A 114,745-nucleotide genomic window follows, 5' to 3' on the forward strand; every position below is an offset into this window, starting at 1 on the left:
CGCAGTGATTGTATTACACATTATACCAAAAAGTGTCTTGTTGAACTATTTTTACTGAAGGAGCGAAGATTTGAACATAACATCTAACCCACCCATATTTAAATGTACCAACCTACCAAAATCGCTCGCATTATACACTTCACACATTCACAAATATACAATATGGAATCACAATAATGTTACTAAATTTATACCCATTATTGTGAGTATATTTAAACCTGTTATCTTCAATCTACAGCTGACTACAGCATTGGCGCATTGCTATCGTTTAATGTGCTATAGCGTCGCGAAGTTTTTTGATTGGAAATAACAAAAATGAATAGTAGGTATAAAATATTTTAATGCTTATTGCTCGTTTAGATTTAAAACATGCAAACATACAGGATACATCAGTGCAAAACAAATGTACATACAATCCTTTTCGATCACCGAATTTATGCGATTTGATCGACTTTTATGCAAGGAATATAGATATTCAATCATCATGATCAGGTATGTTTCTAGATTGAAACTATGTAATATGTAGGTAAATGCTTAATATAATATGACTATAATATGTATATTGTATACAATCCTTACATATTTATACACATGGTTTACTCACTATATTGTACGTAATATATATATATATATACATACTGCCAAAGTGCCAAATTATTTTATTGTAATTGTAATTTATTTCCACGAATAAACATTATCATATATATTATGTAGAAATAGTCATTTTTTTTAATTTAAGTACACTTACGCCCTCTCGAATGACGCAAAGGCAATGCCCTTTATTAGAAAAATAAATAATTGTTTAGTCGCGTATAACGTGTGAAAGACGGAATGTACTTAAGAATACAGAACTATACGTGACTACGCGTAAGTGATAGTAATGAAATGAGAGGATGTGTAATATTACATACTACGATGTTCATTACAAAAACAAACAAAATGTTTACAAATAATATACATACATATATAGTTATATAGATAGCACTTAAATTATCTAGCCTTATACTGAAATGGAATATTAGGTGGGTACATGCCGATATAATTTGTATAATTGGACAGAGGACAGCTATATGTATATGTTAAGCATAAGTTATAGGCGTATATAGCTTATATAAACGGTATATAAAGGAATTAAAAACGTTTTTTAATGATGAAAAAAGTCAAAGAATGACATAGAAGTGTAAACCTAATTTAATTGTAGTTTAAATATAAATGTTAAACATAAATAAACAACTCATCCATTAAAAAACCAATCTACTCAATGACAGTACAAGTAGTCGACATCTTCTTAATTTACTTAATCATCTCTATCATAGATGAGCAGTTTACGGAACTTTGTTACTGTACCGGACACCCATTTTAGAAATGTTTTTCTTTTAGCTTATGTATTTCAGTATACTGGTGTGCTGAAAACGATGAAGTCAGAATTTATCAGGCTGAAAAATAATACGCCATCTGACACATAGACCATAGGCGGCAAGTGCCCGGAGGGGGGTAAGCTGGGGCATTTAAATTGAATGTTTTAAGATAAATTACATCTACTATATTTTAACAAATTGAAAGTGGTTATATGAATAAAAGGCAGGTAACCATTATAAAAACATTAGATTAGATTATTTGCATTCGATTGATAGTTGTTGTTTTAAAATACCTAGTAAAATTATAATATTTCTCTTCAGATCCTAACATTGCCCTCCCCCTCTTAGAAAAATGTCTACAGGCGCATATGCGTACCGTTATTCATTAAAAAATTGGCCATAACTTCGGAACTAAGTCTAATCAACAAATTATGACTCCACTGTCGTTTAAAGTTTATGTACCTAATAACCTAACTACCTATATAACATTAAAAAAATTGTAAATTAAAGGGTTGAAGTCAAGAAATAACTGTGATTCAAGTATACAATTAATATTTTACTCGGTGTTACGAATTCAATATTTATATGTATAGGTATTATATTGAATTGACATTTGATACAGATGGAGAACACTATTAATTAGTTATAACTATTATGTATTGTGTATATTTGTGTTCCAGTGATGAATTCGTATACTCAAGAACGCAATTTCAATAAAAAAGCTGGAGGCGCTGAAGTCCTATTTTTTTTCATGTCATCTTATGGTTATGGATACCTATTTCTACTAAAATCTTAATTAATATGAAACAATTTGGGGATGCTTTAATAATATTTTTATAAGCCTATTTTAGATTCTGAACGAAGTGATGAATGTATTGATTTTACAATGTATGTTATTTTTTTATTTTTGTGTCTGTCATCAAGTTTTGAAGTAGTAATAATACTTTGATTTTTGACTTCAATCACCGTCCGTCTGGGACTCAAAACCCCAAGTCAAGATTTTTGTAAGTATTTTAATTACTCATACGTAAAACGAACAGTCTTTTCATCCACGTATCACTTACGTAACAATACCCAATTAAAAATGAATAAATAAATAGGTTTAAAAATCATGGTTTTCCCCATTGACTATATTTTTGTTTCCGCAATTCAACATTTTAGCTTTCTACTTAATTTAACTTAATTTATTTCGTTTCATATGATATATTGACATACTAATACTCACCTAGAAGTCAGGTACCTATTGTTAATTAGTCAATATTCTTTACTCTATAATATAATATAAATATTTTATATATTTCAAAATAAGATTTTAATAGGTACATATTTTTTAATTGAAAACAACAAATATATTGTGGTAATTAGTTCTTTATTGATGTTGAAAGGTTGAAACATGGTATGTCTACTGCATCATCTTCTTCATTTTCATTAGTGAAACATTCCTCTTCCTCTACGCATGGAATATCCAGGAAATTTTCTTTTATTGCCTTTTTACCTCTAGAAACGTTTAAAATAGTGATTGAGTCTTGTAGGGCGCAATTAGCATTTGTAGAAACTGACAATTCAGTATGAACCAGTAATATTTTGTAAGTGGCTTCAAATTGTGATGCTGTTGCCCTGTAGGGTTATTATTAAAACCTTCTCTTGATCTAATTGCAGAAAACAGCATTTCTAGATGGTCCTGTGATATTTTGTATGAAAGGATAAAACTTATTTGTCCAGTTTTAATTACGCTATCAAATAATTTACTCATACTTTGACACACAATGAGTCTATTAAAACTTGTTATACGTGGAGATGTGAGTATATTTAATTGATCTTTGCTTTGTAATGATTTTAAATAACTGATTGATGAATTAATAAAATCATTCATATCAACCTCGTGCTCAATGAATAATGGTTTCTTGTATTTAAGTTTGCTTAAAAAATTAATTTATAGGTCTATGATTCTATACACGAAATATCTCTTCGTGTTGATCCATTTTGTGTGCATATTTTTGTTACTTGGCCGGGGGCCAGGACCCCTAGGGCCTAGTCGCCTAGTTCGCACAGGCAGAATTTCGGTATCGGTACTGGCTGTAGCACTAGTTAATAAGTACGACTGTGCAAGACGTCGAGTCATGAACGCGTGTCATTGCGATTTGCAATTTTAAGTTTTTTTATTTAATCTCTTATCACTTTGGGATAACTGAGATCTGATATATTGGTATCACTCATATACCTGACACTAAGTATAAGGTCTATGGTATCATTGAATAATTCAGAGCCCATATCACCGGAATTATCACATTATCACACCAGCTATGGAACAACACATGATACACAATCACAAACACGAGTAGCCCGTTTGCAGTCAATTGTACTCAGTAGGTGTAAGTTGTAAATTATCCAACGAAACACGAGTATTGGTTATATCAAGTTACAAAATACAAACAAATTTATTACTCAATCACTACCTAAATTGTATAACTATTCAAAAATCTGCTTGAAATGGCTTCAGCATCAGTGTCTAAAGGAACATTTCAACCGGTAAGTTTTTCAACTTTTATTGCTATTTTAAAAGTTATTGATAGAAACTGTTTTACATACCTATTTTTATTTTATATAGTTTAATAGTTGAGTTTTTATAAAAAAAAAATAAACAATAATAAATTATATTTGATTTATAAACATAATATATAAATTATGATATTTTTTGTTAACACACAAGATATCAATATTTTCATTCTAATTTTTAAATTACAGAACTTATGAACAATATTATTTTTGTAGATGATAAATAGATTACACTACTTGATTCAATTAAATTAAAATATTTGCCTATTATAAATTAATAATATTCAGCATACATTTTTAAATTCTTAATGATAGTATTATAGTTACATTATGATTTATTTTTACTTTATATATTGATTAATAGGATTCTGATGTCCATATTACATTCGAAGATCAACAAAAAATCAACAAGTTCGCAAGACTTAATGCACGTGTTGATGAATACAGAGATGAATTAAAATCAAAACAAGTAAGTTAATTAGTTTCTTATTATGCAAAGTTTATCTTAATTAATCAAAATTATAAAATTTTAGTTGCTTGTAAATTAAGTATGTTAAGACACTAATGGACTGTTCGATTTTGTATCCGATTATTTTATTTTGTAAATTGTAGTCCCAGTAAAAATACTAAAAAATTCAAATTAATATTTGATCTAATTTGATTTATAATAAATAAAAATACTTACATGTAAGATTTGTAAGATTAAGACTAATTCATCTTCAATTGAATTGTGTAGACAACATTAAAGAACCTAGAAGATGCTTCTGAAGAGTTAATGTTATTAGACGAGGATGATTGTCCTAATCTTCCATACCTTTCTGGAGAAACTTTTGTATATTATAATCTAGAAACTGCTCAGGTATGAAAGATATAATTTCTATTATTATTGTGAACAATAATTTTTACTATTATTTGATGTGATATTTATATAGAACAATTTGGAAGAATTGAAAAAATCTGTTGGGAAAGAGATGAAGGATATTGAGACAAAAATCAAAGATATTTCATCTACAATGAGCGATTTAAAAACACATTTATATGGAAAATTTGGTAACAATATAAACTTAGAAGCTGAAGATTAAAAAAAATATGTTTATTTCTCTATTATAATGTAATAAAATTTCTTATCAAACTAAAAATATAATCACATAAGTATATTTATATATAAAAAACTTATAACCCAGCTTTCAATTAATAAAAAATATATATAAACTTACTTTAGATTAAACTTATATTATAATCTCATTTATACATTTTATACCTATTAAAAAAATAAAAATAAAAAAAATAGTATTAACACAATAACAATAATAAACAATTTAAAAACAATTATAAAGTGTGTATTTGTATTTATTGATTATGGTAATTGAAAAAAAAAATCTGAGTTTATTAGTTTAAAATGCTTTGGTCGTTGATTTTTAAAATAATATTACTTGAACCCAGATATTTGGAAATTCAAGTTCTATAATGTGTTAGATATGTTAAACGATTGATAAGTAAAAATAACTACAATATTTTACTGAAAATCTTAATAGATAACAAAAAAATAATATCCTTTTTCTGTATTGACCTTATGATGTTATTAGTTTTTATATTTCCTGAGATACAAAATTAAGATTTAGAAACATTGTAGCTTTTTGAAAATAACTTGCATTTAAACTTGGTTATTTATGAACTGTTGTTAAAATATTATTATCATGCAATAATTAAGAAACAGTTATAAAAATGTATTTGGTCTTAGTAGTTAGTGGCCATGATGGACCGATAACATTAACGGTGTCACAGTACCACATACTAAGCACAACAATTGTAATGGGTTAAAAGTATCACAGCCACCTCTAGAAGCTTTGACCATCAACTCTGGAAGTACATGAACAGTGGCAACGTACAAAAATGTTCCTGCACTGAACAACATGGCAGCTCCGGTGGCATTCATGGACGACAATGTTTCTTTACTTTCCTGAAATTTATTATCACAATAATTTAATAACTGTAAATAAAAAGAATAATTTGTAAAACAAATGTCAAGTACCTGTCCTATACAAAAGAAAGTGAGTAGTGCACCTAGGGGTGCAGCCATAGAAAATACTATCAGGTGTCTACGTATTCTTTTTTTGTCAAGTCCATGGTGTAATAGAATGGTGACTAAACCAAAGGCAGCTGGTGCTTTATGTAACATTATTGCAACAAAAACTATCATTTCCACTTCTGTTTGAGTTGAGGCAGCTGCAGCTCCCAAAGCGATACCATCAGCAGCAGCATGCACTACAAGACCTAGAGTAGCTGTCATACTACCAGAGTTACGGCTGGCAAATCCAGCTTCTACATCTTTAAAAATAAAGAATATTAGTCCTCAAAAAGAAATCACTACAAACTCATAAATTTAATATATATTGCCATATTGGTTATTGAAACATTTTTTGATACTTGCCTTTTGTATATTTTGATGACAGTTGATCTACTAGCAACATTAGTGTAAATCCTAATACTAATGTAACTCCAATAACTGAATGAAAGTTAACTTCACTGAAATCTACTGCGACTGTTATATTATCAGTAGCTGTAAAATCAATTTAAATACAAAATCAGAAGAATCATTTTTACATGAATGATATAGATTTAATAAATAATTGTAAGTTTTTAAAATATTAACATAAACTCATTTGCATCATAGTTAATGTTTTAATTATACTATTGTTAAAAAAAAAGTAGTAACTTAGAAAATACATAAATATAAAAAGTGATATGTATAAGGTTAGTGGAAATACGAGAATACATATGTAATTGGTATACTATACCAAATATTACAATTATTTATAATCAGACCATACACATTTAATGATTGATATTTTAAAAAAGAAGAAAGAGGAAAATTTAATAGATTAAAAAATAATAATTACAATACAATACAAATAGGCATTTGGTTAACTGGGTATATCTGAAAATAAAGGGTATTATTGTGTCAGACATCTAAATGATTAGAGAAACCTTATCTAACCAATTACATATAAGCATTACAAGCATACAAGACTTAGAATCAAATTGGAGACCCACCACTGGTTCAACCATCAGTTATAATTAGGTATATTATACATAAAAGTAATATTAATTAGCGTACTAAATGTTTTATAATTTTATTCATAAGGTATCAGTACTTTTTAAATCTGTTTAAAGCGCTCTTCTTTTGAACAGGAAAATTATGGTTATAATAATGAATGGATAATTAAGATTCTGGTATGAAAAAGTTAATTAGCACAATTTTATTTATAAGAAATGTGTCAAGTTCATCGAAATGGGATAAAGAAAAAACCTTAAAGAATTACTAAAATTATCAAAATATCATTAATAAGTAATTGTTATTTATTTGTTATAAACTAATTACCATAATTATTCGATTGATAATATATTCATACCTATTACATAAAATAAAATTACAAGCTTAGTGAAAAGATTTTGTGTCATGTGAAGGTAAAAAAAATAACAAACCAGCATCAGAGAATCACATAAATTATAAACCGTAATTAACTATTTAGTTATTTTGGTTGAGATAATTACATTTCCATATGTTAATAGAATGAATCTCAGGACTTTCTAATTTTTTATTATGGTGTTGTACACTTTTCAGATGTTAATCAATATAATTTGACTGTGCACAACAATTTTTGGTATTTCTTTTTAATGTTGATAAGTATCTTAACTCCATAGTACACCTACATATTAATCAATGAACAAACTTTTGTGTGGTGCCACAGTCGAGTAGAGGGAATGGATTCCTTCAGGTATTATCACAGCTAACGCAGTCCCGACAAGGAGGCCAGCTCCAAATAAGGATACGAGTTCCAATTTGGCCTAAAAAATACAATATAGGTATGTGATATTACAATAGTTTAGCACGGGCATGGATCGTACTCACTTCGGACATGGGCATCACTAGTGGAACACTGCCAGATAAATAACTGGCGACCAACATTAGGACAGACAGCAGCATCAGGAACGTTGATTCGTCCATGGCGGCGAGTCTCAAATAAAAACAATCACGGATTTAAAATGGAAATGCAGAAGTGTATTCGGTCGTGGTGACTTCAAACCGACAACAGTGGTGAGCAGCACCAAACGCGGGATTTTGTTTTCTCTTTAGGAGCTCAAAAAACATGTTTACACATTCGGTTGTTTTGTTTAACTAACGGGGAAGTTCAATCACGACTAATTATTGTTGTTCATGAAAAGTAAACAACAGACGACAGAAGAGAATTTTTTTTTTAAATTGTGCTACGCCGCCACATTGTGGCATGATAGAGCACTAGAGCAGTTACTGTACACTGGTAGGTCATACCATTACCTATTTAAAAATATATTACCAATATTCATACGAAGAGAAATAATTTTAACAATGTTTAATAAATGTACTGATAACTGATATCCAACCATGGTTGTAGTCACGATTTAAGACATCATTTTAATCATGTACAACCTGTTTAAAATATTATTATTATCATAAATCATTTTTTAAAATAATATTTTGTCGTGGTTACGACGTTATTTATAATTTCTTATATGATTTTCAGCGATTATCTGTTTAAATAAGTACCGCAAAATAGATTTTAAAGTAATGCTAGTATGTTCTGTTATATTATTTAAAATTATTATATAGCATTTCTTTCTATAGATTCAATTCGATGTGTAAGTACAATTAAAAATGGATTTTATGTCAACGGATTTTGATCTGGCAGAAAACGTATTTTATTTTCACAACGCTGAACTACAAAGTTTGGCGTTTGTGCTCGACTGGGATACAAGAGAAAAATTTTATTTGAACCTATTAAGTGTAAGTATCTTTATGTTAGACATATCTTATATCTATATTATAATACAGAATGATACACTAAGAATGTACTTATGAGAAAGTAGTTTATGAGTTATAAGTATTTAAAGTTTAGATGTGTGGAATGGAGTGGTATGGAGTTACCCGCAAAATGTTTGTCCACTACTCTGCTTGTGTAAACTTTAAAAACATATAACTCATAAACTACTCGCCCTAAATTTGATTTTTATGTATCAAAATATTAAGAAAAATATTCTGCTTTGGAATATGAAATTAAAACTATGTTGTTATTCAAAAAATTAAAAAACTTAAAAATATATAAGGATAAAAAATATTTAAAAATATAATATTTTAATAAAAACATTGTTTTTTAACAACTTAAAACTATGTAAAAATCAGAATTTGAATATATACATAATTTAAGCATAAAAATGGGGTAAGCATGTTTAAAAAATCACCTTGTATATCTACTGTGAAATCTTTTATGCAATGTGTATAATGCGAATAGAGGGTAATATACATTTTTGACTTGTTTCTTTCTAAATTAAAACTGTTGATTATTGGCTATTGCCTAAATGAACTGGACAGATTATACAATTGTTTAATTCTTATCTTTTGTATATTTTATTTATTTACAGAAGTCCTTTGCAGATGTATTGGATAAACCAAATAATCATTCAATGGTGCTTGCAAAACCAGGAAAAACCAATTATTTTCATAAAAAGATCCCAGCATTTGATATTAAATACATTGAAGATTGCTTTAAAATCAAAAATTATCCTGATCCAACCAAATATTTGTGAGTATCGTCAACATTGATTTTTGTTTATTAATTATAATTTCTTGTATAAGAGCCATTGGGAGAGATTGAAGAATGTAACATACAACCCAATTTTTCTAATAACTATATAGTAATAAAAATAATATGCTCAAGCATGTTTAAACTTCTAAGCGGATTCAATTGTATGCCAATCTATTATAAAAATTATAATAAAATTGTTATTTATTTTATATATAAATATATTTTGGTAAAATATTTATATTTCTAGTATATCTATAATCAGTAGTTGCATAACTTTAACATGTGAATATATGATGCTCTGATTTTAGTAGATAACTGTGGTACCTAATGAAACCATAAAGATCATAGCATTTATTCTTAATGAGTATATTTAACATATTGTTGAATAACAACCGGTTGATTTAATATTAATTGTTTTCTTTGAAAACATATTTTCATTAATTTAAACAATTTTCAATGTACCCCATTTTTTAATTTTTGTTTTTTTTCACTATGGCTTTTTAGCGTACATAATTTTTCCATGTAATTATTACAATCTACTACTATGATTCATCCAAATGTTTTTTGAATATTTTATATTTATCATTTCTACAGCCGAACAATACATAAAAATCTAAATACTAAGTACTCACAGTGTGATTAAAAAGACAATTGACCATTATTGACATCAGACTTATAGCTGGCTGTCATATAGTATGAGGTCTACTGAAAAACGCGTTCTACTTGGCGCTGTAGGATGCAATCTACTTGCAACTGGTTGGTTTTTACACAGTTTTAAGTTTATTTTTAATAGATAATCTTTTTTTTCGGTGAACACTTTATCTTTAGAACCTTACTTTATGACTTTAGACAACAATACTTCAACATGTTGTAAGCTTAAACACTCAGTACGTTACTTATTGCACGACACTACAATATACACTCAGTACGTTTATAAAAGATTTTTATTTAATTATAAGTAATGATGAATCAACCACAAATTTTTTAATTAGAAATTATGTTTTGGCAAATAATGAAAATACCGAATGTCTTAATCGTGAAAGTGGTATGATTTTTTACTTACGTATAGGTTAGGTTATTTGAATTGTTTCTAGACTGAGTGAACATAAAACAACATAAAATTCATTATTCTTATTAATAAGAATAATGATATTATGATATTATAATATTATATTATTATTATTATATTATTTTTCTTTTTAATTTTTTAAATTACCTATTTTAAATAATGATATACTTTATGATATAATTTTTAATACATTTATTTTCAGTAGACTGCATACTATTATACTCATAAATTCACTGTTAGACATGTTATATAACAGTCTACGTAGCTAATATAATGAAAAGTACTACTCTGTATCTTAGGTTAGATTGCAAATAATTACATTGATTAAGTATATTAAAATTGTGATAATCATTAATTATTGATGTTTATTTTTATTTTATAGAATTAAAAATACAAGTCTTGCAAATTATACAAAAGATGATATATTTGATTGTTGGCTCTATCAAAATAAATCATGGTTTGATTTAGTCTCAATTCCAGAAAACAAAAATAATAACTGTACAATTATATCATCATCTACTAATCCCATTTCTAAAGTCAATAGGTATGTATTGTTTTTGTATTGAAACACATTAGACGTCATTTTTATCCTAAAAGAAATACACACAGAGTAGACTCGAGTATTTCAACCATGTAATCCGGTATGTCTAGTAATCTAGCAGTATTTTATTTTATTTTTTTTTTGTTTTAATCATAAAAACAAACTATTTTTGTAATTATTAAAACGATTAAATTTTTTTACAAATTGATTAAATCTTAATAAATTTATTAGGTTATTGGTTAGATATATTCAGTTAACATTAACATGTGAAGTGTTTAATAATTAGTTATTGTATTGTATTTTATTTTTATTTTACATGCATTATGTGCTGCTGCCTAAGTTACAGTTTTTAAATGAGACATTATTTACTTTTTAGTACATTTAATATTACTTATATATAAAAGGTATTAAAGATTAGAGAGGGTTCTCATTTGCTGGTCACATCATTCAGTGGATAGGGTAGGTTCGACTATAATTTGTGTTATGTCATTGAACATAGTCAAGAACAGATAGCCTGAAGAATCTACTAGGAATTCTAAAACTAACATTGTAGCCACGTATAAAATGGTTTTATCCATATCATGTTTCCACCATCCAATATTACATCATTTTCACAGCCCATAGATCAAAATGTTATCCAGGCAATTAAAATAATGTAATATACAGGGTGGGGCAGTGAAACAAGCTATTTTAAAAAAACTAATTAAAATTGTTTTAATAAAATGTATTCATACCATCTTAGTATAAGTATAATAAAAGTATAAAAAAGGCATTTAAAAAGTTCTAATTTTGTATTTAATTTTTATAAATGATGTTTGCAAGATGGTGTCTATTTCAGAGTAAGCATTCATCAAGTTGTTTTTATAAAACTGGACATGGCCTATCCAGATACATCAATAACCAAAACTTGAGATATTGGACTATTAGGGTGATATAAACCATCGTGAACTTCATCAAAGACGACCTCTACATTCCTCCAAAATAACGGTTTGGTATACTTTATCTTATTTAGGGATCATAGGCCCATATTTTTTAAGAAAGAATGTGAAATGGCAGTGACTGTTTTAAGAAATGCCTTGACAAATGCTTGCTCTGAAATGGATGCCATCATAGGGACATCGTTTATAAAAATTAAATGCAAAATAAGCACTTTTTAAATTCTTTTTTATATACTGGATGGGTATGAATACATTTATTAATGTAAATTATTTGCTTCACTGCCCCACCTTTTATAAAGCCCCTGTTATACAAAGTTTTTAGAAAAAATGACTAAGTGATTGAATCTTGAAAAAAATGTATCTAAAAGTTGGAGTTTTTCCATGTGTTATGTATTATTAAATATTATTTCAACAAAGTATTAATTTTAATTTAGATAGCGCACTTTGTATGTATTTTAAACTTTTTATGTCCAATAATTTGTATGTACTCTGTTTTATCTGATTGTCAAGATGTAGTTATAATAAAATTGTTATAATTTTAAAGAATTAAAAAAATTTTACTCAAAGTAATCTTTTTTTATATTTATTGTAAGTTATTAACTTTAAAATAAATTCCTACATTTTTTATTTATTTCCTAGTTAAATATATGAATTTTATTTAAATACAACTAAATCTCACTACATACATTGATGCAAATAAAAGATTTTTTTAATTCAATTAATGCTACAAATTTTGCTTACATATTATTGACTGAAAAATATTTTAATTTAAGATCTAACGCTGATTCAGATGATTTTGTGTTGTCACATACTTTACAGAAGACTAATCCATCTAAAAAGTAAATATACATTAATTTACCAATTTATTATTATTTAGGTAATATTAATTACCTAATTTATATTTTATTTAATTCATTTTTATGAAGCACAAGAATGCCTTATTCGCATAAAGAAGAAATGAGTATTGTTAATTTCATAATCAAAAACAATTATGCTTTCAATGTCACTGGGGTATCAATGTGGCAACATATGGAACGTGCAAATGTAAGCTAATGAAATTTATTTGAAGTTATTTGAAGCTTTTTTTTTAAAAAAATATTTACTCAATTCTTTGAATGCTTTATTTTGAATACAATTTTAATCTAAACTCACTTTTCTGTTAAATATTTAAATATGTAATTATACAATATCAAATATGAATAATTTGTAATACTTATCATATTTTTTTTGTAACAAGTAAAAAAATTGTATTTACATTTTATTATATAGGTTTGTAGACTCCGTACATGGCAATCTATGAAACAAAGATATTTAAAACACATTAAATTTGATTTAAATTCGGGAAGTCATAGATTTCCATTTCTTTCACCACAGGATTTGAAACTATTGCGACAAGGGTTTGTATCTGCTTTTATTTTATTTTTTCATATTTATATTTATAATAATATAATAAAAATAATTTTTATTAATTTTTATTTTAGTTTAAATATTGAAAAAATAAATAAGAACGATAAAGAAGCAATAAAATCCCAATTAAATGAAGAACGAATAAGTCATTGGGAATCAGACAGTTCCTAATAAATTTCATTAGCAATAAAATGTACACATAACATAAGGTATAATAATGTAGTTTCTTTTTTATTATGCGCCTGTCTTTTTTAAATAAAGTGGTTTAAACTTAAAATTATATCAAAATATTTTTATTGAAATTGATTTTGATTGAAAGCTAAAGCTTTAGCTTTAGAGCTAAGTCTATTAATATATTTATATTAACTTGTATTATATTATTTATTATAGAATAAAAATATTAAGAACAACTTTATTAAATTGTTATTATTATTATTATTTTTTTTTTTTGGCATATTACAATTTTTTTCCTTGATATTAAGGACCAACTTATGATAAAAACTGAATGATATCGCAATTTGATTTGTTTCTTAGGTACTTATTGTATGTATTTATAGTGAATTCCATACGTTATTTGTCTTTCGCGTTCAATATTTTCCGATCATTATATAAGATAATTAATCTGACTTAAGTGACAATAATACGATTTATACGTATGAATGGGTATCGAACAGGTACTGATGAGTCCAGATAAAACATGTATGTAATATACTGTAAAGCCTGTAGACTATTCAAATAAGCTAGTATTTAGGGTAAAACTAAAATAATGTTATAATATGACTTGTATGTAGTATTAATATCAACCACTTATTTTATATGTTTAAAATTATTTTTATTTAACAATTGATAACGTCGCAAATTAGTTATGTGTGGAATTGTGTTAATGAAAAGGTATATGCAGAATCGTAAATCGCTGGGTAAAAGAGCAATTTGTCAGATAGCGTTTAATTTTAGTTTTTTTTTTTTTTACAAAAGACCACTGTGCCAGACCCGATTAAAGGCTTGGGACTTTAGGAGATATCTAGGAATACTGCTGACCTGCTGTACAGGCCTGTTTTTTTTTCCAAAGAACTGAATATTATATCGAGTATCGACTGTCCTATGTAGTTGATGTATGGTCAAGTGTTTTGGTCTGAATCTAAATTGGATGTGTGGCATTATGTTGTTTGAGGAGGCGAGAGAAAAGAGCCTTTTTAAAAGTATTTTGAAAAGGTTGGGAGAGAAGACTTGTGTAGTAGGATCTTGTGGTGGTTTGTTGGATTTGAGGATTAAAATAACGATCGTTTCCAATTTTCCAAATACATGGAAAGTATGATAGCCTGAATGTAGAGTATATTACCATTCTGTACATAAAAACCCATGAATGAATTGGTGCATCCGAATTGCATGCCGAAATAATAAACATAAATTGGAATCTCCGAATTGCATTCCAACTCTTAGTGGGGTTTTCCGAATTGTATGCCGTGTATACCTACCACCACCAATAAGTTTATCTTTATTTATCATACACAACGGGCACAACTTAAACTTGATTTTTGATTTTTCTATTAAAAAAAAAATACTCATGAATAGAAACTGATTAGTTTCTAGATTGAAATATTTTTATATTCGAGTTAACATTTTACCAAATTGGAGAAGATTTCACTGTGAGTCTATAAATATTAAAACGATTGTAGTTTAAGGTAAACAACTGAATGTATTTTACATGATAAAATACAATATAGTACAAGTATATATAGAATAATAAAATAAGTCAATACGGAAAATATATAATAATAATAGTAATATAATTTTGTAAAACTAAGTTTAAAATTATTTAAGGGCCTAAATTACACTGAAAAATTACAAATAATAATAATAATAAATCAAAAGAACAATAATAATAAAATACAAAAAATACGTATAATATAATATTGTCTAAAATTTGGAAAAGTACTTATCTATTATTTTATTTATTTTATTTACTATCGGTAACGCCGCATGTATGCCAACTTTTCTATACATATTGTATTCTATTTATTTCATTATTTTGAAATTCTGTCATTACCATGGTCTTATAAATGTTTCTTTTTCTAATATTTCCCGACGTTTATTGTTTAAATTCGAACTGTGCATTTTTATATATAATTATATCACATTGTATTTGTTTTAACACATCAATTAATTGGAAAATATTAGGCTTTGGATAGTAGAACATACTATTTAGTTTAGAATTAAATCATTCACAAACATTGGTTGTACGCATTATTGAATTTTAAAATTCATCCCAGATAGATGGTGGAAATAAACAGTTATCCATCACAAAAGTTTCTAAGAAGTAGCCACAAAACTCATGTATACGATTATCGTTAGGCTGAATTGCCATGGTTTCGTTTGTAAAACAGCCGTCTACATCATTTGGATTATTGAATTCAGTCTAAAAAAAAATTTTAAAAATATTCCAATTTCTGTTTTTCTTTCAAAATTTGCATTTAAACCTACTGATCCATATGCTCTGCCCTAAGTGAAAATGACATCTTTTTTTTATCGCATCATTTGGAAAAACAACTAAAAGTACGGAATGATTAGCTAGTTCAAAGGTAGGTAGTATTTTTTGTTTTAAGTATACATTAATATTATATATTAACAGTTTTATTATTCATTATTTTATTAATTAGGTTACATAATTTATGTCTTATATCCTTAACAATATTAAAAAGAAGAAACTATACTTTTTTGTTAAAGCAGAAAAATGTATTAACATTTTTAACAAATAAAAATAAAGACGTGGCTTACTGACTCACGCAGAAAAATACATTTTAAAATTTTAAAATGATTAAATTAATGAAAAAAATCAGGTGGCTCAACACAAAATTTAGCATAAAAAAAAAAACAAAATGTGTTGAGAAAAAATTTACGAGTGACTAAGAAAAAAAATCCCTAATAAAAGACAATAAATAATGTTGTAGGCCTAAATAAAATGTATTGAAAAAAAAATTGCCTAAGTGGCTTTTTTTAGAATTCGTTCGTGCCGATAAAATTTTTAGAAAATGGATATAAGGCACAATTTGGTGAAAACAATTAATTTGTTTTGGTTTAAAAAATTTGTGCACTGCAAAAAAAAATTAAGATCTTTAAAAAAATGTACGTGTACAAATTGTAACACCGAAAGGGTCACAAGAACTTTATAAAAGTGGTAAAAATATATAAAACTAAAAAATTAGTACTTCCGGAAGCAACTATGGAAACATAGATGAAAATGAAATTGTCGTTCAAAGAAACGTGCAAGCATGACATACCAGAAAATAAAGGAGATGAATTGCAAAATATAGAAAAAGAACAAAATTTGTTAATTCTGACGAACCGAGTACAAAACACCAGCTATGTTGTTAACATATTTGGCAGTCAATATTTTTTATTCTTATATCAAAGTTTAAAGATGTACAAATTATTTATTTTGTAATAATAATACATAAAACATAAGAGAACTTAGTAGTATACTTAGTAGTGAAATGGTTATTAGTGTAACACATTTATAATTTTTAAACAGATGTACTAGTTTATATGCAATGTTATCGTCCTGTATATTTAATATGATTTATTTTTTTTTTTTAGCAGGCTGAAGAAATTCGCAAACCAGAGCCCAAATCATGTAATGCCGTTTCATTGACCAGTAGTGAAATTACTGTACTTTCTATAAAAGAATGTTTTATAATATAATATATAATGATAATAATTTTTTTGACTTTTTGATTCTATTTGTTCTGTTGTATCAGTCTTCATGTGGAGTAATTAAATAAAGTACCAGAATCATATTTGAAGTATCGCATTTCTAGTAGATATACCTACAATATCTGAAAATAATTCAATCATAGTATTGCTTAAGAGTTAGGATGAGGACGTCGCACCCGTATGTGTTATCTCCGTCTTACACACGTACGATTGATAGACAAAATTCGTTTACGCAGTCTGAGTAAGACTCGCTCAATTTTGGTTGTAGAGTAAATATACCTATTATAAATTTATAAAGTTAAAAGATGACAATATAAAGTCAGTGTTGGTTGTGGGCTCACACTTGAAAATTGGTTTAATTTAAAAATTCCTACTTACCTTGTATTTCTCGTAAAATATTAATTACACTATATTAAGTTCTACTTTTGCAGCAATACATAATCTCATATCATATAGATATATTACGGAATAAATTTGGTTTACATTTAACTTCTCTTTGTCATTCAAACTCGGTGTAAAATCAGTTGGCTATTATAATACCTATAATAATATATAATCATTACCTATCATTTAATACTCGAATGTTAAATAAAATATTGTATTTCTGCGGTCGGTATAATATTATAAGGTTGATGCATTCTGTTGAAAATTATAAATTAATTATTTATATTGAATATGTTTATTTATTTGTCAACCGTTAAACCAAAATTTGTTTGTCGATAAAAAAAAAATATATAACCTAAATTATATTATTATTGCTCAATTCTATTGTATAATTAATCTAAATTATTAATGTATTCGATAAATTATTGAACAATTACATTGTATAACCGATGCACTAATTCCATTATATGTATTATTACATTAATATTAAACTATTACTTCATCTCATGTATATTTTGTGCTTAATTTTCATCTTATCCATACCGACGTACGACAGTTGTATTCGAATTTTGAATGTTGTAAAGCTGTTTTGTGTCATATTATTGTAATTAGATATTAAAATAAACTACATTCTTATAAAATGTACACTGTATATATTATTATACAGGGTAATTCAGTAAGCACACATGCTCCTTTATTCATCACAGTTTTATCAAATGTTTGAATTATTTTAATTTGTCTTGTAGAGATACAAACTTTTGGGTTTTCAAAAGAGAATCCTTCTATTTCACTGTTTATATTAGCTAGTGGATGATATTTTGTCAGAAAATATTGAAATCAAAATTCAGTAGTTGGTTTGGAAGATTGGCTATGGTGATGATTTAAAAATTTAAGAAATTAATATTTATCTATCAACATTTGTAGTTTCTAAAAAATAGTTTAAATACTAAATATTAAATACAAGTTACTGGTCTTGTCACCAACGCTACAGATGTTGTTGCTTAGTGAGAGTAAATCAGGTGTGTTTTAGAAAGATCAGGTGACCTGCGCTGCTATGAGTTGCTTTAACGTTCTTGTGTTTAAGTAAAGACAGTAAAGTATTAATTATTTGAAAAGTTAATGAAGCTGTTATTTTCTAATAAAGGAGTTAGTTTTTATTTGTTAAAAATCTGCCGATTGTTTACACAAGTGTATCAGTATAATACTATAATATATTGTTATACGCCAAACGGTTGTAATTCTCTCACGTAAGAAAATATTTTTTGTTCTCTAGTTTTAAAATCCCAAAACTAAATTTGTTTGTTTAATTATTGCATTTTGAAAATCATACATTCGATATTATTTCCATAAACTTGAACTGAAGTTTTTTCTTTAACAACATCATAATACTATCTAGTTTATACTATATTTTCTTTTTTCCTATATTCTTTTGTTCAATTTGTTTAAATTTACAGAAATATGTAACTATAACCTGATCTGAAAATATGTGATAAATTGTATTAAATATAAATTTTTTATAATTTTTGTAGTATAAGTGTGTAATTATCAATTTAACACACGAAAATAATAGGAATCTGAAAACAAATTTAAATAGTGGTAATATTGATCAAGGGACACGGTATTTGCTTTATTTTACTTTTTAAAATAATTTATAAAAAAATTAATGTAGAACATACTTTATTTGTCTCTCTGTACATATAATTATGATAAGTATTCTTTTTTCCACAACTTCTGAATTTATTACAATAGTTATATTATAAAGCCAATTTTTGTTGGTGATTTACACTAATTTTGGCCAGATGTCGAGTTTACATCATGTCGAAAGACTATCTTTTAATATTATTTAAGCCATCTCCATGAAATAAAATTTTGATTTTTTCTCTTTAAATCATTGAAATTAAATCTAAAATACTTATAATACTGTACTACTTGACACTCAATGTACAGCAAAAAAAAAAAAAAAACAAACCAAAATCGATGTTCTTGAAAATCGGTTTAATTTAAAAATTCCTACTTACCTCCATGGCCGGATAGGCCATTTTTAGCCTACCACGAAATTTTAAAAAAGGGGCTCCACATGAAAAAAAAAGTCACTCACAAGTAAATTATTAGATAAATTATATTAGGTACCATATAAAAAAGAACAATGTTCAACAAAACAGATTTTTAAAATCATTTATTTATTTTTTAATTTTAAAATTATTACATTCTACCTAATACTGGGCTCCTATCTCCTAATTTATTATTTTATTAATGATGTCTAAGATGTCTTCAGAAGTTCAGAATAAATTCTGTTGAGAATATCTTTATCAACATATTCTATAATATATTCTGACATATAGCGTAGTTCTTTCCTTAGTTTGATTTTATATAAACTAAATTTAATTCTAAATCTGTATCGGCGATCAAATCAAATAATTTTGCAATGGAAGTCGCATCATTTTATCCAGTTTCATTGTTCTATTTTGAAGTAAACCAAAATGTTCAAAATAATAAAATACTGGCAATACTGCCGTTAACCATGTTTCAAGTTTCTACAACTTATACTTTTTGAATAATAAGAAATATTTTAAATCGTTAATTTGACATATTTCGTAAACATTTGAATTTTATAAATGCTTATAAACCAAAATTGTGACTAACGATTTTTTATTTTTTTACAACTTACAATAAACTTTCTATTAAATTTTAAAGGTTTTCGGAATGCCAAATTTTTTTATCAAAAATTTAAATTGTCTATAAATAGCTTAAAAAAATCAAAATATTTTTAAAATTTTATTGTAAACAGATAACGCTAATATATACATTTTGTGAAAATGTCAAGTATTTAAATAAAAAAATCAATTTTTTCGAAAACTGGTTATGCGTAAAAATACTTGTTTTTCCGTAACTTTTTTGGGGGGTTTTCCTGATGCTTTTGAAAACTACTGGTAATTTTTTACTTTTGACCCCTTAAAGTACCAACTCGATTATTTTTATTTTTCAAAGAAGTGCCGAAGGCAAAAATCATATCACTATTACTTCTCTAAAACGCAATAACAGACACAAAAAAAAAAAACACACACACACACACACATTGTTATATTAATACATTTATCATTCCATTCAGAATCCAAAACTCAAATATATGTAAAAAAAAATTACAAAAATGAATAAAATGCGCCAAAAAGACTAAAAAAGACCGTAAATTTTGCTAGTCATGTATGCAATATTTCTTGAGCTTTTCGTTGTGAGTTATTGATATTAGTTTCTATTTGTTAAGATTTTTATTATTGTTTTTTTTATGGTTATGTATTATACTTTTATAAACAATTGTTTTTAAATTATTTATTTTCAAATAATACCTATTGTTCTTTGAACACATGTCCAAAGTGCTAACTTTTTTTAAATCCAAATTTATAATCTTATAGGTATATTCGATAAATTTTTTATTTTTGTTCACTGTGTATAAATTCTATATTTGAGATGTTTAATAATGTAGTATACATTTTAAAAATGTATTGTTTTCCTTTACATGTTCGACCTTCAAACAGAGAAAATAGGTTTGCGAAGAAGCAATACTTTTCTTTCCTAATAAAGCTAATATCTATTAATTTCTAATACCAGCAGGGTGATATAGAAATTATCACAATCCAGGAAAACATAATGGACTTAAAGAAAAATGTAATCAAGCCCCGAACGCGACTTACAGTGTGAACAGTATTGGATTAGTTTGTCCAAGTGAATTTTACGTTAAAAATAATAATGACCATAAATATTATAGTGTAAAAGCAGGTATTTCAAAAATGTATTTATTTTATGAAAAATAATTTCAGACCTCGATAAACAGATGGTCGTCTTGATGATTTAATGATAATCAGTTGCAATAACTTAATCCTAAGTATAATATAAGAAATTCATCAATTCTAAAACATGTAATTTTAATTTATCTAACCTATACATGTTATCGGCATATTGATATTTATTTATATTTTACTTATATGGGCTTCGAGATTAGCGTATATACTATTTATCTTGGATGAGTATGCGTCGTCTCAAAAAAAAAAATAATTTTAATGATGGGTAGGTATGTGCAACCGAAACTTATTGATTTACAATTTTTTTCGAAATCGTAGGTCAACGCTATAAAAATAAAATGTTTAGTGAATTAGATATTATGATTTATGATAATGTAAAATTATTAAAAGTATTATTAAATTTAGCGAAAAAACCATATGCAAATTAAGCACCCTAATTCGTTAAAATATTTAAATAAACCTATGTTAACATTTTAATTTGACAGTAAGTTTAAACAAAAATTAAATTATTTCATAATTATAGGTGAACTAGGCATCTTTACAATCATCATAGCATAAAATAGTAAATACAAATCATGAATCATTTGTTACAGTTTAAATTTAAAATTAAAATTAAAAATTATGAATACACCTGAAAAGTTAATAAAATAATAATTATGATGATTAACAATATTTGGGAAAAATGGATAGGGTAGTATGCATTTTAAATACATTTTTACAGTTGGAATTTCATATTCCGAGTTTATTTTAAAATTCCATTTTATATTTTGTACTTAAACTAATACTACATATTTACTATTTGTCAATAGGTGTAAATACTTAATTATTTTTTTAACAAAATGTAATAAATACATTAATTAGGTAGTTGAAATAGTTGAATTATATTTTAATTTATACTAATAGGGAGTGGGTTTTATTTCACCAAACAAACATTATATCAAAAACTATTAACAATAGGAAGGTAATTATTATAATAAAATTATTATTATAAAACTATAATAAATGGGTAAATCAATAAATACAAAATTCAAACCAATACAATAAATAAACATTGTCGAGGAGAAGATAATAATACTTTAAAATAATATAGTAGGTGGGTACTGTAAATAAAATTTAGTAAAACATGCAAATTTATTTTTACGATGAGAAGAAACTATTTTAAATAATTTGGTGCTGTGCAACCTCATACCATAAATAAAAAAAAAAAATAAATAAATCGCTATGAATATCAATTAATTTTTATAATGTATAGATGATTGTTATTATTAAACTGTATTATACATATTGGTAGACACTAATTTAACAATACAAATACCGGCATGCAGCATCAAAAACATCCGTGAATTGAATTAAATAATAATTAATTTATTCATATTATTCATGTATCACTAACCGACTGGTAGATGAGGAGGAGGCATGTCAAAGGGGAAAGGTTCCAAATTTTTCTTGGTTCTGATTTTCAATATTGATCAATATGTGTTACGTAGGTAGGTATTAAACTAGTTTAATTCCGATAATGAGCTTTCAGGTTTTTTGTAACGCCTTGGTCTATTGAATAAAAATACGAGTTTAATGAATACCTATTCTAGACAGTTGTAAGTAGAATATTTTCTGAACAAACTTATTGATAAAATAATAATATACATACATTATTTTGAACTTTTAACATTGTTAATTTGCAGTAAATATTATTTTAATAAGGCATTTAAAAATTTAAAGTATTGAATATACTAACGTAACAATTTACATTTTTAATGTTATTAAGAAATTAAAATTATCATCTATTAAAATATGTATTTTTTTATACAGTTCTGCAATTATAATTTATAGAAGGTAGGTACCTATAAACAAATATACATACCATATCATACATTTATAATTATTATATTATTATATTGAATATGTTTTTAATTATTATTAATTTGTCGAGTAATTTTTCTTTTGTGTATTATATTTCCACGTGTATTTTGTCTAATTATTTTTTCTTTGGATATTTTTCCTAGATTCACAATCGACGTCACAAGAACAGTTACTTAAGCCTCTAAGAGCGGGCATTTAAACATTTTTTGATATTAATAAGTTTTAATTCAAAGTATATCTTTCGTGAATTTCTTGGTTTTTTTTTTTTTTTTTGTAAGTCTATGAGATAGTAGTAAACTGATATGTAAAAAGTATCTATACTTAAAGAGTTTTTAATCATATTTATTAGGTGAAAAATAATCATTTAGTAGATAGATATTCTATAAAAATATTTTTAAATGTTTATTCGGAACCTATAAGGTGTTTCTAATTTTTTTTTCTTTGATTACTACTCATTTGTAGGTATAACCTATAACTGATTATATACTCGTGTGAGCATTGAACAATAATTTGTGGAAATAATTTTCTACTGTTGCTTTAGAGCTTTGCGTTTTATTTTTTTATTGGCTATATAAGTCTACAATGCAATATTTAATTAATATTGTCGTTGCCAATTGCCATAATATAAAATAATTACTCAACATTTGTTCAACAATTTACATTTTATTAAAATTGACTGATAATTTTTTCTCCAGTATTACATGGGAATTCGAAATTGCAGATCTAAACGTCCTGCTTTTGTAAATCAAATTAAAAGGGTTTTGTTTTGACCGGAGCCCGGAGGCTCTCTAATCCCTCTAATCCCAGGCTTTATACGTTCTCGGTAAATCGTCATTTCTCACAGGTGTTTAAATATAGACATTTGTTCTTAACTTGGAAAATATTTAGCGTACCGCGTAATAAAAAAACAATCAAAATTGTATTTTGAAACAAATACACAAGGCAATAAATATAGTAAAAACAATATGGTCAATACTCAATGAACATTATTTTAAACAAATTACAAAAAAAAATACTGTAAGTATTAGTTAATAGCATTAATAGATTTTGGAACAATTGGTCGTTGGAATAAATAAGCGTCGAGCCGTCGAACCACGATATATTATTAATGGGTTATCTGTACAAAAATATGGCGCACATTTTCGATGTTCGTACAAAGTGACTTTGAAACAAAAAGTAGTTACGCCGTTATTGATATCAATGTACAAAACCCGTAGATAAGTAAGTACTTTCTTACTACAATAATATTGCTGCCCGCTACAACTGTCTCCATAACATTGAATTTAAATTTGTATTTTACGTTGATTCATTATATTGTTCAAGCCTCAAAAGTTTGCCATTTTGAAATATCAGTTTGTAAGTCTGTCGTGCTGTCGTGATATTCGATAAGGTCTATGGTTTACATGAATATTAAATACGCGATGTCGATGTGCCATTTAGTCAAGGGTTTCCCTTCTCATTTAACTTAAAGTGATGATATAATATTTGACATGATTTCACATAAAATGTAAGAATGTAACGTTTTAGCTATCAATGCATTATACATGTTTAATTATCTTAATTACCGATTTTCCATATTATCGACTATAACGTATTAACTTTAAACGATCTGTTTCGACTGAGTGATTGCTGGTAGATTTTTGTTTTGGCGTTACTGTCAGTTTCTGAGTAAACGTCTTTTAAAGACAGACTGATGCTTTTCGAGATGGCACTGACGACGATTGATCAGCAAAACATGACGTTCAATCCGGCCAAATTGCATTCTTCAATTAAGATACCGTTCCCGAAATCGTCATCGATCGAAAGCGAATATTTTGTATATCATCAGGCCGATCTGTTCTCTCAGAGTTTTTCGGCCATTGAGGGCATACGTCGTATGGGAAAACTATGCGATGTCACGTTGAAAGTAATTACATTTATAGTAAATTGCTAAATTGTTCATTATCTGTAAGGTATGGAACTATTTTTTTTTTTTATTTAGGTAGAAAATATGTCGTTTAGTGCCCATCGTGTAGTGTTAGCCGCCACAGTACCGTATTTTAATGCTATGTTTACACACAACATGATTGAAAGTACCCAAAAAGATATTGTGATGCATGGAATTGATCCTGAGTAAGATTTGTTTAACAATTATTAAAAAAAAGCTACCTATAAATGATATTTAATTTTTTTTTTAACTAAAGAGCATTAGAAGCCTTGATTAATTTTGCATACAGTGGTCGAATATCAATAAATGTTAATAATGTTCAGTCTCTATTAATTGGAGCCTCATTTTTGCAATTGAAATGGGTGCGAAATGCATGTGCGACATTCATTAAAGAAAGGTAATTAAAATTTAATTATTTGTGGTTACATTTTACTCAACAGCTATTTGTAATTAAATGGTTTTCGGGAGATGCATTTTTAAATATTGTAAAGTATTTCACATAATAAGAGATAATACTACTAGTTGGTACAATAAAAATAATAATTTGTAACTATAAAAATGTATATTAAGATTTTCAAGAAAAAAAATTAAGTATTTGTTAAGCGTATCAATTAATTTTTGATTATTCAAGGAATTATATGTGTAGTATACTAATAAAACGTACCTACCTGTATCTGTCACTGACTTATATAAGTCTATACATATTACATTTTTCTTGAAAATCTATTATATTTTTTATAGTACTAAAAATTAATAAAATTATTTTTGTAATTTGTGGTTAAATGATTACATTCACAATACATTATTTCAATCATGAGATTATTTATGTTATTGAGGTAAAGAAGGTAACTTAAAAGTAAATAACATTATTTAATTTAAGCCAATAAAGTTCTAGTATTAAAGTTTTTGTGCAATCTGTAAGATCAAGTTAACTACAGAATTTTATACTATAAAAAACATAATAATAAAAAAATAAATATATCCTACACAATTATTTAAAGAATTTAATGTTTTCTCAGTACAAAAATTATTCCAAAGAAATTCCCTTTATTTTGTATATAAAATGAATCTAATTAATTTAAAACCAACTTACTACAATAGAAGGCAATAAACAAATATATAGATCCCTATTACCCGCACGATTAAAGCAAGTCTATGTTTTTCCCATGTAGATTTTAACATACTGAATAAAGCACCATTGCATATCATAAATTGTAAATCCTATAATCAATACAAAAATCATGTTAAAATTTGGCTTATAAATTCATAACCAATTATATGAAATATAATGTGTATGATGTAAATCTAATTACCTTTTATTAAATTATAATAACAATCTATTGATTTTTTGATTTTTTACTTATATATATATATTTATTTTTTGTCTTTTAATGTTTCCATTATTATTCTTAATTTTTTAATGTTTATACTATTTTAATTACTTGGAATATTAGTACTCCAATTTCACAAACAAAAGATTTCCTCATTGAGCCATTATACTCGACAATTTTGTTTAAACTACTGTTATGTAACTACATATGGCTAATAAATTATTATTACTATGTTATTTTAATATTTGCACAGGTACTTATTATATAGTTTTATATTAAAATAATAAAATTAATATTAATATTATTGTAACAATTATTGAATTTTTAAAAATTAAAAAATATAATAATTAATTACAATAATATAATTATAATCATATTTAAAAACTTTAATATAAATGTGAAATAAATTTTTAACAATTAAATTATCATATTATATTTAAAAAATATGTATCAATATACATAAACCTAAAGTTAAAAATTCAAATAAATTCTGAATATGTATTTTAGACTTATGGTTTATTTACTTAATATTATGTACAATAATGTTTTAAATTTTAGGTTTCATCAAAATAATGTTTTAAAAGTACGTACATTAGCTGATTCATTAGGGTGTTATGGCTTAATGACTGATGCTAATAGATATATAGCTCAGTATTTTCCTGATATATCATTGTCTGAGGATTTCTTAAATCTCAATATTTCTGAAATAATAGATATAGTCAATAAAGATGAATTACAAGCATCTGAAGAACAGGTAATTTGATTTTATAATAATTAAGTAAAATCTCAATAGAATAAATACCTATTCAAATTTTTTTTAGGTATTCGAAGCAACTATTCGCTGGGTGAAACAAGAAGAATCGAGACAAGATTGTTTTCCTCAATTGCTTGCTGCTGTAAGATTGCCATTACTTTCACCTCATTACTTGGCTGATCGAGTTGCTACCGAAGAATTAATTAGATCATCTCATGAATGCAGGTTATAAATTGTTGCAGTACCTATATAAGTGTTCCTGGATCTATAAATATCAATTATTTTATTTTATTGGTAATGCATAATGATACTTAGAATTTTCATTATATTGCATTCATATTAACTTAGCTATGCACTTAATATGATTTAAAGTATTATATTATAAAATATATCTAATGTCTAAAAATCAATTACTGCAAGTGTGGGTGTTACAATACATTAAAAAAATATCATCATTTTATTTCTTCTCTTATTTTTTCAATTGATTAAAGAAACAGTATACAATTGTATAAAAATCAGTTCATATAAGAATATTTTAATAAAATATTTTTAATTAATAGATATTATCAATTAATTTATGAGTACATTTAAATAAGACAGTTACTATTAAAATTATATACTTATTTATACATGCTTTATACTTCCTACCAAATTTTGATCTACAACAATTATTACCTAGAATTTTGTTATATTGTAACAAGGTTGAATATATCACATTTATTTATTTATTGTTTAGAGATCTATTAGATGAAGCTAAAGACTACCATTTAATGCCCGAAAGACGACTTTTGTTACAAAGCTTTCGCACTAGACCTCGCTGTGTCAGTTATATTTGTGGACACATATATGCAGTTGGTGGACTTACAAAATCAGGTATTTGTGTGTTTAAATAATTTTGATAAAATATCTTACCTTTATAATAAAATATGAAACATTTTCGATTTTAGGTGATTCATTAAGTACTGTAGAAGTTTATAATCCCTTGACTGAACGGTGGGAGCTTGCAGAAGCCATGAGCATATTACGTAGTAGAGTTGGAGTAGCGGTACTAAGTAACAAATTGTATGCGTTTGGAGGCTATAATGGAATTGAAAGATTATCTTCAGTAGAAGTATTTGATCCTACAACAAAATCTTGGAATATAGTTTCACCAATGCATCGTAAGCGCAGGTTAGCTATTCTGATTTAATTTATTGAAACAAGAATTTGATTCTCTAAAATATATTTATGGATATAATTGTTCAGTTATCACATATAAAAATATTAATCTAATTAAAATTGTATTATATTTTAGTGCCCTTGGAGCAGCTGCTTTAAATGATCGATTATATGTGTGTGGAGGATTTGATGGAGTTAGTTCATTAAATATTGTTGAATGTTATCAGCCCGATTTAGATCGCTGGACAATCATTACACCAATGCAAAAACATCGAAGTGCTGGTGGCGTTGTCGCATTTGATGGTTATATTTATATTCTTGGAGGTCATGATGGTCTAAGTATTTTTGACTCAGTATGTTGATACAGTAAAAGTAAATTATTCATACTATATGTTATGCACTAAAAATTTTTAAAATCTGCATAATATCGAATATGCCATATAAATGTAAAAAAAAATGTATAATAAATAAAATAATAATCTACAAAATTTAAATAGAGTAATTAAATAACTAAAATCTTATATCAACAATTTTTATTTTTAGATATGATTTATAAATTAAGTCATCTTTCTTTTTCTATTGCAAACTTAATTATGTATATTTAAAGGTTAAAGTATATATAATTAAACAGACATAAATATACCTAAAATATGCATTAAAAAAAAATTCATAAAATATACAAAATATATGTAACGAAACTGCAAAAATTCTTTAAAATTCATTATACAATTTTGAGTGAAATTTAATTTTTATGCAATTCTACAAAACTAATACTAACTACATGATTCCATAAACGTTATCCCTTTAAAAATTATAAGAATTATTACAATTATTTTTGCATTAATGATAAATATTATATTTTTACTTATAGGTTGAACGGTATGATACATATACAGGTCAATGGCTATCTGTAACACCTATGTTAATGAAACGTTGTCGCTTAGGAGTGGCCACATTGAATGGTAAACTTTATGCATGTGGTGGATATGATGGATCAACGTTTTTACAAACTGTTGAAGAATATGATCCTCAGACTGACAAGTAGTGACTTATAAAACAAAGTTTAATCATAGTATACTTTAATTGACTATTATGGTTCTGTAGGTGGAGATTTGTGGCTTCGATGAATGTAACAAGGAGTCGTGTGGCATTGGTAGCCAATGCCGGAAAATTGTGGGCCATTGGTGGATATGATGGATTTTTGAATCTGCCCACTGTTGAAGTGTATGACCCAAAAGCTGATTGTTGGACGTTTGCCGCTTCCATGTGTGCCCATGAAGGAGGAGTTGGAGTTGGTGTCATACCCATTCAAGAACCCGAAGTTCCATGAATATTCCATGTACTGTGATTAATATAATAATAACATTATTACTATCTATAATATCCCAATGTAAGCGGTAGGATAGGTAGCATAATATTATGTTATTTGTAAAAATGAAAACAATCTTGTACATCATATTATATATTATGTTGACCAATCATTCTTGTGACATTTTGGAAGACAATATCACTGTGTTAACTATTTAATTGTTAATTAAACACTCATTCCAAATAGGGTACCAGGTGATATCATGAAAATATTTGTATTCAGTCCTTTAACATACACGTTAAAAAAAAAAATTGTTCTGCTCAGCTCCGTGTATTGTATGACCTTTGAAATATTTAAAATTTTACCATTGTTTGCCAGCAATTCAATATTGCTTTTTATTTGTTTTATTCGATGAAACCTTGTATAGAATATAGGTTTTTATCCTGTGATATATTTCTGTTTTATTTAGCTCCTATAGGTATTATTGTGTTGCCCACTTTTTGATATAAAATTGCTAAAATGAAAAAAGCATATGTGGCGTATTGTTGTAACCAGAGATTATTTTACAATATCAAATCAAACACTATATTTATGTATACTGTATAAAAGTACTTAATATTGTTGTTGAATTTATATAAATAATTTTAAGTTAAATCAAAACAAATTTTTCTAACATAATACCATAAAACTTGTTACTCTATAACTGTTGTTTTGTTTAAAAATGTATTACACAATGACTATTATTATAGATATACCTAATACATGTTTTAAACTCGTGCCACAATGTCGGTTTGTTTTTATTATTAGTTATATATATATGCACTTCATATTCTGTATATGTTAAGTTATGTGATAAAAAATGTTTTATTTTATATCAGATCCAATTAAAATATGTAATAAAAATTATTAACATACTTGTACTTTATGATATTAATTACATGACTAAAAAAATAAAATGAGACTTCTATCACATATTTACACTGTGTATTATTAATTGTCACAATAAATTCCTACTTGAAAAGTTAAAAACATATTAGTGTACCAGTATTTGAATAGGTACAATTTACTTTATTCTTTTTATAATTTATAGTAGTTCGATATTGTATTACAGTAAACCATGCCTCATTCGCGTAATGTTGTTGGGTGCATAACAGGAATACAGGATATAAATCTAATCAGTCTAATATGTTCTTAAGTTATATTATATAAACTTTTTTTTTTTTTAATATATTACCTCTGAATTATTACTAAACAATTATATTGTTTTAATGAATTCTTTTCATTTAATTGCAGATTCGCGACTAGAATCGAATAGCAACAGATACAACAAATATTGAGTTCCTATAGTGTTACTCCCCCTTAATAATACGGACATACTGTACAAAACACTACAAACCAAACTATTTTAATATTTGAAAAAAAAAGGAAATGATTTTAGTCCAAAAAAATGTTTGGAAGATAATGGAATGAAACGTTAACTTTTTTATGGAGGAAAATCAACAAAAATTAACCGTGAAGAAATACAATGTATCTAATTTTTTAAGGTAACTTAGGTCAAGTTGTGGCGCGCAGTTAATGGTTACTTCCAATATAGTTATATAAATCTTCATCACTGATAAAAAGGACGATTAGCATTGTAGAGTCAAATAAAAACTGACACATATTTGTGACAATAAAATGCAGTACATATGACTTTCTTACATGCCTCTAGAGATAGGGAATGGCCGAATAAAGGTATCTGCCGCCAAGGAGAATGCTAGTTTTTAGAAACGCAGAAACCTATGCTAAAGCCACCAACCACCCGGGTCAGTACGACCGTGTCATCTTTTTTACCAGTGCACCAGTCACATCAGCAACACCTAACACTGGATTCTGCGAGCGACAACTGGACCTCATTTTTTAACGAGCTAAATCAGTGTTGTATTCATTTGGATTCATATTGTGTTCAGAAAGTTCTTTGTTTCAGCCACTTTATTATATTACAGCACAATATATATATTATATACTAGCTGTTCCGTCACGGCGTTGCCCGTGTATTAGATGCATTAATAACGTGGAAAGCTCACGTCTATCAAACGGTTTTCAAAGTGTATTCGAATAAATACGTGTTTAATAGTCGCAAGATGCATTGGAAGTGAAATACGTTATTAGTTACAATAAACTATTATATATTTATTTATTAATTAAATAAAAAATTCCAGTTGACCCTATACAATAGTTGTATGTATTTTTATGATTCCATAAAGGAAAACCTATTCTCATTTCTCAGTATAATTTTATACTGAGAAAAAAATACTAAATTTTATATTTTTTATTTAGTAATTCACTCATCAACGCCTCGACCGAACTGCTGGGCTAGATACTTGAAATTTTGTACAAGGTTCCTTAAGCAATGTAAGGGCGCACCGAGAAAGGATTTTTCAAAATTCGACCTCTAAGGGGGTAAAAGGATTTTTTTTATATAGCTAAAGATATATGTATTTTTAATTGTTTAATAATTGTTTGTTATTTCTTCTAAGTGGTTGCTAGGATACTAAAAATATGTCTAATTACTTTAAATGTTTTATTTTTATTTTTTTACTGTGCGGCTACGGTGTTATAATATATACCATATTACCATCCCCTACTTCAACCCCTTACAGCCCTTTTTTAGTATTAAAATGTCCTTTCTCAGTGTCTAAAATATTTATGTACCAAATTTCATTTAAATTGGTTCAGTAATTCCTGAAATTAGCGCGTTCAAACAAACAAACTCTTCAGCTTTATAATATTATGTAGTATAGATATACCATATACATATACAGCAGCTGCGAGCCAGGTAAGGTACATGATTATATATTATACTTAATATTAATATTTTATTTTATGTACAAAAAATTTTATTATACGGTGTATTTCATCAGATTTTAGAATACATTACCTTGAGAACCCTCCAAAAAGTATGAGGGAGGCGATAGCGTGACTTTAACATTTTTATCTAGTAGGTGATATAACGTTTTCTGGCACTTAAGAGTAGGGAAGAATCCTCCAGATCATTTTCAGCCACCGTACGTGGCGGTGTCGGTATAGCAGCCGACTGCAGTTGGCAAAAAATTATAAACAATTACGAATTTTGTGGAAGTGCGTATAATTTCATCTCTGATAATGATGCGCGACGCAGTCCGTTCGTATTTGAAAAATAGTATAATTTTTATTTAATTTCTGGAAATTAAAAATAAATAACTCCTTATAAAGGTATTGCTTAGATCAATGGTCTTCAACCTTTTTGGACTCATGACCCAATTTTTTAAGCCTACATTTTTCGTGATCCACGTAAGCTTTGTAAAAAAGCTAAAATTGCTTAATGTATATTAATAATATATAATGTATATGTACTATTAAAACTGAATAAATAAAAATTACATTTTAGTAGGTATTTTCGTTTATTAATTTTCTAAGTTTAATAATTAAACAATTATTTTTTTACCTTATGTAATTTTATAAATTTAATTTTTATTTAAAAAAAAAAGACTTATGCGACCCAATTTTTAAGTTTACGCGACCCATCGGTTGAAGAACACTGTTCTAGTCAATAATCAAGAACTTTGGATCTGGACACGCCTAAACATTTGCGCTCTACAAATGTCAAATCACAATAATAAATAAACTGATCCTCGCCACCGAAAATCACTATCGATCCCGGTGAAATCCGCCACAACTAACTTTCTATGTTGTGCATCCTGGTGGTATCCGCCAATAATCGCGACACCGAAAAACCTGTCAGTGAGCAATTTATAGTATTTATAATCAATGGTAGTAACTATTTAAGACTAATAATGCCTGTGTTTAAAGCTAAAATGATCAAATAATATAAATACAATAATAATATACATTATGTGTCCGGCTTGTCCGGCGCACTTCACAGACAATTTCACTACATTTATGCGTAGAGCAACACATTAATGACAATAATAAATTACTATTATTTATTATTATGTCTAATCGAAGTGTTTTTTAACATAATACCATCGGCACCTGATTTAACTTGACGCTCGGTGTAGTATACCGTTAGTCGAGAATATAATAATACATAGCTGAATGGATGTTTTTAGTTAAAAGTATTTTGAAAAAGAATGTTAGGTCTTATAGGTACTCATATAATGTTCTTTTTTGTTAGAAAATTATAATCGTTTAGAAGTTTTATAAATGTTGAAAAAATAAATGATAATATATACATAACTAAAAATTAGTTGGTATTGTTCGAGTGACGAGTTTATTGGTACACTTAAAATAATATTTCGTTTTGGTGCGTTAAATGTACGTATAGCCGCCCGACAATTATTCACCATTCGTCTTTTGGTATGTAATTTGCACTGCCATCATAAAATATACACCGTTCGTCCGTGCGTCGACCTCGTGTATTATCATTTATCGTCGAACACGACGACTGCGACGCACGGAGAAAATGCTGCAATAAGTAAACTGCTTATGTCGGTATAAGTCAACTATATACGCGCGTTATTCGGCCACTCTGGCGGCATGGTGGTTAGCTGTAAAAGCGCGGTTAACGACGCCGCCCGACTACAGTACCAAATATTACGGTGACAGTGGCACATTACGACGGTGGCGGACTAAATGTATGCTTATGACACTCACAAAGAATGTGGCTTTCTATTGGTAAAATAATAATATAATATAATGTATATTATTTATTTAATAGTATAGATTAAAAATACATATATCTATAGCTATATAAAAAAACCTTTTACCCCCTTAGAGGTCGAATTTTGAAAAATCCTTTCTTAGTGCGCCTCTACATTGCTTTAAGGACCTTCTGTACAAGACTCTAGACCCAGCGGTTCGGTCTGGACGTTGATGAGTGAACAAAGAAAGTAAATAGATTACTTTAGAGTCCAGGGGTGGCCAAACTTTTTGATAAAGTTATACTGAGAAGTGAGATTATGTTTTTCCTCTGTGAAGTCATAAAAATACACGCAACTATTGTATAGGGTCGACTAGAATTTTTTATTAAATTAATAAATATATAATAGTACATTCTAAATAGTAACGCCGCTGCCGTCTAATGTATTTCGCTTCCATTGCATTTGCGACTGTTAAACCCGTTTATTTATTCGAATACACTTTGAAAACCGTTTGATCGACGTGAGCTTCACACATTATTAACGCATCTAATGCACGGGCAACGTCGTGACGGAACAGCTAGTAATAAATAAATATAATACATCGCCACCACAGCCACAGTCAGGATATATATGTACATAATATATATGGATTTCGTTCAGTATCGTCGTGCCACCGCAACTAGACTTCGTCGCCACCCAATGACATTCTGACCATTATTTGTGCGAGTTTCCGTAATCCCGCACGGGTGCACATGGTTCGCGCACATTTACTAAAATTACAACTCATTTTAACACGTTTTTACAACTCGTTTGCGCACAGATTATTTCTAGTGCAGTCACCCGTTTGCGCACACGTTTTCCTTCCCACTTATACAGGCTTAAGACTGTCAGTAAATATTTTAACTTCACTAGTGTAGTTAAAAACGTTAAAAACTACTGATCGCTTGTGTATATTTGTCAATTGAGCAACTACTGTTGCTTACTGTTGTTAGCCAAACAATTTACTAAAAAAAAAAAGAACCATATAGAAATAAGTAAATAATAATAATGACTTAGTTTTCATTCTTTTATAATTATCATCTTGAGTTGGTAATTTTTTTTAGATTGTTCGGTCGACTATGTAGATTTGTTATTTGAGTACTTGACTGGCTCAGTGTCAAAAGTTAAACAATTTACTAATAATAATACATGCAAAAACCTATAAAATATGTAAAAACCCCCAAAATATGCAAAAACCCTCAAAATATGCAAAAATTTGCAAAAGAAAATTTCATACTTGAATTCTCCATACTATAAAACGTATCTGTACATCACTCTGCTATGTCTTACATCACCTATGATGGATAATTTAATATACTAATACTTACAAAATGTTTTTTGGTAGACTCCTAATAATATAATTACGAATTTAAATAGTATACAGTGTAATAATAATAATAATTTAAAAATTATAAATTTATAATATTTTATTATATTCATTTTATTCATAATAATATAATATGTACGTACTACGTACATTTTGTAGATACACGTACGTTATATTAAGGTTACATTGCCAATCTCCAGTCACGGAGCATTGGGAATTAAGCCAGTGAATTGAACACAAGATAAATATTATTCAGATATTTGGAACATTTAATTTTTCGTATCACACTAGTACACTACTATACGTTTATACAATATTATTTTATAATATATATGTAAATAAAATATAGATAATAATAGTGTACAATTATTAATACTCGGTATTGGTTACATCACTATACTAAAATCTCGTATTTTTTTCTAAAATTTTTTGCTGGACAATAATAATTGTGTCTGAATATTATTTAAACTGTACACAATTAAGATATTAAACGTATGTAATATATAGAGCATAATGTCATATTATGCTCTATCACGTTAATAAAATGAAAAAGCTGTTATTTTATGTACTTCTGGTCATAATGAATTGTTGGAACTATAATTGTGTAAAATTGATATGTTCAAATGTAACTTAAATTTAAAATTTTCAGAACTTTCATACACTTTATAGTTTGTATAAATAGTTTAATATGTCATATTCGCACGTGTTGTCTCTGTCATACTAATGCATCTCATTGAAATTTTAACATTTAGCATTTGAAAATGCTTACAAGGTGTTTCAAAACTAAAGTACAAAAAACTGTGGTCGGTGATAATATTCGGATGGACGAAACTCGCAACAACGGACGATACACAATTATAATAACTATACAACTGATTTAATTTGAGTTTATAAAAGAGTAAGGCATAATGTATTATTATAATTTGTGTTATTATAATATTACACATAATATTTTTTATATTTTTATAATTTTTAATTATATCCACACGTATGAATGCATGGTATTTGTATTATCTATACTGCTGTTATTTGTTAATTTCTATACAATAAAATAAGTATAACAAATAAAACGAATTCATTGTGAAACTGTTGTCGGTTTAATGTACAATAATTATTCAACTGAATAATTGATATATTAATTCTAACAAAGTTTCATAATAAAAACGAAAGTTCATCGCAACCAATTTGTACGTTACATTGTTACCATTAGACTACCTGTCGAACCAACTTAGCAATTGACGAGAACCAACCCATAAGCGTCCGTTCTCTGAGTTAATATAAATATATATAACAATCGACGAGAATTCGTATACGAAACGAACATGCGCGTCATGTGGGTAGGTATTAGATATATTATTACGGGTTTACGCGCCTTATTGTCAATCTCCTCGAATCAAACTCGCTGGTCGATCGTAGGAGTTACTTTGGGAATAAAGGTGTTAGATAGGTATACCCGAATGTGTTGTGATCAAGTAAAACCACAAAGTTGACTCTGTACCTTTTATCCTTAATTAATTTTGAAGTTCTTCAAAGACGTTCTAGATCCCTGCGTTTCTACCTTTCTTTTTTTACTCCTATTAATTTACACGGCTAGTTATTTATCAAATGAACCGACGAAACGTCTTGCAGATGTTTTTAATGATTATTCACACACTTATAATCACAAAATACCCGGCAAACACGCTCATACACATACGTCTTTTATCTGTGGTACCTATAATGGTTGAATAACTACGAAATTATAATAATACACGTATAATTATTAATAGGTAATAATAATAAAACAAAAAATTATAAAAAAAAATAAGCGTATAATACATACCTATTTTCGTTTGGATGGATTTTTTTTTTTTTTTTGGAACATAATTTACTGTGTGTCGATGTGTGACTAAAAATTGTCATTAATTAATTTAATTAAATCACGACGCTTGTTCGATAAATATAATATATGATATTATATCTGTTGAACATTGACCTTTATTAATATTAATGTATAGATGTTATTTTAAATGCTTTTAACATTTCTGTATCAATGAAATATGTTTTAGAAGAAAGTATTTTAAAATACTCACGGAGGATATATATTATTATATTTATACACATACCTACATGTGTTATATTCATTTTAGAAATGTACAACATGAAAGCTGGGTTTACTGGAGTATTAATATTATATTTCAAGTTGAACCATTTCTTAAAGCTTTGAAAATTGTCATTTTATTTAAGCTTCCAGTTTCTAGAAAAATAATTACTAAAATATTGTAATACCATTAATATCATTTCAGGAAAATTAAATGTATTAAATTTACTGTGATTCGAGACCGAATTAAAACGATGTTTTTGTTGGAAAAATATCGTTAGTATTCCTATAAATGTATGAGTCGTTCAAGTGCATTTACGAAATAAATGTTAAACATAACATTAGTTTATACATTACGATATACAAGGTGGATTTGTTCGACAGTGTAACCTTGTGATTATATCGAGCGCCATCTTCGTCGTTATTTACTTTCGCGGGAGTAGGTACTATCGAACGTCTAAAAAACAAACTATTTCCGTTTAAAATTTGCTAGTGTAGCTAGGCAAAAATTGCGGTTTCTTTTAAGTCTTACATCGACCGAAAAAAAAAAATTTAAAACGTAACTGTTTTCAAAATAAAATGTATGGAAGAATATGAACGCCGTAAGTGACACCACGTGCATTATTGAATATTGACATATTTTTGTTGAAATCGATGTAGTTGACTGTTGTGTCATCGTGTTGGCAATGTCAAATCCATTTAAAGATACCTACCAACCCGTATTGCGCGTCACGGAATAGCGCGATAACACGGAAATTTTGTATTTTTTTGATGATAGATGCGACCGCACAAAATTATTTTAATCGAATAAAAATTATAAAATCAATCAAAACAATACATATAATATCATTACCATTTTACCAACACACCGTTTACATTTATCTCGATGAATTACGACGTTTGATATTATACCTGCAGGTATATTAATAACGTATTAACTTTTATAAATACACGCCCAGCCGGTGACAAAACCGTATATCGGATTCGGCTGCGACATTATAACATAATAAATGACGTTTCGAGAATTAATTCATTACCGAAGTCATTTAATATTTAAACTCGTCGTTCAAAAACAAATCCATTTGATATTATACGAAATTTATACATATAATATGGCCGTGCTGCCCAAAAACGATTCGTCAACGCAGCGCGGAAAAGCGAAACGGATAAAGGATAATTATATTATATTTCAGGGCGATTTTCAATTAGTTTTACAACATTTTGACGTTTTCGATATTTTGGCTATATCTGTATCGAGTCCCAGCGGATCGTATCGTATTATTATGAATATTATATGATGTAGGTACATACTCAGTTATGATTTAGGGCCGTGCAAACATGTACAAACATATCGATGCTATTGTAGAGGCTCTCGCACCGCAGACGTAAGCGCGAATAGGACGAACAAATCGATTGTCGTTTATAAAGCAGCGGATAAAGTAAGTGCCTTTACGTATGAATATATCGATTAATGTACCTTTCAAGTAAGTAGGTGTTTACATTGGAAAAAGAACAACCACGGTCATAAGAAAAAACGAAGTAAATACATGCTCTATTATTACTTGTTAGGTACTCAGAATAAACTTCGGATAGTGATTTTTGAAATACACTGAAATTTTTCGCAATAATTATGTTAAAATAAAAAATAAATAAACAAACAAACAAAAGAGTGATGTGTATTATAAAATCTAAGACCCACCGTCGGGCAACTATACGACGGTTGCGGCGTTATGATATTAAAGTCTTAATTAAATTAAGTTTATACCGATTCAATAAATAAAATTGAAATTTTAAACACCATGAAATATATTTGGTGGGCCCCAGCAAAAAGTTCCGAGGGTCGCGGGTTGCCGGTCCCTGGTCTAAGGTAAACGCGATAAGTTGCAATTTGTGCACTGTATAATGTTTTTGAGACAAGTGCAAACAGTAGTGCCTATTGCATATTAATGTTATCATCACACGTCGCGGTGGTATTAAAATAATTGTTACGGGCTCGCGGATTTCTAGATAAGCGGTACTATCACTATTAGAATAACACACTGTACCGGTCCGGTTATCGCTAAAACCACACGATAATCGAAATCGCGATTAATCATAAATCATGAATCAAAACATAGGATTTTATTAAATGCTGTTTATCAAAATAGAAATATTAATTGGGTTCGCGGGCCCGACTAGACCTTTCCAAAATATTATAATATCAACCACTGTTTAAAGTGTCTCTCATATTGCGCATGCTGATCTGCCACCACATTTACAGCAAGAACAACATTTACCTACGAAAACAACAACAAGAGTGAGGGTTGGCCGTATACACATTGTATGACGTCCGTTTATATCGTCTATACAAGGTGTAACAGATAGAACTGACTTTCGGAATAACTTTTGTTCCAATTAAAATATTTTCAATTTTTTTTTTAAATCATTAAGAGACCGCTACATGTATAATTTTATTTTATTATGTTTATTTTTTAGTACTGAAAACGAAAAAATGTAAATTTTATTGAATACATTTTTAATAGCCAACTTGTAAATCTGATTATAAGAAAAATTTTGATGGTAAAAAATGTATCCAAGTCAAGTAGTTTATTTTTAAGAGTTTTTTTTAAATTATCAATATTTTTTGATTAAATCAATTTGGAACGTAATAAGTTAAGATGACACCATACCCGCACGTGTCGTCTCTGTCTTACTAACGTTCATCATAACAAATTTCCGTCCAGCTGAATACATATTGTGACGTTAGCTTTAATATTAGAGTAAATTTACCTATTATCAAATTTAAAGGAAATAATATTATCTAGACAATGACGTATGATTTTATTGATATTATCGTTTTAAAGTGAGTTACAGCTGTGTAAAATATTACAACTTTAACATGTTCATATAATAATAATTTTTTTTTTTTTTTTTGGTCAAGTCTATCTGCTACACTCAGTATATTATTACAAGCTTCACATAATACAATTTGTTGAAATGTCATCCTGATCAGGGTGTATTAAATACAATGGATTCCGCTTAATGTGGACACGCCGGGCCCGCATTCAGCGGTTGCCCATAAAAACCGAAATCAGTTGTATTAATTATTTGGTATTGAGAGAGCAAACCATTTTGCCCATTTTGCCCATTTTGCCCGTATTATAAGCGGATGCCCATTTATCAACCGGTGCCCATATCAGGCGGAATCCACTGTATTATTAATAGCCGTGTACCGTGTACGCCTTTTGAAGTTATTATATGATGTAAAGGCTTAGTGAAAGACTAGGCCTGCACGCGGTCGTGATTCGACAGAGTTTCCGCGATGTATTGAAATTTTGCGTCTACGTTCATACGCACATACATAGATTTTATATGGGTAGGAACTTTGGTGCAACGAACTTACCGGAATACGCGATTATACGTACACGAGCAAACCGTATCGTAAAATAAAAGAAATTAGAAATATTTTCGACCACACACACACACACACGGCCATACAAATATTATACAGCAGATTGGCGTGCACAACACAATGAAACCAATGCAATTCTATTTTCCCGTCGAATGTAAATAAATCATTCACCTTTGTGATTATTGACTTTATGGCGTATTATAATTTATAACTACGCAATACGTAAGTATAATATAATATTATTCGGTTTTATGTTCAATTCAAATATTTAGGTACCCGACGCGATCGCTGTCGGAACACACAGATAAAAATAACGAAATCAATATTTCAAACACGTTTTCTATCGCGAAAGAGGTTATTTTTATGTCTCTGATCGACCTCCGTCGACGGAAAGTACCTACTTAAATTACGGTGATTGATGATGAGTGTACAACGTATAAGGGCGAAAGAGAGGGGAAAGAAAACTACTCGTGACCAGAAAATGTTTTATTATATTTTATTTTATTTTTTTAATATTTCATCGCAGCGCTTATATTTTTCTTGAAAATCGTGTACTCTAGACGTTAAATCGTTGGTTAAGCGTCGATATTCAAAAACTCAACGAAACAATAGTGTGCCAAAACCTCTTGACCAGGACTGCTAATTTTTTATTATTAGTGTGTAGCGCTTTCTATTAACAATCTATTAAAACTATTTTTACAATAAGTGTAAGAGTGTTGTAGGTCTTTAGTGTCTTTATAGTGTACATTCAAATGAAAGAAACCTTCTGACGAAGGCACTTCAGTGTGGGCGTGTTGGTTTTCACTTTTCGGTTAGTTAATAGGTCCCGACACCACTTGTACGGTATAGACGCCTCTCAGGGTCACCAAGGATAACGAGGGTAGCTAGTTCCTTTACAAGCGGATTGCGATGGCTATATAGAATCGAGCATTGAATCTTTTATAAAGTGTTGGTGACTTTAGAGATGCAAAAGGAACAGAGAAGGATGAAGTGTGTGTTTGGGGACATAGTATAGAGCCTTAGTGATTTGGCGAAGGCACTTCCACTAGAAAGTTTGAATACGATTATGATAGAGGGTTTGGATGAGGTTATTATTATTTAGACGTTTTCGTATCGTTTGGCCTTTTCGTAATTATTGTCGATTTTCGAACTATCGCATCGTCATTATGCTTTACGCCAAATGTTTGCATGATGAAAGCACGACCACAGACGCCACCCAGTTGAACCGCCTAGAATTGTAGTAAATAAACATTTGCGTTTTAAATAATCAAATCTTCAATGAAAAATATTTAGATACAGTACAATGTCAAATATCAAAAAAGCTCTAAAGTAGAATTTATATTTTATGGTAAACAATTTAACGAAAAGGAAATTTATGAGAAACAATAATACCTGTAGAGATCGGTAATATTTCTTGGCATTTAAGTACCTAATAATAATTAATAAATGCTCGATATTATAAATAATTTAATAATAAAATCTGAATTTAATTTTGTACACGAGTAAAAAATTTCTCGATAGTCATTGCCAAATTAGGGGGTAGGGTAGTGTGTTATTTAGGTCATAATATTTACTGGAGATTAAAATTAATAAGCGATAATGTAGCAGAAACTGACTGAATTCACGAAAATATAATTCTGAAGTTATTTTCTGATAAATAAACTATAGCGGGAAAATAAAATTATTCAACTACCTAAGTAAATATACATGTAATAAAATTATACAGAGGTGCAGTAGACCGAATGCGCTTAGATAGGTATTTGATATAATATAAGGAGAAAATACTTGTTGCACGTTTACACATAGTATACGTGATTTAGATCAGTGGTTTTCAACATTTTTGCACTCGCGACCCACTTTTTTAGGCCTACGTTTTTCGCAATCCACGTCAGCTATGTAGAAAAACAAAACAAAAAAAAAAAAAAAGAAGCTAAAATTGATTAATGCTTTGCACTAGTACTAACTTATTTTGTGATTTGATATATTTATATAATTATAATCAGGGCTCGGGGCTTTTATGTGCTTAAAATCTTAAAATTATGCGCATACATATGCACCAAAAAATATCAAAATATGCGCTTTAATATGCGTTTATTTTTAATTAAAAAACACATACTTATTCAAATTTAATTTAAAAAAAAACAAATCTTGTACATATTAGGTACTAAAAATTTATATTTTATTCATACTATATTATTGAAAAAAAAAAATGTCAAACTGTTGAATGGTAGATCTTTGGATTTTTCAACACTAAGCATCTTCTATATCTAGCAATTACAATTTTTATGTATTAAAAAATAATCATTTTATAATTCTAATTATGTACTTGCGTTAGGTAAGTAAAAATAATATTGTCTTCAGAGCTAAAAATAAAACGGGTTCCCCGTAACGTTATTGATTATCGCTTTATCGGTATTATTGCCGAAAAAAACATGTAAATAAAATTGATTAATTTACTAAAAATATGATTTAAGAGTAAATAATCAAAAATTATTTTAAAATATGCAATAAAAATCAGTAAATCTTAAAAATATGCATTTGTAGAAAAAAATTCCAAGATATGCAAACATATGCACAATAAACTTTTAACCTTTAACTCTAAACACCACAACACAAATTTGTATTGGATCAGATTTATTCTATCTACTTACGAACAAATATGCAAATGCATAAAGTCCCGAGCTCTGATTATAATATTATATTATAGATTATAAATTATATAACTGTATTTTCATTTATTTGACATTTATTTCATCTATTAAGTTTAATTTTTATTTTAAAAATAAGACTTATCGTAACCCAATTTTAAAGCTTATGCGACCCAAAAATGGGTCACGGCTCACTGGTTGAAGACCTTTGATTTAGACGACTTGTCTTCAACGTGCATAGGTGGATAACTTTTCATTGCGCTTAGCTGTTAATGGCTTACCTATTGAATACGATTATTATGATATTTTTCACAAATGTTGTTAAATATAAATAAAAGCTGTGATTCAAATAAATTACACCTCTATAATAATAATATGTAAAATGGATTCAGACCCAAATTGAACAAATTTTATTTGTTCATCTTTATTTTCATTTTTGCGTATAATATACAGATTGAACAAATCCGAATTTGTAACAGTTTCTGATGTTTAAAAAAAATCTACCGATTATTATGCACGTTATCGTAATAAATGTGTGTTCTGATTAAATGACGATGAATATTATCAAATGGTATAAATATCTTGCCGGAAGAATTTATTGACATAAGAAGCATTGTACTTCAGTAAAATATTTAATTATAACCATAACAATACTATTATTTGTATTTTATTGTTTTGAAATTTGTATGCATAATTTACTATTCAAATTAACTCTTATTCGATTATTCATATTGAAAACTTTTTTTTTTTTTTACCCAAACAAAGGCGATACATACGATGTTTAGCTTTAACTCACCTCCTTTGCCTCAAAGATTATGATTGAAATATTAGCTTTATCACGGGGCTTAGTTCGTAGTATTTATCCATACGTTTTTTTTTCTAATCTGCCGGTTAAGAAGTATCAAAATTGCCTATACAAGCCGCCGTCATACACACATGCATCTATATAATATCATAATAACAATATATATTATATAGTGTAACTTTTTATAACGAAAAGTTTAAAGGACCTATACATTTCTTTCGTTTGGTAAAGAGTTTTATAAAAAAAGAACAATATTTTTAATAATTTATTTTTTAATGTTTCAACACAAATTCATAGTTATACATTAAAACTTTAAGCAAAGGCGTGCTTCTCTTATATTACATACGAATAAACTATTTAAAATATGACGAACAAAATGCATAATAAAATTTAAGTTATGATACGAGGTTCAAACACGTGTTGTATCACAAACATCTGACAATTTAATATCGAAACCACAGCATTATATATTATTAAAGTATCTCATCTCATAGTCATTCGTCGATCTGTATAATATAATATAATATAATATAATATAAATAACGTTCCTTATTATAAATTGTTTTATTATTGTTTATATTTTTCTCTACAAAAATATATAGCTATACCGTATGTCATGTTTCGTCAGCACTACGGAGATCCGACACCGTTGAACTCATTTACAGTCCGTATGATATGATGTTATAATGTACTCCTACTCACGTCAAAGTGAGACTATTGGACACGTTCTTGTCGATTTGCTACGCACATAATTTGCTGTGCCAGTGCCGTTGTTATTAGTTTTTCCGCACACTATAAATAGTACACCTACGTGTAATATTGAGCAAGAGGTTTCACAATAACATTGTTGTTTAAGATCTTGTTATCTAAGTAAATACGTAAGATTGTTTGGATTTAGATTTGAAATAAAATATGTTAAAAATATATTAATATTTTCGTGTATTTTTTATAGTTTTTAAAATGTCTTTTATCAACGCTAATGAAATGTTTACTTACTATGTATATTATAATATTATATGTTTTTATAGTTTTTAACCAAAAATATTATTAACACATTGTATATCATATCATCAATAGTGGCACCAAACTCTCTTTACTTGAATGGAGAATATTTTTTTCAATAAATTGTCATTGGAAAGAGAGGAGACTACCATTATATTGTATAATATTATCATTATCTCTCCACTTAATTTTGATAAACGTTTTTTTTATACAATAAAACATAAAAAGATAAATTTAGTAAATTAATAACAAATAATTTCGTATACTTACCTTCTTAACACCTTTATTACTCGTATATATAGATACCACAAATCAAGATAGTAAATAAAACTGTGTTAAGTCTAGCTTGTTATGGACAAATATGAAAATGAAAATTTTATATATATTTTAATTTAATTCCAATTGTCAATGTACAGGTGGTGTATATGTGGAGAAGAACAAATTATAGGAGGAGGACATATTTTTTCCCCTTGGGCTTTAGGCGCTTGACCTCAGTATAGAATCACTGTGTATCATATTATATTATACGATGTCAAAACTGAACTAGTACTAACCGTCCCATATCCAGGGGCGTTATTGAGGGGATGGAAGTGTGTAGGCATTCTTATTAAAAACTTAAGTGTCGTCACTGTTTTATAAAAAAAACTAAATCATTTTATCGCACTTTATTATGTTTTATGTATACTAGGTAGAACAGCCAACAAGTCTGACACATTTTTTTTTTTTGATTCAAAGAGTTATTTTTGATTATTATCAACTTAACTTATCTGTATATACTCACCTGTTTTTATTTAAAATATACAAGCAAATAATAAACTAGGAAAACATAATATGCGAAATTGAAAATAAATTATATCAAAGTTCAGTGTAATATTTTGTGTTCTAGTATCGTCGTATCGAAATCGAAATTATATATTTTATCGCACACATTGCAATAGTCTTATTCAAATAAAAAATGGATTAAAATGTTTTTATTTTTGAATAATTATAATGCAGGTTTAATCATATTTATTTTCTGATATGAAATTGTGTTTGCGTTAGGTATAACTTGGTTTTAGTTGTTTGTGTTAACCAAGGGATTAAAAATCATTATTTGTTTCGTTTTAATCGTGTAAATAAACATTCCAGCGAGGAAACGGCCGGTAGAGCTATAGGCATTGTTTAATTGAATATCTGTTTGGTCAAAACGTTTATAAAAAAAAATCTGAATCTGATTTAAACTTACAGCCAATTTTTGTGTATCTGTTGTAAATTTAAAAATGTATAATATATGATACACCATTGTAATAAAGAAAACGGGAGTGTATAGCACAGACTAAAATGTTTGAGTTGTATATTAAATATACAAATATGAATTAACACAGGTATAATTTGATTTAACGAAAATCAATAAATTATTCATATCGACTCATCCAATTTTTTTTACATAAACATGTATAAATAATCACGTAGATATGTATAATAATACTGTATTAGATTTGCATAATATATATCATGGGCACCACTACCTACCGTTATAGTACCCAATCGTTGACCATTATTTTCAGGCAAAATTTGTTCTCATCAATATTTTCACCGACTTCAATCGTTAGTTATGGTGGTGACTAATGGTCATATTGTTATTTGAATATATATGTGAATAAAACGCCGAGAAAAAATAATGTTAAGAAAGATTAATGATTTGCCGAAAGCGAGTGTAACCAACACCAATGAATTTATTTTCCGCACAACAATTCAAAATATTTGTGTTTTATTTTTCTTTTAGACGAAGAATTAAATGGACAAAAAAAAAAAACACGCAGAATTAATAGTTGTAAACAATATAATATAATATAATATAATATAATTATCTAATATAATAATATAATGTAGACAAACAAATTAGTTATTATGTAGTTCCTTTATACAATTAATAGAATGTTTTTAGAGATATTAACTACTAAATTAGTCATCTTAAACAAATTTAAATATCAATAAAACTCATATTTTATAGTAGATATTAATTTCGTGCTACGGTATTATTATTATTATCAAAAACAAAAATAAAATCGAATTCAACGCATTTCTCTTTCTTCGTCGAATTTAGCTGCCACCAAATTTCGCTCTGAAACAAAACGCAACACGATCGTCAATATTATATTTTTTCAATATTATTTTCCGTTGGTAGGCACGTCGAGAAAACCGATCGATCACCAATCAGATTTTTATAAGGTAATGTGAGCACGAACGAATTTTAATTGTATACATTCGAGTAACTAAGAGACAACCGAATATCATTCCGGAACATTCGTGTGTTCAAGCGCTTGCAAAAAATAGTACTGTAAACGTGTCATAAGTGCGTTTCGTTACGTAAATGTTATATATTATAATATACGTATGGTCGAGCGAAAAATTACGATAGTCGCGAGTTCGAAGATTTATTATTATAGAGATTACGCGTGTACCACATTATCATGGTTCAAGATTTGATAATCCTCAATTAATAGACGTGTGACAATCCTTTGCCGGACCATCGGTTTTGTTCGACTAGCTATAACCTCTGCGATCTATGCTTAGTAGTGACCCGTTCGACGTTCTATAAACACGTATGTACACGAGGCTTCTATCGTGATATCAATACCGTAGTAATATCGTACATCGGTTGAGCACCAGTAAGACGAAAACAACGAATTAATGTCGTGTATTTATTGAGGTTACGACGGGTATCTTAATCGAATATCAAATATGATAAATTGTACAGTAAATGTTTCCGGTCGAGAAACGTAATAGGCGCGTTTACTATAAACGGCAGGGATGGTCAACTGAAAGTTATTAGAGTGCCGATTTTTAGAAAATTAAAAATCTGCGGGCCAGAGTATAGATAGCAAAAAAAAAGTCATCCAAAGTAAGCATTTTAATTTGGCATGGACGTAGAACAGAGTATAGACGATTGTATTTGAAATTGTATGATGTAATTTGAAAATGTAGCGCGGGCCGCCAGTTGCCCGCCCCTGATATACGGTATCACTCAGCCGCGTACAGAAAATACAATTTCGGTGGGAGGGAGGGGGGTTTACAAAATATAGCAATACAAATCGTGCCGCGACATAATAAAACAATTTTTTCCTCGTTTCTCGAAATTATTTCGGAAGGGTGGTGGGGGTTGAATCCAGGATAGTTTAAAAACAAAAACAAAACGCTCACCCCGGTCCGAGAGTTCCGACTTCAGTTCGTCGATGATCCTGTACAGGATGTACATCGGGGACAGTTGGCCGTCCTCGTCGACGGCGTCCTCGTGGTCCAGCCACTTCTTGCCGCGGACGCCGTAGAACGCGTCCGCGGACGGAACCTTCTTGCCGCGCATACCGAAGAACCCGGCCGCGGAACCCTTGTTGTTGCTGTAGTAGTCCTTCTTGCCGCGCATGCCCATGAACCCCATGCTGGCCCGCTTGAAGCCCTCCGCCGGACCGGCGCCGTACACCGCGGCCCCGCTGCCGCCGTCGAACATCGGGCGCCGGAACACCATGGCCCGCTTGTCCAGGTCGACCGCGGCGGAAGTCTCGTCGGCCCTGCCGCCGCCGCCGCCTCCGCCGCCGCCCTGGTCCCGGTCTTTTTTGCCCCGCATGCCCATGAACCCCATGCTGGCGCGCCGATCGACCGTCGGGTCGGCCAGCACGGCCGCCGCCAGAGCGGCCAGCGCCACGAGGCCCACGTTGATTTTGTGTGGCATTTATCGGGCTCTGCTGTACGCAAATAATGTAACAAAATCGGTAAATAAATAATATGATAATATATTATCATCACTATAATACCTTTGGCGACGATCGGAATAACTTACGAAATACCCCCAAACACCTAATATCGTGCTAGATGTGCACACCTGACAGGGACATAACCTTATTGACCCGTTGCCCCCCCTCCATGGGGCTACGCTACTGTTGATATGATATTATTGTGAGATCGGTCGAGAGAACGGCTCTTATTTGGATATCATAGTCAAAGAATTTTGTTTAGAGTCGTTGGCTTTTAGACGGTTGTTCGACCATATAGCATTTTTAAATGTGTTTACACGAGTCGCATCATTAATTATATTAATGATGAATTATCATGTCTAGAGTTTCCAAAGTGAATAAACTTTAAGATTCCAGATTTTCACGCAAGAAATTATCTTTCTTTATTAGTGCTAGCCACAATGTTTGTTCACAAATATAATTAAATTTAGCTCAGAATACTCCACTTATCAAATTACAAAATTTAAATTTAATTAAAATGTTAAATTTAAAAATACAAATGGTAATAGCAATCAAGTAAATCACTTTAATAAATGTTATTGAATTCGAATCCAATGACATCCCATTGTATACGACGAGAAACTATTCTGAGCGAAGACTGTCTACATTTTGGTTAACAAAACAATTGTTTTAATAATAATATTGGATTTGCGTAAATTTCCTGTTTTTCATTGATTTTTTTTTTATTTGTTGATTATAAAAAAAAGACTGGGATTTTTAATTTTGATCTCTCTAAAGTATAAAGAAGATCTTATTTGATATGTAAAAGTAAAATTATCCCTAAAGTAAAATATAAAGCTTTTCATCGACTACTTACACAGACCCACAAAAAACAAAAAAAAAAAACACATCATTGTAAAATCAATATATCATACTATTGTAAATTTATAATAATAATATTCATCGCTCCTCTCAGAATCTAAATGTAGTAATGAATAGTAATTGTAAACTATAATTTATGTAGTTATGTACTTATTAAACCATTCTTCTATCTTATGTATGTCTTTATTTTACACCGTATAACTGTTGAGTTAACTGTACTTAGTATCCCTTTGACCTCTGGGGTATTAAAAATAATAAATAATGTATTAAAATATTCATTGAATCTAGTTGGCACATTAACTATTATTGTCCGAGTGTATAGACAACAATATTTTTTAAACATTTGTGAAATTGTATATTAAATAAGTAATTTTTCTATTTTAACTACCACCGGTATATGTCGTTATATGGAAATTTTGTCATTGTCATAAATATAAAATATATTTCTATCTTGTTTGAAAGCATATAAAAAAATATACAACTTTTTAAACTCTCGAAATATTATTAAAATAATGATGAGGAGTATATAGGTTTTTGTATACAACTCAAGTAAATTACTTTTTACTAATATAACTTAAGTGTTTATTTTAGAGATTTGGGCGATATTTTGGAAAAACTTGTATTCGCTTGAAGGTTGATTAGAAATAAACAATTACTCTCCACGCTATCGTTGTAATTGTCGTTAGTTATAACTTTTAATTATGAAATTACAGAGAAAAATAATTAAATCATGTTAGCGTTACAATTATTACTTCTTGTTTGATGTCATAGCCAAAACACTTTATGAAGATGAAAAATAAAAACGTTTTTGAAAGAATCGCATTTCAGTGATTTGTAATTTTAAGTATATTTCTAAGTTTATATAGATATTCTCTTTCTTTATATAACTATCGTGGCTCTTTGTTAAAATAATATTTCATAAGAAGCAAAGCCTTTAATAATATTAGTGCTTTCTATATCATAATAGGCGTAATACCATCACTATAAAAATAGCTTTAAAAGTAATTTTAACCGATCTACATCAACGTGTTGAACATTTTCGTCGATCGATGTTACGTTCTATTATATATATCACACAGGTAGTCTATTATTATGACAATCCGAACCATTGCAAAAAATTACAAGTCTTGTATATTAAATAAATTTTAAGGGCCATGCCCCCCCCTCCAAGATATCTTACTCTTTATTTTGTCAAATATTTTCATTGACTTAATTATATGTATAATTTGTTTAATATTAATGTAAAAATAATATTGTCCCCCCCCAGGCAAAGAATTAAAACCGCCCCCGATATCAAGCCGATTTAATTTTTATTGTTGATATTTTTTTTTAAATATTATCAATAAATTGCTTTAGTATTATAATATTGAAGAGCCAACGATTAAAATGTCGTGCAATACGAAATGTCTAACATAAAACCGCATAACCAGTTGAATACTCGCTTACTCGCGATATTTTTGTCGTTACGTTAAATACGTTTATTTTTAATCGTTTTCTTCTATTTTATGTATTTTAATATTATTAAATTATTATTAAAAAGAACGTTTGTATGAATAGCACATAAGCATATGTAGGTATATAATCTAGAAATTGTTAGACACGATAGACGAAAATGCATTATATTTTTTTTTCACGAAAAAGGATAAAACAAAAGAAAAAGTTATATAATGTATATATGGTAAATTAAATTAAATTTGTGTGCGCTTTTTTTACAACCCTTGTCAGTGTAACGATGAGATGTACACGAGGAGTTTTATCAGCACTACTGTAATACTATATACAAGCCCTCCTGTACGACTGTACGTGATGCTATTCCCTACTGGACCGTTTAAAAAGGGCTGAACGAGCGAAATAGAGAAATGCATTGTACACGTGGATGATGAGATGGGTGATCGGCGGTAGGAAGGGGGGCGTATTACACCGCCGTGGGTACGGTATGGCGCTTTGGACGGAAGTAAATTTCATAGGAACGGTTTTTTTTTGGTTTTTTTACCGTACAAATTAGTCGTGGATTTTAATCACGTTACCCTCCGTCGGTTCTGAACAAATATATTCCTAACGGTTCTGATTAATGGCCGACGACGGTATTATACAAATCGCCACTTAGGGAGACGTTAGATTAAAACATTTCACGGAGATGAAATTGAAATTGAAAAATAATTTTTACACGGTTACGTTATTTTTCTAAAAAAAGTTTTTTCGAACCTTGTCAAATATGATGCGGCGTTGGTTCACATCGATGGGACACGAAAACAGTGAACGCGAATTCTGAAAAGGAATCGCCCGTTAGACGACGTTGATACTATTACGATGGAAAAGTCAAGCCAAACGAAACTTAGGAGTGACATGAAACGTTTATGTCTCTTAACGTAAAAGTGCACGGCTTTGGCATATTTTCCGTTTTTTTCATATGGAGGTCTTTTACCGCTTTTGCGATGGTTTCTCAGGTATATCTGTTTAATGCCGATTTGAGTAGATGACGCGTTTATTATTTTTCTCTGCAATAATACTGTGGTTTTGGTAGAACGGCGTTCTGAATTGCAATATAAGTACTTACACTATTGGTCATTTTCAGAATTTTCTTATAATATTGTGATATTGTATAATATTTTTATAAATTTTAATGATAACATATGAGCACCCTCGCGACTATTCTGCTTTATCCGATCGGCCACGGGTGGATTACACTTTTATCATAATTTTAAAAGTAGAGTGTCCGTGTCCAAACGTGACCAACTATGATTTATGGATATGTATCATATACCAGATTGCCATACCACCTGATTCTGTTGACCTGGACACGTTACTTTAACGTCAAAATAAAATAAATAAATAATATATGCTCAAACCCAGGTGCAGTAGAATTACAGCAGTATTAGTACGAAATTCTATATTTTATAATTTACCAAAATATTTTGTCAAAATGATCAATAAATAATAAATACAAACAAACAAATAGTTATGTGCTGCATTATAGGCTTGTAATATATATTTTTTTAAATTTAAATCAACTTATTTCAAGATTAATTCGTAGTATCAAAAAAATATTTGGGATCGAAATAAATATATCCAGACTTTAACTTATTATGACAAACGTATAATTTTTAAAATAAAAACAAATTTATGTTTATTAATCAATAATGATATTATCGATTTAGTTGAAAAATATTGATAATTAATACTCCACAATAATTGTCATAATTATTTTCGTAAACTGTATATGGATATATGAATCTATTATAATTAAAATATCAATATTTCGAGGTATAATAATGTATAATATTTTTACAGTATGTCAGTATTCCGTGATATATATACATATAAGTCAACAGTGGTGGATCCAGGATTTAATTTTTTTTTTTTTGGGGGGGGGGGGGGGGGGGTGGCATAGTCCAAAACGAAAATCTTAAATTTTTCAGTAATTAACAAATACATATAAATATGTGTATTTAAATTATGCCAATGGAGGGAGGGGGTGAGGTCCTTTGGGCCCCACCTTAAATCCGCCATTGTAAGTCAACAAGAATAATTATGAATATAAGTTAATAGCATGAATTGATTGGATTGAAACAATCCAGAAAATCAATTATTGTTACTTCGATATATGCCTCCTAATTGTAATAATAATTATCAACACGCTTCATTATTTTGACGTACATATAATATAGCTTAGCGTCTGTATTATATTTTACAGAATATATATAATTACATTTTGAATATACTTTGTCTATAAACTAATTGTAGCTCATTAATCTCTTGAAATAATAGTCTGTATAACCAACGAAAATGCCAAGAAGTTTAATAGGCAGGTACACAGTGTGCGTTCGTTTGTAATTAAGTAGTTGGTAACGATTTGTTGAGATCAGAGGGTTAGCTTTTTACATGTCCAATTATGGAGAAAAAAACAACACGCGTTATCATTACAAAATGTCTATAAATTAAACGCAATTACAATTAATCCGTATTGATAATCATATTTCTAAAAGCGTCTTGAAATGTTTGAACTTGAACTTTTCATACAAAATGTGAATTCAACAATGAATAATTTACACGATAATTAGTGGTCATGGTATAAAGTTATTAATTACTTCTAACTACCTAGCGATTTACACAACGTATTCATTTTACTAATTAAACAATACCTATTCAAGAATTTCATTATTGTTTTTCGTTTCAAGAATACTTCAGGACTTACATAACTTTTATTCTATAATTATCATTTTTATTCGATCCGTATAATACTTTAAACTTTAAATATATTTTTAACATATTATTTTGTATATTATGTATATATTTTTATTTCATTCACATTTAATTAAATTTTTTATTTTCGGAATATTTCACTATAATTTTATTTAAAACCTAAATAATACAATTATAATAACATTTTTTAATATATACAATTAATTTTTGGTTTTATTAGATTGTGAACATTTAATAAAATCAATTGCTTTTAAAAATCCTAAAAATATATTTATAAAATTGTTTTATTCATATAAATTTCAAGGTAAAACATTACTTATTTTCATTATTATTTTAAATATATCTATTTATTAGATATTTATATTGTTTATTGTAAATTTATATAACTAAAAATATTATCGTATGAATACAAATAATAAAAGAAAAAAATATTTTTGCACAAAAATTATTTTAAGAATGTTTAAGGCAATTGTATTGGAAAAATGCGAACATTTTTGTTTTTTGAAATCAAACATTCATAGAATTTTAAATACGAAGTGAGTAATTTAAACACAATTCTTAAAAAATGTACTGTTTATGTATTTTAGTGTGATATATTATTATAAAACAATAAATATATATCTTATGTCAGTCAATTTAACGTTTTATGATTACCAGCTATTAAAATAATTTATTGCTATTGTGCGTGATTTGACTGATATGATGTATATTTGGTTATAATTTTCGCTATAAACGTAAAGAATGTTGTACTGATGTCATAGTAATAATATATTGAACACTATATTAATTAGGACCAAGAAAATATATAAACTCGTTTCTGTATGAAGATAAATAACAATATTTTAATCAGATAAATTGTTTTATTTTTATTGTACATTGAATAGTTACTTGAACTGCAGAGTTAATAAAATTTGATCAAACATATAGATACAAACATACAAATTATTATGACTTCGTGCAAAACTGTAAAGACCAAACATTTTTTAGATTGAGGATTACGAACGAAATATTTAAGTTTTTAAATGTTAACAAGAAATGTCTGATCAGAGTACGTGTACGACTTACATATTGGTTTACAAAAAGTTCAAATGAAAAAGTTGATTAAATGAAACGTTAGACTGTCAGAAATGTTTCCATTTTAGTATAATAATATGTAATAAACATATTATATCTACCATTTTACGCTATTCCTCTTTTATAAACTATTCAAAAGCATATTGTTTTCTGGGAGAATCAAATTTTAAATCGGAAAGAAAATATATTAACGAGTGTTGACTACGACAGTTTGATTTAATTCTATTAGTTTATGAACTGAATTTATATTATTTAAATTATTTGTATGTAACGAAATGTGTTTGATAAACTTCTTTTAAACAAGATTCAAAGTATTTCACTCAAATCAGAATGTTTCGTGTAAACAATATGGACATATTTGAAAACGCACTATAATAAGTAAATAATGTATGCTTTAGTATTATCTGCAATTTGTATTTTTGCTTTTCTTATTGTGATAATTCAAGTTAAAAAAACTTACAAGATTATTATTTTTGATACATACAGTTTAATAATATATTATAAAGTGTGTTGAAAACTTATAAACTTATTTTCATGCATTCACTAATATAGTTATCTATAATAGTCAAATGAATACTTTTATTATAAATTGTTATTATATATTATCACTAATAATTTGTACATTTTAATATAAATTTGTTGATTATAACAATTTTGAATAATAATGTCTTGAAAATTGAAATAAAACGTATTTATTTAAAATTTGTAACCGTAAGACCTTTTTTCTTCTGAAATATTTATCAGATTTCTTATGTGCGTATGATAATTGACCTCAAAATAATTAGAAGTCAGTTTTGTGTTTTGGTGCGACAATCATTTATAATGTAGGTAACCAAAGTCTGCAGGTATTCTTTTTTTTTTTGTTTGTGGCCTAACGATAATTGTTACGAGAACGGGGGCACTAAAATCCAAGCGATCATCCTTGGTATAAAATGTTTTGCACTGGGGGGTGAATATATGAGGTGTTCAGGATCACGATAAATAAACCTCGGCTGACCATTAATTCGAGTTCGCGCTACACGCGCGTCAACTTAACCCAGCCATATAACCGACCGTTTCCGCGAAAAGCAAACGCAAAATGCACAAACGGTTGAAACGAAAACGCTTACTTTTCCAAACCACACGGATCCATTACAACACGCATAGCCGTTTATAATTTCCTCTGTTTTGGGCATGGCATTTGCTGGTTTCTAAAAGCCACACACTTGTCATTGCACAATTAACGTTAGGAGCAAAACGCGCGAGGAAAAAATAACAGTACGAAACCAAAAAACGATTTACTACCGGTGTGCTCAGAATTTATACGCCGTTGAAATGCTTTACAGTAAAAAAAATTAACGAATGAAAAAAAAAATACCAGAAAACAAAAAACGTTAAATTTTAATAAGACAACTGAGAAAAAAAAGCTTATGAAAGCGATTTAAAATTCAAAAATATATAATTATATTAATTTATCATACAAATTTTTGGCAAGAAAATAATAAAAACAAATATCTGAAGAAGAGAAAGCTTAAAATAAAGCGTGGGAAAATTAAATTCGAAATGTTTAATAACAAACTATATATTATTAAAATATAATAAAAACGTAGGAATACTAACCTATTAACAGTATTAACCTTTAAATTTAAATTTATATTTTAAAACAAAATAAACTTTCTTACACTATAATAATAAAATCCGTATACTGTGATTAAAAATAAATGAAGCCACTTTTTATTTTGTTTTTCTTTATTTAATAATAAAACAAAATGCAAACAAATAACACGTTCGTTTTTTTAAATCGTTAATTTGTGCCATTAAATAGTGTTTAAATAGGTGTACATTAATATAAATTGAAGATTTAAACTAGAATTATAGACCAAACCTGTTACAACATTCAAAGGGAAAGAAAGAAAAACTAGTAAAACTTAACGATAATAATATGTTAGGGCAATGAATAATGAATGTGTACTAGACGAATTCCGTATTCTTAAATTTTACAACTTTTCTTGTTAGAATTGTACAAAGGTATACAATTTGGCTACAAATTCCAATTTATTTTAAATTATAACAATATATCATGTAGGCAAACTAAAACAACTAGACATAAGACGAAATGAAGTGAACATGTACTGCAGAAATTGTAGGTTGTACATTTTAAAGCTCAAAGCTCGAGAGTCGAGATAATAAAGGTTTAAACAAATTTAATATTTAATTTTGTTCTTTTAGTGTTGCCCACTCAGCTAGGATTCATTAATTTACTTATTAAAAATGAACAGTTAAGTTATATTAAACATTAGATATTAGAAATTATTATACTTCAAAAATGTATTATTGCAGTGCATACAATAAAATAAAATGTACTCGCGTAAATGATAAAGATAGAACTATAAACTTATGAAATTATTAAATATTTACTCAATAGTAAGAATAATAATTTTTAATATTAAATTAAATCAAAAATAGTATGTTTATTATTTGAGTGGATTATAGCGTGACGACAATTAAATTTCGAGTATCTACATAATATAATAGTAAATACTGATTTGAAAAATGTGTTTGATCAATATACAACAATTATTTTTTAAATATTATAAAATACTATACAATATACAATATTATTGAATTATAAAAAAACTTGAAATTTTAATCTATCATTGGAACGTCGATAGTTTGATTTATATTATTTATTTATATTATTTTCATAAAAATTAGTATTTTATGTTACGTTTAATTATGAAAACCAATCAATGTATTTTATTTTATCAATATAATTTCATAAATAATTTCTTATAAAACAAATCAGTGTTTAATAAGCAGCTTGTAATAACGTTTAACAATTATAAATTGTAAACAATGTGCAAGAAACAGGTATATTGTATGATTTTATTAATATTTAAAACTTATATTATACGGTACAATAGTAAACATAATGGTTAATGATTATATCACACTTGCAAGCAATTACATTATTACCATTAATTTGTGGTTTATTTGTTGATGCTTAAAAAAAGAAATACTTTTAAAGACGACGTTTAATATATTAAATATTTTTGCTAACACACAAACTTTTTCAATACAATTCAAATATTTTATATTAGTATAATACTAAAACTATGTATTGTAAAAAAATGTTTAATTAAAAAAAAAAAATGTAAATACCCAAGTTTTCAATTTTTCAAAGAAAAACTTTAGAACACACAGCATTTCATAAATAATGTGCTAACATTATTTATTTATATTTTCGGAATTTTATTGATATAATAAACATTGATTTAAAAAACTGGGAAAATGTTATGCTAGTTGAAAATATTATATACACACGAGCTATTGCGGTATTTACTCGTAAGTACTAAGTATATATATATAATGTATAAGAAACAACACAACTTTACATAAAAAAATAAAAATTATTTTTCGAGATAAAATTTGATGTTAGATATTAGTTTTGGACCAAGAAATTATTCAACACGATATTAATTACATCGCGTGAAAAAAAAAACCCGTAATTTTTGACAAACTTCTTACGGTTTGATAACGTAATAAAAACTTTCTTGGTAACGCGCAAGGCTTATTGTTGTTATAAAAGCTTTTGATTTAAGTTATGCGCATTTTTATTTACACGCTATAAATGTTCAAGAACGTCATTGTATTCTTCGTTTAGAAATATGTATATGTATTATAGTGTAATAATATTACCTAGGTAACAAAATTATTTTTACAACAAAAAAATATTAAATAAACAATAATGCTTTATTATAGTATACGCGTTTTATAATATTTTACTCGTATGCGTTTACTCGCTAGACATCATTCGAGACGCGTTTGAGAACAATACATTTGAAATTATAAATCTGTACAATTTGTTCATTATAAAAACGAAACGTTTCGTTTATTCGTGTATAAATCATGTTTTCAAAACAGTTTAATTTTACTCAACACGATTTGCCGAAGTAATCCGGCTGTCAAGAAAGAGCTGCAATTTACAATATACATGCACCGGGATTTGTCGGCTATTGCTAGCTATTATTATTATTATTATTATTATTATTATTATTATTTTTTTTTCCAAAAACCGTTTACGATGGTTTTATATGATTGAAGAGTGTCCGCCTAAAAAACGAAACGGTAATTACGTATATAGATTCGATTTTGTTATATATATTGTCAATATTTGAATACATCGTTCATGTGCAAATATAGGTATTTTGACTGCGAAACATAAATTACATTTTTGACCCCACTGCTAACTGATTTAACATTCGTTTGTCAGTTGTGTTACGCGTGATCTGATAATTTTCAAGTCAACCCTATTTGGCTGGCAGGTATACAAAATAATTTTGTGGCGTTTAATTTTAAATTAATATACCATTATAGTCGCTACACTCGTATATTGGTGAATCGACCGAAACACAGTCGTTAGGTTCCAAGCCAAGTTAAATCGTATTCATCTATTATATGTGAGAGAGGAAAACTTTTATTAAAAAAAAATAATACAAAGCGCACTGCCTGCCAAACTGGTTGCCTATTGAGACACAGTCTACTAATCAGACGGTAAACTATTGGGTTATATAAACGTAATACATTGTAATTGTACAATTTGCGGTTAAAAAGTTAGATAATATATAGATATTAGTTTAAAGTAAAAATTTAAAAAAAAAAATGTAGAAACGAAAGAAAATATATCAATATCCATAGAAGATAAAATAGTAAATATTTTATAGGTAAAATATTAATCCTGTATCGTAGATCACATACATTGTATCATATAATGTATAGACGTCTGTGAATTATATTTAATGTACGTGTCTCTCATTGTTTCTAAGCTGATTATTCTTAGGTCTTCGTTTCTAAACATATTTGTTTTAAAGAAGTCCAATTTATATTTGGAAGCTGTGTCACTGGTACCAAACCATAATGATTTTATTTCCCGGTTTTCTATACCATATTAACGTTGTATTTATGAGACTGTTGGTAAAATTGGAATAGAAATTAATAATACAATTCGAAATTAGGACAATATTCTCAATTATTAGCAATATAAAGTGCTTAAATTTGTATATGAAAATGTTAAAATATATTATCGGAGATTATGATCAAATAATATTGTATTAAGATTAGATAGAAACGTTGTACACATAATAGTAACAATAAATGGTTTCAAATAATAAAATAAAATAAGGTTTATTATACATTAAACATTATATTATAATTTATTTTAGATAGACTGATTCTAAAGCATTATCAACATAATATTTATGCAATCTATACTTAATTTTTGATTTTCATACGATATAGTAATTTGAAAAACTGCAAAAACTGTGAAATTATTTTGTTATTTTTTATCCAAAAATCAATGAATGGATCAATAAATAACAATTTTCAATTATCAAATGAGTTATAAGTTATAATATTATTATAAAGATACTTTTAGATCAGTGCGTTAAACTAAAAAAAAATAAATAAATAACACCACTGTCAATAATCAATTCGTTTGTCACTCGACTCGGGATCCAAAGCTGTTATTACGAAACTACTTCTTTTAAATAAAACTATTCGTTAAAAAAAACTATAAAAAAACACTTAAGAAATATGTTGGCTTTTAGCATAATACACATAAGACCTACTATAGAAATTTCGGATTTCCAACGTGACAAGTCTGTTAGCCGTTGCATTGAAAGCTCTCGTAATGTTGTTTTATAGTACTTTAATACATTAAATCGAATTATTAATATGTTATTATGGGAAAAGTTTTTTCTGATAATTCCCCGTAAAATACGCAATAAAGTGATTAAATCTAATTTCCTCGTCGCCTCATTGTCGTATCGTTTATATTATTTACTATACCAAGGCAAAAATAAGTCATGACTATCGACAGTTTCTGTTTACAAACGTTTCGTGACGGTAAAATATATAGCTTTCAGTGGATAGTTATAAAAGTTACGATTAAAAAAAAAAAAAAAAAAAAAAAAAAACCAACTATCCGAAAATGTATGTCTTAATTGATTGACTGATTGAGTGTGTCAACAATTAACTATTGGTATATACAGTTATACTTTTGTGTAGTATACATCACAATGTGGGGGACGTGAAATTCGTTGTGGGTAGTACGAAATTATACATAGTGTATGGTGTATGTATGCTGCGGCAGTATTATTTATATTATTTTAATGCATTCATGCCAGGCACGTATACAGGGTGGGTTGGGGTTCAAACCCCCCTCCCGAATTTTTATTTTTGTATACGCATTTGATTCATGCATTATGAATAGTATAACATCCGATAAAACATGAATTATTTAATAAGATTTTATGTGGTTTTCGTATATGATTTCGGAATTATGGTTAAGAATTAAGACTGTCGTAGCCCATAGTCTTCAACGTATGTGTTAATAATGGTCAGTTTTATTTAAGCGAAAAAAGGGAAACGTTCTGTTTACGTTCCATAGATAAATGTGTTTTGTAAGAAAAATGACAAACAAAAAAAAAGATACTAAAACATATAGGCAGTAAGAATGAAATAAATGCACGCCTGTACGTCTAAAGAAGAATAGCATTAGTCCTTAGCTCTGTCTACGGGTTTACTTTAAAAACGCGTTTAAATTAATTTTTTTTATGCGCTCTAGTATTACACTATTATGTATAAAACGCACGACGCATCGATCTGTGAGTTGATCATTATTTTAATTTCGCGTTGAATATAATAATGTCGCTACCGACCAATAATCGTGGAACTTTTCTATAACGGATTTTTAAAATCATTCCGTGAGAATTAACCATTCAAAATATGTACGAACAGTGTAAAGAGGATTTGTACCTATTTGTCTCCAGTAATTATTGTCGTCGATTAGTATTCAATGGACATGCCATGTGATAGAGTTTTTTACTATTCTATTGACGAGTGTTACTGCAGTATATTTAATAATAATAACTGTACGCGTGTTTTGCTGGCGACGCGATAAAAGACGTTTAAACTTTATAAAATATGTGCAGTGACTTAAGAAATGGTGATTTGCGTGTTTTTTCATTTAGTTCTTTGACTTACATTTTAATGAAATCATTTTAACAGTATACCAGCACATTATTTGGATTCGAACCCACGCGCAACATGGCGCAAAACGTAATTTGAGTTCAGCGGCACTTGATAGTAAGTTTTTCGACTTATTATCAAATTTAAATTTAAGAACATTATCTGCAGTGTTGTAACGCTGTGGGTAAAATAATATTCAAAATATACTTTTGATACGCTTAAAACGTTTCAATTTCAATGCGAACTACATATGAGGATAGTAACTAAATCTACCTCTGGCTATATAGTTGTCCTCGACGTACACGTCATAATACATGCGACCGCAAGACGCGGGGACACGGCGTTTTAAAATAATGGTATATGGTATGATATAATATCATGAGGATATGTTATGTACTTATATAAAACGACGAGCAGCTACTCGCGTATGTTATAAAACAACACTGGAAATACCGGCCGTGTTTGTCATATAATTTTCAAAGCAATACTGCTGGACATTGGCAGGACCATGTCCGGGTAGTAATCAAATCGATGTCGATACCAATATTCTCTACAGTGCGATGATGTTATAGACTCTATACATGTATAATATATAGAGTGTTTGATGTAGACACATACAGTGCGCAGTCTCGATTTCACCTGTACCTATCTATTACGGATTTATCTGTCACATTTTTGTTTCACTTTTGTGATTGAAATTGAAAATGATCTAATTTCCGCTTTGTAGGTACAATGCTCGAACGAACTCGGACGAGCTTTCGCAGAATTTGTTTTTGGACAATCACAAGACTTGAAATAAATATGCATAACGCATTATTATCATAGTGGTCTGCTGATTTCGCGCCGCGAAATATATATTAGTTTCGACTGAAAAAATACAATAAACGGTTTTTTATTTCGCGGTTTTATTAATATTATGTACGGAATATGACGGTTGTCGCTTCTTAACGGTTTTATAATGTCGGCGTAATTGGTATTTTTCTTATTTTTTTCATCCGGAAATGTTGTTCACAATGTTCGTGTACATGAACACTTTGACATTTTTACAAGTACGCAATAAACATCGTTTTTAACGATTCGTCGTCCGAGAGACAAAAAATACATAATTTCCTCTGTATATTTTCTTCTGCTTAAAACAAAAAAATATAAAGTGTATATCATTATAACACAGTGATGACATACTCGCATTCGAGTTTTAGCAAAAATTAAAGTTTGACGAGTATATTATTATTCTATACATATTATATGGATGAGGGTACGTAGGTAAAAATCAAAAAGAACCTTTAAATTAATGAATCGGACTTTAAAATATTAAATACATAATTACCTATTCACGGTGAAAAGTGATGGGGTGCTAAAGATTCCCGAAGAGTAGCGAATAATTAAAGACTAAAAGCGGATTCCTACATAAATACACGGAGAATTGGAAGCAGCAATGGAGATGTAGGTGGTTTGGTTGCTGATAACTGAATGAAAGTGCATAAAATATGCGCAGAGGTCGCGGAGATGTGAAAACTGCCAATGAAATATTATCATGGCCAGTCGGTTGCCCTGCTAAACATAATATAGCCAAGTCGTCCGAGCCTGTACACGCATTTAGGTCAAAACTTTTCGTTATTGAAATACCTACATTATTATTAAGCTGGGTTCGGTAAATGTTTTAAAAAATTACATCTTCACTAATATTTGAGTATATTTATAACAGCTGAAAATGTGGCACAAAATATTTAACGGACCGTCTTCTCAAGATTCAGAATCAATATCATACTTATAGACATAATATATATATATATATATATATATATATAAATTTAATACGATTCCAATTTCGATTTTAACTGAAGTTGGTTTTTGTAGCATTCGGGCAATTTATATTTTTTTTAACGGGCTAATGAGCATTAACGCATTACTCGATAAAAAAAAAAAAAAATAATCACTGAACATTATAATACAGTGCTTAAAATAAAATAAACTACAGTAAATTAAAATAACAGATTAGTCAGGGTTACATCTCGTGCGTAGTATTTGAACAAAATCTCATCAGTCGAGTATTAAAAAAATTGACGTTTAATATATTACATCATAGCGAGCCATAAAATTACCTTACAACTTTCAAAACTATAGTATGTTTATGTTTTAAATTGGTTATACAATAATAAGCGACCTTACCGACCGCTATTATAAGTTATAACAGAAAACATTTTGAACGTACAAATAAAAGTTTTTCTCGTGTATTTCGTACATAAGGAGTCGCATAAGAATGTGCACAGCAACTTTAACTCGGTATTTCTTAACAGTGATTGTCCTTTACTGATAGAAATAACTTCAAAAAACTTGACGGCGCACAACAGACGATTTCTAAAGGATTTAATTTACGGAAATCGTGTTGCTCGTGATATCAAGTATGCCGTTTAAAAAATAGAGGTTGGACAATATAGGTGGAGTATAATATATACAGTACAATATAATATCACATAATATTACCTATCTAATATTATAATTAATGAAATTATACAAAATAATAAAAAATTTTCCGTACTTCTAAACTAATAATATAATATAGTGACAACAATAAGGCGAGTAATAATGTTTGTCCTTAAATAAAAATAAATCTTCGTGTTTATTTTTTTTTTATAAACAATGGTTTATCTTCAAGTCCGTTCGCTTAAAACTGGCGTTTATTTAAAAATTTAAAATGTAATCATAAATATTATATTATAATGTAGTCGAGTGGAAAACGGTCGAGTTCGATCATTGTCCGCGTAATATAAGCTATATTATAAGCTTTAAGTGTACACGATACAATATTATGTACATGTGGTGCATAACAACGGTACACTGATGCATTATGTCGGTTTTAATTCACTGTAATATGCAATAATAATGCTTACGTATAGATTATTACCTGATCGTGCATTAAAAAGAGGTCTCAACAATATTCTTTACATCATGATGTACGCTACATTTTAATATTAAAGCATTTATGATCCCGTCATATTATTATTCCATTCGATTGCTGTTTTTTTGTCCGCCAAACATCGATAATCTCTGAGCTCTTATACTTTTAACCGTTCTCCCATCTAAGCTTTCAATGTAAATATTATGATTGAATTTATACTTGAAACTTAATTTTATGATATAATAATTTATTTTTTATATATTTTTATTTTGTATAATTATAATACTGTTGAGCTATATCATAGTTAAATTTGGACAAATATGTAGGTATACAATTTATTAATGTATTCATTTTGATTATTTTAAAGGAAATATTCAATTTCTCTAAAAGTGTAAAATAAGTCACTAAGGTTACAATAGAGAAACACAACACATCAACGTCCCGTATAGTAAATACTTCTGTAAAAGTATGCCAAAAATTAAAGTTAAAAACATACGAAATTGTATTATCAGATATAAATTCATCTGTCACTCCACTGAGAATCTAAATTGTATTTAAAATTAAAGTTGTTGTTCACTTATTAGTATACTTAAAAGACGCATAATCAATTGGCAACATTATTGTTTATTCTTATATCCATATAATAAATTAATGAACCATTAATTTTGTTGCCATGTGCCTTTAAGTACGTTATACGTTTATAAAGTATGATAAAACTTAAAAGTTTAAAGAGCTTTGACAGTATTTGTTTTCTAAAGTTTTCGTACTATATTAACAATAAATCTACGAGTATAATTAAACTACCCGAATGTAATTATTGTAATTATTATTTAATTATTGTTAATATCTAGTTTTTATATCTGAAATTCAATTTAAATTACAATTTGGAATTTAAAAAAAAAATTACATGTATAAACTTAAATTAAAATACTATCTAATGAACTTCGAAAACAGTTTAGGTCCAAATTTGTATATGCATATATTTTATATTTTTTATTATATCTATGTGATGTAATAATATTATTATATTATTATTTAAGACAGTTGCTTATCTATAATGATTATTAATTAAATACAGTGAGTAAATGCTTACGGTAATAAATCTATTTTTTTTCTTATAAATAAAAGGAAACAATTTCAGTATCCTAAATATTAATAATATACTAATTAAATGTTTGTGTTTTCAGTGTTTCGATTCATCAGTCACGTCATACTTAACAGCACTATTAAGGTGACAAAAATAATGAATGACAACATCACCAGTAGTGATTGATTTATCGATAATATTGTTTTAACGTCTTTGAATACACTAATAACAGTATTCTAAATGTATTCCAATGCATTTCGTAAAACGTCGTTTGTCGAAATCCCAAACGATAATTTATCAATTGATATTTTTGTCGAAATGACTGATACAGAAACGTTGAACGTGAAAACTGAGGTAATAAAACGTTAAATATTTTTCACGGCCGTTCGTTTAAGTTCGGAGTAAACATGGCGGCGAACGTTCGCATGAGCGACTCGATTCCGGTCTGTTAAAATATTCGCCGGGAGGCTTTTTTCGTACACTCCGACGATCACGCGGACCTCGTCTTCACGCCTCTTGCAGAAGACTCGTGGTTTATTATTATATACACGCAGGTAGCTCTCGATAGTTGTTTTTATTTTAGCCTTTTCGATTCTTACAGCCCCCGTCGACATGTTGTCTAGGATTTGATTAAAGTGAACTTCTACGACTGTTTCCACACACACACACACACACACACACACACACACACACACACACACATTTTATCAAAAACCAACGAATTGAGAACTTTAAAAGAGTGCTCCGTCATCGGAAACTCGTCATCAACTATTCGCTGGCCCCCGATCAATCCCCGCGATTTCATACATTTATACGATTGATTCGGCCAAATCGAACTGTTACCGAAAACTTTTCCGCATAATAACAGTCGTCTAATAAATATATATCGCGTTCCGACCGATGTTTACAACCGACTCCGACTGGATTACGATCCTACTAAATCCGTACACAAACGATATAGTAATAAAATTGTTATAGTGATAATCGTCGCTTTTTTCCACTCACTCGGGCAATTCGAGTACGACCACTTGAATAGTTTGAAATAATTTGTCACTGTGACGTCGTGCAACTACGCGACATTACTAAATGCACCACCGACACGATTTTAAACGATATATCGACTACATTCTTCCCTCGACCTTCCTTGCCACAACTCATTCGAACTATACCACTATTGCTGTTTCACTCTCGTTCTCTCATTATCTCTCTCTCTCTCTCTCTCTCTCTCTCTCTCTCTCTGTCACTCAGTTTCTCCGTTTCTCGACTCTCGCTCGTAATCATTACCTAAGATTAACGAGAATGTCCATCAAAGCGTAATTAATTTAAAACAACATGATATACATATTACCAAGTGTAATACAATTTGGCCGCCCGTCGGTGGTTTTTAAGCTTTTACACATGATTTTAGTTCGAAACAATATTATGTATTCTGTTCTCTCATTAGATTGCTGTATAGAATTGTCGAGTGAGTATAAAAATTATTTCATTAAAATCAGACATTTATCTATGAGTTTATAATTTGTTTGTTTTTATATATATTATTATAAACACATGTGTATAAGAAAGTACTACTAAGCGTAGTATAATTAAAAAATTAATACATTAAAATTAATTTTTAATGTTTTACACTTGAATAATGTTTTGTAGGAAACTTTGTTTGTTTTTTATTTCTTTAAGAAATAATAACGCGTAAAATACTTTCAAGGAGTTCTTAACATCACAATAATTTAATTATTTTAAATAGTTTGTTACACAGTCGTATTTATTATAAAGTATAACTATTACTACTGCCTTTTACTTATTTACAACGTTTTAATTAAACATTTTTAAATCCATAAAATGACATTAAATATATTTTAAAATGAATAATTGGGAAGTATCGTAGCTAATTGCATTGTAAAATTAATAAAGTATAAATTAATACAACTTTCAGGTACTATTACGATTTTTCACTAGGTATATTTTTTTCAAAAAAAAAAAAAAACATTTAAAATCAAAATCCATAAATGCGTTCCGATATTTTTATTGAAAGTTATATAATTTCAAATATATGATTTATCGTAATACTTTTTTAAACTTGATATTGAAGCTAAGTTATTGGAAAATAATTAATAAAAACGTTGGCCTATATTAATTATTTATAACAATTGTGACTATTATGCATTCATATTTTTCAAATAATAATTTTGAATCACTTACTTTTTTTTTTAATAATAAAATGAATGGTATTGATTTGTTAAATATAGTTAAATTTAACAAATATTTTCTAAATATTTTACTCAAGAGTAAATTAAAAAATAAATAATAATAATAATAATAATAATACTTGGTAAAAATAAATTTTAAACGTTTCTTTAAAAATACATTTTTATAACAATCGAGTGAACGCGTATTCAAATGATTTCCTCTATATTTACGTTTTAATTTTAGTTATTTTTTTTAGCTGATATAGTATTATATTTATTTTAATTGTCTTTAATTTAAAATAAATATTTTAAAGGAGCTTGTTTAAAATCGTTTTTGTTGTAAGGTTATAATATACGCAGGAAATAATAAAACATAAGCAACAAAAGAGTAATAATAAAATGATACCATAAAATATTCGAATATAAATATAAAATTAATTATATTTTCCTACACGTGTTATTATTATTATTGCTCAACCTCTTTTATATTGTGTTATTTGTATGGAAATAAAAAACATAATATATTAGCACGAGAGTGAACGTAAAATAAAAATATATTATTATTATTACACATAATGATTTAAAAACATATCTATCAACACTGCACAGTACACAATATAATACTATTCGTCATGTCATGAATATATATTATTTGGCTTGTTATGCATAATTTTACTGTTGTAGCTTGTGTTTGTATAGTCGTATAATACACGTCAAAATTCTTGTCAAGAAAAACACAGTTATACCGAATATTTAAAACCAAAAAATTAATTTTGTCTATAGTAAATAATAATATATAATGTGGTGGTTAAATATTTCAAGATCCTATTTTCAATAAACAGATATTAAGTATTTATTGTTATTTTGAAATTAGAATATCTAATAAAAAAATGTTTTTCTACTAAACTGGTTTTGAATAAAAATACCCATTACTTAGAATCTTTTTCTTTAGAACCCCGCCCCCACAAATACACAAACAAATAATCAACTAGATCTAATTTACTACCAGAAAACCATCTTCATAATTGAAGATTGAAACATTTTTATTGTTTCTAAAGTTAATAATAGACAAATAAAAAATATACACATTATTGTAAAATTGTAATTACGTTCATCTTCCACTCTAAATCTAAAATAAAACTAGAACTCAAAGAAACGACCAACTTTCTTTTAAATGTATTATTTCATATACTATAAAGTGAACAATTGCTTTGTAAAGTAAATTTCTTTGGGTCTCACATAAAAGGTATGAAAAGTAAATGTGTACAGCTCCGAGGCGCCGAATTCCCTGTGGATGTATTCACGAAAGGGGGTGGATGTCACTGAAGCTTAAAATACCCGAAAATAAAAAAAACCATTTAGACCCACGTGGCGTAATGCTAACACTTTTTCTTAGGACAAATAAAAAAAAAGCATACGTGTGCGTACACTGTACGTATTAATTTAATAATATTTCACGGTTATCAGTAGGTATATTTCAATATCAAAAAACCCTATGATTCTGAAAAAATATTATATTCCGCCGAAAATAAAGATATTCGACAAATAGACCATTACGTGTATATAAATATATTACAATAATATAAAAAATCTTTGACAATAGTAATGGTGGTAAACTACCAACCACACATCAAGACTTCACGATATATGTGAACATGCATCGCTTGTTAAACTCGGCCATACGTTAAAATGATAAATTAATCCAACCACTTCTGACTCAATACTATACTTGCTAACTCAGAAATAAATTATCTGCAGGTTACTCGAGTATCATGTTCTGAGTGACTATCGTCACCGCCAATTTTGAATCGTCTGGAAAATGTAATAAATTGACCGAGTAATCCGTTAAATTAATATTCGTGAATCGTTATGCAGTCGTTGTATAAAGGAGCATTGTAAAAACGTGTAGCACATTATTACTGTACTGAATACTATTATATCGATGAATAAATAAGCGCCTTTAGATTTTCCGGTCGCAAGACGTATCTAGCAACTAGCTAGACTGTACATTAAATCGTCTCTTCCTTATACTATAGTCCAAGTCAGCTTCGGCTTTCCAACGGGCGTCACTATAGAAACACGGATCCTTTTGTGTTTCTTTATCCGCCTATAAATATACGTGTCTAATTCTCCCAATATCCGTTTGTCGAAACTTGCCAGAGAGGATCGTTCGTTTTATTTTTAACAAACTACTTTTTATTGTTATGTGTTGTTTTTTTGTTTATCTTTCTTCTATTCATATATTTCATAAGCGTCTTACAACTGTTAATTAGAAAAAAAAAAAATCTACTTTTTATAATGATGGGAGATTTTACCAGTAATATCGTGTGATAAATAAATTGATAAACATTTAACTACAACATAATACTCGTATTATATTGAATCGTGTAAAACGTGATATTATGTGGAATATTGCTATAAAAACGTACCTAATGCGCCGTTAAATTATTAAAATGTGGTGATTTCCCGGGTGTTCCGAGAAGTTTTTATAGTTTTCGAGAAACGCAAAATATATTAGTTGTTACAACATACTGAAATAGCAGGTACGGGGGTTCGGGTTTAAATAAAGTATAAATACTATGTGTGAGATGTCTAAGCAAATGTCGCGTGCCTAATCGTTCAACCAGTATTTTTTCTCACTCGGTAAAGAGTATATTTTAGAAGTCCCTCCCAAGAATTAAACTCTGGATTCGCCGCTAATACTGCGTCATTAGTTTCCTCGGATCGATCATACAAAAAAATACCTACAATCGCGACTATTTTACACGTGAATCCGCAGCGTTAAGTAGGCCAGACCTTCACGCCGGACTCTCGTATCGTTTTATCGTTCTGTGAAAAGTACCTAAAACAGTAATAATTCGTGAGTATAATTTTGTCTGGCATTTAAGTGGCGATGTATCATATTTCAAGGTTCAAAGTGATATCGTGATGTCGTTCGAATCGGGCACGTTAAAAGGTACAATAGTAAGTCGGACAATCGTCACAGCCACGGTGTATTGTTACGATATACCATACACCGGTGACGTGTTGACGTGACTGTAGGTCACCGTTCGGTCGCGCATCGCCGTAATTGATTCGCTCATCTAAATTCTACACAATGGTATATTATTATATTATAGGCGGCCGAACTTACGTATACTATCGATACCGCACACGGTCGAAATAACTATTATTATTATTATCATTATTGTTAGTATATCGCGAGGATTTGTGTAACACGGCGTCTCGGGTATGCAATTTAAGGTCACGGTCGGTATTGGTATACCCACTGCGCGTACAGATGATCGTAGCGCGCACGCACAACAACAACCACCAGTACGAACAGTAATAATAATAACGATGATATGACTACGCGATACGTTACATTATCCTCCTCTCAGCCCTCCGCCCCCGCTCCTCCCCGCTCGCCGGCGAACCACGCGAACGTATGCGCGCTAATTGAAAGCATGAGAAACGTTCCCCATTTGTTGCTGCAGTGGGGCTCGGTATAATAATAATGTTATTAATATCACGAGCACTATACACTAAAAAGCAGTTAAGCCCGAAATCCGCGCCACCGGCGGGAGACGGTGTCCGAGTTGGTTTACGCGAGTGCGGTGTGTGCAGCGGTTTTTATGCGCCCCTCACACCCCCCCCAAATCGTCGGCGGCGAATCCGGCGACACGTCGGCCGTGTGTGTACGCACACGCGTGGCTATAGGTTGCACCGTGTCCCGCACATCAATCACCGAGTAGACGCCAAAACGTTTTCGTCGATCGCTATATCCGTTTATGATAATGATAACAATACGACGTGCACAATATTATATTGTACAAAAATCGTGCGATGCAATAAAAATAATATCGCGCCGGTGTGGTCAACGATTTATGTGTTTCGCGCTCACACATCGCACGCACAAGCGATTACTCAATATTATGATATTATGTTCGTGTATAGCTGAGCGCCGGCGAGGAGGAATCAAAATCTGCGTTAACGGGGGGAGGGGGGTACCGTCCGTATTTTTTTGGGGCGATACGCCGAGCACGGTGGTCGTCCCCGCTGTTTCGTCTGATGACTGATTTATTCAAATTATGATATTTTTTGAAATACACTTACAGACCATATTTTCAAATTCTCGAGATTCTTTGCATTGCTCAAAGAGTGTCTCTTGTAACAAAACGACATGTGTTTTTCGAATAACAACTCTCTTTTCATACTGTAAATTATTTAGTGAATAAATCAGTTTTTGAGAATCTTCGTGTAGATACCTAATTTGAAATTCAAACGAGTAGTCTCTATCAGCTATCGATATGTTTAATGTTTATACTATAAAAAAAAAAATAGTTCTTAAAATTGTTTTATAAAATTATAAAAATACAGTGGAGCGTCGATTACCCGCATGTCAATTATTATCCGACCCGTCAATATTATCCTAGAAAATTTTCGTGTACAAATTTATTTTTTGTTTTATTTAATTTAATAATTCGTTAAGTTCCTTTTGTCGTGTGCACAAATTATGAAATGCGAGATTATTTTATTACATACTATGGCTCACTCCAATGTAAATAATATGTTTGTACATAATCTTAAATTTAGTTGGATAGTAAACGCGATTGAATGCACAGTTTGCGCGTATTAATTGAAATGGGTTCCAAAAGATAATATATATACATTATATATATTTTTATTATAATTTTCATGTTATGTACTTATGTATGAATATTAAATTTAGTATTATATCTAGTAAATTAGTTTTAAACTTTATCTTAAAAATATTCAATGACTGTTTGATTATCCACACAAATCGATTATTCGCACCCCCTTCTCGGTCCCAATTAGTGCGGATAATCAACGCTCTACTGTAAATGTAATACCGGATCTAGTATACATTAAACTCATACTATTTTTACAAATTATTTGTATTAATAGATTAATTTTAGGTAAACTTTTATATCTCCCGAACCTATTATTCTTACTACACAAAATTAAATTACTCAACAACTACTTGTTTACGGTACGTCAGCATTTTTAGAAAAAATAATCACTGAACAATTTTCAATAAAAAAAGTTATTTTTTGTTTGTTTCTTATTTGAATAAAATAACTTTGTATCCCCATTACCCACAGAACATACCTTAAATGATGGAAACAACTTAAGTATTTCAGAATAGAGTCTGCTTAAAAATTCCAAAAATCAAAACTTGCATAAATACATAATTAAATGAAAAAAAAATGGGATTCAGCACGCTCGAGTATATTCCCTCATATAGAACATATTATATTTCTGAAATCATAATATTTCGGCGGTAAAGCACTACGGAGAAACCGATAATTGATGTCATACAATAATATCAACTATAATAATCGTTCAATAATAAATCGTTTTCACACGCGGTGATTCGAATTTATGACACGCACAATGAGATTTATGATATAAAAACGCGATTAATTACTATTATTGCGATTGCTTAATTATTTCCTCCCCATTCGCATATCGTGTATGACCTTAAATATTATTTCATAAATTATGTGTAAAATCAAGTGGCACGTCATTAAATCATTATTATTTATTATTATGTGAACACGAATATAAAATATAAATTCAGAGGTATCATTATTGTACATTAATAAATCACATGAAAATTAAAAGGTGACAGAGAGTTGATATTGTATTATACGACGCGGTCACGATGACACCAATTTAGTCATTAATAGTCCTTTTGAGTTACTCGAAAAACAAATTAAGAGAGATTTTATATGTCAAAAAACGTGGGAATTTTAATGGGTAAACGCATTATAATATAGTCCTTTAATTCTTTGAAAATATTTGCGTCAACGCGTTACTTGTTCACACACTTAATTTGGCATTCAATATCTATTGCTTATTTTGGATATTAATACTTTATAATAAGAACAGTTTTAGCCGATTTTTGATAGAAAATAAATAAATTTACTCTTAATATCAATGGACCGTGCAAGGGTCACAAAACAGTGAAAGGAATTTCGTGTAAGCGCATAATATTATAATGTTTTCGTTCTTCCTGTAGGGTTTTATGCCAATAAGTTGTAGGTACACAAAGTGGTTGTCAACTCACTGCGTTGACTTAAAAATCATTTTAACAGCAATCAGCGAATGACTGATCACATATTTATACGTCTCTGAGGAATTTAAAAAAAAGTTTATTTTAGTTACACACTAAACACTAATGCATTTCGACGCATTTTTCGAAAAACGGACATATAGAACTGTATTGAACTGTGTGACGTAACAGTGATCTAAATATTAGATGATCTACTCGTGATCTGTTTTACTATTCACTTGCGCCATCATGAAAAGATGCTTCTAGGTTAATCGCCAATGGTAACCGAAACGTGTTTACGGTTACAAAATTACATACCTATTTAATTACTGCCTGAGTCACAATTTTTTTTAAGTTATAGTATAGTATATATGTATAGATTGATTAAAAAATAGACAAAAAAAAATATTAATTTATTAGTTCTAACTATATTGTTATATATATATATATATATATCGTATAATTATGATTTTAATTTAAAGTATTTTTTTTTCAAATAAACTGGAAAAAACATGATAGTATAACAATGGATATTGGATAACTAGTTCAAAAACTTAACTATGTAATTAACTTACAGCTTTAAAAAAATGAACTTTTTTACTTATTTTCAATTAACTAATTAATGTCCACTTTTGTTATTCCGAAATACTGGAGTTCACTATATTGTGCTACTTGCTAGTATCGTGTTTTACTATTTTCCTTAAATTTTATTACATTTTACTTGTAACAACAGTTGGACTAATGATAACTAATCATAATAATTGACGTCATCGTACTCGAATTGTGCTCATATCATAAATAATATTGTGCTCACGATTTTATATATACATAGAAGAACTTAGTTTGTAAATTGTATAGTCCTTAGTAAATACCTTAATAAAATTTCTTCAACAGACGACTTACTGATCACATCACGATAATTGTTGAAATGCATACGAGTTTAATGCGCTTCACTGATCGTATTATTATACATGTACGTCATTGAATACCATTTATTTTGAATTCTACGAGCGCGTGAAAATGAAACAAGACATGTGATAAATATTTCAAACGAAAATATTTACTATACGATTTAGGTACTTGAATTTCGAACAGTTGAAATTAAAATAACTTGCCAAGTTAGTTTGAATTTCCGGTATCAAGAATCTACTTTTTCAATAATATTATGTTTGGATGTGAAAATAAACAGAATATAATATATGTTGTTGGTACACGAATAATATGGTTTTCAAACATGTTTCGAGATCATTTTAATCGTGAATTCTATAATTAATAATTGATAATAATACAATAGTATACAATTTATTACGACTTTGGCCTTATATATAAATAAATTCAACTCATAACACTTGACAATATAATTTTCTATTTTATTGCTGTTTTAGATTTCATTTGCATTCTTTTTTCACGTGACAACTGACAATATGCTTAAGATAAAAAAAAAAAAAAAAACTTTAAGCCGAAGAATAATTATTAGTAATTTAAAATATATGGTAATCTGTGTTGTTTTTTTTTTCAAAAATAAATATATAATTTTTTAATATTACAGCATCTATCATTGTAACATATAAAACGTAATGACGATTATCATATGTTTAGTTTTTATATCGTAGCCGAGTATTGGGTTAATTCCATAGTTCATACTCTAAATTTACCAATTCTTAACATTTTATTTAAAAACAATAATAGTTAGTAGACTAATTTATCTATTCTCGTCCATTTAAAACAACACAAGTGCTGTGAAAAACAGTTCTATTTCAAATGCGAAAACATCAGAATAACTAAAATTATAGAATAACAGTATATTATGGGTAAGATACTTGTGATTCACGGCAGATAAAATCTATGTAGTGTTACTAAACGTACTCTTTTGAGCTTTTAAAGTTTTAACACTTTTGTCCTTTTACTTTTTTTTTTTTTACAATGTTACCGATGTTTTTCTGAATATTAGACTTCATTCAGTGTAATAGCTATTCGTGATACTATGTCTAGTCTATTGTCTTCTTGCAATCTTATGTACGTGTAAGTACAATTATTTCGTGAATTTAAGTTGTTGAAAAAGAAAATTTAATGAACAATTTATAAAAGAATACTCAATGTTTAAAAAAACTGATAACAAACATAATAATGCTTATTGTAAAATGTGTTGTTTAATTATTTAATTAGTTAATAAAGTAAAGCTGACTTAATATGTCTTAGTATTGTCGTCGTCTAAAAAATTTTAAAAATATTCGATTAACTATAGTGATTTAAAATCAGTCAATAAATTATTTTTAATATAAAATATTTGCGTTTTATACGGTAAGCCGCAATATGTATCAATAAGCTTAGCTTAGTTTTAAAATGAAGCTATTAAGTAACTTCAATAATTAGTGTAGAAATAAGCGCGAATTTTCATTTTCATATTATTGATTTTAAATTACTGTTATTTAATAAAAACAATTAACTTAAAATATCGAAAAAACAAATTATTTTTCGGGCCATCGACTGACATTCATTAATGAATAGATTTTATGTAATAATCAGAATGAGTGCAACATTTTCGTATTTAAATCGAGTGCAATTCGGCCATTACCTTTTTTGAACCAAAGTGCAATTCGACCTTAACACGAGGAAAGAACGCTCGAGTGCAAAGTGACGCTTAACCATGCACTAATGCTATATTACAAAAGTGCAATTATCAAAATATATTATGTACAAATAGAAACTAACAACGTTATTGCAGTCGAAAATTTCAGACAATAACGGGTTGAATCTATAAGAAAATAAAAAAATCTATGACTTGTAAGTATTATTTGACTAGAGTTCTATGTTTTTATTATGATCGTTATTAGTATGATCGCATCAACCAACAACGACACCAAGAAAATATTAAAATAATATTACAGTACAAGATAATTTTAGCGATAGTACCAATGTAGTTTATAATAATATCTACCTCCATATACTACAATTGGCTAAAACATAAAACTGTTATGACTCCAATAATTCCTCGCTAGAGTTTATAATTCATCATAAATTATTGTATTGCAATTTTTATTTTTATTTTATAATCATTGTAGGTGGACACTACTGTACTAGATAATCGTATAAAATGTATACTCTTAGATAGATTTGAAAGATTTTATATTTCATTATATTATTTTGCACGCGTTGATTGCGCAGTCCTTATGATTATGGTCTGAGAAGAAAAAACTATCTTACATCCGAGTTTACTTTACATTATATTGTTTATCAGACGGTTTACTTATGTCATTCGAATAGTATGAGCCACACTGTTTGGTAAATAATTCTTCGGTGGCAAAACGTCGACAATTCGTAATGGACCCTATTAGTTCGGGACTCCGGATATTGTTTCTCGTACATATAATATGTATCTATTGATAATCGGCTATTAATCTCGCTATGACCATAGGCGTAAAGACGAAAATGATTTCCCTAGAGAAAATCGCCTACCTATACAACTATTCGCTATACCTCCGTGACGGCGCAGCAGTGAGTTGACATCGCGTCAGACAAAAGAACGACGACCGAGTGGGTTTTATTAATAAATAATATACTCGATACTGTAGGTTTCAAAAAATAACGGACGGCGCGATGGCTAAAGCTTAATAATATAGAGAGGCGAACAAGACGAAAATCGGGGAATAATATTGTATACCTATCTATTATTATACTTTATTTTACGGGTTTTTATTTGTACCTTTTCGCGACAACGACAGTGAAAATAAATTACAAACTGTGGTCAGTGGTTGTTATTGTTATGGACCGATAGTAAATAATTTAAAAATACAAAAGACCGGGTACCCGGTAATGCGTAAACACATTATAAATACATTTTTATATACCTAATAAATTTATATATATATATGTATTATATATAGGGGGATTCATCAAGCATGCTCATTTCTAATTTTTCTTTTTATAAAGAATTTATTCGAATTTTGTATTTCAGAGTTTTAAAATACACTTTTATATCATAATTTGAAATTCTTGAGTTTTTTTTAACTACTTGAGGAATGATACGTGGTAGTACAAACTTCTGTTTTCTAAATGAGACTATCCCTCTCCACTTTCTAATGTAAATTACTCAGTGGATTATTTTATGAAAATGTTGATGCACCTAATTCAAATTCGAGTGGTTACCCAGTTATTAAAATGTTTTAGGTACTAAAGATAACAATCCTTAAAAATAATTTTTACAGAAATATAAAATAAATTTAGTTTTTGATCTAGTATGGATTTATTATACTTGGACCATTTTTACAAATCAAAAATGTTAATAAATTAATTAATATTAGTTTAATTTTAAAATGTATAAATAGTGTTCATTGCTTCAATATCTTCCAAACACATTATATCATGAACTATTATCCTTTGTGTCCAAAGATAAATATCTCGAAAACTAAATGTTCGAATTTTCATTATGTCATTCTACTAAATTTTTCAAAAATAATTTACAATAGAAAAAAAGAGGTTTTTATTTGAAAAACAAAAGTTTGTATCAATTGTATCTCTTTAAGATACATCTATTGTAGTACAATTTATAATAATCCCAAGATTTTTAAGATATAATTTCTAAATATATTTAAAAATTCTAAAAATCAGATTGAATTAACTGCACGGAGAAAAAAATGAAGTGAGCATGCTTGGTAAATCATATTGTATATGTGTATGTGTGCTGGAGGAAGAAAATATAGTATTATAGAAAGGACGACGGGTACGTCATTATGTATAAGTATAATATTATATTTATAATATAAAGGTATACGCACGTTTTCATTTAGTATATTACCTAGAATTTAATATTTACAATTATTATAAAATATTGAGTCTTATAAGACTCTCGTGATATCTCCAAGTTTTGGAAAAATGTAATTTCACTTCAAAGTGTATACGAAATAATATTTAAATCATATCGAATTCCATTTTGATACTACTTCGGTAAAAATACAGAGTAGATGTACCTTAAAAAATGTAAATCGTATAGGTGTATACAAGGGTACCGAGTATACTCAATGTTATTCATCCCTCCTCATTTATCTTTTAATAATATTTTTATTCAGATACTGATTTTAGACATTTTAAACATAATTTATGGACTGGATTTTTTTATATAAAAAGCGGCTAACATCTTTTTAAAATTCACCTTTATTCTGCAAATGGTTAGTTTTTGTCATTATTGACTTGTGTAGATTTCATGTAACTTTACATATGATATATAATATGATATGTAAATAAAAATGAGTTTATTTATTTATTGTTGCATAGACAGAGTTGCGTACATACTTTAATACAAATATCAATATTATACAAGTTATCATAAAATGTTCAATGAATAATAATTTTACATAAAAAAATAATAAAATTATAAAGCAATTTAATTGTTGAATATTTTTATAGGTATATCTATCTAATAATGAGATAATATATTAATCATTTAAAGCATATGTTTCAATATCATAATTTATGCATGCATAAAGGTTTCTATATTTTTTTTATGTTTTGTATACAAATAATGAAAAAAATTCAATTATAATGACATTTTATGTTTGTAGATAAAATATTTTAAACTATTACGAGAATATTCACTAAAAATACAAATGAAAATAAAAATATTAAATATGCAATAATATTTTCATTTGAAATGACTAAAATATATGTTAGCAAAACATTATTACGTAATATAGAATTATAAACTTTTGTTCTTCGATAACATGCGAAATTAAATATTTAATAGATAGCTGTGCTTAAAATAAGTAAAATAAGCGGAGTTTAAAATAAACTCTTTTTGTAATTGAATTATTTAAATGATATCAAATTCATTTGAAAGTACAATTATTTTTAACTCTCCTGTGAAAGGGTGAACAGTTGTCTAGTCATTTGAAAATACACCATAAATTAATTAGTAACGATCATAACTTATAAATATTCACACCGAAAATGTCTACGTTTAGGAGGTAATTTTAAAATGCATCTAAGTGTTCTTTTTAAAATCAGACTAAGAGTTTACGGAACAATAAAGATAATAAAGTTGAAAATTTCAATTAATTATTGTTCAAAAACACAAAAACGACGAAGCGTCTAGGACGTTTCACACAAATTCTCTTTCAACTAAATAACTGTTATAAACGGCATTTTTTGTGTTTCGTAAAATTACGTGTTTTCAATAGATTATCCGGTTCCGCGTCAAATGTATTTGTATACAAAAACGGCTATCCAGTAATATATATATATATAATTTTAGGTCATATACTCATAGTACTGCAACTGAACTCTTCACGAGACGGATATCGATTTCATTAACTTCCGTCTTAACATGTGAATGGTTTTTAGGTTCATGTAATGGACACGCATTTTATGCATTTCGTGAAACGAAAACCATTATTCATTTTTTCGAAATACACTATATGTGGGTAACTCATTGTGATATTGCCATCGGGAAATCGTCCAAAGCTCACACATAAGATGAAATCTCTTCGGTGCGAATATCAAATAATTTTCGTTATAACTGATTAGTTTAGGAAAAGTTGTACTTAAGGAGGTATATGGACGTAATAATACGGGATACCTATATACGCGTGATCTAAAAAGTTACACTTAGATAAAATGTTAAAAAAGCAAACACTAGCGGAGTATAGGCATTTTGATAGAATATGATATTTTCCGTTGATCGTTTCACAAAAAGTTAACTACACATAGTAGGTGATAGTAGTTTACAGATGGTTTATTAATTTAAAAATATATAGGTATACCATGTGTAAATTAATATGACTTAAATTTCACCAAATGGGTGGAATTTTCATCCATTATATGACCCAACAACAGCTATAATCAAAGTTCGTGAAATACATAAACATTTTAGAAATCAAAAAGTTCGATTACGCCATATGCGTGTGATATATTATACTTTATACTGATACAAAAACATTATTTACATAATTTGCTGTATATGTTTTCGTACAGAGAAATACATTTTCCATTCAACGTATGTCTTATATAGTTATGTATATCGTATTTGTAGTATACACAATACACATGTATTATATTTATAAAATTATATGAAATTATTGGAAAACCATTTTATAATATACACGCGAGTTGGTCTGAAAGAACTCGTTGGGTAAGACGCGTCTGAAATAAAATAACTCTAACTTGTACGAACTGTTACTACTATCACCAAGTGTAAAATATGTTTTCATAAGGTGCCCTCCACAAGTGCGTTATAAATGCAAATAAAACACATTCCCGAGAATACGATTTTTAGGTTAGGTTTTAAGAAGTTCTTTTAGTATACCAAAATTTTATAAATAAAAAGAACCATACAACTTGTGAATTGAATAGAACTACACGTATTACGCTTAATATAGCAAACAATACTGTACACAATGTGTGAAAATGTTCACTTGTGTACGAAACGAAACGAATTTTTGAAATTGAAATATGACAAAATATTAAAATATATAACACACTGACATGGGTAGACAGTGTGTAGTGTTTTACATAAAATACGTCGAGAATCTGCAGTTGAATACGCGTAAATCGACACCGATCTGCGGTTCAATAACGAAACATTTGACGCACGCGTCGAAAACTCGACCACAAAGTATAATACTTCCCCTTCTCATCTTACCCACAAAACTCATCGTAACAAGAATATTGTTAATGTGCAACGCCGAATGTGAAAATGTTTTTAAATCGACGGTGGTTTGAAGGAGAGATTATAAGCGTTCATAATAATAATATAATCTATATGCGTTCCGATCTAAATTGATCATATTTTCGTTCACCAAATTATTATACCCCGCGAACAAGCAAAATTTAGAAATCGGCTAGCAATCGATACATTTTTGAAGTCCTATAAATACACTCAATACACGCGCAGTGGCGCAATTATGATTTAATTAAGCTCGGTGTTTAACAACAGATCGAACCAGATAGAAGTGAACAAATTTTTCTTTTAGGCCATTTACGCGTGACTCGTGGGCGAATACGTAATTATTATTTTAGTGAAGCAATAAGAAATCTGAAAACAGATTTGAATTTGTTGTTAAGTCTACTTGAGATCGACATTTCCATATTTCTTTTTTAACTTCTCCAAAATTTAAAATATGTCAATTTTTAATTTCTATTTTCTTAATATAACCTTTTTTTGAGGGGATTTAAGATGATGAAATAAAAAATGTGGGAAAATCAATGTCAAATAGACTTCACAAAAAATGCATACTTTTTCAGATTTATTATCACTTCACTAGATCGACCAGTACATTTGGCAAAGAACACAATCAAATTCCTATATTCTGCTTGTATTAGATAGAAGCAGATAGTCGGTGTCGAATTCCCTTGAGTATGATCATAAGATAAACATGAAAATCAAAAAAAATTGCTTTGTTCAGTTAAAAAGGAAACACAATTGGGGTGAGCATGCTTGGTTTATCACCCTCTCTCTATATATATATTATACATATTATATACACATATGCGAATTCTCTAACACGTACAGTAAACACATAAGTAGGTAAGTACTCTAAGTAATTAAAGTACGCGAGGTCATTGACATATTGCTCGTTGATCTGAAAAATCGGTCAACAAGTGCAGCACTGGCCATACGTCATTCCCGCGCGTGACGAATGACGATGATTATCAGAGTAGAACGACCCGCGCGTAGACTCACACGTATTATATAGCTGCATGTTCGACCGTTGGAATATAAACACGAAAACCGCCCACGTACGACGCTGATGTATGCACCTCAGCATGGCTTTGATAATCAATTTGAACGTGAAAAAAATGGTTGTAACACGCGATCGAATCTTCGTCTTCAGAGGCGTCATTTAAAATTTTTTTTTTGTTTAGTCCGACCTTTGAAATGAGTCGGTCCTAAACTCCTATCCGTGATTTTTTCGTTTTTTTTTTTTTATTATACCTCGCTTTAAGCCGTAGCTTTTCTTCTTTGTATAATTTTTTAAACAAAATAATGTACATTACTACATCGATTTCGATATTTTTAAAACACGATTTTGTAGTTTATTATACGTTGCACACCGACGCCTACGTACCTATATTTACTTTTGTAAATTTGTTTTCTTAGAGGACCTCGCCATACCCACATATATTATCTCAGTCTTACTAACGCATAAACGTACAAACTTTACGTTCTGAATAATCGATTTTACTCATTGTCTTTAATGCCACAGTGCGAGCAGCTGTGGCTTATCAAAAATGTGAAGATAAGAATATTATTTTAGAAACCTACGCGGGTCCCCAAACAGTGTTCTAACCTTTAAAGCTTAAATTGTATAAGACGTTAGAGCTATTACTGGTGTGTGTTACGACTGTACCCATTGCCTTCTACCTCGTCGAGCACACACTTGCACTTTTGTTTACAGTGGCCTAGCCAGGGAGAGGGCTGAGGGAGCTGCATACCCCCCTCGGGAATATCAAGAAAATTTAAAATAATTTTAATTTTTAATGGTCTGTAATAACCACTATGAAAATCTTAAATTGTACTTTACAAAAATTGATCAGCCCTCACAGAAAAAAATCCTGACTACGTCACTGCAGCTGTGTATCATGTTTATATATACACGAAAGTTCGTTTGCGGGTTCCTGATATGTACAGTGACTACTAGCCAGTGGCTCGGCCATTGGTACAATAAGTCGGTCTGTCGATTAAACGATCGAAATAGAATGATATTCCCCCCTCCCCGCTCGAATCACTCCAATGATCGGCGGAATTTATTTTTAACGACACCGCGGCCCGACGATATTGCATATTATATTAGACTTTCGATAGACTCGCGTAGTCTCGGGTGCAGCACGTGCGTTAAATTTAAGTGATCGAATTAACGACGAGCTACGCTTCCGTATAATAATGTATTATTACAGCTGTGATCGTATAAGTCTCCGCGGTCGCTACGCATTTACTGCGGCGTCGCCGTCGTTACGCGGATATAATATATAATATAATAATGTGGTTTTGTAGCGTCGTCGTCAGCTGCGAACGCTGAGAAACGCGCCGAATACGCGCGTGTGCGGAAAATAGACTTATTCGAAATAAAAGTCGGAACAATCCGTCTACATGTTGTGCGCGCGGTACATAATAATATACTACACGATTCGCGTACAGACTTAGTATATTTTTATTCGTCTTTGAACGTCGCGTAATTGAAATGCCCGCACAAACGCATGATATGCTATAAGCTTCGAGCGTCGCCTACGCACTACAATAATAACACACACAGAGATTAGAGATATCGGCAATGTCTGTGTTGCAGCCGACGAGCGCCCGTAAAGCAAACGATCAAAACTATAAAACGAAAACGCGATAACGGCATATTATTAATTTATATGAATTAGTTGAATTTTGTTGAATTTTGTCGGCTCGGCTTGTTTATTCTTAACGACTTTGATAATATTAAGCCCGATTGCGGGGTTGAAGTTTAATACCCCAAAAATCGTAAAAATGCACTGCAAAATTATCTAAAGACACTTTTCTCAGAGCTTAAAAATTAGAAAAAAAAATACACTTCAAATATTATGACCCGATAACTGATAAATGATATAATCGACCGTATAAGCAAAGTAATAAAGTAAAACTAAAATAAAATAATTTTTATCGCCTGTTTAATTATTATGTTGTAGACATTAATGTTAGTTAACAGGTGTTGCATATTATATTAATATATTATCTAAACAAATCCACCTATATCTGACCACTATAATAGGCCTATAAACCAAGGGTTTTTATTACTAGTTACTAACGGTAAACACACTGCGTATAAGAATAAGAATATACGAAACGAACATTCGATTAAAATGCATCTGACTTTTGATAACATTATTTGATGTTAAGTACTACTCCAGTACATCATAATATACTTTTGATGAGCCAACTGCTTAGGCGTAGATTTTGGGAGGGACTTAGCCCCCTATATTTTTTTTCATTTTTTCAAGAAATTTAAAGTTATTTACTATAGAAAATTATAAAATGTAAAACGTAATTCAAAATCAGGATATCCGATAAGTATGTGAACATTTAAGCTTCATGTATAAATTTTGTATAGTAAATTTGTAATAAAATTAAAATGATTGAGCTACACGTTAATATTTTATAACGACAACAATAAAAAGTTATGTATTATACGCCGTTAAATAAATAATTTTGAAGCTTTTATATATATTTTATGTAATAAATGTTAAAATAAAATTGTAAAATTTATATTTAGGGAGTGTGAGGAGGCGAAGTCCCCCGCAGGCCTGTTTTGTGTTTATAATTTGAGCCTCCCTTCTATCAAGGCAAACTTACGCTTATTAACCAACCTAACCTAACCTATAACTGATTCATTCAAATTATAAAGTATAGTTAAAAATTTAAAAACTCGACGTTTTTTACGACAATGAAATCACTGCACATCTACACAATATATCAATATATCATAATTCACAACCATAATGAATTATTACTTATGTAATATTTCGAGTTATTTGGAATACGCTCTTCTAAAGACGAGCGATATATTTATAAAACATATAGTTCAATGAATACTTTTTATTTTCTATACGTTCACAAAGTTACTCAAAGACATCGTTATAACATTATAAAATATATTAATTTAAGTGTATATACACACGCACACACTTCATGTGTGGATGGCATGATACAAGTATCATTATAAATTCGAAATGAATATGAAACTCGATATTGACATAATACGTAATTTTAAAACAATATTTTTAATTATTAAAAAATATTAATTATATCTAACATAATTTAATTCGTATAAAATATGCGTTTTAACGTAGTTAATGAAATGGAATATTTTTTATATAATAACGTAATACAAACAATATGACTGATAAAATGGGAAACTTCGTATCAGATAAAATAATGTGATAAATTTCCACAAACCGTCAATCCTTGAATATGAAAAAAATATATATATATACATTTATAATAAAACTCCATTATAAACTAAGATTAATGAAAGTATAATATTACACAGAAATTAAAATATACATGCACAGTCATAAGATATAATAATACAACTGTTTTGTGATATTCCGGTCAAACTGTGATACTAAATAATGACAACCACTTTGTGAAGCTACACAAGTCCACATAAGGTACATTGGGGAAATGTCCTTTTATTTTTTAAATCAATTAATTTGTAAAATTTAACTTTTATATTTTTGTTATTGACATATTATAAACGGTAAACAATCCAAATTTAACATCAACAAATTGTGTTTTATATTATTTATTTTTGTGTTGATCTAATAATAATCTTTATAGTTGACTTTTTCATATTTTTTATACGAGTTTAAAAGAAACGAATAAATAAATAGTAATACGTGTAAGACGTTTTCAAATTTAAAATAATTGCAATAAAATGCAAAAATTAAATATATTTTAAAGGCAAAAAATTACGTGATCTCGGGAGGATCAAAATTGTTAACACTATTAGGTTCTTATCCCAAATTCTGACGTTGGATTTTACACTTATTAAAACTGATTCTACTCATTATTTTTATATTTATAAGTTTTTAATTTGTTATCCGTTAAAACGTCTGTACAATATTTTATGGATTAAACAAACTAAGATAATGTTATAGTTTCGATGATTGTTTTTCGTTTAATATTAAAAAATATTATTCAAACGAATATTGTTGCGAAATCTCTGTTTAAACTGTCAAAATAAGAATCGTTTCATAATAGCAATTGTTTTTAACATCGGTGATGATATACTTGGTTTAAAATTAACTTTTACATCGTGTATTTGCGCACCACTACTATAAATTCCTATAAGCAAAAAAAGGTATTTGTACTTCGATAGTTATTTATACTGATTAACAAATGCGGTGGTTTTTTTTTTCGTCCCCGAGTAAATATTTAACGCTCGGCGTATTGGTACATTATATACAATATTATGCAGATTAAACAAAAAAGATGGGAAATAAATTATTATTTCAACGAGAGCCGCTGCACGTAGAAACAACACGCCGGGTAAAGGTATCCGCACAACGGTATACAGTAATCCCTGTGGTTCGAAAAGGTCTCCGCCGTCTCCCCGGGAATACATTTATACTCCTATCTATCTAATAAAACACAGCAGTTGTTAATTTAATTAGACCCCTTAGCGATGGTAATCGTCTCATCTCCGAACCCGCAAATGACCGACGACACTGCATACGCTGCAGTGTAACGGAATAATATAATATAATATATTACATATTATTATGTATCTGCGGGCCGACGGCGACGGCGACGACGACGACGACGACGACGACGGTGTTGTATATATTATATACGTATAGAGAGCACTCGAATCGACGAATTGATTAGGTCCGATACGCCATCGACGGTCATCTATCTGACCGTCCTACGCGCGCGCCGGAAGGACGGATAACATCATCATCTGCATACATGGCGGCGAGTGATACGCGTACACACGTCACACTAAATCATTGCGATGTAATATACTGCTGCGCACGAAATATATTATATTATACAGAAACGGCCGTTTTAAATTAAATATATTTGTGTGTGTGTGTGTGTGTGCGTGTGGGGAGGGGGGGGGGAATCGCACGACAGTAATAATAACATGATTACATTATGACAAATATCGCAAAAATAATTTTATGCCGTTAACATTCGTCCGCGACATCGACGTATACAATAGTATATTATACTGTGATATTATTATTATTATTATTATTATTATTGTGTGTATATATACGGCGGAGAGGAGGCGTGTACGGCGGAAGAACACACATTATTCAACGTCCACGACAATATATAATAATAATAATAATATTCTACTATAATATAACGTTACGGGGCGGCACGCGTGTATAGTCGTGCGCCGGGTCAAAACCGACGTATGTATGCGTCGGTCCGACTGTGCATCGTAGTCGGAGAATATGATGTTTCAAATCGATCTCGGGGCGCACGTATCCGTATATTATACGGCGGTCAGTCATTCATCACGATAATGCAGTGTACGAATGTAAAAAAAAAATTCATTACGATGGCGCATTATTATGACCGCGTATATCATAATATTATTATGTATAATGTGGAAATGCGGGGGACGAAAAAGCCATTTACTTTTTTTCGCATGTGTAGCTGCGGCTGTTATCGAGCACTACAATAATAGTATATAATATACGTATATTATTGTTGTGCAGCGTATTTTCATTTCGGCCGCGGACGAGGCATACATATGGGATACGCCTTCCGTTATAAGTCCGACCGTCCATCGTGTATTTCTCATCCGCGTGATCGAAGTAACACGCGATACGTGCGCGTTATGCTATAATAATATAATAGTAATTCTATGGCCGCTGAGACCGATCATATTATTGTTACCGCGTGAGTGATCGAACTACGGACGGACACCGCACACGAACAGTTTGAAAAATAAAAACGAGACCGCTTATAAATTTACATACTAGCGCCCGTTTTCCTTTAATAATAAATTTGTTCAAACTTTGATACTAGGAAACATTTAAGTATACTTATCTACTTAAAAACGACATTTTCAATTATTTAGATATATATATATATATATACTATACACCGTTCTAAAAAGGGGTTTTTTGTTGGTTTTACAAGCTATTATTGTTTTTACTCTATATTTTCAAACAGAACATTTTATTTTTTAATTTATTTTGATTTATACACTTAATCAAAAATCAATCGATAGAGTTTCCTAATTATTAAAATCAATTATATATATTAAGTATAATGGCCGTTAAAAATAGTGTTGCAATAATATAAAATATATGTAATATTAAATCTTGTATTTGTTAGACTAGGGCAGTATTTACAAATTATTAAATGTTGATAGACTAATATTAATTTCTAAAATATTTAAACATCGTAGCCCCCATATTTTCCAAATCCAAATCCACCGTCACGGAGATATTATAATTACTGTTATTCTTAATACACAGAATGCAATAGTTCAAAAACTATTCGTTTGAATTTCGAATCTCGAATTAAATAGATGTATTAGAAACTTCCAAAAAGTCATCTGATTAACAATTTAAAAAAAGTATGATTCTTATTTTGAAAACAGTAATTATAGTGTCACAACAAAACACTCATTAAATTACCTATATCAAAATGTAAGTATTTAAAAATTGTTTTTTGTATAGGTAGGTATACTTAAAAAAATGAATAAAAATTAAATTAAATTAAAAAATAAAATAAATTCATTATTAAATAAAGAAAATGGCGGTGTTTGATGAATCAATCTATATGACATCGTTACTCATTTCTCGGTAAATCAACATTTTTTTATATAACATGAAAATTTAAATTTTAGTTGGAACAAAAAACAGCAATATACCACATAATGAACATTACAAATTTAAAATTATACATAGCTTGTACGTATATTCCATGAACAATTTTAATAAGATTCTCCCTTAGAAATCATCGAAAGTTCGCTGCCCAACACGACATATTTCAAATTAAAAACTAATCTATTTTTTATTATTGGTTAGCTGGTATTATGTTTTCTGGTATTTTTCCTATCATAAAAATATAACATCTCTACTTCTTGTACCTTATAATACAAGCGGACAAAAAAAAGCACGTTCCAGTGTTGGAATTTCGTCGGGTGACGCAATGACGAAAAAAGGCCAATCCTATTCATCGACCTAAAAGTAATAATATAAAATACTTCCGTGTAATAACATCAATATAAAATAATAAAAAAATAATTTATATATCGATATTGTTACAAATATTCAGTACCGGTGTCGTTTTAGAATATTATTCAATGTATCGAAATTTGCTGCTGCAACGGATTCGAGGTTTCGAGAGTTACTCTCAACTTTGATTTTAGAAAAAAGTTAAGCTACTACATGTATACGACTATAGAGAATCCTACGGAGACTGAATATTGTAATGCCGATTGATATAAATATTAATAAATATAAAAAATTCCAAAATATTGACAATGTTTTTTTTTTTTTTTAATAATAATCAGATCAATTCAATAGGCGATATCGATATGATTATGGTTATCACTAATAATTACGATTTTAAGCGAACAAAAGTGTAAACAATTATCGTAACGCATGCGTATAAATGTAGTACAACCTAAAATAAAATATTCGGAAGATTAATTTTTTTATAAAAAAAATAATGTCTTTTTTTGGCACCGTTATTATTGTATATACACAGTTTTTCAGTATTTCTCAATTCACTCCCCCCTCGCCATTTGTGTTTTAAAATTTGATAAATGATATGATTCCCTGAGGCGAAATCCAGTAAAGTCCCCCGTCCCTTTTGTTCACCTCTACTATTATAATACGCGAGGAGAACGGGTGGTGAAGTACGCGAAGTCCCAATTCGACGACGAAAAGAATTAGTGACGGGTTTTTTATTTTTATTTTACGCCTGGTGCGTTTTAACACGCTCTCACACACTTCCTCGGGGATCTCCGCAATTGCACGTTTCCTTTTCGAAAACTAGATAATACGCCAAATTAGATCCCATTGCTACTATTATACTAGTACACCAGTTTTTTAAAAAACAACAACATGGCAACAGACATGCGTCTGTAATAAAACTCGATAGCTGCAAAATCCAGACATTACAACATGGTTATTGCTATTTCCTGTGCGAAAAAAACTAAGTACCGCCCACATAACAATAACGATACAAGTTTCGACTGTTTTAAGTATTTATTCAGATTCCGCGATAATAATATAATTTAATGTTTTTTATATTTTTTTTCAAAAAATATTTTCATGAATATAATATGTTATTAATTCCGCGTTATAATAGTTTATTCGTTAATACTAAAAAGTCAAAAGTATTTCAAAATTAACAATTAAAAAAAAAAAATTATGCAATAATGATTAGTAATATGATGCACATCATAATATTCGGTTAAACAATTTTTAAATTATCGTTTCATAATATTTTGCATTTTCAAAATAAGTCAGACAGTAAGAAAAATCAATTATAACGACATAATATTTATAATTATATTTATTTTTAATAATTAAAAAAAAGTTAACTATTTTAACTAAAAGATTTTTGTCATTCTGTACTATAACATTTCAAATTATATTGAATTGGAGTTAATGTATTAATTGAGAAAACGTATAAAAAAATATTTTTATAGTACCATCATCATCATCATCATCTATACAAATTTAATATTATATATATTTTATATTTTTCTAAAAAAAAAATAAATAATATATAATATATATTATATTTATACAATTTGTTTGAACTGAGCAAACCTTCTATTTTATAAGTGAATCGAGTAGTCTATTCCGAAAACTAACCATTGAAACTTTTCACATTGTCACTTGTGAGTTTAAGTTTTTTACTTTATGTCTGGACCGTGAAAAATTGTCTTACAATTTCACCCTTCTCTGAACAACTAGTGTACACAAATTGTACTTTTACACATTTCTTATACCATCATTCAATGTAATAACAATACAATTAATAACTTAAATCTGTACCACTGCAGTGATAAATCTAATACATTTTAAATAAATTAAATCTCGTGGGCAGTATAGATACTCAACAAGTATTTCGTAAAACAAAGTATGTCATCATGACATACTAAATATTCGATTTACTTACGATAATATAATATAATATACGATTTGAACTTTTAAAATGTACGATAAATTGCAATTTGCAATATTACTATGTACGTCTTATTAACAAATCGTCTATTAGAATTGAATATAATGATGATTTCCGTTAAATAATTGAAATCAAAAAGTCAGAATAATTTATTGCTACAACTACAAAATTGGAATATAATATTATGGTCAAAATATTTTTATAATATCTATACAAATTCTTTTAAAACCCGTCAATAATTCCAAAGAATTAGAATTAATTTCTACTCGCATCGTCCAAATTAAACGTAATAAATATTAACATAATGATGATTGCCGTTTATTGGGATAATGATAAATGTATAACGGGCAGGTTTCTAAGGTCCCACCTAGAACAAACCTCTTGAAATACATTTTTAAACAATACTCTCGGCTGCAGAGCTGTTTATGGCTCGTTACTGTATAGTAATATGTGTAACGAATTACGCTGCAAATTTAGTTTTATCACGATTGTAATGCAAGTAAATAATAACGCGTGGCCGTGTGCGGACTGCGAAATAGAAGTAACAAGTTTTTCCATTTAATTTTAAGTAAGTAATCGCGCGTTTACATATTATTAAGCACATATGATACTGTGTACGTATAAGTTGTACAGACAAATACGTAGGTCGTAGAGCATTGTTCGAGAAGTAACACTGTGCTTCCTTTATATGTGTGAGACTATCGTCGTGTGATAGTAATTTGTTTAATATCTGATTTTCGCATCGCACACCGTGTTAACCATATAACCGTCCAAAACCATAATTAAAATCGAAAAGATTTATGCGTTTCAATCGAATCGCCAATAATATTACTATAGAAGAAAAATAAAGGAACCGTGTCGTCTTAGCTTACGATATTATACACACGGCTGTTTAACAGTCGTAATATTTTTTTGCATTTTTCATTTATTTACACATTTGTTCAAATTGTGTTATTTTTTAGAACTTTAAATTTACTTGTCTACGGTTTCGAATAATAACTATTAACTTTATATAGTAAGTATATAAATTTAAATAACGCATTAATAAATTTAAAAGCATCAACATATTCAAAAAAAGTTTTAACTCGAAGTAAAAATGTTCGTACGAACTTACACTTCAAAAACCAATAAAAAAAAATCTAAAAATTCTTAAATAATATTATGGTATGAAAGTGTAATAAATAACAAAAATTGAATAAATGCTTAAAAATCATAAAGTTAATAAATAGATGAGGTGAACGTGCTTGGCGAATCAACCTGTGTATTAATATATCGGTATGCAATTTTTCCTACAATACTAGTGTGGATCTAACTAGTTACATACCTACAGTTATACACAGATTTCGCAATTTTTGTTGTGGTAATAATTCATCAAAAACTCATTTAGAGTACATTATATTGTGTATAATATACTGTCTGAGACATCGTGAACTTTTACAATAAAGTAGTAAAAATTAATTACGTCGTGGGACTATTAATTTATTATTGTGATGGTAGCATATTCTTATAACACCGTGGCGTCTGACGATAGTATGACGAACCACGGAGTCTCGTTTATAATGATAAAAATAATAATATTATTATTATATTACGCATCGAGAAGGTAAAGCGTCACCATCGTCGTTAGGATGGCTCGATGACGATATTGTTTTTACTACAGATTGTTTTAGTTATTTATTTTTTCCGTCGAGATTTGTATGCCGAGAAAGTTTCATCATTTCCGGAAAGATTAGTATAACATGTAATTTATTTATATATATTATATCCACTACCTATATAGTGTGATTCACTAAGAATTCTCACCATTCCCGCCTTATAATTTAATAATAAATGTATTAAAATTCTTGAGATTTTTTTTATACTATTCATAAGAAGTGTCCTTTGGAAATATAAACTACTATTTTTCTAATGAGACATCTCCTCCTTTTTTTACTCTACATTGTTTAGTGTACAGTTTTGATGTACTTAATTCAAAATTCGATTTAATAGTTTATGAGTTATTAAAACTTTTTTATTATAAATATTGATGGATAAAAATTCATTACTAAATTTTTTAAATTGCCATAGCTCCATAATTTCCAAACTCATTCACATAAACCTATTGGCTATTATCCCCATAGTACACAAAGTAAAATATACAAAAACTACTGGTTACAATTTTTATTTTGTTATATCAAAAATGTCAGAAAAATTATCCACTAAATAATTTTTCGTTAGAAAGGAGGCTGTTATTTAAAAAAACAAATGTTATGCTCGCAAAATATTCTTTAAGCGATCTAAAGGATTCGAAAATATAGTCTTAAAGTGTATTTTAAAGTTCAAAAAATAGATTTTGAATAACTGCATTATTGAGAAGAAAAAAGAAATGAACATGCTCTGTGGATCACCCTATATATTATTTACATTCGTTGAAAACTTTTTTTAAATAAATATTATGAAGTTTCGACTGTAAAAACTTGCACGATACAACATAATAAACGTCGAGACCCGGTGCACGCCGGAACGTAAAAATTCGTAATACGCTAGATAATATCGCTGCCTGCAATTCGGCGAAAATAAACATTACTAAAACATATAAATGTATTATTATTTTGAAACTCACGCCCTAAATTTTTGACACCAATTAATTATCGCCGGCAATTGGATTCGTAGTCTCCTTTTCGTAGCGATTCCCCGGGGTCATTTTTTGAACATTGAATAAAATCATTTTAAATTTTCCATAATATATAGCTTCTCCGGATTCGAAGTTTTACGTTTTTAATATGCCAAGTTTATGCGCAACAGATTTGATACGGTGATACAGAATATAAAATCGAATGCAATTATAAATACTCAGCGTAGTCGTTTGTTACTGGTCAAAACAATATTTTTTCAATTATAAACGTAGTCTTTTTTTTTTTTAATATGTCATATTTGTTTGTACACTGATATTACAAGTAGTATTGTGTATACGATTATAGAAGAATAAAAATAACAAATAGGATTCGAAAAATACCGTTTTCCTGCTAAAATTCCTATTTTTATTCCAACGCATTGAGCAACGACCGATTTGATTACGTAATAAAAATGTAAAAACAAGTTTAAATACATCGTCTAGTTTTCTTTAAATCCTTTTAACAACTTTTGACAAGTTTTGACTTAAACTTACCAAAAATATTCTTAAAAACGTTAATATATATAAATAATATTCAACTGAGAATCACGCTTTTTTCAAATAAATAAATGAAATTCAAGGATATTCGTGGAATTTGTAGGATTTAAAATTCAAATTTATCATATTTACTATTAAGTCAATAATTTAACCAATTGGTTAATAAAAAATAATTAATTTAACCTATATGATAAATAATATCTAGCCTAAACATCACTTATACGGCATTTCTTGCGAACCGAGCTATTCGAGTTCGAGATGCCTTCATATTAGTAATAATATTTATGTAAGGTTTGTTTTTGTTAATCCAGTCATAAAATCACCTACATCGATGATGAACCATTTTGATGCCTAAAGATGATTTTAATTATGTAAACCTAAGAACAAACTAACAATAAATGTATTGAAATACGACTATATTAAATACTATTATACATAATGAGAAAAAATAGTAACTGATAAATAAACACTAGGAATAATTTAGAACTGAGACAAATATTATACGTGTAGTTTGAATGTTTAAATTTCAATTATAAAAAAAACTGGGATGTGAATTGAGGGGATTGTTTCGATTCCAATAAAAAAAAATTTTGTAAATCTGTAACAATACTTAAATAAAATTAATATCACCCAATCGATTTTAAATACTCATACTCGTACATGTAATATTATGCTTAAAAATACATTTTTTTTTTTATAATTCGTAATGATTTTTCCTAACGTAATACATTTTACGAACAGTAAAAATGTACTGTACTTAAGAACGTTTTTAATTGTGTACATAGTAGTATATTATTAAACCGAATATAACATAATGTATACCCATTAAACACTGTGAAAAGTAAATATAGTATATTATAGAATATTGTAGATTGCAATCATATTTTGTGTGTATCGTAGCTATTTTATTTTGGTTATTAAAATAATATTTTAGGAATAATTAAACCGTCCTGAACAAACATGCGTGAAAGTAAAAAATATTAGATAATTTAATAATTGAAAAGATATTTTATAAACGTTGAAAATTAAATAAATTATCGCTGTTTAAAATAATAGACTGAAATTTGTTGAAACCTTAAAAATAATAGTTTTTTTGTTTAATATGACATTTATTTATTAATATAAATGTTATATAGAATAATCGTCAATATAAATTATAAAATAAATGCATGTAATAAAAATTTATTTTAGTGCAAAAATAAAATAATACAGGTAATTATGTTAAAAACAAATTAATGATTTTATATTATTTTATTCTGTGTAACGGACTTATGTCCTTTTTAAAAATGCAATTGGATCGATTTAATTTTAATTATGATGTCCATTAGTGTTTTTTCGTTTTAAATTTGTAATTCAAAAAATATTCAGTGTAACAAAGACTGAGTGAATTAAAATTTCTGTTTTTAGTTTAACCTACTATATTTTTAAAATATTTTTATTGACAAACTCGCGTGGTGATGAAAAATAATAACTAACAGTAAACACAAATTGTATAGCATCTTGCATTATCACATATTACTGAGCCGAATAATCGTGCCTTAAAAATACGATCAAGTGGATATTGTAATGTTTAAGCAGAATATTAAAATACAGAATAATAATTCCGACACAAAAATATTTTATCATACAATTGTATTGACGTAAATATTCATACCAATGAGTATAATAATTAGTATCTATATTTACCTAATACGCGGAGAAAATTAAAAAAGCGATAAAAAAATATATATATATTATAACGTTACCTTGTTCGCTAGTGTCCGGTAAGGCGTATATGTTATCCCGCAAAGAGTTAAATAATTATTAAATCACAAGCAGCCCAAAAGCCGGTACTTTTGTAGCCGCGTACAACGGTCTCGCGCATCTCCGTCCACGCACCAATCGCGTCAGCACGTATAACTCTCCGCTCAAAGCGCCTTCAAACTTTCGGTCGTTTTTATATTGCATATATATGTGTAATTTTTTTTTAAACGCAAAACGTAATGAAAATAAATATAAATAAAAAAACAAAATGGAATACACGTCGGAAATTAATCGAACGGCTAAATATATTGATGAGGTACCTCCTGAAGTATAGTGTATATATATTGGATATGTGCATTTAATAGTATACCTGTATACTGCGTGACAGAAAATTGATAAAACTCGTCGTTCGTGAACAACGATTAAATATTTTTATGAAAAAACATCACACAACAAACGCGTCTACGTGTCGTATGATTTTGATAATATTACATTATATATTATTATCGTCTATATTAATTACGAAGGGAAAATATTATGTTATACTGGTAATACCAATAACGTAGCACAACATTATTTTTTTATTCGTCTTTATGTTAATATACTGTTGATCTCGTAAAAAGAACTCTGACAATTTTTTTTCTATTTATTTATTCATTTACTTATATATTTATTTTATATTTACGAAAAATGCACGTACATATAAATATTAATATTGTATTATGCATTTCTAGAGTAGGCTTTATACTTATCTTTTTGTATAGGTAATATAGGTATTGTTTTTCATATATTATCTATATAATAATATCTCTGATTTGATATTTATTGGAATTATTGTAGCAATAGTACTTATACGCAATAGCAGAGAGCTGTATTTTATCGGTCTACATTTATAATTTAAAAATAATAGATATCATCTGCCTTGCATAATGTTTACCTATTTCTATTTGTTTTCGATAGTTTTTCAAACATTTACAAAAAATCAATAAAACTATATACATTCTTCTGAACGTTAATAATTTGCATATGAGATGTAAGGTCGAGTAATTCTAAGAAATAACCACGATATAGCCGATATAGGTATTCTATATAATCGGCCATAAGTTGTTTTTACGATAGTGGTTTTTAGCCGCTTACCTTAAAATATCAGCTCTTCTCGTATAGTAAACTAATGCACACTATTATATACAGTCATACAGATTTATATACTAGTAACTTTTGTAATATTACGATTTTATTTTGTAAAAATAACGCACCGTCGTGACGTGAACTAAGTCACGAAAACAATAATCGACAGTAATAATGAATTTAAATCGATCTCTCAGATTATAAATAATTACAAATACAGGCTTTGTTAGGCTCTGAACACTTCAGTCATCAAATCACTAAATGAAATGCAATACATTTTTCTTATAGAGTTAAGTGCATACACTTATGGGTTACTTTAAATCACAATAATTATTAAATAATAACAAAGTGCACTAAACTATTTACTCCGACGTTTATAGTACCTCTACATCTACCTATACTGGTTGGGTGTGTTAAAAATGTATATACCCATAATATTCCGTATTATTTGTATTGAATTTATTCAAACATCCTATTATATCCTCATTTTATAAGACATTTCGACTTTTCGACATTATTTTTAATGACTATGTAACGCATATGTTACGTCTTATCAAAGAACATGAAAAGTACTTATTGGAAGAATATATGTCTTACAGATACGCGAGGTGTCAGCGTTGTCGCATAAAAAACTGGCTGCTGTTGTAATTAACTAACAATTTAATTATTTGTACTCTATCAATTTTTAATTTAAGTTAATAATATATTTAAAAACAAATTTAATATTTATAAGAACAAAAGTCATCACATAATTATATAATTACATCGGTCGGCTATATATAGCTGCGATTCTGTTACATTCTATATGGCTGTACATTATAAAATCACTTTGGTTTAGTGTTTACGTTATTTCTTTAGTATTAATGTTCAATGACAATTGAATGATACTATAAATTATGTATAATCGTTATTATACATAAACGGACGTTATTTAGTCATAGACGATAAATATTTAGATATAAAAAAAATAATTTAATACATAATTAGGTATGTATATAGTGAATACTCAACTATAATAATTAGAGTATAAATTATACTGTTGTTTAATTTTATAATTTGAACGATAACTGCATAATGTGCAGAGCGAGTGAAATAGGTTAAATATTTAAATTATTTATTTTGTACAATACAGTGCAACATTCTCGATTGAAAAACATATATATTTGGCAGATACGAATGTGTTTCGAAAAATATCAAAAAAGAATTTTATCTGTGCGAATTATACAATATGAATATAATGGTCTATTGGCATTTGAAGATATCAAAAAAAATTTTTTTTTTTTTTATGTGGCGGTAAGAATTATTATGTTTTGTTTAGTGTATAAGAAGTAGTAAAAGCACTAAAGCAGAGTAATGTTATGTTTTAATATCCGTTGTATCGAATGCATTAGTTTTCAGAATATTCATTGGCCATATCGCTCAATACAGGACCCCGTCTCTATCTCCACCGGCCGCCATCAAATTTACGGTTTTTTTTCCAGTGAGTGTCCGTTAACTGTCCATTAAATCGTTTATATCCTTATCATACGTGGTTTGTTAACCTTGTGGTGTATCCATTTTTATATAACTCGTATATATAAATCAATTTATGTAAATCTCTCTCCCGCTGGCCAGTATATAGCTACGGGTTATTTTAAGGAAAAAAAAATATTATGTATCGTTTGCCCTTTAGGCAAATTGATATAGGTACGTCATTGCATTTTAAACTTGAAGACTTCATGCATCACCATCACAATTGAATGTTTAACTTCATTGTTGACAACATGTATGTACATAGGATAACGATATGCAATACCGCTAATACCGGAATTATGTGATGTATCATTTGTGTGTGTGTGTGTGTGTACTTATTTTATACGTCATATATTATAAATATAACGGGAAAGCAATATCTATTCTTCGAGTAAAAACATTGAATCAAATATTTATAATATGTTATAACGTTGAGCAAAATATTTATTATTATTTAGTGACATAAAATATTAACGGGTTAAATCGTATACTTGTATTACATACGCGTCATTCAACATTATTACAAACAGTATGTCAGTATATCGATACGACGATACAATATTAACAGTTGTACAAAGCACGAAAACTGTGAAACAACTAATGGGATACTATTGAATTGTTTGGAACTTAACAAGATTATAATTGGTACCTTCATCTTTTATTTCACATTTAGATTTTTAAATTTTAATTATTTTGTTCTAAATGTATAGATTCAAGAATAAATTTAATATATTACGAATGCTTACAATTTCCTCGAATAATAAACAATACAAAAGTCGTAATATGTCTGTGAAATTGTTTATATTTAACATTTCAATTATTTTACAGTTATATCTACATTACCTATATGGTTTTACTACACACGACTATTAAATAAATTTGACCAAAAAATATGTATACTTATAAATTATAATCACAGTTCTTACGTAAAAATTACAACATAGCTATTTTTTCTATTATACATATTTAATATCAAAAATTAGATGTATAGAAGAACACTAGTAAAGTGTAATCATATCATATTATAATAGTTAATGAAATTTTTAAGACGATATCAATATTAACGGTTTTTTGAAAAAAAAAAATTGATTCCCGTAACTTAAGATTCCTATTATATTCAGCGATAATTGCACTTCAAAAAGTCGTGTCAGCGATAAAAAAAAAATGCACTGCATAAAAATTACTAACACAGTAGAATATACGCTCTTTTAATATTTACTTTTTAGTATTGAATTGCACACATACCTATGAATATAAATATATGTGCAAAACACGAAATGTGCAATGTTTTATACGCAAAATTTTAAATCTGCACGAAAACAAATCACTAACTGTATCTGTATACGTAAAATATTATATTCGACGGGGATGATTCGTCTCGGGCTCCCGGAGTGTATTATACATGATACGAGCAAATGTATATGACACATATTATTATATTAATCAGGCAAATTGCAAAATCACACGGTGCACGGATGACGTCGTCGTTTTAATTTAAAAATGTATTTGTTTTTATTTATTAATACATCTATTGTAACGTGTATTATTGGTTGATTGATCGATACGGTAAAATAGTAATTAATTAAAAATCATATATCAAACATATGAAAGGTAAATAACGGATTGATAGAGTAATTCAAACAATATGCCTTGTTCTGTCCGGTGTTTATTTCCGTTATTTGGACTCGTCATTCGACCTATAACAATGTACCTAAAAAAGCGGTCATATGCCATTACCTCCCGCCCATTAACAAAACTGCAGTAGACCTCCGATCTAATTCGTTTGCAACCAAAATTTCTCTCCTTCTCGGCCAAAAAAGAAAACAAACGATTTACGTTATTTTACAACACGTATACCTATGGTCTATACCCAACACACGTATTGGAATATTGTGTTACAGCGACTGTACAGCTAAGGCATATTGCAAATTTACAAACGTCAAATTGTAAATCTATATAAATAAAAATGAATGTCGTTTTTTTCCGCACTCGTAATATTGAAAACTACTCGTCCGATTCACTTGAAATTTAATATAGATATTGAGCATGATCTGGGGAAGGTCAGTATCTATGTGAGACTAACCCAACATCCCTTCCGGGCTCAGGGTCTAACGAAACAAGATCGTAACTAGTGGCGCGCTTCAGACAATAATAATAATAATCATTAGCAACCATTTAGGATCATTTTCATTAAATAAATACATTATATAGATATTATTATTATTATTGTTATCAATTTGGTCAGCCGGTGTTCTTCGTGTTATTATTGGTAGTGTCTGTCGGAAGTCACCAGCTAAAATAACAACCACTTTTCCCATTATAGATTTATTGTTGTTTAAATCTTGTAGAGTTCTATCTAAAGCTCCGTGTCCTTTTTGATTCACCATTCTACATTCATCCCAAACTATTACTTTAGTTCTTATTAGTAATTTACAGGTTGCTAGATTATCTATTATAATACGAGTAAGCTCTTCTGTTAAGTTAAAATTTAATGGTAATTTTAATGCAGAATCTGCAGCACGGCTACCATATATCAAGGTTGCCGCGATCCCTGAGGATGCTACAGCCAAAACAATATCGCCTTTTTTATTCTTATCTCTGCGTATAGTAAATTTAACAAAAAAGTTTTTCCAGTACCTCCTGGTGCGTTTAAAAATATCAACCTTCCTTCATTTTTTCAATAATATTCATAATTCTTTCGAACGCTTTTTTTCGATCATCGACTAGTCGTGATTTATTAACATTGATGTATGCATTTAAATCTAATATATTGTATGATGTTTCACGTACAATTTCGGTTTCGTGGGAAATATTTTGTATTTGATCGGTTAAAGTTAATCCCCATTTATTTAAATGTTTACCAGATATTAACAAACATGCATCCTCTATGATTGTAAGAGCTTCATTAAAGATTTCATCTGTGTAATCCATATCACAAATATCATCCCAGTGTTTATCATCTTTAAGCAAACCAAGTCGTTCGCATGCTTCTCTGTATGTTTCATAAATAATCCCATCAATATTTCTTATGTTGGCCCACGCACATTATGTAATAAGATTCTTAGAAAAAACATTCGGGATTACTTAGATGTATCGTATACATTTGACCCATCGTATCAGCTCTGAATATGTTTAAATGTCCACTGACGGGAATTCCTTGTTTTCTAATATTAAACTGTTTGGCTGAATTATCCCGTGTATAATATTTTGGAATTTCATAATAATACAACGTCTTGACGAAATGAACAGCTTGGCATAATTTGAAAAATGCTGTTAATATTGTTTCTAGTGGTGTTTTTGCTTTTTTTCGGCATTCTCATTTGAGAAGTAAACACGTTGTCCATTTTCTAGTTGTACAGAGAGATGAACTATGTTGAGATACCGCTCATGAATAGGGTTACCTAAAATCCGTTATATTGCTTTGTTACTATTTATGCATCTTCCAGATTGATAGTCTTCAATTTCATTTTTATTATTATTTTCTATCGTAAACATTGCTTGATCACTACCTTTGTTAATAATATATTTTAATATATATTTAATGGAAACAATCTACAGTATTGATATGTCCTTTTAGCAGTTTTAAAATTAGTGGACAGTAGGGTACAATCCACCTGTTATCTAGTTCGGCTGTTTTATATTTCCCAAGCATTATTTTCATTTTTATGTTAGTTGTAAAACCACTATTCGTTGTACTCCTTCTGTACAATGGATATCCTTTAGAATCAGTCCTGGTTTCATCTATCAATTTTCGAGGATAATTAAATTTGTATTTGCCATTTTTCATACAAGGTGTCAGTGGATTCCATTTCCCACATGGTCCATGTATCATGTGTTTTTTTTACAATTTTAAACAATTCAAAATCTTTCTCTGGATCTGGTAACTCGGCTGAAATTAAATCATCAATTCGATTAGGATGAAGTTTACTTTTTAACCATATCAGAATGTGAGAATGTGGTAATCCTCTTTTTTCCATTCTATTGAATAAACCCAAGATATTACTTTTTGTTATTAAATCCATTAATTTTTTTAATTTCAATTTAAATATTCTTGCTATTACATCATGTCGATATCTTGGTTTCTGATGTGGTAATAGTTATTATGTTATCTCAGGCCATTGACTATTACATGCAATAGGGTAATTATTCGTATAATATTAATTCATGATATTCGGTAAATTTATTAATTATTATTGCTAAAATTTTCAGTTTCTATGAATGGTACTCGTTGAAATATGATACAGCGGACAAAAATAGAAGAACCAAAACCATCTACTTCTAAAAATATAAATTAAAAATTTGTAGATTGTATTTATAATACTAAATTTATTATATTAATTGAAGACTACGTAATTTTCAACTTCTTTTACTACCTACTTTAATTTTTGTTACGAATATTTAGAATGGAAAATCATTATATTTAAAAAAAAATCCTTCTTCTACTTTAAGTTATTGTAGTCACGACCCGAGGTATCATAATAATATATTATTATAATTAACAACTGATGGTCAACAAATATAACTATAAAATATCTGGCCCGGGCGAAGACCTCCGCTAGTTTATAATATATTTTAAATGATGGTACGAGACTAATATAGCTGTACAGTGCTATAATACAGTGGTCTTCAACCTTTTTGGACTCGCTACCCACTTTTTAGGCCTACATTATTCGCAACCCACGTAAGATTTGTAAAAAAGCTATGATTGCTTAATGCTTTGCTATTAAAGCTGAATACAATACAACATTTTTTAAACTGTATTTTAATTTATTAATTTTCTAAGTTTAATAATTAAAAAATAATTTTTTTACCTTATATAATTTTATAAATTTAATTTTAATTTTAAACTTATCGCAACCCACTTTTGAAGACCACTGCTATAATGTATACTATATCTTTAGTGGCCAGCGGTTTTTTTTAAATGAGACGAAATGGAAAACGGCTCATCGAGTGTTATAGGCATTGGTTTTTAAACATTATAATTGTGTCTATTATATAAATCAATATAATATAACCGTGGAAAAACAATAATGCAAAAAGTTTCACACTCTCGCAATCAATCTTGGCAAAAGTAACTTTTATATAACTCTGTATGCGGGTACGTAGGTATATCATCTCCCTCTAGTCGCGTTCGAGCTTCAGACGTACCACCGCACCACCATCCTACGACGATAATGTTATGCGCGCTATGATATTATATATCATTATTATTATTATATATATTCGTCGTGCACAATATGTGAACGCGTACAGACTAAAAGCGTAACTATATACATACTATATACGAAGAGTTTTACATCATTTTGTGCTCGTTGATTTTCCGCTACTGCGAGCCAACCATAATTGATTCCCGAGAATATATTATTACCTAACTGTTATTGTTGTTCAAACTTAGTTCGTAATGTCCACAGTGCCGCCTACAGTGTTTGTTACAATCGCAACTTTTTTCGCACATAATATGGCTTTAGGCGGCGTTGTCTCCGACGCGTATATCGTATGCGTGGTGTACTATAATACACAGGTATATAGTGCGCACCGTCACACGCGTATAATAATAACATGTACACTGTGAGACTTGTTAGCGTCGTTTGATCAATACTTCATCTTAGCGCGGTAAGACCGATTTTTCTCCGAAGCCGTTGTTTTCGTTTCGCATTTTCTGTCTCGTCGTGCACCGCGATCGACGTCTATAAACTATACGTCAATAAGACGCGCTCGCTGAATTTCCTCTCGACCAATGGACACCGGTGGTGAAAATCAGCGGTGAGGGTGGATTCGGCCACGGTATATACTATTGTTACAATCTACGTCAAGTCTAACCGCACGACCTTCACTGCCAAATGATGTAGCACTATGTACATCGTGTTATTCGATCTTTGTATAATAAAGTGTATATCTTATACGATGTACATCTTTATCCCTGTATATTATGCATATTATAGTTATTATATCGAGACATTTTTGCCACAGCTTTGATGCAATCCGCAAACTACGTCATAGTGTACCGGACGAAAAAAAAACTCAATAGTTAAGACCAAATATATATTTTGTAATAACGATAAACTGTTAACATATTTAATCAAAGTCTATACAACACTCTATATACTATTGACAACGATAAATTAAGTAAACAAAAATAAAACTCCAATGTATTAGTTTTATGCAGCATCTTTATTTGCACTTTTTACATAACACGCAAGTTCAATTACAATGTTTTTCTTAGTCACTTTAGTTATAAGAAAAAGAAAAATACCATCATAGTTATATTATATTTGAAATTAAATGTACATATTAAAAAGTTCCAATTGAAGTTAATTTATCTATCAAAAAAACCAGTGTGATAAATATGCGTATATTTCGTCATCAGAAAGTTTTAACTATAACAATTACAAATTACTACCTACTTGATGTACCATTTTGAAAAAAATGTCTTTATTAAAGTTTGATATAGTATTCCCATGAGTTATATTCTAATTAACGACCAAATCCTAATGAGCTTTTTATAAAAAGTTAATTTTGTTACAAGTTTTATAATAGCAACCTATTTACAAGACTGTATCGAGTTTTGTTAAATTATTACAACGGTTATTTTTATTTATCTAAACAGAATCTTGAAATTGAGCAGATCAGTTTGCATATTTAAAATAATTTAATGTAGGTACATCAATAACATAAGTAAACTTTTATATATTTCGTCTTAATTAATCGTAGATTATTTTAATGATACAATACAAAATTATAAATCAAAATCGTTTGACATAAAATATATAATATGATAATACATTTTATTATTATTTTTTGTTTATTAAACAATTTATAGTCTTAAAATCAATATAATAAACTATATACTTCGTTGATTTTAAATAAAGTTCATAAATCAGTTTTAAGTGACACAAATATTGTTTAAGTTAGTTTTATATTCTGACTAAAAATAAATTTAATGATTTGTCAAGAAAAATCTGGTAGTTTGTTTGAATCTTTAAAATCGTATTTATTATACGTATGTTAGTAAAATAATAAAATATAAAAGTAGCATATAAGTTTTAATTGTTCTTGTAATAATTAATAAAAGACCTTATTCCTAAAAATTCTCATGTAATTTTGATAAGAAATTCGAAACTACAATGCATCTTCAGAGGCACGTACCTACGTAATGTTGTCACAAAATTTCTTCCCATGTATGTGTGCGCGAATCGACTGGAAAAAAAAAACTAAAAACATTCTTCTCGAAGGATTTCGAACGCATTTTGCCAACAGCATGTCTACGTAAAAAGTTTCTTTTGTATACCAACAACTATAATATGTATTGCCTATTATTCGTACAGCATACAACAACAACACTCGTGAAACCAAATTTGTCGGATTTCTCGTACTTGAAAAGCCCATTGGTTTTAATTACTTTATATCCTTGCGTTTTTAACTTGATGGAACCCAAACTCTGAGGGTATACCCACACACATGGCGGAAAAAGTAGGAAAAAAAACATAAAAGGTTAACCAAGCTCACTTAGAACTCTCTCGTGTCCATTGTTAATTAAAAATTTATTTTTTTCTTCAATACGTTAATTGCGTAGTCAAGGTAACCAAACAATATAAAAACACATTTCATTTCTATTATTATAATATCGCCAGAGAAATGGACGACGACGAAACGCATTGTACTCGTAGCACATAATACATTATTAAAATAATATATTTTTAACGGTTTGGAAGGACTACAATATCAATAAGTAAAAAATTAATATTTTACTCGGAAGTGTACCGAATCGACTCTCGATAGTAGTGGGCTAGTGGGGCTTCTGTAAATTGCTTCAGCGGCAGTCTCACAATGATACCTACACAAAACGATTATTATCGTTTCTATTATGCTTAAAAATAATTTTGACCTTCCGAGTAAAGTTCATAAAACGCAAAATGTTTTTTCGTTGTTCATTTCTCGTGTTCTCCTCGTGCATATTCCACAAACGAAATATCGTCAGAGTTCTGATAGGTCAATTAAAACAAAGAAAACATCGTAATCCTCAGTGAGGCGAAAAAAATGTATTATTTAACATTTATTATAACAATGTAGTCCATTAATTTATATTTTGACAAGCAGCGAACATTATACTCATTCTTGAGAGCCAACAGGCTAACTTTTATCTATTTATAGTTTTAAATGAGACCGATTTTTCCGACTATGTGTACAACTCGCAATTTCCAAGTGGATCAAAATCCTTAAGAAATTGAGCAATTTATTTTTAAGAAAAAATAACAGCTTTAGAAAAAAAATATTTTTTAAAAGTAGTTCAAAATAAAAAAATATCTTGTTAGCGACAGTAGCTTTTGATTCGAACAAAAGACCACCGCTAAATAATAATGATTTACCCGAAACTCGTAAATTTATATAAATTAAAAAAAAATCAAACTTCAACTACGTTTTTAAATTTATAATAAAACCTTAAAAAAAAAAATAATATTAATAATTACAAAATACCTATTTAATCAAAAACAAAAAAAAATGTGTATACAACTATTTTTTTAATGCACAGTTATAATATTATGTTGTTTTTATGAATTTTTTAAATTATTCGTGATATTTGAAATTCAACAGGTACGATGATCAGGCGGAGGATGTTAACTGTTAAGGTAAACCATACGAAAAAAGTGCACACTCAACTCAAAACTAATTACTGCGCCATATATATTTACAATAATAATATTATCAGCATATATATATATATTTACGTTCATACCCCAGCTGTGGTTAACCAATGACGTGCGTGTTTATCATTGTGGTAGGCATTAGTCTAGGTACACACAGCGCGTATACATATACATATATATATACACGCGTAACGTGGAAAACGTATTGGAATATTCATGTAATCAACGAGCGTAATGTAAACGCTACAACTGCATGCGCAACACATTACTATATTATTATTATTATTATTATTATTATGCACAATCAATTTTGTCCGGCACTCAGCCCAGAAAGATTAATGGAAAATACTTTTATCGCGTCGTATAATTAATATTCAATATATATATGCATATACGCAGAAAGGTTTATTATTATAGTCGTAAGCTGTAGTTTTTGAAAAATAATTTTACTTAATTCAGTCGTTGCAGGCAATTAAGAAAAAATAATTTTAAATTTACATTTCAGCGAAAGCATTTAAATTTTTTTTTTTTAAATAAACATTTTCCTCGTGCTTTTTGATCAAAAATGCTTATTAAAAATCAAATTTCAAACCAATGTGCTTATAACAATTAATTAGTTATAACTAAATCTAATAAATAATTGTTTTAAGTTTAATTTTATAATATACATTTTCTGTAAAAATGGAACTTAAACAGTCGAAGCTTACATTTGATGTTGCAGTACATATAACATCATTTAACTTATAACATACCTAACCATTTTAACAATGCTATATTTTAGCATATTTTATTAGTACCTAACAATGGTACGTATTATAAAATATCTGTATAGTAACTATTATTTTATTTCCATCTCTTCTATAGTCACAACTAAAATTCTAGCCTCTTGTCCGGACCGTTTAACCTAATCTCTATTGCTCTATCCGATAATCATTTTAACCACGTTCAAACGCAATTTAAGTAGGTAGGTAAAAACTTTCGGTTTAGTCCTGCTGGTAAAACCTGCATATCGTTAAAGTTTCTAAATTACAATAAATAATTGAACAAAAGTTCATTGCATATTACTTATAACTTTAAGCGTGCTTTGTGATATATATATGAAGGTGGGTACCGTATTTGAGCATATTTATTCGTTGGTGTCTAGTTTGTTGCAATAATACTACTGATTTAACTTGGAATTATATTTCTCACCACAAACAGTTGTTACACGTACGTATCAGTTTAAGCAGATTATCGTCGGTTTTATTCTATACCAGACGGGTGTCCAACCTTTTGTGAAGACTGGGCCACGTACATTTTAATAATAATAGATTAACATATAATGATTAAATAATAAAATAATACATTATAGTTATAATTTCGGATCCAATACAAATACAACTTTCATATACTATAAAAGTTTATTTGATTTTTAATGTTTTACAGTTTTATGTTCTTAAAATAAATTTGTTTCTAATATTATATACTATCAACCGATGGTTTTGAAATTGAAGTGAGGGCTGCACTAACATCCACCGCAGGTTGAACACTCGTGTTCTAAACCATTTCAGGCATTTAAAACTAAAATGATAACAATATGTTCTTTTTATAGTAGATATTTATGATCCATCGGCGATATACATAGTTAAACACTATGGTAATAAGATTACATATGAATCTTAAATAAAAAAAAAATAAAAATGTCAAACTATGCTCTAAAACGATTGACTAACGTGAGAGTCTTAGTGGGAATTTGAGTGCTTAAAAAGAAGATTATACATAGAAATCACTGAAAACGCTATATGGGAAGTATGCATAAACATATTACTCATAATATTTTATAGTAATTGTTTTATAATAAGTGAATATTTTAACTATAACAAAATAATAATTTATATTACTGAAAAATTAAAAACTTTAATTTTTCTTATTTTTTTTTCACTTATATTATTTCCGGTAAAGTTACTGTCAACTTTAAATTTTTAAAACAACCATCAGAATACCTTGTTATCGACACACCTATTAAAAAGTTATTCTTTTGAAAAAAAACGATTTTCTTTACTTGATTAAAAAAAAAAAAAATTTAAATCGTCAATTAAAATAATAATGATATAATAATGATTACTAATTGCATAAATTTTTGAAAAAAAAAATTTGTCAGAAGTGGGATTCGAACCCACGCCCTCAGATGAGGACCAGAACGCTCAATCGAGCCTACATAGTAGGCTAAGGGATCCCCTTGAGTCTGGCGCCTTAGACCGCTCGGCCATCCTGACATGCTACTAATTGTGAAATATTGGTTATGTAAGTAAAATTAATAGCTAATCAAATTAAAATAACATTAAATAAATTTTTAAAACGTTTACGATCTACAATAATGATGGTAATCAATATATTATAAAATGAGTTTTATTTAACCTCCACAATAAAGTTATTATAACGAAAATAATCGTAAAATATAATAAACCAATGCAATCAGACACCAAGTATCTACCTACAATGTTGTTTGGAAAAAGTACATACAGTATAATAATTAATTTAAGAGTTCAATATAACCGTTTAAATTTGTAATGGATTTTCGGAGAAAAACAACTTATTTCTATGTAAAATAATTGAAGTCTAAAATACCTATTATAACTTTTTATTATTGTAAGTGCCTGTCTGACAATCGTTTAGCCTTGACCAGTAAATTCTAATTTTAGATTTGTTCACAACCAGGAATTATGCGTCACTAAACGTTGATGGATATTATGTATAATTATTTTAACAAATTGAAAGTCTGGAAAGTTTTAGCTTATGTAGTTAATATACTCATATACGCATAATTTGATGACAGCGGTGAATGGAAAAAGAATAGAGGTTCGAGGTCGATAATGGAAAAACTTAAAAATGTAGGTAGTAAATTTTAATCGAAATAAGGACCGAAAGGTTACAAAAATTATTTTCTTACAATATTAATATATATTAATATTTATTTATGTATTAATATATTAATACTTTTAAAATAATGTAATTTGTGATAATATTTGAATTTTGGAAAATGAAACTAGCTTGTACGTGTCGTTTGTACATATTATGGCAAACATCTAACCAAATGACAAGTGGCAATTTGTCTTCTATGAAAAATGTCTACATTTGTACAATAAATTGTAGGTGTATACCGGAAGTTCACAAATAATTCAAAATCTCTGATCTTCAAATCTATTAATATTTAAAACGGTTTCAGAAAATTTAAAATTCTCTTGGACGTTATATTATATTAAATAAATATAATATAAATTTTGTATCACCACAAAACAGAAACCCGAAGAAAATATGTTGCTACGGTTTACCTACGTAGAATATTATATTTTTATATTTTATTATTATTTTATTTTGTTTGTTTTCTTTTTGTAGATACAAATTATAAAAGTTTAGGGTTTTTTTTTTTAATAATATTAATATAAAATTTGTTGGTTTTTATAGCTGCGCATATTAATACAATATTATTAAATAATATAGGTAGCTGGTACAATACATTATTATACTCTCATTTTCATAGCTATTATTTTGCAATTATTGATACTCCTATTTGCTAAAATGTATTTAAATATACATTTTGAAAATCGTTTTTAATATTTATCTATTGGTACTTTACAAAATGAATAAAAAAAACTATTAAAACTCTGCTACATAGTAGATTTTAAATACCTAACTAGTCATTGAGTAGTCTATTTTAATAGGTTTGGTCAAATTTAAATTCAACGATAAATCATTAAATACGATAATCAATTCGATGGGAGACGATTTGACAGTATAGTCAATGTATCACTACTTATAAACACAAAAATTCTTTTTAAAAATGTCTACATCTTTGTCATTAGTTTTAAAGAATGCTAATAAAACATTTTTTTTCTTATATATGTAAATTATAAATAATTCATCAAGCATGCCCCTTTTTTTCTTTAAAAATGCAATTCTTCAAAATCTGGTTTTTAGAATTTTTAAATATATTTATGGATCATATTTTAAAATGTTAAAAATCTTATACACTACCTAACCTAAAGAGTGTCATCCTTAATCAATAATCTAAAATATCAAGTATAATAAGAGATACATATTCCTGTTTTCCAAAAAAAGAATCTCGTTTTTACTATCAATTATTTGGAAAATCTGTTTATTTTTTTTAATGTTTTTTTTATGAAAATAAAAATGCATTGAAGTAATTTTTGAGTTACTTTGTATATAACAAGATTATAATAATTACATAATAATACATTTTGAAGAAATGGCAACAATAGATATTCTGGTCACTAGTAGGATTTGAATATTTTAGTGATTAACATAAATATATTTAAATATTTATAATTTGTAATTTTATAACGTCATAGAACACTCTTTAAGTAAAAATTAGAATAAATTCTTTACTAAAAGAAAAAAATGGGAGTGAGAATGCTTGGTGATGGTGAAACACCCTAAATATTATATATATATACGAGTACATTTATTAATGTTGAAAATAGATTTTGAGGTTCTGTTCATGATTGACCACACGTTAAAAATGTTACTCATATCAAATTACTCAAACGTCGTAAACTAAAAAAATAAATACACATTGGACAACAATTAATAGTATAGAATTTTCTAGTTCCAGTAGAATCCATAGTAAAAGTAAACAAACAAATATCAACAATTTTAAGTATCTATTATTTCAAAAAAGAAAAACTAGTTTTATTTATTTTTTCAATGTTCAATATCGGAAGAGATTTATATCAAATAAAACCCCGTTTAATATTAATTTAACTTTACTATTATATAGGACACTATAGATAGGTTAAGTACCCATAACCATGCACTAACATATTTTATATTTTTATACCACCAATTTATATTAATTATTAGTTATACACTCATATAACATATACAATTTATATATCATTATAATTTATAATATACAATTTTTATTTGAATTTGTCATATATTACTCACATGCCTTTAATTAATATTAATTTTTAACTGTATTTTTTATATATAATAAGATTGTCTTAAAATACCTAATACTTATTGACAAAAAATAACTTTTTTTTGGATTTATCTCACCAGTTATAACATTTTAACTACATCTTTGTAAATATTTAATATACTGTTTATTTTAGCCGTATCAATCAACATAATAATATAATATTATTGTTACAATATAAATATTATAAGTATTAATTATTATTAATTAATATAAGAACAGTTATGAATAATGGCTAATAAATAATTAATTTATAACTATTAAATATATTAATTATTATTATAGAGTAATCAGAGTAGTCCATAGTATAATATATAATTACATTAACTACAAAGTATAAAGTTAATCAATTTTATAATAGTTATATTATTAATTATATTTATTGTTTTATAGAATTATGGATTATTCAAACTAAATAACTATAATTTAATGATATTTTATTAACTGTATTAACTGTAATCGAAAATATTGTAAATAAAAATTATTATATTTTATAATACAGATTAGTAAAAAAAATCTACTCCAACTATAAAATACGATTTTATTTCAATCACCAGTCATAACTTGATAAAGTTGTTTGACTGAAATATATTAATTGTACAAATTATTTCAAAACGAGAAAAAGAAAATTTAGTAAACGATTAAATTTAATTTTATAAACTGTATACATAGTAAATACGTTAAGATTATTGCTGAGCAACTGTATCTGTATACAGTGACGTGACAGCTTATAGTGAGAGTTGGTGCAAGTTAACTAAACCTAACTATATTTATTTTATCAATGTTCTATTTTTTTGGTATCTAATCGGCAATTTATTACCTTACAGTCTTTGTAAATATAAAAAACTATTAAAGTTAATAGTTTACAGTACCTATCACAGTGGCTTATTTTTTGCTGCGGTTATCAGTATGATATTTTAATTTTTTCATTAAATTGTACTCAAAATGTCAACAAGTAAAAATAAATCTCGAAAGCGTATGAAATTATATTGTTTAGAGTGTGGATCTTTAACGATGATTATTGACTATTATAAAAATCACGAATAAAAATATCACAGCGCAAAAAAAACAAAAATTAAGAATTTTGGTGCACCCCATAACCCATAGGAAGACAATAAAAGGAAAACGTGAACAATTATTATAACCATTGGTAAGTAACCATTATTACGTATGTTCCTCCTATGACCTACTTAATATATTATTCTATAATATTA

General features: G+C 28.5%; 6 protein-coding genes and 1 non-coding gene across 9 annotated transcripts; 3 read left to right on the plus strand and 4 right to left on the minus strand.

Annotated features, from left to right (window-relative positions):
• Positions 1-2,768: 2,768 nt before the first annotated feature.
• LOC113553890 lies at positions 2,769-3,533 on the minus strand. Its single transcript, XM_026957454.1, has one exon. It carries the CDS (start codon positions 3,229-3,231, stop codon positions 2,866-2,868), a length of 366 nt encoding a protein of 121 aa, XP_026813255.1. The 5' UTR covers positions 3,232-3,533; the 3' UTR covers positions 2,769-2,865.
• Positions 3,534-3,704: 171 nt separating this feature from the next.
• LOC113553889 (probable prefoldin subunit 4) lies at positions 3,705-5,175 on the plus strand. The gene is made up of 4 exons (XM_026957453.1): positions 3,705-3,887; positions 4,279-4,383; positions 4,651-4,773; positions 4,847-5,175. Exons 1-4 carry the CDS (start codon positions 3,849-3,851, stop codon positions 4,994-4,996), a joined length of 417 nt encoding a protein of 138 aa, XP_026813254.1. The 5' UTR covers positions 3,705-3,848; the 3' UTR covers positions 4,997-5,175.
• Positions 5,176-5,258: 83 nt separating this feature from the next.
• On the minus strand, positions 5,259-8,234 carry LOC113553110 (zinc transporter ZIP9-B). Of its 2 annotated transcripts, none has more exons than XM_026956268.1 (5): positions 7,828-8,234; positions 7,649-7,763; positions 6,346-6,474; positions 5,947-6,236; positions 5,259-5,874 (listed from the first exon to the last, which is right to left on the minus strand). In XM_026956268.1, the coding sequence occupies exons 1-5, from the start codon at positions 7,921-7,923 to the stop codon at positions 5,659-5,661; spliced, it is 846 nt and encodes a 281-aa protein (XP_026812069.1). In that variant the 5' UTR covers positions 7,924-8,234; the 3' UTR covers positions 5,259-5,658. The 2 variants fall into 2 exon arrangements, with proteins under 2 accessions (XP_026812069.1, XP_026812068.1); XM_026956267.1 differs by having other exon boundaries at positions 5,261-5,874; positions 5,947-6,242.
• A 141-nt stretch (positions 8,235-8,375) lies between these two features.
• On the plus strand, positions 8,376-13,773 carry LOC113553109. The gene is made up of 8 exons (XM_026956264.1): positions 8,376-8,520; positions 8,581-8,739; positions 9,375-9,535; positions 10,990-11,151; positions 12,860-12,925; positions 13,013-13,130; positions 13,356-13,483; positions 13,568-13,773. Exons 2-8 carry the CDS (start codon positions 8,611-8,613, stop codon positions 13,662-13,664), a joined length of 861 nt encoding a protein of 286 aa, XP_026812065.1. The 5' UTR covers positions 8,376-8,520; positions 8,581-8,610; the 3' UTR covers positions 13,665-13,773.
• Positions 13,774-24,479: 10,706 nt separating this feature from the next.
• LOC113551509 (kelch-like protein 18) lies at positions 24,480-30,526 on the plus strand. The gene is made up of 10 exons (XM_026953778.1): positions 24,480-25,151; positions 25,227-25,357; positions 25,429-25,569; positions 27,062-27,257; positions 27,325-27,482; positions 27,994-28,130; positions 28,205-28,427; positions 28,552-28,768; positions 29,287-29,456; positions 29,520-30,526. The coding sequence occupies exons 1-10, from the start codon at positions 24,939-24,941 to the stop codon at positions 29,743-29,745; spliced, it is 1,812 nt and encodes a 603-aa protein (XP_026809579.1). The 5' UTR covers positions 24,480-24,938; the 3' UTR covers positions 29,746-30,526.
• Positions 30,527-47,524: 16,998 nt separating this feature from the next.
• LOC113554113 (tachykinins-like) lies at positions 47,525-97,395 on the minus strand. 2 transcript variants are annotated; one of them, XM_026957809.1, is made up of 3 exons: positions 97,271-97,395; positions 48,822-49,357; positions 47,525-47,742 (listed from the first exon to the last, which is right to left on the minus strand). In XM_026957809.1, exons 2-3 carry the CDS (start codon positions 49,345-49,347, stop codon positions 47,693-47,695), a joined length of 576 nt encoding a protein of 191 aa, XP_026813610.1. In that variant the 5' UTR covers positions 49,348-49,357; positions 97,271-97,395; the 3' UTR covers positions 47,525-47,692. The 2 variants fall into 2 exon arrangements, with proteins under 2 accessions (XP_026813610.1, XP_026813609.1); XM_026957808.1 differs by having other exon boundaries at positions 48,822-49,360; positions 97,271-97,327.
• A 13,292-nt stretch (positions 97,396-110,687) lies between these two features.
• Trnal-caa lies at positions 110,688-110,808 on the minus strand. Its single transcript has 2 exons — positions 110,771-110,808; positions 110,688-110,733 (listed from the first exon to the last, which is right to left on the minus strand). It is a non-coding gene; the product is annotated as a tRNA-Leu (tRNA).
• Positions 110,809-114,745: the final 3,937 nt, after the last annotated feature.

This window comes from Rhopalosiphum maidis, chromosome 2 (assembly GCF_003676215.2).
Source record: "Rhopalosiphum maidis isolate BTI-1 chromosome 2, ASM367621v3, whole genome shotgun sequence".
Classification (NCBI taxonomy): Eukaryota; Metazoa; Arthropoda; class Insecta; order Hemiptera; family Aphididae; genus Rhopalosiphum; species Rhopalosiphum maidis.

Coding starts and splice junctions, on each gene's coding strand:
- LOC113553890 (XM_026957454.1), bottom strand. CDS start 3,231: ATGAATGATTTTATTAATTCATCAATCAGTTATTTAAAATCATTACAA.
- LOC113553889 (XM_026957453.1), top strand. CDS start 3,849: ATGGCTTCAGCATCAGTGTCTAAAGGAACATTTCAACCG. Junction 3,888..4,278: donor CTAAAGGAACATTTCAACCG/GTAAGTTTTTCA, acceptor ATTGATTAATAG/GATTCTGATGTCCATATTAC. Junction 4,384..4,650: donor ATGAATTAAAATCAAAACAA/GTAAGTTAATTA, acceptor TGAATTGTGTAG/ACAACATTAAAGAACCTAGA.
- LOC113553110 (XM_026956267.1), bottom strand. CDS start 7,923: ATGGACGAATCAACGTTCCTGATGCTGCTGTCTGTCCTAATGTTGGTC. Junction 6,475..7,648: donor GACTGTGGCACCACACAAAA/GTTTGTTCATTG, acceptor TTGATTTTACAG/CTACTGATAATATAACAGTC. Junction 5,875..5,946: donor CTTTCTTTTGTATAGGACAG/GTACTTGACATT, acceptor AATAAATTTCAG/GAAAGTAAAGAAACATTGTC.
- LOC113553109 (XM_026956264.1), top strand. CDS start 8,611: ATGGATTTTATGTCAACGGATTTTGATCTGGCAGAAAACGTATTTTAT. Junction 9,536..10,989: donor CCTGATCCAACCAAATATTT/GTGAGTATCGTC, acceptor TTTATTTTATAG/AATTAAAAATACAAGTCTTG. Junction 13,131..13,355: donor AACATATGGAACGTGCAAAT/GTAAGCTAATGA, acceptor TTTATTATATAG/GTTTGTAGACTCCGTACATG.
- LOC113551509 (XM_026953778.1), top strand. CDS start 24,939: ATGCTTTTCGAGATGGCACTGACGACGATTGATCAGCAAAACATGACG. Junction 25,358..25,428: donor ATGCATGGAATTGATCCTGA/GTAAGATTTGTT, acceptor TTTTAACTAAAG/AGCATTAGAAGCCTTGATTA. Junction 25,570..27,061: donor GCGACATTCATTAAAGAAAG/GTAATTAAAATT, acceptor TTTAAATTTTAG/GTTTCATCAAAATAATGTTT.
- LOC113554113 (XM_026957809.1), bottom strand. CDS start 49,347: ATGCCACACAAAATCAACGTGGGCCTCGTGGCGCTGGCCGCTCTGGCG. Junction 47,743..48,821: donor GTCGGAACTCTCGGACCGGG/GTGAGCGTTTTG, acceptor GTTTTGTTTCAG/AGCGAAATTTGGTGGCAGCT.